Here is a 115,923-nt window from a genome sequence, read left to right on the forward strand (position 1 = left end):
TTCTAGAATTGTCTACAACAATTTTGATAAAGAATGAACTATATAACATTAATATAGAAAAGATGGATGAAGGGAAAAACAAAGGCTTACTCCAAAGCTCAGCAATCCTGACGCTCTGGCTCATGTCCTTTGTCCATGCTGCCACTGAACACACCCCCCAGGATTGCCACAGATTTGATATTTATTTGTATCACAAGCTGTCAGAGAAGGCTAGCAAGTAATTACAGCACTGTGACCAGGAGGCGCAGCTCCAGTACAGGATCTCCATGTGCCTCCCTGCTGGTGCCTGTTGGTGAACTGATACCAGCACACCACCAGGAAGGGGAGAAGAATCTGAGAACTGCAATGTTCAGCCCTGTTCAATGCCCCCAGGACCCTACTGGCTCTGTCCTCAAATCATTTCATAGCCAAATTGCCAGGCTGGCACCTGCACACCAGCAGCAGCATGCTGTGCCTGCTGGCCAGGGGGGGATCTGCAGTGCCCCCCAACCACAGCCAGCTGCAGTGGATGCTTTTAACTTAATGTGAGGCAATCCAGGCTCTAAATGTATTAGTGCAGCACCAAGGAGCAAGAGAAGCAACAGACACTACGAACGTGAGCACTCGCACCCTGGTACCACTAATAATACAGGCCCTGCACACTGCAGCCCCAAAAACTTTCTCTGTCCCGTGCAGTCACGCATTTAAAAGACCACATGTGGACAAAGTCCAAAGGCTTCACGCTGGGGCTCTAATTTTTACGGTGAAACGACTTCATTTTTCCTAAGCACCCAAGTGGGACACTCCGTACTCACCAAGCAAATCCTGAGGCTGGCTGGCGTATCGCTGGTTGATCACTTTTTCTAGCGCGTAGCTCAGGTCCATGCTGTGCCTGGTTATCTCCTCCGGAGTAGCCCCATCGGGGTACATCTGCTTTGGCAGCTCTGTGAATCGGATCTCAGTGCCAGCCCTCGGCTTCATCTCGGGGAGCCGTGCCATGCCCTCGGCATAGCTCCTGCACCCCGCATCGTACGGGGGCAGCTTCTGCCCTGCACGGTCCTCGCTGTGCTTCCCTGACGCAACCGGGAGCACCTCGGAGAAGGCGCTGATCTGCCCGCTCTCCGGCTGCAGCTTCCTCACCACCGGCTCGCTGATGAAGCTGCTGAGGGAAATCCACTTCTTCAAGCTCTCGTACGGGTAGGGCCCGAGGAACTTGTCCATCTCCTGCAGGTTCTCCCTGAAGGCCTCAGCCTCCCCTGGAGCTGGGGCCGCCAGGTCTACCGCCTCGCTGCCGGCGTCCCAGCGCAGCACCCGCACCTCGCGGCGCTGCAGGCTGAGGAAGAAACCCGCCCGCGGCCCCGTCTCCCGGCTGCCGGCTCCCCTGGCAGCGCTGTAGTGAAGGAAATGGACGCCGGGGGGAATCATCTTGACGCCGCGGAAGCGGGGCCCCACGGCCCAGCTGTTGTAGTCGATGCCGAACTCGGTGCCCTCGGGCACGCCCAGCACCACCACGGTGGCGCCCTCGAAGAACAGGCGCTTGGCCAGCTCGGGGTCCAGCTGCGGCCCCGACATGGCTCAGCTCGGCTGAGCTCGGCTCGGCTCGCTGCGACCGCCAGCGCCGGGCGGCCCCGCAGAGAGAGGCGGCCCTGCCCCGCTCCGCCCCGCCCGCTCCTTCCCCGAAAGCGCCCGGGCAGCCCCACGCCTCAGCGCCGCCGTTCCGGGCCCGCTGGGGCCACAAAGGCTCTCCGGGGCTCCCCGCAGCTCGCAGGGTGCCTCCAGGGATGCTCTCCCTGCCCACAGTCCCACGCTGCCGCAGGTCTCCCCGCCTGGCAGCCGGCGCCCTTCTCCTGTGCCCCCCCCTCCTTGCTCCTAGAGAGCTGCCTCCCGCTCCAAGGCCAGCAGTTGCCTCGTTTCGACCCAAAATCGCGTCCCTCCTCCCCCCCAGGAAGGACTGTCGCTTATCCAGCCCCCGAAGCTGGCAGTCAGCCCCTAGCTGCACACCCAGAGCCCCGTGGTGGGACAGACAGACTGAGAGCCTGGGACAGACACCCGGACAGCAGCATCACCTCCCAGGGCAGGGGAAGCTCCTCAAAGACAAGCGCAGCCCCCTCCTCCCTGTGTTTTGAACATCTTCACGACCACTATAGCCTTCCTAACTGCATCATACAAATACGCCACACAGCAGAGCTGAGGCATAAGCCATAAAGAACACCTTTCTTTCACCTCCCCGTTAGACAGCAATACCCAAACTGGCGTCTTTGCTATATACAAGGGAGAGGCCAGTGTTTTAATGTGCAGAAAACCTGGTTGGACATGCCTCCCATCCCCCAGTTGGTCCATCCTCTTGGTGGGAAAGAGTCCAATGAGGCCACAAGCTGGTTTAGCATCAAACACATTTATTTCACTTTTATTGAATACAAGAACAGTGAGCACACACGCATACACCACCGAGCACTGAAAAGGAGTATGACCGAAGGGGGGAGAAGGAGAACAAGGGAAGAGAAAACGGGAGTTAGTGAAGGAACAACAGAGCACTGCAGCTGATTGATAAGGTGCTTTTCAAATAAAAATAAATATTTATTGTTATTGTTACTGTTAATATTACTCATGCAATTGCAGGCCAGGTTTGGAATGGATTTATGGGATCAGGTAAAAACAGGCACTCATGTCTCTCATTCCTTTCAACAGAAAGGCCCCTGGAAGAAAACAAATGGTAATCAGCTATCCAAAACGGCAGCAACACAAGGGGCAGGCTGCAAGAGCCAAGCCTGCAGGGGCATCAGTTGTTGCTGAGCAGCAGAAACCCACACCTCACCAGGTGAACAAGCAGTGAACTTTTTTCCTTTTTTTTTTTTTTCTTTCCTTTTTTCTTCTTTTTCTTTTCTTTTCTTTTTTTTTTTTTCTTTTCTTTTTTTTTTTTTTTTTTTTTTTTTGAACATCGTCACCCCCATTAAACAAGTTACGGAAGCCAGGGAACTGGATCCATTCACTCCACACATAACTAGTCTGAGTCCAAACTCACATCAATTCTAACTGTGTAAGGCCCCTAATTTAAAGAGTAACCTTCATTTTTATAATGGTACACATGATGAAAAATGCAGGTATCTATCTTCAGAGTAGCCTGTGGTTGGTTGTAAGGGTAGCAAAGCCACATGGTCTCCTCTGAGTACGAACTACAGTGTGCTGAAGAACAACCAGCACGGTGTGCAGGTCATTGCTAATAGGCAAGAAGGGCTAGATGCCCTGTGCAGGCACTGAGAACTGGTCCTCTGTCACCCGGTGTGTCCCTCTGAAAGTGTGACTGCTATTGACAGCTGGCTTGGATGTATATAAAAAGGAAAGAGAGAAAATTAGCCTCTCTGCAACTGGCTTAATTCTTTCTGTTTTGGGGTCCGGTCTCTAAAAGCAGCAGGTCACAAGCAGATGAACACACTCAGACAGAAGCTGAGGGAGACCCCACAACCAACTTCTTCAGGAACATGACTGCACTGGCATCAGCCATCAGCTCTGTCCACTGTCCAAGTAGCCTGTGCTCAAGTCTTCAATGCTTGCGGGGGAAACCTATACACCAGAAGGAGAACAGACTTCATGAGGACATAATAGCAAGCAGCTGATGATCCAAGGCTGCCAGAGACCAGGACAGAAGATTTGGTAAGGCAGGTCTGCCCACAACATCCTAATGGTTCAGGCTCTCCCTGCTCACCGTCATCCTCAGATCCATTGCAGAAACCGGTTAAATGCACCTATTTCTGGGCAGTCTATGTGAAGGATGGGAGACTAAAGGCAAAATGGTGCAGAATTGTGGGCCCTTCTGTTTACGCAGGAGATAGAGATAATCCCAAAACGGAAATGTGTTAATTTCCTTTCCTTTCTGATTTTTGTTCCAAGTCTACTCTAACTGCCTGGTTCACAGTGTACAAGACCCTGGGCTTGGCCCATAATCCCCTTCCAAAGGCAGCCATAGAGAAGGTCTGTCTCTAAAGGCAGAGTCATCGTGAGTTGTGGGGCAGGCAGCTTCACTGGTATCTCCTTGACACATGCCTCCTTACATAGAAGAACCAGGCTCTGTCATCCAGCCTCGTACATTTGGGACACTGCAGTGATGGAGACAACGTGGTCTCTCTACTGCCTGCCCTTGGGCAGCACCTGGAGGCAAGGACAGGGAAGGACTGCCATTGCTCTGCCATCACCATCACTAACCATCGCAGCCAGGGCGGAAGGAAAGCAGGGCAGAAACAACTATTCTGCCTCCAACCCTTCCTACTACAAATCTTAAGTAATTGCATTACTGGGGTCCAGAAACAATGCAAATCAATCCAAAACAACCCAAAAGTCTTCACAGCTCAATGAGCTGAAGAGAAGTGATGAACATGGTCCTGCAGCTGCAACCTTGATCCCAGCTGATGCTGATGCCTTTGGGTGGGAGCCAGGGAGAGGATCTAGGGCTGCAGGAGCAGCCTGAACCTCCTTCCTTGCCCTGCCAACTCACCACTGAGCAACCTTTTCCAAACACCACATACTGCAACAGGAAACCCAGCCCTCCTCTGTCATGTGGATCAGTCAGCAGGACTTCTCCCACCTCTCTCTCTCCCCTTCCTCCCTCCAAACAGCAGCGGCTGACACCTTCCCTGTTCTCTTCTTGCAGGACTAAGAGTCCCAATGTGATCTAAGAGTCTTAAAATACACCAACCACAGTCAATCAAATAAGTAATAATTTAAAAATGTCATCATGTTTACCAGTGCTATTGAATTATTTCAGTATTGTTCCCCCCCTCCCCCCTTGTTATATATAATAATATACATAACTTAAATGCACATCCATATGAAACCCCTACAGGCTGCATTTTTATAAATGAGAAACCATATACATATAATTTGTTTTGTTTGAAATGAAATCAATTCTTAAATACCTTCAGAGAACAAGAGGTTGGACAAGTGCACAGAGAAGGGGAAGAGTTAACAGAACCCCAAAAGATGCAAAAGAACCAGCATGGAATGAGGAGAAGGGCGAAATCAAACTTCCAAATCGGAAAATAACTCTAAAGTAATAAACTCAATGTTTTTCTCTCTTCTTTCCAGAGGTGGGGAATGGTTTTGCTTCTGCTTGTGTTTGTTTTATTTCAGTTTGCTTATTTCTTGCTTTGTTGCAAAGCAGTTTTCCTTTCCATTTAATGTGCAACAAATGAACTCATGATTGTGTATCCTTTAATGTAACATGCAGGATGGTGGCTTATTGTATTATTGTTATAATTATGTTTTTATAATCTTATTTTATCACCAATCCAGTAAATTCTTCAATTTATCTGCAAAGAGGGTGGTTTTGTTTGTTGTTGGTGTTGTTTGCTATTCATTTCCAGCATATAGCAGCAGTGCAAGGATGCATTTTGTTTCCTGTTTTTATATATATATATATATGTGTGTGTGTGTGTGTATGTATATATATATATATAATATATTTGCTATTCCTTTTTTAAAAATTTTGTCTCTCGCCATAAACATTGCAGCCAGGATGTCTATGTCTTGCTGACAAATCCAGCATGAAGGCTCCTTCTTCACTGTTCTCCAGGTTTGAATACAGATGTTGACTTCCAAGAACATGTTGGTCAAGATTCCTGTACAAGGCAGATGAAAATGACTGGTCACGGGGTGTTCCTTTTCTGACTTATTCGACTATAACAGGTTTCCTGTTTGTATGAGGGCAATGGACAGTAAATTTGCAAACATTTAGGGACACTGTTTTCACTTCTTTACCAGGATGTCGGTCATTAGAAGGACCTTTTAGTTCTCACTTAGCTGGTGTTGGTGTATGGGGGAGATATCAGTGGATCACTGATTACTTTAGGCCATTAAATTATAACTGAGTGGATCCCTAAGAGATGCAAAAATGTCTAGGCTTATTTGTGCTGTGTTAAAGGAAGTAAAAGTAGACAGATGCAACAGCCTTTTCTGACCTTCCAAACTGAAAATCTTCATATAATAAAGAAACATGAAATCCCATTTCCAAGAGGCCTCTTGAAACGTACTGTCTAGCTCGCAACTGAGCTCCTCAAACATTTTTCAGTAGTGAAGCTGCCTTCAAAAGTTCCCCTTCCCTTTTTCAACATGCTCCTCTGCCCCTTAGCTGCTCTAGTACAGATGTTTGTTGAGAGGTGCCATGGCCTTGCTGTACAGATGGCTACAAAATAGCTGTAGCAATCTGATTGGGGAGCAAAGGGGTCAGAATAAGGGGGTAAGAGTAGAGCAGGACTCCTCAAGCCAGTTTTGCCCTGGAGAAAAATGTGTGCGGAGCTGTATCTGCTTTGAGGTACCTGCAGGGAGATGCAAACCTTGTGTGCTGCTGCCTGCACCTGCATGGTTCTAAAAGGACAACCTGGGGAACAGGGATTATAAAAACCTCTTTTGCCAATACTGGTCTGATATTTGGGAATGACTACAAAACCTGTTGCCAAGTTTCTCAGGCTATCCATATTGGTATCACCTCTCCCACTCCCTGCCCCAGGCAGATGAGCAGGTCCTTCCTCTTTACATGCAAATGGTTCTGAACCCTCTGCTGAGCGGGAGAGCAAGGTGACATATACAACATTGCTTCTGGTGATGTGGCACTGGCTTTATAACCACAGCCATGTGGCCATGCCTGCAATCACCATCATACTGGAACTGCTGGCCGAGAGCTGCCACTCCTGTGTCACAAAGCAGCAGCAATTGCTACCAGCACCTGCAGCTGGTGGGGTCAGTCCCAAATACCGACCATGACTAGCTGTGGAAATGTGCCCGGGCTGTTTGAGCAGAAGGTGAGCAAAGCCCATGCACTGTGGAAATGCATGCTCTGCCTATGCAATCGCATGGAGACCTAAGCAAGCATCAGTGAAGAATCTCTGCAAAGGACTTCACTGTGTTATTCCACATGATATGGTGTAAGGGATATGCAGACACGCTTTATTACATACATCTCTTACACAGCAGGTATAAGCTGTACCTGATAACTTCTCCACCTACCTGAGGTTTCTTGTCTCTTTCCTCTGGAGAAGGTTCTGTTTCTCTGTATACCACAGCTTTGGTTACCAGCATGTCAGGATGCTGTAGTTTTGCCTCTTTGATTGCTAAAGCCAGTGCCTAAAATCAGAATGATGAAAGTATTCATTAACATTTCCATGAAGTCTGGTACTAGCATTGCTCTCAACCTGCAGACAAAAAGCAGCTGGAGCTGAATGGGATTCCAGGCAGACACAGATGCAGAGATTCCTACACATAATGGCCTGGCAGAAAAGGCTGGAACCTATCACTGACCAGGTGTTTGTACAGCACTGGGGGGCCTTGTGCACTGCCCTTCATTTGCTGTCTTTTCTGTAGAGATGCACAATGTCCCAGGCTCCCTTCAGAAACACAAGCAAAGGAAGAGCAGCAATTCTCTGCAGAAATACCCTAGAAAAAACCTAAAATAGTGTTTTTACTAAATTTATTATAATTCTAAAAAATCTAAAATTAATTTTAGAGCCTGCTGAAGATTACTTTTAAGTACTTTAAAACTTCAATTTCATTTTTTAAGCAACAAATCCCAAAGGATTAGCTCACAGGGAAATGACCCTGCAGCCTGAGGGATTTATGTCAGTAAGAAGTTTTTCACTTTTCGTTCCTATGTCATGGAGGCAGATGCAAAACAAAGTCACCTGGAGGGAGTCAGCCCATAGTAAGACTGAAAGAAAGGGAGAACTTGTCTCACTGCAGGGTATTGCAACAGAGAAAAGGCAACTGGAAACGTAATCTGTACTGCTGCTTCACTTCTGCAACAGGTGCTGATGGGAGCTGGGCTGGGAACTCTTGCTCAGTATAAACCAAATGATCCTGTCCTTTTGCAGGCCAAGTGGGTGATGACTGATGTTACTCCTTCCGAGATGGAGCTGGGGTTTCCCGTGAGTACCACTGTACCTCCTGGAGGTACACAACTGCCCCCTTCTATGGTCTGTGCAGTGTTGGTAGGTTTGGGGCCTCAGGGCTCTGTTTTCAGAGTGAAGGACCAAACATGTACAAGCCAGAACCAGAAGCACTGAGTGACATAGCCAGGGGCAGCCACAGCTGGGCAAAGCCAGGGTATTGTGCTCCTACCTGGTCCTGGTCCACATCTTCATCTCCTGTGATAATGATGCGTTTCTCTATCCTGGTCTCTGAAAATCCTCCTTTCACAGTCTGCACAAGAAAAAGACACAGCACTCACTTGCAGCCCTCCAGGACCGGTGCCCTGCCTCAGCCCCACACCTTGCAGCCCACAGGCTTTTGGGGAAAAAAGACTAACACAAGGCCTTGCCTGCAGCCGCTTGGTCACAGGACAGATAGTAAGATTCAGAAGCCAAGAGTCATCATGCTGCCTCTGTCTGCGTGTGAAGGAGAGGAGTTGGAGAGCACCCAACAAACCAGTTCCTGGCAGGTGTAACTGCCCACCAGAGGAGGGACAAGGCCAGCATCATCTTAGGAACTCCCTGGTTGTTTCATGCATCTCCCCCTAAGCTTGACTCAGTGCATGGTTGGAGCTAGCACGACACAGCTAATCACAGGGAGGGTAGGAGTAACAGCAAAGGAAAAGGGCCAGTGGCAGGCAGGTAGTGGAGCACCACTCTTGCCGGGTTTCTACTTTCATTTATGTGTACTTACTTTGGGAATGAAGTGGCTATGGGTGAGGTCCTCTGATGCAGCTACATCTCCTTAATTTTCTAACATCTCTCCCCCTTGCCTGAGCCAATCTCTAATAAATCCAATATACCAACACGAACATGGCTCCCATAGATGAGATGAGGTGAGGTGCTCTGGCACTGGTGTGAGGTGCCTGGCAGCTGTGCTATGGATTTTCTGGACAAGGGATCTGACTTGAGGTATGCCTGGATTAACACACACCAGTTACAAGGACAGGGAGTTGCACACACGCTGGTGGCAGCCTCATGCAGTCTCTTCCATCCCCACTGCTGCATTGAGGACCAATAATTCAGCAATGCCAAGCTCTGCTTTTCCTTCTTGATCCAGTGACTCCCTTCCCTCCCAATATACCAAGACATAGAGGTGGGCATGGCACTCGGGCACAGTCCATGGGGGTGATTAACACCCAAAGTCAGTCTAACACAGTTTATCCTTGTCTGAAATCCCCTGGAGTCATGCCTAGCTGCACTGAATGGGTAGCACAGCAGGGCTGAACTGGGCCAGGGGCTCTTCGAGTGCAGCAAAGGGCCAGATGATGATCTCCCACAGGCCAGCAGCCACTTTTTCAGGTTGTAAGGAGGGGAAAGGCATCTTCTTAGAGACAGATCATTGTCGTGGGAGACTCCCTTCTGAAGGGAACAGAAGGCCCAATATGCAGACCAGACCCACTTCACATGGAGGTCTGCTGCTTCCCTGGGGCCTGGATTAGGGACGTGAAGAGAAAACCTCCTGCCTTGTTTCAGCCTTCAGACTATTACCTGTTACTATTTTTTCAAGTAGGCAGTGATGAAGTTTCAAGACAAAGTCCGAAGGCAATCAGAAGAGACTTTATGGCCTTGGGGAAACAAGTTAAGGAGTCAGGAGCACAGGTTTGTTCTCTACCCCTCCAGTTGTAGGGACTGATGAGGTGAGGAGAGGAAGAGCCACCAAATCAGTGTCTGGCTCCGAGCCTGGTGTCACCTGCAGAACTTTGGGTTCTTTGATCACGAGTCTTTTTACAAGACACCAGCAATGGATGGGGTTCATCTGTCTCTAAGGGGAAAAAGGATCTTTGCTCAGGAGTTAGCAGTGCTCACTGATAGGACTTTAAATTACTAGAGCCATGTGGTACCAAAGGCACAAGGGACATTGACTGCCCCTTTTGGAGATGCTCTTACCTTGGTAACGTGGGTAGTGGTGGAAGTGGAGAGGGTTTCTGCAGTGGCACTGAATATGCTGGTGAGCACTTCCTTCCCAGCGGAGCTGCCGGTGATCTGCAGGACAGAGCAGCAGTGTCAGCAGAGGCTGCCACAGGGGAGCCTTTATTTAAGACTGGCTCCCTTGGCGCTTCCAAAGGTCTGGGACCTTCCCACTGGGACAATGTTGCTGAGGTGAGCGTGTCTGCCCCGCTGAGGGGAGAGCACGGCAAGGGAAAAGATGACATGCTGTGCTTCTGACTGGATGGGTGTTTTCATGCGGTGCAGAACAGCTACCCCAAGCCTAGACCAACAAAAAAGTCTCCGCAGCAAGGAGATGATTTGATCACAGCATCTCACTCTTGCCCATCAGTGCCTTAGAGCCACTGTAAAGGCAGGGCTCTCAGGCTTCCTCTGTCCCTAAACACAGCACTTTGCTTTTCATGGAAGCATCTGGAAAGCCTAAGCCAAGCACTGCCTCCCTGGGCTCCAGGCTCACCGGGTGACCAGCATAGGGTGGCACATGGCATTTGGCCACGCTTGATTCCATTTCAAAGGAACAATCAAAGCAGGAAGATGCTTTATACAGGAAGGGCTGCTGCTGGGCAGGGTTGTTGACGGCTGTCACCTCCAGGGAGTTAGGAGTCATTAAGCATGACCCTGGGTAGTCTGGCAGCACCCTCAGCGCTAAAGATATCTCAGCCCACTTGAGACTTCACCAGGAACTTGGCTACTTTATTTTGGGGAATTATCCTCCTTCAGCTGATGCTCAGGGTGTACATGCACCACAGGAGAAACACCACAGGCATGGTTCCCCAGCCTTCTTGCCCCCCAGTACCCATGCACCCTTCTGCTCTCGCCCAGTACCACAGGATCAGCCACGGTCACTCAGCTGCAAAGGCAGGAGGCCAGCAGGATGGCCAGCACAGCCCCAAGGGACTGCCTACCCCTCTCCTTCCCTCCCTCCCTCCCGTACCCCACTCACCGGTGACACAGAGCGAAGTTCTGTCACGGGGCCAGCCCCTTTCCCAGGCTTGGTGGTGTTATCCTGAAAGAAGAGCACACGGGCAGGTGAGCTCAGGCACAACGCGCAGGCCAGCGCGGCGAGCTCCAGAGGGCAGCTTTGGAGCAGGGCAGCTTGCCCCAGAGCCTTCGCTGGCGAGGCGAGGTCTTCCTCTCCCCACCCCAGCAGCACGGCCTGTGCCAGCCTCCCTCCCCAAAACAGGGGGATGGCACGGGACGTCCGCAACCCCAGCACCGTGAGGGCCAGCCCCGCTTACTGAGGTTGTTGGCACAGTCTCTGCGGTGACTGCCTGAGCAGCAGCTGTCGTGTCTTTGTGGCCAAGGGCGCTTCCTTCCACCTGCCAAAGGCAAAGGCAGCCTCGTGAGCCTGGAGGTGCCTGTGAAGGGGCTACGTCTACAGAGATGGAGCTTTACTTCCCTGCTGCCAGGGAAGCAATGCCTGTGGGCCCAGCAGCACAGTGCGGAGCACACGGTGACTGTCCCCCTCTGCAGACATCGCCACATCCAGCACTGCAGCAGCACGGCAGGCTGGGCAAGGGAAGCACGTGTAGGGGAAGGGTTCAAGGGTGCCTGCATGGAAAAGTAAATGCAGAGTAACTTTGGACAGGCTTTGAATTGATGTTCTGGGGAGTACAGCAAGACAAGAGAAAGCAAAGAACCCCAATGGTCTTAGCTTAGCTACTGGCTCTCACAGCACTGGTGTCTGGGGCCAGTTTTTGCTGGATTTAGGCTCTGCAGAGCCACCTGAGAGCAGGTCCACAAGAGGACAGACCCAGCCATGTCACCTGGGCTGCTTCTGGGGTGCTGATCTGGTGAGGAGCAGAGGCATCTTCAGGATTCTTTGTGCCCAACCCCAAGCCAAAAGTCACAGCATCCGTTTTCAGGGCTCGTGACTGTAGAAGAAACATGGGAAGTCAGCCACTGCTCCCACAAAACCTGCTTCCCTGGGCACACCAAGGCAGCCCTGCCTGGAGGACACTTCAGTGCTCCTCCTGCACCAGTGTGCCTGATCAGAGCCCCACTGTAATCTTCTGCAAGTGCCACTGTGTGTGACAACCTGCACGTGTCATGCTGGCCCTCACCAGACCAAGAGCAGAGCCCAGCTGCTACACTGGGCTAATAGCTACCATGCAAAGAGCCCTACAGGACTGACATACCTCAAATCAGACCCGATGCTCCATCCCAAGGTTGCCAGGGATTTTTTTTGACAGATTTACAGATACCGCAGGGCTGGGCAAATTGGTCTTCACCCACCAATTCTATTTCTCTTGTGACCTTTGGCATTTCTATGATCTGCTTCAGTTCCTGACAGCTGCAGTGACACTTGGCTGCCAGACAGAGGCTAACTTGGGGAAACTTGGGTTTCCAGCATATGCCCAGCATTTCTGAGACAACTGCCCCTGCTGAGAGCTGGAGTTGACAATCCAAGCCCACAGCCCAGCAGCACATGATGCTCCAAACAAGGGCTGTCTCAGAGGAAACTTGCTTTCTTCTGTAGCTTCTTCCTGGCTCCAGGTCTGGACTCATGCTGCGAGCAGCTCCAGAGAGCAATTGGGGAATTCACCTGGCTGGGGCTAGGGAGCTGTGGCCAGCGCTGACTGGCCCAAGCAGAAGATGCTCTGGTCCCGTGCAGAGATCATGCTATATTTCATCCAAGGTGGGGCTGGCTCTACTGTCCTCTCTCAGCAGCATACGCTCAGCTTCCCCTCAGACACACATGTGCCACATGCAGCTTTCTTAGCCCTGCTATAAGCACTCCCAGCGTATAGCTGGTCCCCCACAACCTTCAGAGCTGCTCTCACAGGCTACTCTGCAAACCTCTCCTGCCCAGGCATGAGCAGACAGGATAGTTGGCAGCACATTTCTCTTTGCTGTACAAACTGGGCACTGACTTCATGCAAAATACAGAGACAGAGCCATCAGTTAGCAAAACGTGCACTTCCAGCTGCTGACATGCTGTAGTGGTGTGAGGGACAGGGTAGGCAGCCAGACACAGTGTATTAAGAGACAGTGGTGACTTCTTCTGGTTAGCAGATGCACAAAACATGCGACAGAGCCATGCCCCTGCCCAAACAGAAAGAAGCATGCAAGACAGACAAGAGCATGCATCAGGGTAAAATATTTACACCAGACAGGAACCCAGGCAGTCTGAAAGCTAGCATGCTCTTCCAAATTGATGTGGGACTGCACACCATGAAGGCAATACCAAGCACCAGGACAGAGAACATGGAGAGATGACAGCACCGAAGCAATCTTGGTGGAACGGCTTCCCTGTGTACCTCTAGCTGGGAGACATCTGTGCTGGGCTGGGAGACTTTCTCCCTGTCTTTGACATCCTCTTCCAGTCCAGGAACTACTTTGTCAGTGTGCTGGAAGGAAACCAGGGCTTCATCTTCCATCTCGCTCTTGTCCTTGTCCAGCTCGGGCAGGCTCCGGGAGATGTCCTCAAAGGCTGTTCCGTGGAAGTCACCAATCACTGTGAAGTCCACCTCTGCTTCCAGGCTGGAGGTTGAACTGACCGTGATGCTGGAGCACTTGCGCTCGATGGCCAGGTGGCTGTCCTTCAGAAACACCGCGTCCTTCTCCTGGTCCTGCTCCTCATCACCAGTGTCACTCTCAGGAGCCCTGTGCCGAGGTGGCTTAGCTTTCTCCTCGGTGCCCTCCCTCAAGCCCGCTCTCTGAATGAGACACAATGATGGAGAGAGATGCAGACAGTGAGCACGGCATGGCATGGCAACGCGGGCTGCGCTGACGGAGGAGGGGGGGAGGAAGAGGAGGAGAAAAGGCTGCAGCAAACATCACAGAGTAGAGTTCAACACAACTCAAGCATGGAAACTGAAACCTTTCTGACAGCAGCAACTTTGCAGGGGTGGCGGGAGAAGGGTTATTTAATCTGACTTTGCCAAAAGCCTACTGGTAATTAATTGCTGGAAAAAAGGGTCAGTCACACAGAAAAGCTTGGCCAGCTTAGAGGCACATCAGTGCACCTGGTGAAAGCAGATGTATGCAAAACAACAGCTCTGTCAAGAGACATTCAGAAACAGCTCAAACGCCAATGCTATCATACACCGGTAAAACTGGGAATTAAAAAAAAAAAAAAAAAAAAAGACATAGGGAAAAAAGAAGAGTTTTAAAGAAAAGGGCCCCATCAGCAAGGTACGGTGAAGGAGAAGCAGAGGAGCGTGCCAACTGCACTGAGCTCAGCCCAAGTGGAGCATCCATGTGGGACTGGGGGACATTGCCCCAGAGGGAGGAGGGCTAGACACACCAGAGCTGCCCACCAGCCCACCTCCAAAGGCCTCGCGCAACCAGGGGTGACTCTTAAGGCATCAGATCATGTGTTGGGTCAGTGTAATTGACAGCACGATCAGAGCCCAGGGACCACCTCCCTCCACTAGCTGCTCCCCAAACACAGACATACCTCTCAACTCTGCCATCAGAGGGTACATCTCTTCTTGCCATGTTTTGTCATGAAGTGATGGGAAATCTAGACCCATGCGTTTGCTTTATTTTGCATCTTGCTCTAGGCATTTCTCCCTTAGAAATCATCCCACTAATGCCCACCTCCTGGACTCTGGTCCAAGCATTTGTTGCCAGAGCCATCCCCTGCAATGTGCCAGGCTCTGCTGGCAAAGGCACTTTTTGTTTGCACTGCTGGGAGGTTGAGAGGTATGAGAAACAGGGTGTCAAACAAATGCAAGAGGAACACAGCCGCATATGTGTTTGTGTGTGTGTGTGTGTGTATAAATACATTCACAACAGCTCTACCAGGGGGAGAGGAGCTGGAAGCATACAGTCCTCCGCTGCTTAAGGTGAGCTATCATACTATGGCAAAAAGCAGTTAGTAAAACAGCAGTGAGACCTGTAAGACCACTGGAACAGCAGTCTTTAAATTCTCTTCTTTCATGCTGGATTTTACAGACGGGTCAGATAAATCCTTTTCTTCCCCACTTGGTTCCTGAGATTTGCTCTGGATTAGAGAAAATGGTTAGTTTTAAGGAAATTAACTCTATAGGAGCTGATCTAATGCTTACAAGAGTGAAGAAAGCTATTTCATCATCCAGCCACCAGCTTGCCGAAGACAGGGGAGGATGGGTGAGGCTGGTGCGCTAAGCAAGAAGGGTTATCAACGTAAGAAATGCAGGGGTGAAGCTGGAAGCGTGGACATGTTGCTGATCGGTGTATGTACACCTGTGGCAGAGCCACACCTCCTGAATCCAACCCCCCATCTCCCTTTCTTGCTCCTGGACATGAGGCTTGGGTGCCCATTTTCAGGTTTAGCAAGTGGCGTTCTCCAGGTTGCCAAAATGTCAGGCGGGGGGGGGGGGGGGCGGGGGGGGACGTATCACAAAACAAAAAGCCAATGAACCAACTGGCCAGCAGGTCTGCATTCAGCAAATAAGCCTGACCGCACACACATACATAAAAGGACAGGGGATGCAAAGCGACTGTTCTCAGTCAATGGATGTGTGAGGTGCCACTGAACATGGTAAATAAAGAGCCACACAACATGCGCATGAACTTTCCATCCGGACAGTTCATTGGAAGAGTTACCACGGCTTCTGCCAGTGTGAGTTCACAGCCGGAGTCAGGGGAAGCCAGGTCAGCACTGTCTTCTCCATGCTCCAGATCAACAGACACATCTTCCTTCAGAGACAGGGGCTGAGAGGAGTTTCCTGAACTAGCCCCTTGCCCCTTGAGGGCAAATGAGCCCACACTGGATGCCAGTTCCACCGGAGTACCTGTCAGCGACAGAGGTGAGATGAGGCCTGTGCTCAAAAGCACATCCTGTGTCAGATTCATCTTCCCCTTTGCTTTTGGTGGCGTCTCAGTTTCAGGCAAATGCTCTTGTTCCTCCTGGGCTGCCCTTCGCTCAGCTTCACTTTGCTCAAACATCTTAATCTTAGAGGCCACTGAGGTCTTCTTGTAGCTCTCACTGTCCTGCCAGCTGCCCAGGAGTGGGACCTTGGTGACACCTCTGTGCTCCTGGGACACAGTTTCTGTCCTACCATCAGTACACATCGGTGGCCCAGACTCTCTTTTCTGTATCCCACTGCTCACTTGCAGCTCTTCACTGAAGGTTGAAGGCTGGAACATTGTGCTTTCTTGACGTATTCCCGTTACAGTGGAGTGGGAGTGCAGGACATCAGCTTCTTCTTCGGGAGGCTGCACTGGCTGCCCCAGAGCAAGGTCACTGTCCCTAGCAAGTTCTCCTACCACAGAGCTCCTGCCTTGCAGAGCTTGTCCCACATTGAACTCCAAGTCCCAAGGCGGTTCTTGTGCTTTGGTATGTGCAGTGTGGAGTGGCCCTCCAGACTCGGGACCCTTTTGGGGCAGGTGTCCTATAATGGTCTCAGTCTTTTGTTCTGGTTCTTCTGCCTTGGGAGGCTGCTGTTTCATGTAAAGGCTTTTGTCATGGGATAATTCTTGCACTCCACAGCCTTCATCTCCCATCAGCTTTCCTGATCTGGGCCCTGTGTTCTGGGAGAGCTCTTTTATCACAGGCTTTTCTTCCTGGAGTGGCTTTTCTGTGATTCTCTGGACTCCTTTTGTAGTGACAAGATTTGAGTCTCGGACATCCTCCCCTGTGGCCAGATCTCTGACCAGGACTGGCTCTGCTGCACTGTCTATGTTTTGGTGTAGTCCTCCTGCAACAGGACTTGCATCTTGGTGTATTTTCCTTGTAGCAAAGCCCACATCTTGTGGTCTTTCTTCAGGTTCAGGACTCACATCCCTGGGTGTTTCATACTCTGTCACAGGGCTCATGTCCTTGAGAGTCCCTTTACCTACTGCAGAACTTGCCTCCCTGCATGTCACCTCTTTTGAGGGGTTCACATCCTCCGGTGTGCCCACACCTCTCACAAGGCTGGTGCCCCGGGACAGGTCTTGGCCTTCGGATTCTGCGTCCTGGGCTGGCTCTGCAGGGACAGGGCCTGGTTGCCGGGGAAAGGGCCCAGGGGTGGGAGTGCTGGGTTCATCTTCCTCCAGCCCTGCAGAGGTATGAGGGCAGCCCTGCTGAGGCACAGCTGAAGAGGATGATTTAGTCTCTATCTCTTCCATCTGCAGAACCATTCTGGAGCTTTCCTCCTCATTCCCATCAGGTATGGTTCTTTCTGAGAGCCTCCACTCTGTCACAGAGATGTCTGTGCCCCACTGCTCTCCTGCAGCTGGGCTCTGTTTAGGGTCCTCAGCCCTACTGCCTTCCCCTTCCAGGGCGCTCAGCTTCAATCCTCCTTCTGGGCTTTGTAGATCCTTTTCATCTGAGCCCACCTCCTGGGAACACAATGTGGTTTCATCTTTCTCCTGTGTTTCATAGCCCCTAAGACTCGCTGTTACTTCTTGCTTCATTGACAAACAGTGCTCCTGCTCCAAGGGAGGACGTCCTGCAGGGCTTGTCTCATCACAGCCTGTCTCAGGCTGCTCTGGCACTACGGCAGGTTTTTCTGATACTGCTCTCTGCTGCTCATACATTGAGGAAGTGGACTGGGACCTTTCTTCTATGGGTGCTGTGGGCTCTGATCCCTCTCCTGGCTCATTCACTGTAGTTTCTGGCCTCTCCACCAAGTCAAGCTGTCCTCCCGCCTCTGAAAGCAGATGTGTTTTGTTGTCCTTCTCATCTCCCTCTAGGTCTCCTAAGTAGATGATCCTCTGTGTAGCAGAAGTCTCTGTGTTGTCATCACTAGACTTCACTTTAATTTTAATGAACTCTGTGGTTGCAGTTAGCACTCTGGAATCCTGTTTCCTGGAGGCTGCAGAAACATACTCCTCAAAGATCATCTTGCTTTCTCCCTGGGGCAGATCTGGCCCTGAAGTCTTGGTCCTTTGCTTCTCTTCAGGCTTCTGGCTTGGCCTGGACAGACCTGGTTCACTTGCAGTTACCCCCTCGCCTCTTTCTTTGGGCTCCTCCTCTGCTCTCTCAGGTGGCAAGCACTTTGCCTCCATGCTGGGCTCCTCCCTGGTTTCTTTCTCATAGATCTCATCCTCCCAGACAGACTCAAAATCTTCGGGACTAGCAATCATTTTTGCTCTCTTCCAGGTCTCCAGATCTGCATCTGTTGTCTCTTCCTGGCCTGCCATTTCCTTGGCTTTCCCTACTGCCATCTCCACTTTCGACATGCTCACACTCATTTCCACCTCTGAAGTACCTGCACGTGCTTCTTCTTTCTTGACTCCCAGAGCTTTCTTTAGAGCTACCTCTTCCAGCCTAGAAGTTTCTCTCTCTATAAATACCCAATGCTCCGAGCCCTGCATTGCAATTGGAGCAAGAAGAGTTAGCATCAAACATACTTTACCTAACAGCTGATGATTGCTTTGATGAATAACAGAAAGCTGATGTGCCTTAGATGGGGTTGACTAAATTAATATTATTGTTCATGCAAGAGTTGAGGCAGGGTATATATGAAGAGCCTGACAATTGATGGCATTGATGGAGAGAAGGTACTTAAAATAAGGGGGCTGATGCTGTGAAAGTGGCTGAGCCCCTCTATACTCTCCAGGGCCTTGGACCACCTTCTGTTATGGGCAATGGCCTACCAACATACCTGCAAAATCTGTCACTTTTTTGGAAACAAAGAAGTGGGAGCAATGCTCTCAGCAGGCACATTTACAGAGCTCCCCATGAGGCTGGGGAATACAGCAGATTAAACCAAACTGGGACTCTCCATTTCACTCCTGTTTTTAGCTGGCCCTAACAGTTTCTATGAGAGCTAAGGGTGAGATTTTGTTGTAAGCAGTGGTTGTTTTGTCTAGCTTTACTCTCAGTTTCATCCACATGCCCTAAAACCAAGTTGGACTGAGCAAGAAGTAGCATGAGCAAGAAGAGAAGCCACCTTAGGCATCAGCAAGGCCCTTTCCCCTTCCTACCAGACGCTGCCACTTGGATTCACTCCAAGGTCCATCCTTCCTTTCCAGATCTCCTGAGAAATATCATCAAAACCAATTATTTAGCAGAGGTTTCTAGCAATGCTGAAACCATGCAGTTCAGAAAAGTAACCTGTAAACAGTTAACTGTAAAATTAAAAAACAGGCTCAGCAGCTGAGATAGCTGCAGGGACTGCAGCAAGGACCAAGTGAAGGCTGCAGCATCCTGCAGCAAAGACACAGTGAGTATTTGATATAGCATACAGTGAAGCTATATGCTGCTGTGCAGGGGTGGATGCTAGATTACTTTTAGTACATACACTTGGTACATTCATGTGTTTGTCCCGCAAGACCCCTGAAGACCTCACAAGCTCCAAGGACAAAACATGGATAAAATTTTTCCACTTCTGGAACTGAAGGCTGAAAATAACCCATGAGAACGCAGCAAGCAGGAAAACAGCAATGGGCATTTGTACTGATGAGGAAGCCCAGCAGCCTCCTCAGCCAGGTACATACTGCACACACACGAAGGGCAGGGCTGCAGGTCCTGTAGAGCTCACCACGGGGCTCCAATGGCCACTCTGGGCTATCTCTGCCCACACCATGGACACTGGCCAGTAGGACAGAGCCAGCATTGCTTTTGCAGGGTGAGAGAAACTGACCTGCTGCAGCACCTTCCTGCATGTCGGCTGCAGGGAGCTGGGGCTGGCTGCACTCTCCCTACTCAAAAGAGGAAAACAAAGTAATGTAAAGTAGAGGTGGACTGTCAGTACCCTACACAGAGGGGCCAGGGTGAATGCTGGGAGTGGTTACACCGAGAACGGAAACCTAATTGAGACCGAATAAAGAGAAACAGAGGACAGAAGGAAGCACAGAGAGAGAAGGGAAAATGAGATCAGAGGAGAGAGAGAAAGGAGGAAAAGCAATTGATAATGGAAAGGCCTCCACAAGGAGGGGAATCAGAAATCACAGAATTACAGAATGGTTTGGGTTGAAAGGGACCTTAAAGAACGCCCAATTCCAAACCCCTGCCATGGGCAGGGATACCTCCCACGAGCCCAGGCTGCCCCCAGCCCCATCCAGCCTGGCCTTGAACACCTCCAGGGATGGGGCATCCACAGCTCCTTTGCGGCAACCTGTGCCAGTGCCTCACCACCCTCAGAGTAAAAGAAGTCTTCCTTTATCTAATCTAAATCTACCCTCTTTCAGTTCAAAACGTTAGTTTAAAAATTGGTGAGAGCCCTCAACAAAAAAGATGCCACCCCCTAGTTCCTGCCTTCTTTACCAGGTGCCAAAGAAAGGTCTACGGCTGCTGGCACTCAGCATCCCAGGCTGTGGTGCTGGCACCACCTGGGCAGTCAACATACCTAGTGCTGGCTCCTTTCCCTGCCACGCTCTGGTGAGAGCAAGTGGCTGTTGCACTGCAGCAGGAGGCTACGGAGCAAGCCTGCACCATGAAAACTGGCTGTGAGCACCAAGGAGCCTAGACCTTCAGTAGAGCCATCCTCTGGCAGCTTCCCACAGCACCCCTTGCACAAGCCTCTTGGTATCAATTCTCAGTGTGCCTGCGTTCCCCAAAACTGTCTGTTCTGCAGGCCACTTTCTCCACATCTGCCTCCCCCAGTGGTCTCCTCACATGTGTTTTTTTCTTGTTTGTCCACAGAAGCTACAGCAGAGGTGACTCCCAGGCACATCTGTGTCTTTCGTGGGTAAGTTTGACCCAGGAAGCACCACTACCATGAGCTAAATGGGTACGTTGGGCCTACCAGGATGCCCAGGTCAGTTTCCAGCCTTTTCTGAACACTAGGAACGCTCAAGGTTGATTCAGCCAGAGGACTGCTTACTTCCCTGAGGATACAGCTCTTCTGGTCCTGCAACGCAGCCTCACTGATCGACCCTTTCTGCAGCAAATGCACTGATAGACAGGGCACGAGCACAGGTACAGATCTCTTCAGCTTTTTCTTCCCTTTTCTCTGTCTGTAAGACAGAGTCCTTTGGAGGAGACCTTCCCCAGACAAAGATGATGAGCCTGGTCAGGATCCTGCTCTGAGGTAAGGCTCTAGAGAAATGTTGTTGTACATTAAAGAGCGTAAGATTAAGTCTTCTGAAGCCTGGAACAATGTGTTGATCCACAGCAGTACCTCACAACCAGTAAGGAAAAAACGAAATCTCCAGATTTCTCTCTAAAACAGCTTATCCTCAAACTTTGTTGGGATGAGCATAGCCCATGCCAGGGAAACAGCCACATACCCTGTGGAATGTTCTGAACTCTCTGCTGCAGATGGCTCAAGGCTAGCTCTGGCCACAGCTCTGGTTCCACAGCTCTTGGCAGACCCCCAGAGCCTGAGGACTCCTGGGAATGTTCAGTGAAAACAGCTGGATACCTCCAGGAAAGCAGAGAACTTCTGGAGCTTTGGAGGTTGGTTTGTTTTGTTTTTTCCCTAACATGCCTTCTCCAGAGAACAGGAGCAGCTGGGAAGGACATTCTCACCACAGCCTTCATGTCACAAGAAAGGACAAACACGGAGATGGGAAAGAAATGCAATGACAATGTGGAACAGAGACAGCCTTCTGCACCTGATGGCTGCAGGCAAAGCTCACAACCACAGAGGAGCCCAGAGCAGTCAGGAGGTTTTCCTTTTGGCACTGTTCAAGGTACCTGCCATTTTTCTTTGCTTCCATGCAAAGAAAAGACCCAGCTCACCTGAAAGGAATGCACAAGCCTCACAATAAGGAGGGAAGAGTTAATGAATCCAAGATCAAGACGACACTGTTGTCACCTGAAGCTGAGGAGACTCCATCCAACCCCCAGTCCGGCACTCTTCCCCCAGCAAGAGTGAGAACCAAGGAGGGGAAGGTGGAGAAGTGACCTCACGTAGGCAGGGGTGGCAGATAACCCAACCTCAGTAACCCCATGGGCACCACGGGACTTTCCACTTGAGCATGATGCAAGCTCTGCAGATGTGCCAGTCTTCGTGCAATCATCCTCATGGGATCCTGACTTCCTCACGGAGAGCACCAGCCACATACGGGCAAGACTGCATGCATCGGATGCTGAATCTCAGCTGCCGATGTGTGGAGAGAAACCTCAGGTGAGACCAGCTGGCTGTCAGCACCTCAGCACAGCCCTGGCACCCCGAGGGCCTCTGGAAGGCAGAAGAGAGGAAGGCGTGCATTAAGTGCTGCATGCACACCTCATTGCTGCTGTTTCTGTGCAAAGGCTGCAGCATTCTGCTGTGGCAGAGATTGCATCTCACTTCTGTAGACTAGTGCAGTACTGGCACCTAGAAGTATTTCACAGCAACCCCCAAGTACTGGCACATAGAGGGCCCCAGAACAACACAGGAGATGCTGCCACAGAGCCCAAGCCTCACCGAAGGTGCATTTATCCTTGCTGAAGCCTGAGGCTGTGCTCAAACCCTCACTCATATCCATCCCCCCTCTCGGGGACACGAGCTTCAGCCCAGGTTCACACTCCCGCTGTCCTGGTGGAGCAGAGCCTGCCCCTGCCAGCGCTGGGATCTCTACACCTGGGGACATCAGGGAGCATCAGGGTGGAACCAGCCTCACCCTTGTCCCCTCCACCCCTACCCTTTCCACCTGCCCCAGGCTGCTGCTGCTCCCCTGCTGCCTTTTCTGGGGCCACTCAAGGAGGACATGCACCCCAGCACCGCTGTGCACTACATTTCAGCACGATTGGACCCAAACACATCAGAACCAAGTCTCGAAGACCACTTTTCTTCTTCTCAGTTGTAACTTTTTTCACCTGTCCCAGGAAACCATCGCTATCACACAACAAAGATCCCTGAATGCAAGGAGTGCTGTGCCCATGTCCCTTGCAGGCAGGGAGCACACAAGGCCTCGTGTACCCAAAGCAGGGTGATCCTGCTTTGTACAGGTGCCAAAACAACATTTTTAATGCATCCAGAGAAGCCCTACTTCTGGGTGCCAGGGCCTCAGCAACTCTAACTGCAGCTGAAGGGAGGGGAAAGCACAAGGGATTGCTGAAAACAGCCTGTAGCTGGGTTCCTGTCTGCTCCTGGAGGAGACACCTGCAGAGAACCTGTGCTGTGGGGCTCAGCACTTGCCTCCTGGGACCCCTGGCACCAGCTGCAGCACAGACCCTCACCCAGAGCACAGCCAGCCCTGGGGGATGCCCTGCCACCACTGGCCAGTGGGGCTTCACTGGAAGGTCTCTCAGGACTGTCTCACAGATTCAAAGCAATAGGAACAGGAGCAGCCCTGCCCCAGAGACCCATCCAGGGGTGCCAGCAAACAGCTTGGGCTCTGCTTAGAGGGCAGGAACGCCTCACACTGCCTGAGGGGCACCATGAGAGGGCAAAATGTGAAGCCGAGGGTGGAAAGAGAAAGGGGATGATGATAACCTCAGGAGAGGAGACAAGGCTTTTCTGCGTGAAAGACTCCATGCACAGGGCAGCTCCGTGCTCAGATGCAAAATCGTCTAAGGTGTCCTCTTCCATCCTCTGTGTCAGCACAGAAACCCCAGCACCCATGGAGAAAGAGAGAGAGAGAGAGAAAGAGAGAGAGGGAGGGAAAGAGACAGACAGACAGACAGACACAGAAAGAGAGAGAGCACATGAGAAGGAATGAAGGAACAAGTGGGTGGATGATGGATGGATGGATGAACAGAGATCACCAGCTATGCAAGGTCTAGATGTTATGTTTAGGTCTTTCTTTGTACGCTATACATATGCTTCTAAAACAGATGTGAGGTTAAAAACCTTCCTCCTCTTTCCAGCTTGACACTTTTGAGGTTGTTACCTCCTGTAACTCACCTCTGCCTGGGTTGCTCTGCAGCCAGCCGAGCCAGCCCCGTATCTCCAGGGGACCAGCAAGCACATGTGCACACCACAAATTCCCCATGGAGAGGCCTCAGACAAGCCTCTCCCCAAAGCCCCTCCTCGTATCGCAGTGCCATGACCTCACTTGCTCAGTGAAACAGTTCCAGGACAGAGCTGGGGCAGGGAGTGCCCCACATGCAGAGTGTACGAGGCCTGAAGCTCACGGCTGCTGGCTCCACTGCTCTTGCAGGGGAGAGGACGCTGAGGTGGGGAGAGCAAGCATGGAGGGTCCAGTGCTCTCAGCCCACATGGGAGGGAGGGTGTCCGAGCTGCAGAATACCCTCACCACTGAGACCTGGGCCACTGCCTGGGCTGAGCCAAGCATGAGCCCAACCCCATGCAGCCCAGCTGCACCGCATCCACTCCCCTCAGGCATCCACTCCCCTTGGACAGTGGGGGGGTGTGCTCTGCACAGCCCAGATGTCCTGCTCCAGCAACCCAAGCATCTTCCTTTCTCTCCTAGGGCAGATGTCCCACTGCAAAGCCAGCAGATAAAATGCCAGGAGGAGAGGACACGAATGCAGAATGCACAGCACCACTCAACCCAGCACCCCTCCTCCCGCTCCCACCAGCCAGGTCGTGGCAGGTCAGCATGCCACCAAACACCTCTGTGCAGGAGCCCAGCCCCGCGCTCCTGGGGACACCCACTGGACGAGACTTGCACAGGGTACTGACATCCAGGAGCCCCGATAGGATAAAGGGTGAAGAAGGCCCCATCTCACAGCCAACAAACACATCCCTCTGAAGAGGACAAGTTTGACCCCATGCAGCGCCTGGGCATAAAGGGAGATCACTACCAGCAGAGAGGAAACACTTAGCTCATTACAAAACTTAGAGACAACAGCCTGGCCAGAGGCTCCCTTGCTTTACCCGCTGTGCCCAACACATAGTTCCCACCGTGCTCTCAACATGACTGTGCTAGAGGCAGAGACCAGGCAACTAATGAACAGCTTGATCTCATCCGTAAGACAAGCAGCAGAACAAACCTCGCTGGCCTTTTCTGGGGTTCCCTTTGGTGTTTCATCCTCATGCTTGGGCGAGGAAGAGGCTGGTGAGGAAGGCAGCCTCCTGTCCCGGTCCCTGTGAACCAGCTTGCTGTTGGGCTCCTTCAGGGTCCGTTTCAGCTCATTGATGCTGGCCTGGTGCTTTAGCAGAACATCTTCTGGCTTGTCTAAAAACTTGGGGAAGGAGAGAGGAAGGTAACCATGGTTAAAGCACTAGCCAAGGCAAAAGAGACAATCAGGGACACTGGGGAGAGGTTGCTTTACACTGGGATTGAATTCAGGGTCTTGAGAGCCAAATGAATAGCATATAAGAGCACCCTGGGCTGCAGTTCTCACTACAACCATTGCAGGGAACTGCAATTATGGAACACCCACAGTGGCCCTCCTCCTGTGCAGGGCAAAATATGCCCCTTTGGCATCTCCAGCATGGGCTGCTGAGGATGAGCTGAGCCATCTACGGAAGAGAGAGGGCTCTCCTTAGGGATCAGGCAAGGGATAGGGGCCCACTGGAAATATCAGCAACCTCATCTCTGCTGCTCTCACATGCAAGGCACAAAGGGACCAAGAACCTCTGTCCCAGCAGGGCAGGAAACTGGCCAGTCCTCAGAGCAAGAGCTTCAGGGAGTCGCCCATTGGCATTTCCAAAGGAGTGGCTTCAAAGGGGGATTTCTGCTGAAGGGCAAGAGGTCAAGGGCTGGTCAAAGATGACCAACACAGATCCAAACCTGCATCAACATGGACCAGCTTGGGCCCAACGGCAGTCTGGGGTGGGGTTGGGTCTTGCCTACTGTAGAAAGAGGACAGCTCAGAGAGCTCAAGCGCGAGGTTACGTTTAGGTGTTAAAGAATCCTTTGGTGATGTTACAGGCACCAGGGTGGCTCCCCTTGTTCTGCCGCAGAGGTGGGCAAACTAGCTCCGAACAAGAACCCGGCTTCTGCTTCAAACTCAAACCTGGTTTGAGGTTCGAAATGAGTCGACTGAAGTATCTCCCCTCCCCCATATCTCTGCTCAGTGAAATCCCAGAGATCCAAAGGAGTCCCATGAAAAGCCCAGACAAATTATACAGATCCTGAAGGCTCAGCAGAATTAATGAAGAAACTCTCCTGTCCACTTGCATGTGCTTCATGGTTTGCCCACCTCTAGGCTCAGGGTGGTGCCAGGGGCACAGGGCTGCGGGAGCAGCACATGCACATGCAGCAGGGGTAAGCAATGAAGCAGACAGTGGAGGGACCGTGACCAGCGCTGGGCTGGGGGGCGAGATGTCAGCCTGCAGGAGCCATGGTGCCCACTGCACCAACAGGGTTTGCCCTGCTGTGCTGAGCAGGATGCCAAGGGCTGCGTAGTGGAAGTACAGCAAGCCCCATCTCAAGGCCACTTGGCTAGCACTGCTAGGGCTGCACTGGCCTCTGTTGACTGGTTCAGCGATGATCTGAACCCCACTGTGAGTAGAAGAGAAACCTGGAGAGCAACCGTGAATTTTAGGCTGGGATGAATCAGCAGACCCAGGCTGGGGGGATCTCTGCTGCCCATTTCTGCTGGAGGTAGCACTGCAGGCAGGTAATTTGTGTGAGGGGAGAACACAGCCTCCCTCCTGCCTGTGATAGCTCACCCTGGCCAGGCTAGCCACAGTTGGTTGGGAAGCCCCTCCGCTGCAAGGGGGTGGACGTCAGTGTCTGCCTCTGACGGATCAGTGCCAAAGGATGCTCAGGGACTCGTTTGCTCCCGGCAGGGTAGAAAGGCAGCAAGGGGCTTCATGAAAAGCGAGCCTCTGTGCAGGGCATGTGATGCAGAGCCCAAGTCAGGAAAGCCAAAAGCAAAGCATAGGCCAGGAGGTGGGAATGATGGGGCCAGCCTGTGCCAGTGCTGTCTCTTCAGTGGGAGAGATAGGGCCACAGGGTTGAACAGAGAGGAAACATGAGGAGAGGACATGGAGGAGTCAGTAACATGAGCAGAAGCCAAGTCTTCCCAGTGGGCCAAGGACTCGGCATGGTGGCCTGGCCATTGAGCCGTGGGAGGGCTCTTGCTCACACATACAGTTAGGACTACCTTACTTAGTGGGATAGAAGATGCTGTGTGTGCTCTGGGGCAGATCCCCAGCTGTCTGCTCATCGGGTGTCTCTAGCAGGCCAACCCCCGCCTCGGTGCATCTTGTATTCCAGTAAATAGGGTGACACACAGTGGTGCTTTGAAAAGGATGGACAATATGATGCACCGATGAGAACTAAGATACTCCAGAGAGAGAATACCTCCTGCTTGTGCCTGGGGGTTGTTTCGTGCTCCGGCTGGCAGCAAAGAGAGGGTTAAAAGTAACCAGCAGGGTCAGTCGAGGAAACTTCTCAAGAGCATCACAATTAAGTTGAATTCAGGTGCCTGCACAGGGCCTGGCTGTGCCCCCCTGCCCCCAGTCAGAACTGGCTACCAGCACAGAAGGACCGAACCCCCGCTCAGTACAGGGCCGAGATGGGCTGGGCTGTGCCCTGAGCCGACCCAGTGCCAGGGTGGAGAGCAGAGGGCCATAGCTGCACACGAATGGGGCTGTGGGCATGGCCATGGGGTGCCCAAGCAGGGCTGTGTAGAGCTACAGGGTGCCAAGGGAGCAGGGGCCCAGCATGCTTCCCATGGCTAGGGAACTCCTTGCTTGCACAGTGGTGACCGCTGGCACGCCTGGCCCTTCCCCATCCTGCACACCAGCATGGGACTGCCCCGTGATCAGCCCTGCTTGGGGACCAGTCTTGCCTAGAGCCTGGGCTCTGCTGGGGGACCAGCCTTGAGGAAAGCTGGAGGGTACTGGGGAAATTGGAGCTGCTGGTAGGGTATGACAGCTCTGTGTCCGGCAGTGAGGCCAAGAGCCATGCCCCCAAGCAGGACGGGTCACACCAAGCACTGGGCTTGCCTGGTAGAGAAAGGGCTCCAGATGACTCTTCCCTGATGTGATCCTTCCCACCTGCAGAATGGCCCTGAGACAGGGAGACGGAGCCCTGATGCCCACGTCCCAGCCTGCTGCATGTCTGCTGTGGGCGTGGGCCAGCCCACCCATCTAACTCACAGTCCTCTGCCCACGGGGTCTGTACCTTCAGCTCCTTGATCTTTGTTGGGGTAGTCACCTCCTCATCCTCCGTCTCGGACCGTCTCCCACTGCCAAACTCACCATCCTCATCCTGCTTCTCACCCTCTGCTCCAGCATCGTGGTTCTCACTGACAGAGGCTGGGCGTGAGAACTCTGTGTGTGCAGGGAGAGCCCAGGTCACAGGCAGCAAGCATTTTTTCCCAGCCCTACCTGCCCCAGCCTTCCACCCCAGTCTGGCTAGGAGATGGTGGCTGTGGAGCCCCAAGAGCATCTGTAGCAGGAAATATGTGTCCTAGGGCTTCTTGGTTGTGTTGATGACCCAAAGTTCAGCCCATTTCTCCCTCCCTCCACCACCCTGGCCTCCACGCCTGCTTTGTGTACAAGGAGCTGGGGACAGCCCCATCCCCAGGCTGCCCAGACCCCTGCCCTGGCTCAGCGGAGCCAGCTGTGCTGTTGCTCACAGGGTTTGAACCACCACTTGGTGTGGGGACAGGCCAGGGGCACCTAGTCGGGGACAGCCTCCAGAAGCGACCCTGGATGCACCCCTCTGAACCTTCCTCCTTGCCTCCTTGCTCCCGCCAGCGGACCAATCTCCCTCCCCCTCCCCAATTTGGGGCATACCTCCGTCAAGGCTGCGAGACATGGTGTACCGTTTGCTGGAGGAGCGCTCGAAGAAGGGAGCTGGGCGGTCAATGAGGGCGCTGGCCTGCCGGGTCTGCGCCTGCGTCCGCCCGCTGTAGCGAAACTTGGAGCCCATCACCAGAAAGCCCTTCGGGGGTGGCTCTGGGGACACCAGCCTGGGGATGGGAGAGGTGGGGTCGCATCGGTGAGTCCCAGCCCTGCTCCCCAACACCAGTGTGCAAAGCAGAGCTGAGACCGTGGTGAAGGAGAGGGGCCAGCCACAGCACAGAGCTAAAGGAAAGATGGGGGGAATTTAAGGCCGTAAGACGAGGACTGAACCAGCAAGTGGTCCTGGGCAGCAGTGGCACAGGGCAGCAAACAGAGCAGAGATGGCTCCACACATGAGGAGGACAAACCAGAGCCTCGGCACCCGGGGCATAGCAGGTCTGTGGCTGACAGAGGGGCAGAGCTGCTCCCTCCCTGCACACAAAAGGCAGAGTGGCCAGACCCAGGGGGTTAAAAGGCAGGGGACAGCCCACCCACACCAAGTGGGAGGATGGCCGGCTCCTGCCTGGGAAGGACACAGGCAGCTGGGGGCAAGGCAGGAGCTACCCTTCCCCACACAAATATGCTGGAATGGGCCAGAGGCAGGAGCATGCCTGGAGAAGGGCTCCTCACCTGAAGAAGGTGTGATGCTCTATGCAGACCTTCCAGAGACGCTTGGCAGAGCGGTGGTTGGGCAGCTTGAAGCCAATGGTGCTCTCAAACTGCTCGTACTTGGGGGAGATAGAGACATGCTGTTACAGGCAGATCCTGCCCTAGAGGATACAGTGGGATGGGACCTGCCTTGCCAAGGCCCTCAGTTTGCCTTGGCAGGAGCCATGACACAGAAAACATCTTCAAAACAATGCTGGAAAGTTCCATGCCCAGCCCCACTGGGTGGTAGGATCATACCTCCTAAATTTTTGGCCTAAGCACTTTCCTCAACTGTAAATGGATTTTCAGTGTGAGAGAAACTCCCTCAAGAAACATAAAACTTTTACGGCTTGTTTTGGCTAGAGTCTCTCTCTCCATCTCAGATGCACTGTCCACAGGGAAATGTGTGGGTGGAAATGCATTTTCCCATCAGTGCAAGTAAAAGAGAGTGAAAGTAAAGTCAGAAAACAATGACAGAAAATGAAAGAGAAGCCTCTTTAAAAAAAAAAGTATGGAAGACAAATATCAAAAACGGTCCTGAAATTCCCTTCCTGGACACCTTCTTTTACCAGCAGGGTCACAGTATCTGGCTTATGGGGAAAGGAGTGTAGGGTGTCCTGAACCTTCTGAATTGCTGTGGCCAAAGACATTATGTCAGTGAGAAAATGAGAGTGCAAACAAGAAAGCACTTGCTGAAAGCCTCCATTCACCACAGGAGCTTTCCTCTCTTGGCCAGCTGAAGCCATTAGCTTGGGACTCCTGGGGCAGAAGATGAGGCTAGGAAAGGACCACCCCGCACAGCTCCACTTCAGGCTGCACTGGACCCATTGCACTCACCTCACCAGGGCGGATTTTGATGTAGAAGTTGCTCCTCTTGTAGGAAATTTTAAGGATCTTGGGCCAGGCAAAACGGTTGATCCTCAGCCGGTCCCTGTAGATGAGGAGGCCGTTGGCACAGACGCCCAGCATGATGTCGATACCCTCTGAGTCCTGGAGGAGGCAAGAGGGACAGGAGAAGACGGTTCAGCAGCCCAGTAAGCACCAGTCCATTCCAGAGTGCCATGCTCCCTCCTGTCTAGCACTCTGCTAAGTGGGACCAGCTGGCAGAGGTCACAGAATCCCAGGTGGTTGAGGTTGGAAGGGACCACGTGTTTCAATCCCCCTGATCGGAGAAGGCCACCCAGGGCTCCAGGTGTGACCTCACCAGTGCTGAGCAGCGGGGAAGAACCACCTCCCTTTACCTGCTGGTAACGGTCTGCCTAATGCAACCCAGAATACTATTGACTTACTCTGCTGCAAGAGCACAATGTTGATTGATGTTCAATTTGCTGTCCCCCAGGACCCTCAGGGTCTTCCCTGCCCAGCTGCTTTCCAGCCAGCTGCCCCCAGCATGTCCTGGAGCCTGGGCTTGTTCCTCCCCTGAGGCACAACTTGGCACTTTCCCTTGCTAAAATAACAGTTCCAGCCCTGTTCAGCTCTTGTGCTCAACAGGCACCCAAAGCAGCTTGCACATTTAAACTCTCTCTCTTGTCACTGCACCAACTGTAGGAAACAGGAGCTGGAGCTACTGTAAGCCCCGATGTGCCAGGGGTGTGCTGGCACCAGGATACAATGGGGCTTGGCGTTGGCCGTCGCTCCCACAGCTCCACAGCCTAGTACCTTGGCATGGTGCAGGTCCACCCCGTACATGGAAAGCTTCTTTGCGTTCTCCAGGAAGTGGATTTCTGCTTCCCCAGGAGTCATGCCCCTGCAGAGAGACAGAGACGGGGACACATGGCCAGACACCCCACGGGGCACAGGTCAGCTCCCCAGTGCCTTCCCTCACCAATAGCCTGTTCCCTGCCACAGCTCACCGGTAGGTCTTGTGCAGTTCCATGATGCGCTCTTCCAGCTCCCGTGTCTGGTTGGGGGCGAAGCGAAGCTCGCTGACATAGTTGCCCACATGCTCCTCGGCATCGTAGTCGCCCATTTCAGCCTGCACGGCATATGAGCCCAGCAGGGCGTGCGTGACGAAGGAGCAGGGGAGGCGCCCTGTGATGATGTCCGCACGCAGCTGCAGGCACAAGTAGTATCTGCAGAAGGGGACAGAGGGTAAGAGCAAGGCAGAGGCACATGCCCTGGAAGCAGGCTGGGGCTCCCTGTGGAGGTTCTGCATGTAAAGAACACCCCCTCTGCACCATTCACCGTGCGACTGCCACCTCCGATAGATGCCTTCCCAGCCCCATTCTGTGTGATTTAGAGATGCCACGCACAGAGGAAAGACAACGAACCTCTGACAACTCCCCTGGCTACCCCTGCTGCTGTCCTGAGTGCTGCCCCTCCTCATGCTTCCCACCTGGCCCTCTGGAAGCTGTTCCAGCAGCTGTGCCCGAGGGCACACCACACTGTAGGTTCCTAAGGGCAGTCCTCACCTTGTGATGTCCTCCGTGAGCTGGGCAGGGTCAGGAGGGTAAAACTTCACAGTGAAGGCGAAGTTCCAGAGTCCACCTAGCAAAGGTAGGGAGCAGTAAGGGCAGGGGCTACACTGGCTGCCTGCAGAAATCTCCCTCACTCCTGCACAGGGTGTGCACACAGCATCCAGGCACTTATTAAAGGGTCCCAGGACTCCACCCAACCCTGACACAGGGTCAGGAAGCTCCAAAGGCTGCCATGAAGGAGATGAACCCCTGTTGTGCAGCTCCCAGCTGCTCTAGCCACTCAGCTGTCAGGACAACAGTGCAATTTGGGTAAACGTCCCCAAACAGCTGGGGAGAGAAAAGCATCACATCTTGGGACCCATCGGCTCAGCTTACTCCATGCAGAGACTAACACTGTCACAGCAAAAGCCTCACATGTCCCAGTGAGGTGACATCACAGGCAACAGCCCTTCTGGCTCCCCAGTGCATGGTGCAGCAAGGCAACATCTTGGACAATAGCACTCCTGCATCCCAGTACCCATCCCAGTAAGCTCACCCCGCCTCCACCCAATCTCCATCCTCCCTGCTCTGGGCAAGAAGAGATGGTACCCAGGGTGGGGACCAGGTCTCAGATGCTCTCCAGAAGCACAGACAAGGTCTGTGATGCCCACACCTGTCACGAACAGGATGGGAGGTGGGCAGGGCTAACAGGCACCTGAATAAGCTGGGCTGTTCCTGGCCCTGACCATGCCTCAGTGCTTGAGTTTGTTGGAGTGCCCCATCACTTGATTTGACTTACTAACCTGACAGAAAAGGACGATCATTTCTGCCACACTACTAAAATGAGCTGATGGAGGGCACAGCAAGGACTGAGCAGCCAGGGACAGTGTGCTAGGGAGGGGGCAATGAGCAGGGAGGCTCCCTGCCACAGCGGCTGAACCTGCATGGGGCCTGGTTTCCAGCTACTACCTCCCAGGTTTCTCATGTGTGACCCCGTGGCACACCAGGCTCCCGGCCACATCCCTGCCCTGTCCTGTGATCAGCCGGGGACCTGAAACCCACCAAGGGCACAGAGTTACAAGTTGAGGTGAGGGCTCAGCCCAACCACAAGCAGTGGCTGGGGCCAAACTGTCTGGGAGCCCAGCGCTGGGGAGGAATGGCCCTCCCCAACCACTTACTGCGGATCTGCTTCTTGATCTCCTTGGAGGGGTCCAGCCAGTTCTGAAAGGAGAAGACAACATGTCAGGGGGCTGGGGACCCCGCTCAGCAGTGGGGTGGCCGTAGAGGGGTCCCCCATGCTCACCTTCTGGCTGTCGGAGTCGCAGAAGGTGAGGCCAAAGTAATCCTTCTCCAGGAGGTTAAGGTGCTCACACACCATGTCAAAGAGGACCTGGCCTCGGGCATGCTTCTGCAGGAGATACAGAGAGGCTCACAGTAAACCAGCTCCCTCATGTTTCCAGAGAGCCAGCAGGTGAAGGCAGCGCCTGCTGGACACAGGACACCTTCGTCCCCACCTGCATCGGTGTTGGCTGGGAGCAGCCCCAGGATCAGGGCAGCCCTGGCCCCCTCAGGCCACCACACAAAACTGCTGGGGGCTGCCTTTAAGAGCAGCCCCCTCGTCTGGCAGTGCTTGGCCTGGGCCCACAGACCCCATATCAGGGCACCATGTGCTCCCCAGGCCACACAGCCCACGGTGCAGCCTGTGGCAGGTCCCACAGACTGGTGGAGACCCAGTGGCCACCTGGCTCATCCCCCATCACACCAGGGGACAGCGGTGCCAAATCAGAGCAGGGTGCAGCCAGACCAGGCACCTCTGCTCCAGAGCAAAGGGTTGGGACAAACGCGTCCCAGACCTCGTGGTGGATGCTGCTGCCTGTAGGCCAAGCTCCTTCCCAACGCCCTCCTCACAGCACAGCAGGATGGAAGAGAAGCACGAAGAGCCTAAGACACATGCTACGATGGAGGGTGCCCTCATTACTGGTCCTCTTAACTCACTCATACATTTTCTCTTCACTACCGGTGGCAGTGAGGCCCACGATTGCTCACGGAGAGGTTCATGTGTTTCTCACGCATTTACAGACTTCTCCGACCAGGAGCTCCTGATTTACCCTCTCTGAGGGGTACCCATTTCTTTGAGTACCTCTACCAAGCACTGCAGCACTGGAGCCACTCTCACAGAAACCAGCACAACTTACAATGTCTCACTGCTGCCAGACCCCAGCCCTGATCTCCTCCTGACATCCAAATTTCCTCCAGACCCCAGCATTTCCTGCCATACCCTTTCTGTATCCTCCCCTTCCAGCTAACCCAGATTTCCACGGCAGGGGTTCAGCACACAGCACACAGAGGGGTGTAACACCAGGGGTGTAACACCAAATGGTTTGGTTTCCCTTTTTGATTTTTACAGAATTAAGCATTAACATCCTCTGTGTGCAGACAAGGCAAAACTATTTCCAGGGGGCCCAACAGAGAGAAAGAAGAAATTCAGCACAAGCCTTTCTGTGCTAAATAATTCCTCCTCCTCTCCCCTACACCCCAAATTACACTTTTAGAGAGCAGAAGCTCCGTGTTTGCTGAGTCAACGCTGTCCTCTGCACTGCAACAACAGAGAACTTGACCTCACTGTGAATAAAGCCCTGCATGCCCCAGCTCACTGCCAACATCAAGCACCGGGAACAAAATGAGAAACAAAGCCTAGGGGGGCTGGGACTGTAATGCTCTGCTTTTCCTAAGCTTGTTGAGAATCATTGTTCTGCTAACAAAGCAGCCAGCCATTGTACATCCCAGACTTGTGTTTGCATGCAGGTTTTGCTTGGCAAATGTGAATGGGGATCTGGGGAAGGATGACACCACCACATGCTGCTTCAGGGCTGACCGAAGTCACTCCTTTGCCCCATGAGCCCACTGGAGTCACAGGACCACTCAGCTCTGGTTATATTGTTGGGAGAGACTTTCATCTTCATGACAATCCATCTTTCCACAGCCACTAAAGCTCTCTGTGACAGACTTTACCACTAAAGTGACAGTAAGGGCTGCTGGAGCACAGAGATCAAAGGCACCACTGCTGGCGCTGGAACCCAGAGGCCAGACCTCCCCCGCCAGCTGCCTTGGGGCATTCACTATTCCTGTGCAGCCACAGAGAGCAGGAGCGTTCCTTATGTTCATTAATCCTGTGCAGCTGAGACCTCGTGGAGCCAGGACCTGCATACAGATGCAGGTCTGCTGTGCACAGCCTGAGCTGTTGCCACCCTGCTGAGAACAAAACCCCCTCCACCCACTCACCAGCAGCAAGTGCAAAGGTCTCCCTGACAAAGGCTCCAGGATCTCTGCTTCTGAACAGTTTCAACTTCTGCATTTTTAAGTAAAGTTTCTCAGAAATGTCCCTCTGACCAGGAAGATGCTGCAGGTCAGAGATGTGCTGCCTCCTTGAATGCAGGCAGGAGACAGAAGCAAGTGCAGAAATGGGCACGCCCGGCTCACAACCCTTCTCGGAGCTGCCTCTTCCCCAGAGTGGGTTCATAGAGCCCCTATCCCAGCCCAAACTCTGGGCTTGATGGTGCCTCCTAACACCGTGCTTCCAGCAGCTCAAGCAGGCCTGCAATATATCCCAGTGTAAAGGTGGCCACTGGCGGGCGCTAGTCCCTTCTGTCCCTTCCTGCAGCAACAGCCACTACCAGGGAAGCACACACTCGCCCACACTCGCGTTGCACGCTTGCGACACTGCACAAATAGCAAGCAGCCCACATACCCGCAGCAGGGTGCCCAGGCCTGCTGCTCTGCCAACGCACATGAGGGTGCATTGACAAATACATGCATGTGTATCACCTCTATTTACTCACACACGCACTCCTGCCAGGCTTCAGCACATGTCCCAGACGGTCCCTGGCCTGCCAGTTTTATGGGGAAGGACACAACGGATGAAAACAGGGAGACTGGGGTGAGGTGCAGTTTGTAATGCTGCCAAAACCCATGTGGGTCTGTGTGCACACATGCAAACCCATCTCAGGGAGCCATGTGTATCTGCACATGTTGGCCTCTTTGCACAAACACATGCACACACATCCTGTGCCTTAGCAAGTGGGACAGCAAACACGCTGTGCTCTTGAGGTGTCAACAGAAACACTGGCATACATATGTGTCATGCACATATTTTCATGCAGAGCTTTATCTCCATCTATTAAGCTTCTGCTTTCTACACACTGTTTTCCATAATGAGTAGCTAACAAATTTGGACTCTCTAAGCTGAAATTTCCAGCTAAGGTCTATCCTTCCAGATTTTTTGTTTGTTTTGAAATTCCGACTTAAACGGTCATTTCTGTGGATCATTTTGTCTGTATGACAAGTACTCCAAAGCTGTCCTTGGAACAGCCCTGACATCAAGGACTTGCTGGAGGCCAGCTGTGGGCTGGGCAGGGTTTCTAGACTGAGACATGTCCCCTGCTCAGCGCCAGTGCACTCCTCTGACTCACCTCCACTTCACATTCATACTCAGAGGCATCAAGCAGGGTCACTCTGCAGAGGGCACTCTTGATTTTCTTGTTAATTTTCTGGGGCGACTTCTGGGTCTTGCTAGGTGTTGTTTTATCAGAGAGCCCATCGGTCTCGCTGTAGTCCTTTTCCTCCATGTCTGTGCCCTGGAAGGTGAGAGACGCACAGAGTTACTTGGCACTGGCCAGCAGAGGAGGCCAGCACTTCCTCTGCCCCTTAGCAATGCAGGATCCCACAGCCAGGAGCTCACCCCTGACCCCCACTCCCCGCTGTTGCCACAGTCACGGTTGGAAGAGTGACCCTGCAAAAAGAATGTCTGTGAGCCTGGCGTTGGTTCAGCAGCTGAGACCTCCCTATCTGGCTGCCTCCTGCAGCAGGCAGGGCTGAGGCAGCTCCGTGGCTGCTGGAAGCACTGGCAGCAGCACGGAGCTGGGGCTCCCCTGCTTAGTGGCAGCTCTTAGGGTACCACAGTTGCTCCCAGCCCTGCCAGGGGCAGCTCAGCTGCTGGGATGCTTGGCCACCCGCTTCCTTCTCCTGCCCAGATCTGCATGAAGCAGCAGTGCCATTCCTAGCCACTATTAGCACTTTGGACCTTTTTTTTTTTTTTTTTTTTTTTTTTGGCAAAGCCACAGTGCAGCAAACGGCCCTGCAGAAAGCAGTGCTTACATACGTAGGGTCTGTCACAGAGCAGCTGGGGCCACCTCCTCTCTGTGGCTGCAGGCTTGGGGGCTGGACAAACTGAGTGCCAGGCTCTGCCCTGCTCCGAAGTATGGATCTGATGCCAGGAGCTGCTGGCAATAGCTGAAGGCCTGATGCTCATCCAGACCCGCAGTCTTTCCCTTGTTGTCCCACCTGGGCCACAGCCCCTGTCCCTTGCCTACTCACCGGCTCCATGTTTCGGGTGTCGGGCTGCGCCCCAGGCTTCTCGTTGGCTTCAGCTTCCCGGCTGGCAGGCACGGCAGTGGGGCCGTGGGTGGCCGCCTCCAGCTGCTGCTGTGGGGCCTCCTCCTGTGCGTTCTTCACCTCCGAATCAGGACCTGTCTCTGTTGTCATGGCTGCTCGTCACCCTGCCCTGGCACTGGACAGAGACAGAAAGCGTCACACCAGCAGCCCCGCTCCCATGTGGACCCAAAGTCCCTAGCATCGAGCTGCCCTGACGCAGACTCCTGTGTGCATTCTGCCCTGCCAACCACGGACGAGAGAGTGCTCAGCCTCCAACCTTTTGGTAGCCTGAGGCGGAGGCATGGAGAGCGATGGCAGCACCTCAACCCCACGGCAACTGCAGCCTGCCGGGGAGCTGGGGGCAGCAGGGCAGGCAGGGTGCGTGGGGGCAGGCAGGAAACCAGGCTCCCTCCCCAGCACTGTACTCAGGGAGCTGGGGCTGTATCCCAGCTCTAGAGCTTTTGGTAACTGCAGCAGAACGTATGTATATATATAAATCTCCTACATAAATATGTATAAATATTTATACACAAAATATACATATATAAAACCAATGAAATATTTTATTCAGGGAAGAAAAAAATCAGGCTTTGAGTCAGGTTACAATGCTGCATTAACACAGGAATTTGCAAACACGGACAACTCTCCATACTGCATCCGGAATGGCTGTTTTCTCCCCTCTGTATTCCCACTAGCACAGCACGCTGGGTTCCCACAGCCAGCAAGGCTGAACCCTGCACGGTAGGCGGGACAAAACCTGCCTCCAGCTCCAGCTGTTCATCCTGTGTAAGATGCAAAAACAAAACTAGGGCCAGAAACACAGGGGGAAGGCAACTTCAGTGCTTACTGTCCCTTACTGGGGTGCTGAGTAACGTATTTTTGAAATGGTGCCCTTGACATTGTCCTTTCTGCACATTATGCTTGCAGCACACTATCTCCTTCCCCCAGAAAAGCTGTACTAAAGGCAGGAAAGTGCAAACTGAGAGAGTAGATCTGCTGGCATGGGCACCTCTAGCCAGACCTTGCTGTTCAGAGTATGAAGTGGAGAAACCGAGGCACAGAGCCCCGCTTTTGGTTTCTGCCAATGCCCCCGACAAGCCCTCACCAGGGCAGCACAAGGCACAGCAGCAATAGACAAGGCAGCCCTTATGCTCACCTCCTGCATGGGCAGTCTGAGCACGTGGCTCGAGGCTGCAGGGCAGGTGTGGGCAGCCACGGGGCTGGTGGGGGCTCCTGGGGACGGCCCCCGCTTCCACAGGGCATGGAGCACCCTTTGTACCCATCACCCTTCTGCCACCTGGGCTGCTCATCCCCTAGCAGTGCTTGCCTGTGCTAACGCAGGGATGAGCTCGCAGCACAGCTCCAAGCCTGCCCAGGAGAGGAGCAGGAGAAGGAGAAGGGGGGGCTCTGGGGCTCTCCTTGTGAAAGCGTCTGTCCTCCTGAGCCACTGCCACACATGCCGAGGCCCTGCTGCCCGAGGCAAGGCTGAACAGCACTTGCTGAGGGGAATTGGAGGATAATTGTTTTCTCTCTTTGCTTCTGTGTGGCCTTTACTGGTTTTTATTCTTTTCCTTTTAACTGTGCCTATCTCAATCATTGAGCCCTTTTTTTTCCCCATCATATTTTCTCCCCCCCGTTCTTTTGAGGAGGGGGAACGAGAGCACGGCATGGTGGAGTTCAGCTAGCCATCAGCAAGGAACCCCTGCAGCATCTCACATTGCACCTTCCAGGTGTCCTCAGCAGAGAGGGGAGTTGTGAAACTTCATCCAGAAGTACTGCTACACCTGGCTTCCCCGGGTGGTAGGGGAGAGGCAGAAAAGGAGCAGCATGCCTGCCCAGCCAATAGCTGTGGCAGCCCAGTCCTCAGGTCACCACAGAGAGACTCAGCTGACACCAAAAGAGCTGGAATTTCTCCCTTGCCCTTGTCCCAAGAGGCACAGAGTGGCCAGCCCCACGTGGACATGGCCAGGGACAGGCAGGACGACCTGCCTCTGCCTCCTGAGAAACACCCGCTCGCCTGACAACCCCAAGCACTCAGCTAAGGGCATGAGAATAGTCTGAAGGTCACCACTGGTTTATTTTTTCCATGGAGGAAATGGGATGGAGGGCTGCTGCTTTTCAACTTCAGATAAATGTTACACGCTCCCACTTCAAATGGGTGCGTGAAACACTTCAGAACACTTCTTGATGTGTGATTTTTTAAGTTAACGTGGAGTCTCTAAATAGCAATAGTCACTTTGGGCCAAAACCACCCTGAATTTTTCACTTAAAGTTTCTAAACTTTCTTACAAATGAAGTATGTGTGTCCCCACCCCAAAATGTTGATCCCCACGGAAACACCTCAGCTCTGACTGGATCGGTTTCACCCAAAGCTGGCAGGCTGGGGCTTCATCACCACTCTCATCGCACATCTGCACGAGTGCATGCGGTGCCCACCTGGAGCATGAGCTCCAGGGGCCCTGTGTGTCAGCCTATAAGGCACGGGGACCTGCTGCAGCAGGCGAGAGCACAACGCAGAAGCTTCAGGGCGGCTGAGCCAATGTGTAATGTTGCCAGGAGAAGCACCAAGCCATAAGGAAGGGGCCTGATGTGGCCCTAAAGACATTTCATCTCCTCACTCACATCCTACCCTGCCTTTTCCTACCTTCTGCCACCCCCCTTGGCCCCCCCTCACCAGTCCCAGCATGGCTCACCCCCACCGGCCATTCTCCCTCCTGGATTCAGGTGCCACCCAGCTCCTTGGAGCACCAGCACCTGCATCCCTGGGCCACAGCAGGAAGCTAAGGCTTAGCATGGATGCAGAGCAATCCAAGCACCAACACCCAGCAGGGGCACGGCAAGGGCCCATCGAGCCCATCCCCATGAGCGTCCAGGAGGCCACGTGGGGCCCCTCAGTGCTCTCAGGTCAGGGCTCAGAACCAGCTCAGGGAGTAAAAGGCTGAGCTGCTACTTGGAAGGGCATCGCGGCTGGCAAGTTCATAACTCATAGTTCATAATTACCAAGCTTTCTGGAGCTTTTCTTGGGCAGCAGCAGCCAGGGCCCAAGTTGAGACCCCATCTCTGCAGCCCAGGCTGTGCCCTGTTTCGCCAGCCCAGCTGAACACATCCCCAGGGGCACCCCAAGGCAAAAGGGGCACGGGGAAGGCAGAAACAGGGGCCAGGGATGCTCAGAGCTGGCTGGGCACTGGGGGTCAGCCTCAGCCTGGCTCCTTCCTGTCCCCGTGTAGGATGCTGCCACCCTCCAGCACTGCCAGCGCCCCATCAAACAGCGTGGCCCATGCCTGCTGGAGGCCCAGCCACAGGAGAAGGCTTCCGAGGAAGGCAGGAACACCAGTGCACAGACCATCCCCACAGTGCTCGGGGACACAGCCTGGCTTCCCACCACTGCACCATGTCTCCCAGCCATCCTCCATACAGACAAACACGGCCACACTCCCAGCTCGTTGTTAACAAGCAATTCCAGCCCCTTCTCTCCCTTCCCCCCCCCCCCCAGGGAGCCTGGGCAGCTCATTTCCCCCAAGGATTTTGCTGCATCACTCAAGAGCTCTGAAACCAGAGGATGTTTATTACCAGAGCATCTATATGACTTGAGCAGGAATTATCTGAGCTTCAAAGATGGAAAGCACACTTCCAGGCAGCAAGAAACTGGTTATGCAGTGCTTGCCATCTCACACTGCTTTTCGGATGCAAAACTCAGCTCCTGCCACCTCCCCTTGCAGACAAAAGTTCAGCACCTCTGCACAGGAAACCCCTGATGTGGAGAGCCATGGGTGCAATAGGAAAAGGAAATAAACCATCCTTTTGGCAGCTTGCTACAACCTAACATACATTTGGCACCACAAACTGACAGGAGAGGTTTAGATCAGAAGTGCAGCTAAACTCTCTGTTTGAGACTAGTGGAAATGCTGTCCCAAACAGTTCATTTTTTTTTTCCTAAACATTGCCTAAAGCAGGAGCAGGACAGGACCCAAACCTCCAGGGTAAGCAGCCTGCCCATGCTGTCCTGTCGCTGTCCTTGGCTCCTGGTGTCACTCCTCGTGCATCCCCCTGGAGCAAAGCCGTGCCCAGCACAGCCCCTCTGGTGTGTGGGCTGAGCTGCCTGTGCCAGAGGCTGCCACCCTGCACCTCCTCAGCACTCCTGTCCCACCACCTGGCAGCCTCACGATTTCCATTTCAAAGCCAATCTGCACAGGCAAGATTAACTCCACTATTCCTTTCCAGTTCTGCTGACAAAACCACAGCACCCCTGGAGCCAGCAGCAAGCAGGTTCTGACTTCATGGGGCCGCTGCTGCACCACTGAGACTTGAGGCCAGGGCATTACCAGGGCCGGTGGCATGCCATGGTGCAGGCTGGCACTCAGTGGTGGCTTTGCCAGTGGCTTCCAGCTCTGCTGGAGCTGCAGATCCCACTCCAGTGCAGGGACGCGTTGCCCCAGAGCCCTCTGCCTACACCCCCAACCTGCCACCTCACCCCTGCCCTTCTCACACAGCCCAGCTGCCTTTTACTCCCAGAGCCCCCCTTCTGCCCTGTCGCAGCCCATCGCAGGCTCTGCCCACCCACGCCTTGCTCCAGACACCCCTGCTGCCCCCCTGCTCCCCAGCTCTTGTGACGAGGCCAGCAGCAGTCAAGGCAGGATGGGCAGGAGGGGGTGGGCGCCACCCTCCCAACCCCATGTCTGGCAGCAGGGATGGGGCACTTGGAGGACTCCTCCGCACCTGCAGGCCACAGGACTGCATGCCACGCACAGCTGGGTTCCCCAAACCCGATTTGTGGCAACAGCTGGCTCACTCATGCTGAAACTTGATGCAAAATCAGCTGGAGGATATTCACAGCATGGCGAACTTGAGGTCACACAGCTGGAGCTGGTCAGAGCTCCACGCTGCAGAGACAGGCACACCAGAATAGCAAAAAAAAAACAAAAAAACTTAATGGGATCACAGGTGGACCTGCCTGCAATGCCCATTATCTCCCATAATCTCCTCCCTCTTCTCTTTTCCTTGGTGTTTTCCTCCTCACCCCCCTTCAAGCTGGCATGTGGATTCATGGATTACCCAGAAGCTCTGCCCCCACACTTCCCCAGCACATCACAGCTTGAGCCTCCGCAGTGCTTCCCTTCCCAGAGCTTCCCCTTCCCTGCTGCCTCCAAACAAACCGGGTTTTGCCTGAGCCTTCCCATTCACTCTGTGCTGCTGGGTTAGCTTTAAAGGCTGAGCATCACGCTTTGCTCCCGGGCTTAGCCATCCTCTCCTTTCTCTTCCCTGAGGATGCTGCCTATGGAGAAGCTGGGGATGGAGGTTTCTGTTTCTGCAGCATGTATTCCTATAGCACACGTGTATTCCTGCAAAGCCGCCTGTGCAGGACAGAATGCCTGCACACACATCCCAAACCTCAGAGTAACCAGGGTGCTCGGAGCTGGACAACAACCAGGCGGTGCCCTTCTCCCTCACCACTGCGTACAGCAGCTGCCAAGGGCCCCACAGGGCTGCTCCAGGCAGCAAAACCCGCTGCCACACCACAGGACAGACCATGGCCCCTGGGACTGCTGGAGATGGGGTGCTCCCAGCAAAACAGCACCAGTGTGGGGAGCGCCACGAGGGAGGTGGCAGCCTCGCAACTCCACACGTGGGGGCCCAGCTACATCACCAATCGCTCAGACGCAGGCAGCAGCTTTCCAGAGCTGATTCCAGCCCTCGGAGGGGCTGAGGAGCTTGCCAGGCCCCCAGCAGCCATGCAGGTATACTGGCAGGCCTCAGGTATGGTAAGGAGTGCAGGCAGCACCTTTCAGTCATCCTGGAAAAAACAGAGAGGAGCCCAAGGGAACGTGTGCCCAGCCATCCCAGCAAGGATCACAAACCCCAGACCATGGCTAGCCCCCTGCACTGCGGGAGCAGCCCAGAGCACCGGGTGAGAGGGCTCTCTGCCTGCAAACACACAGCTCTGCCACAGGCCTCACAACAGGGCCAAAAAATCCTACCAGCTGCCCTGGTGACAGCAGGGTGAGGAGGTCAGGAACATGGGGTGCTCCCAGCTCCTGGAGCGCCCAACACCACTCCTCCTCCTGCAGGGCTGGAAGGGATGGAGACCTGCATGGCCGCACCCTGCTCCCCAAATGGAAAACTGTCCGCCCCCTCTCCCCTTGCATGGTCTCTAGGACCCACAGCCCACCCAGACTGCTGCTCTGCTGGGCAGGTGCTGCTGCTGAAAGCCCAGATGCTGCAGCTGCCTGCAGGGAAGCAGCCAGGTCCGGATGGCCCTGGGCAGCAGGCAGCGCCACAGAGCATCCTGCACGGTTGCCTTCTGCATAGCAGGGCAGTTCCTACCTTGGCGTGATCTCCCAGTCCCCATGCTGCCAGCACAGCTCCTCTCTGCTGGGCTGATGCCGTGCACAAGGCAGCGCTTTCTGCAGAGCAGGCGCTTCCTCAACTCCAACACCCCCGTGCATTGATTGATGCGTACTGCAGCCGCAGCGGCGCTGGGAACTGGGCTGCCTTCCTGCCCCGCCAGCCGGGGATCTCCCTGCTCTCCCCCCCACAGCACTCAGGCTCCCACCTCACCAGGAGCTCTGCACCCACACTGCAGTCCTCGGGCACAGCGCAGACCCCGCAGGGAAGATTATGCCAGCCCTGTCCGCCTCCCTCCCACTGCTCAGCCTCTCTCACCTGCAAATATCTGACTCATCCCAGGCCAAGTACGGGAGGACAGGCTGCAATCATTCTGATGCCATGACGAGGTCTCTTTAATGGGTTGTAGGGCAGAAAATACCATGCTAGCTCTGAAATAGGATATCCAGGTACCACACTTGCACTAGTTCAGCAGTCAGATCGAAGATGTACTGACAGCAAAAGCTGAACAGCAGCTCTTTCATCAGCCCTGTCCACACCAAAGAGCTGAGTGTGACATCCAGCATTTCTCTGCTTATGGGACGTGTGGCTCCTTGTCCCACTCTGCCCCCCAGGGAGGAAAAACACCACAGAGCACGCACTGGGGCCAGTTACTGCATCACATGTGTATTGCACTCCCATGGTACCCAACAGCACAGAGTTCTTGAGTATCCATTAAAGCACAGCGCTCACATCACTGCAGCAGAGGATCCTGCTTTCAGTTAGTGGCAGGAAACCCCAAAACACAAGCGGGTGCACCGTCAGAGCTGCCGTGGGACAGCCCAGGTAGCGCCCAGCACCCCTGACCTGAGCAGCCCATGGGGAGCAGGCAGCATGGGGGCTGCACCCCCTGCCCTTGTGCCACATTCACTCTTGCAGGGAAGCAGAGGCTGCAGGGCCACGCTGCAGCAGGCTGGGGGCTCATGGAGAGCATCCAGTTTGCACAGTTTAGAGAGGGGCAGCTTTCAGTGTTAGGCCTCTGGCTACTCTCACGTAGCAAAGAGTGGGATGACGAGCAGAGCTGCTCAGCAGGAGGACCAGGGAGGACACCACTGCAGAATCGCACGCAGCCCATGGACCCAGCACCCCTAAAACAATGCAGCACTCTGCTCCTGCCCTGCCACGAAGCATGGCCACACAGCAGCACCCCATAGACAGGTCCCACCCTAGCAGTGATCACCTCTCAGCCGTGGCTCCTTGAAGCTTGGCCTTCTTGCTCCTGTGTCTGGCAGCCAGGGCTGTCCATGGCTGTCCAGGCAGCTGGGGCAGGCAGGCAGTCTGACAGCAGGGGAGCATCCACCTTAGGGGGAAACAAGAGGCTGCAGCCCTGAGGGTAAGCCAGTTGGGTGTTGGCAGCATATCAGAGAAACAGGCTTTAAGGTGAAGATTTCCCCACCATCACCAGCATGGATCCTGCAAAATATGCTGGAACTTCAGTGCCCTGGAGGTGGCAAGAGCATGGTTACAGCCAGGGACATGCTGGAGAAAGGCTCAGGCTGCTCCCCAACCAGCAAGAGGTAGCAGGACAGAGCAAGGTCAAAGACTTCATCCCACACTTCTCTGAACAGCCCCTCATGCTCAGTACATTTTGACCCTAATTTGGATGATTTGGACCCTTAATTAACTCCCTGACCCCAGGAGAGCAGACATGGACCAGCCAAGCCCACAGCTCCCAGTGGGACACACCAGATGAGCTTCTTCCTTGTGCCCTTTGGAAATGTGGGCACATGTCAGACCCAAAACCCTGTGGACAGCCCTCTGCACAATCCAGCACAGCTCCTGAGGGCTGACCTGGCCTTTCTCCAGCAGCATTGGAACCCTGCCCCTGCTAGGAGCCCTCCTTCCCTCCCTCCCAGCACAGCAGCTGGGCTGGCAGGCACCTCTCCCACCCCAGCTCGATCTGGTGTCACTCATCTCTAAGCGCCCGCAGCTGTGAAACCACCAGAACCACTGCAGCACCTGGCCACAGCTCACAGGGCCAGGTGGTGAGATGTGGTGCTGCTCCATGGAGATCCCCGTCCACTGCCATGGGGCTACAGCCACCTCGCAGTGTCCAAACAAGGGGAAAACCTGGAGGGCACAGAGACACAGAGCCAAAATCCTCTTCCACAGCATGCTGCAGCCACAGAGCCCCAGCAGCTGAGAAGCAACCACAAACAGGGAAGCGATGAGCAGAAAGCAGAGGGACAGGGTCAGGCCAGGGCTGAGAGGAGACTGAGAGGAGGAGGAGATAGAAAGGGAGCGATGGAGCAGTCAGAGAGAGACCCTGAGCCCATAACCATGGCTCCGATTGGACTTGACACATGATGGGAAGGACCTAATTTATCATGTCATGCACACCCCAGCACAACAACAGCTCAGCCAAACGCCCCAGCCCTTAGCAGCGTGGCCCACAGCAGGAGGGAGGCAGCAGCAGCACTGCCACCTAGCACCGTGCCGCTCACCCCAGGGCAGCTAGCGGGCCTGGCAATAACCACGGGACACCTCCACCATCCGATCAGCCCTTAAGCACATGAAACGCCCCTGCACCAGCTCTTCAGGGAAGTGTGTGGAAAACAGGAGAAGAAATGGTGATACGGCAGCCCCTGGCAAGAAGCAGTGCACCCAGCCAGAGGCAGGAAGGCGCTCAAGCCCCTGGGTGCCAGGCTAAGAGGGACCTGCAGCACCCACACCTCCAGCCCAGGAACATCAACGGGGATGGGGACACAGGCAAGGAGGCAGCTGCCCCTCATTGCCCCCGTGGCAGGTATCTGCATCGGGCTGGACACGTTGGCCAGCATTAAGGCACACCAAACATCACAGAGGAGACACACGGATCTCAAACGCCTTCACTGGTGGGGAGCACCCAGGGAAGGGCCAGCTGGCTGCAGCCTGAGGCTCTGCAGAATGTGAAGCCCCTGGCAACCTGCCTTCGGGGGAAGGCTTTTCTCTCACTCCAAAACCCACAGGCAGCTCAGCCCATGGGAATCACAAGGCACCTGAGACCTTACCAGCAGCGGAACCCTGCTGGGCAGCCCACGGCATGAGCCTGCGCTGCCTCCTGGCTGGGGGGTTCAGGCTGCATCACTCCTGGCTGCCAGCACCCAGAAGCATCCAGCCCTTCACAGGGTGCCCTGCCACCCCCAGGCCCCATGACAAGGAGACACAGCCCTGGTGGCAAGGCATGGGCAGCTCCAGGAGTAGGAAGAGAGCAAAATAAAAGGTGGGGGCGGCAGCATCCGTCCTACTGCACGAGCAGCTGGGCCAGCAGACAGATGGACTGAGGTTTAACACCTTTCAGCCTCAAACAGCTAAACATCTGCATAAAATCCCAGGTCAGGGAAGGCAGTGGAGATCTGGAGTAGAAACGAAACACCAAAATAGCAATTGAGCACAGGCAGAGAGGGCTGGAGGCCATGCTGGGCTGTGGGGGCAGGACAGGGCTCAATTGCAAGACCCAGCATATGTGGGCAACAGTGGGACAACGTGGAGCCCCTTCCTAAGGCGGCTGCATGCTGCCAGAACAGCAAGAGTGACTTTTACAAAAACCTGGTAGAAAAGAAAACTGCCACGCTCTCCGTGGCAACACATTACGGCACATCAGCACCACTACGGAGCCAGTCCTGACAGTCACGGCACACCCGCTGCCGGGACAATTAGCTCAGTTTTGTCTTGGGCTGTCTTTGTTTTTGGAAAGCCATCTGTTTAACCACCCCCCCTCCCCCCCCCAAAAAAAAAAAAAAAGAGTCAGGAGCAATGCAGCCATCATCACTGCATTCAGAGGTGAGGGACACTTGTTGCAGGACCAGCACAGAGACCGTCCTCAGTGGTTAAAGAGCTGAATGTAGCCCTGACGCCTTATTCAACTTCTTGCAAGCAACTGCAACAATCCCAAATACAGACAGAGGGATATTCCCTGGAGGACAATCCCCACCAAGCCCCACTTGTCCCTGCAAGGACACTGGGCAGCCCCAGACTTCCAGGAATGCTCGGAGGCCCTCACTGCATGCCCAGTGGCGCTTCAGCTCAGGCACTGCAGGAGGAGAGGGGTGCTTGGAAGCCACGGGAAGGCACCCCAGGAGGGGAGGAAGCCACAGTGGTGGCAGAGCACAGCATGCACTGCCTGGAGAACAGCTGCCCCCATGGACAAGCTCCCCTGGTTTTAGCTTTTAACTCTAGGGAGAGGCAAATGAGCCCCACAGGGAAGCACAGGTCCAGGCAGCATGCCACAGTTTTCTGGCAGGGTCTCGGAGACCTCCATGCATTTTAGTGCAGAGTTAGGGCCAGAAGAAAGAAGACATCAGCAGTGGTGCCATCCCTAACTCTGCTGTGGTGTGACTGCGCTTAGTGAAAAGCCAGCTAAAGCCTGGGCTGTCCCAGGTCACTCACCTTCACCCCAAAATCCACTGCAGGCCTCCCAGGGGAGAAGCAGTCTAGAGACCAGCCCCAGGGCTGTGATGCTTCCCCCAGAGCAAGCACTGACCTACGCGTGCCAGCTGCAAGGTCCTGCAAACACAGTGGCTTGCTGACTCGTCTGCCCTTGCTTTTCACCACCTCTGCTCACCCTGCTGAACTGCAGCACCATTCTCTCTCATCCTTGCAATCACAGCTGACATAGGAGGCAAACGTTTGTATTCCCTGCAGCAATTCAAAATGCTGCTCAGTGACTCAGATGCTGAAGGACTGCCAGCTCCCTCTGACCAGTGTGGGATGCGTCTCAATTCTTAGAAGGGGTCACAGCTAAATTGGGGTTAGGTTTTAGTTCAACAACACAGTAAGCCATTAGATCCCAGCAGAGGCAAGAGAAGCCTGGTTTGCAGCAGCACTCTGCTGGGGCAAAGAGGTACTGCTCTCAGTTCCCCCTACGCCAGCCTGGTGAAACTGTCTGTCAACCATTATTTTGGAGACATTCACAAACCAGGAGGAAGAGATGCTCTCTCCTGTACGGCGCAGTTTTATCTACAAGCCTGATTCAAGGTTTCCTTCAACCCCAAATAAGCCTCTGATTTTGAGTGCTCTCCTGCTCACAAAAGCTGCTTAAGGGGACAAGGCTCTTCAAGGCCGGATGCGACCTAAGGACGGTTCAAAAGTCAGGAGTAGCTAGCAGGGGCTGGCAGGGACAAAGAGACAGGGATCTTCTCACTCTCGTCCTCTTCTACACCGGTCCCCAAGCTGCCAGTCCTGCAGAGCAGATGTTTAAAGATAAAGAGAAGAGGAATCTAGAATCAAAATCCCATCCCAACAGCAAGGAAACATAAAGGCCCTTCCCTTTGCCTCTCTGACACCCGGCTGTGGACCAGCTCAGGCCACCACAAGGGTACCCACATACCTGGGGCATGCCCAGGGACACCCATACCCACACATCCACTGCCCCACAGCAGCACCAGAGGTCTGGGGAACAGAGGTCTCTGAGAAACAGCCATGGACAGATTGAGAGCCTGGGGGTAAAAGTTAAGGAGCAGACCAATAAGGGACAGTTCGTGGTTGGGGTCTGCTACAGGCCATCTAATTAAGGGGAGCCAGCTGATGAGGCCTTCAACTACAAGAAGCATTGTATTCACAGGCCTTCATCCCGATGAATTCTGTCATCCTGATGATCCTTTCAACCACCTGCTGGAAAAGCCACACAGCAGGCTGTAAGCAAGGAGACTCCTGGAGTGTGCTGAGAATAAATTCCTGGTCCAGATATTAGACACCAACCAGAGGAGAAATATTACTGGGCCTGGTGCCTACCAACGTAGATCAACTCATTAAAGAAGTTACGGCTGGGGGCAGCCGCTGTCCATCCGTGGCCCGAGCAGAAGGGCTGCAGGAGCATTGCACAGGCTGCAGGAGCATAATGCCTGGTCCCTGCCCAAAATGGACTTTCCCTGAAATACCAGACTTGAACTACCTGTCCCTGTTTAAGATCTCCTGTTTAACATCTCACATTACAAGCACCAAAGGCACCATGAACCACATTCCCACTACTGAGAACAGATCAAAGCAAGGCTGGGACTCTAGGAAATTCCAGAGCAAATAATTCCAAATAAGCCTAAAGGATGAGAGAGGAACTTGCAAAGCAAGGGCTCCCTGCGTATTGCAGCACTTGGCAAGCCACTGGCGAGTCCAGCACAGGGCACTGACCTCCCAACACGGTCAGAGCAGCCGCTGCAGCACCAGCAGCAAGGCGAAGGGCTGGGCAGGTAGGGCAGGATCAAGCTAGCAAGCAGCACAGCCACTGGTGAAGACCCACAGCTCAAATGCAGAGTGGACATGCAAAAAGGAGGATCTCTGGCCGAACGGAGAAATATCCCTGTCTTCCCAGGCTGCTGCAGAGAAGGGGCCTCACACTCCCTGAATATGCCCAGGAACGGAAGAAATGACCTTTTTAGCCAGAGAGTTGGCCTCTTTCCAAAGCAAAGACGTCTCTTAGGCCTTGGAGACGTTCAAGCCTCACAGGCAATTATCAAAGATAAGAGGCAAATGTTATAAAGCACAGAACAGACGGAAGAAAGGATAACAGAGTGCAGGGAGAAGAAAGGGAAAGTCATCCTGGAGCTGCTGCAGGGTGGGGAGCAGAGCAGCATGCGTCAGCTCAGCAGCTGACCTGCACAGGGGATGCAAGGGAACCCTGCAGGGACTCAGGACATACGAGCAGATCTGGGGCTGCTGAGAAAAACAACTGCTGCTGACAAGAAGGTATCTCCTGCCCTGGGACCACAGCTGCCCCGCTGCGCTGTGGGCGGCCCCTCAACCCACAGCACCCTCTGCAAGCACTGTCACCAAGCTCTGCCTGCCTCCACTCAAAGCACTGGGACAGTCCAGCACACGGGCCCCAGTGCAGCGATCCTTAGTGCCTGGTCTGTGCACTAAGCCTCTCCCAGGCAGCCTCCAGCCTCGCAGCTCTGCTCCCCTACAAAGCTCATGGTCCCCATTGGCCTGGAGAACCTCCCAGTGCCTCCCGCATCTGCCGGGCGCACTCACTTCCACTTTGTCTCAGATGGTGTCTCAGTACCTGGGGTTCCCACAGACCATGCCTCGCACCAGACCCAAAACAAAGCTCCCTGGCAGATTTGTTGGCTGAATCCAAGGTGCTTGCCAAGGGGAAGCATCCATGGAGCCAACTGCTGCTTGCCCACTTTACTAGATCAAGGCTCAGCTAGGCTGAGACACTGGAGAGCCTGGGCACTGGGTGAGCCCCAGGGCAGGGTCCAAGCACAGGAGCAGGATGCAAGCAGCAGTTACCCCTGCCCACAGCCAGGAGGCCACTCTGCTCTCCCATCTGCTCCCCTCCCAGGCATTTCCCCAGGGGCCAAGGTATTGCCTCTGGGGGGTGGAGGGTGGCAAGCCCAGCCCTGCCCTGGGCTGGCTCTGCCACACAAAGCGTTCATACACAAAACAACTGACTTTCTGGAACAGATTTACCCTCGTCCTCTCCCACTTTACCCTTTTTATACATCCCATTTGTCTATCGGCAGCAATTAGCTCTGCCTGTGCTGCTTTCTGTCCTTGCTTTATATTCAGGACAGAAAACAAAACCACATTAACGCAGTGCTGTATCCTCACAGTGACACACCGACCACCAGGAATTCAGGTCCAGTTCCCAAAGCCACCCCAACGCTGGCCTCCAATGCGCCCACGGTGCCCAGTGCTGCAGTGCTCACTCATACACTGGAGTCCCAAAATATACCTGCAGCAGAAATGAATTGCATCTGCTGTGGGAACATCTGTGACTTGGAAATTTTCATGCTCGAAAGCATTTAACAGATACGTCAAAGTAGGACCAATGAGGTGTCGAAGCAACTCGAAGGGCTGAGCAGGAGCCAGAAACGGTGACCAGGAGCCCAGGCAACGCATGTGGAAAGGGATGTGGTGTATATGGCCAGCCAGCCAGACACCTCCCCATCGAGCTGAGCAGCAGAGAGACAAAATTCAGCTAGTTGCCTCAGAGAGGGAAGACAAGAGTCTCATGGATTTGCACAACCTTCCTTATGTTGCTGCAGGTCTACCACACTAGCAACACGCTTCACTGGTCTCCCAAAGAGAGAGGGGGAATCTGCCACAGAGCTGGGGAAAATCTGTCCTTTGGCTTTTCGGAGTGGCCAGACACCACAAAAAAAACAAAAAGCACAAATGGAAAATCCTACAATGACTTGCAAAATAAAAGCAAAAAATGTACTGCTGTCAGGCTTCAGCTTGCTGCAGGGCTTCTGCACCTCGTCTGCAAAATCCTTCAAGTGTCCATAAAGAAATCTCAAGCTTGGTAATCACTGAGCTGGACACACATGCACTGAGGACCCATTACTTGAGCCTCTGACCTCGCCACACTCTGAGCTGAGCTACAGCATCAAGGATGGGGCCAGGCCTTCTGAGAAGAACACGTCTGTGGTAGTTATGACAATTTAAACCTCATGTTGAGGTTAACTGAGCCCAGAAAGAATTCAGAAAAACCCTGACTAATTTTCCTGAAGCATAAAAACGGTACTTGTTACTCAGCCTCGAGCTGGTTCAGAACAGCTCAAGGGATTTTCAGGGGTGTCCACGTGTGCTCCAAGGTCACCAGTGTACTGCAGACAAATATGGGAGACTCCTACCAGGAGAGGCTGCTTCTTGAAGTGTCTGCCTGAAAGCAGAGGTGCGGTGCCTCCTTTTTCACCCCACTTGAGCACATGGCACACGATAGGATCATCTCCACTCCTGCATCTCAGTCTTCACTTTTAATTTGAATCCTAAAAACACATGCACTGAACAAGGAGCCTGGCACTGTGGGTTTGGAGATCAGAGGTGTCTCCTGGCACATGCACCCACAGAGGAGGGAGATTATCCTGTTCTATGCCCTGGAGATTCAGAATGGTAGGGGATGCATATGACTGAAACAATGTCCTAAAAGGCACAGCCAAACAGGGGGCTGTGCTCTGCAGCCTCAGGACGGTGACAACCAGACATCAGCCGCCTGCTCACCAAAGTGCCACGGCAACAGGAGGCAGGGCAGGGGGCTGAAAGGTGAAGCATGCTTTGCAGGCTGAGCACATCTCAGTGCTGGCATAACTCACAGCCCTGCTTGGTAAACACTGAAAAGCTTAGGGAAAACAGCTTGTCTCCCTCCTCTCGAGCTGCCCTCCTTCCAGACAATTAATTTCAGCCCTGCATCAGCCTGTGGCTGTCTTGCAGTATGGCTGTGAATCATCAGTGCCCAAAACGCTGACTCACAGAGGTGAGGCTCCAGATGCTGCTGACGTGGAAGCCCTCGTCCCCACAGCCGCCTGCGCTCACATCCCGCAGGCCTCCAGTGCCTGCGCTGCCTCCCCTGCAAACCCCCAGGAGGTCACCGCATCCTTTCATCAGCAAGGCAAGCACTGCAGCAGAGATGCTTGGAGAGTTCATTTAATCCCCTTCAGCCCAACACACAGAGCTGGTCCACCGGCCTGACAAGCCTTTAATAGTTTCTGCAGCAGAAACTCCTCTCCCTCCACAGCCTGCTTCTCCTCTCATCAGAGACGTTCCCCGGTGTCTCATCCAAATCTCAGCCCTGCAGTCCTGGGCTGTGGCTGTCCCTGTCCCCTGGGCACCAGGGGAGAGCTGCTCCCACCTTTCCACAATATCAGATCTGCATCTCCTCACCTTTCCCAGGCCACGGAGCACTGCTGTGTCCAAACCAGGCAGCACTGGTTCCTCCTCCTCCTGCCATTGGGGTCTCAGCCATGCAGCGAGGGTCTGTTCCTGGTAACCCTGCTGCCCACAGCTGGACAGACACCATGGTTCAGCCCTCCTCTCTGCCTGGCTCCTGCAGATCTCTGCTAGCCAGAATAACAAAGCTTTGCTATTGCAGCACCAAGATTTACCTGCTGGTATGTAACCACAGATGCAGCACAGCAATGCTAGATTTCTAAGACCCTTCACCCCCACGTTTGCCTCAAGTTCTCTACATCCCCTCCTCATGTCCCACATTTTCTTCAAATCACTCACAGAGAGGGATGTTCTAGCATCTAAGTCTCTCCAGGCAATCACAAGCTCTTTTGATGTTCTCCCTTTATGGTAAAGCATTTCCCTCTTTGTTTAGCACCCAAGGCATCTTCCAGTTCTCAGTGACCCAACTCCTCTGCCCAGCAAGAACTTCAATGTGCACGCAACAGGCAGGATGAACACATGCCTCTGCAGCCCACAGCCACCACGCGCAGCAGTTACCACAGCAATGGCACGGCGCTGGAGAGCCTGAAGGCTCACCCACCCACCCATCCTCTGCCACTACTATCCAGGCCTCCGTGGAACCACGAGGTTCTTGCAGACACCTTTCCTCCACCCACCCACAAGCCTTGAGGTCCATCCACACTACTGAATAAACATATCTGACAGCCACAGTCCCTGTAATCCACTCTTTCTCCATCACCTTCAAACCTGCTCCCTCCCATCCCTTTGCCAGAAGGATTTTGGAAATGAGATGTCAGACCAACATAGCATGATGTCCTGCTCAACGTGTTGTCTGAGCAGGTCATGCTAGAAACGTACTGAATAGTGAGTGTATTCCCTCTTCACTTCAGACACTTTTTCCACCAGCCTGTGGGCAGACCTTGCCCTGCCCAGACAGAGCTCTGCTGCCTCGTTCTGCTCATCAGAGCAAGCCTGGCCCACCACACAGCAGCACAGTGTCAGCAGGACCTGGCCCTACACAGCTCCTATCTTCAGGCAGCTGAGAACAATAAAGCACGATCCTGGCACTAGAGAAGATCACCACTAACTAACCGCAAGGGAATGCTCCCAGTGAAACCACAGAGACACATCAGCTCCTGTCCCTCCAGCAGAAGCCAGCTCTATCCCAAAGCCCAGCTGGTAACGGAGGGCAGGAAGGTCTCATTGAGGCAGGCTGGAACAGTCTCCTCCAGTCTCAAATCAATATATGCCTTTACCAGCCGTATCTTATAATATTAAATCAAACCAAACCAAACAGAGACATGTTTGGCAGGATAGGCGATTGCTTTCCAGCCCTGAGCAGGGCCTGGCAAGCTTGGGCTGTTAAGCTGGTGTGCTCTGCAATTACTGACCAGATCCTGAGTTCCTGGGAGCAACCAGGGCGCTGGACTGGAGAAAAGGAGTCAAACCCAGGGCTGAAGAAGCTGCTGAGCACTGTGGTGAGAAGCAGATGGTGGATCATCATCCACAGGGCACATAAAGGCCAGGGCTGGAGCTGCTGAGCTACGAGTTGGGCCAAGTAGGAAAAAATTCAAGGGTAAAATGGGAGGAGGAAATCACCCTGAAGTAAAATGTTTACACAAGGACAGGGATCATATGCAACACTTCCACAAGCTTTGGGGTCCACCTCACAAAGATCCCCACAGTACTATCCATGCAGCCCAGACACGGTGAGGACAGCCTGCTCGCAGCCTCTCTGAGTGAGACTGGCAAAGCTGCTCTCATGCAGTGAGATCAGACTTCATTGACACATGTTGAATCTGTGTTTGGGCAATTATGTCTTTGTATTATGTCAGCAGTTGCCAAGAGCCTGGACATCTGCTTACTCATCATGTGTTAGCCCAGCAGCACGGAGACATCTGACCCTGGAGCATGAAGCCGTACTTTTCCAACATGCCTGACAGCCAGAAAAGTGCCTCCCCTGCAACAAACCACACCACTCCTCCAGTGGCATTGCCCTCTGGAGATGGGCAGCAATCTTCTGTAACAATAGCCCCCAGCTTGGTGTCAATAAGACGGTCCATACAGATCTCACCAAGCTCTCCTCAGAAAGCCTGGCCAGCCCCTCTGTGGCTCCAAAGTCAACAGCATCGTGCCACACAGGACTCCAGTAAAACATGAACCATGAGAAAGTTCACAGATCCTGGCAGACTCTGCCTTGCTTTAGAAAACACACACACAGCCCTTCTGGCACGAGAAAAGCAGGAAAGAGGACTTTGACCTCTGTCCCATTCCCCACACTCCAGAAGGGCCCTGCCCAGTGGCACCAAGGTGCATCCATGCTGGTGGGATTGGGCTGCTCCATGCCCAAGCCTGTCCAGATGCAAAAGCAACACTTCGTGCTCCCCGCTGTCCAGCTCCCATCACACACATCAGCAAACAGCTGTTTGTCAAGACCAGGGACATTTTAACAGGGTTTCAGCCACCAAGCTCCTACCATTTCAAGCGACACCTCCCAGCTGAAATTCAGGAATAAATGGCTCTGACCCTTCCCAGGGGACAGCTCAGGAAGCCAAGAAATACCTTTCACACTACTTCGTTAGCATTCAAATGAAGATCTCTCAACTGGTGGGTCAGATGAGAGCATGATTCAGCCCTGCAAAAACACCATACATTTCTCCAGATTCAAGTGCTGCCGAGACGTTAGCAGTGAGACAAAAAAGCAGGCACAGATAGCAACTTGCGATGCCTCATCCACATCTCACATCGCAGTTTGCTTTCCTCCCTGCTCTTGTAGGGCCATGTAAGGCCAGGACAGGGCCGTCCTCCACACCAGCACCCAGCCCTGCGATGTGGGACAGGGCAAGCACCCAGCTGATGCCCTGCCCATTGCTGGACACGTGCCCCTGCAGCTGCTGGGTAGCTCCTTACTTCCACGCTCTTCCTGCAGCGCAGGAGGCTTTTGCCTCCAGAAAAGTAGAGGCTAAAACACTGAAGGCACCTGCCCTCTCCTGTTCTGAGTACGAGCTGGACTGGTGGTGACAAGCAGCAGTGTCCCCACAGCTGGCCCTGTGGTGACTGCTGGCACAGGACACTTGGCACTGCCAGCACAGGAGCAGCTGCTGGGCTCAGGCACCCAGGAGCACAGGGCAGGGCACGGCACAGACAGAGCTTGGCAGGGCAGAGCCCTGCGCACAGCAGAGCCTGCAGCAGCCCCGGCAGCCACACACCACAAGCTGTGCCACTGTCAGCAAACCTTGCAAATTGTCCCCCTGCACTGGCTGCCTGAAATCTGCCCTCCGCTCCAGGAACGAGCGTAGGGGGCACAAAGTTTATTAAGGCTTCTTGCAAAACGCAGCATTGCACAGCTTGCCTCCTCCACCAAGTCAAGCAGCTCTGTGAAGCCAGGAATGTGCCTCTACCAGGCAAACACATACCTTTAAAAAGGGATATCTGCACTGTCAGCAGAGTATAGGGGAGAAGCTAGAAGCAGGGAGACAGGAGCTTTATGATACCATGATATGATAAGACCCCAGGCATTCAACAAGTTTCAGCAAAGGTCCTGGACATGGACAGGGACCTCCCAAGTGTTAAGGAAAAGGGCAACGGAGAAAGCAGTTCGCTTAACATTCAACATGAAAAATCCTCTGATACGTGTCACACAGGCAGCACCTGTGTGATGCACCCTCTGGATGCTCTGCGCTACAGGGTTTAAGCCACCACCCACAGCAACCTCCCTTTCCTCCAGCCTACAGAGGCTACAAACAGATCTTTCTCACACCAGAGGATCTCATTTGATCCAAAGCATTTTGCTGTTTCTAAGAAAGGATTCTCCAAGTGCCTTACAAACACCTGGGACTGGGAATGGTCTGTTAAGAAAACAGACCCAGGGCAATAACTTCCCCAGACAGGCTTGCAATTGCCCTGAGGGACAGCCTGGAGTTCTGACACCTGAGCAGCGCAGCCACTGATGCCTTCACAGGTCATCCAAACCCTTTTGAAGCACCTGGATATTCTTCTGCCCAACCCTGTCTCGACACAGCCACCACATCATGAAGACTAAAGGCCCCCATGCTTCACCTACATAACCTGTCACTGTCTGGAGGGAAGACGTGCTCACCCACCTTGCCCAGTATCTCCCAGCCCCCTGCCCTGACCGAGGGGCTGCATCTGGTGCTGGGGCCTTGCAGGAGCCTTGTGGCTCCTGGCTCTTCTCCCTGTTTTGGTGCAAGCCAGCAGAACCAGGCAGAACCAACCTCCCACTGCATGGCCCCCAGCTTCGCTTTGTACCCAAGGCCTAGAGGAAAGGGAGAAATGCTTTTAGACAAGGCAGACCTTCCACTGCGAGTCCAGTAGCTTCTGGAAGCTGACAAATGATGGATACAAAAAGGAAAAGAATAAATCTAAACCACTCCACTCCATCTCAGGCGGCCAGCCCAGCCTGCTTGGGAAGCAGCACTTCCATAACACCACACAACCTGCTTTCCCAAGGACAGCAATGCTTTTGTGCTCCTCCTGTGCTCTCACCGGCATAACCCTTTCCAGCTTGGCTCTCCTCCCCCAAGGCCCTGAGCTCCAAGTGCTGAGGACACAGCCAGGCTCAGCAAAGCCTTACAAACCCAGAAGCACCTGCCCAAACAACCTGCTCCCTGCATGCTGTGAGCTGGCAATCAGCCACGCCAGCAGAGCAGGATTCCCAACCTGCCACACTGCCTCCATCCTCCACCACACCATGCTCACATTTGCTGCTCGACAGATCACTGGTTGTAACCAGCGACGAGCCCAGGACAGCACTTTTCCACCTCCGTAACATGCCAACCCACAGGACATCGCCTTTGGGGGCATAAGAAGGGAGTGCTCTGCACCAAGGGCAAATCACAACCCTCAACATTGCTGCTGCTTCCCAACTGATACAGACCAACATGCTGGAGAAATTCTTCCAAACATCGCAAAATTTTTTTTGTAAGGAAGAAAGTGATGCAAGTCCACAGGAAGAAAAGAATAATATCAGTAAGTGAAACCAATCAGGAGCTGCAGCTCAGTGAAGGAACTGTTCCTGCAAACATCTTTTTGGACAGTGCCTGCAAGGTATGCTGTTGTTCAGCTCGTTTCTGAGTGAGGACAGATTAGCAGCTGGCTAGCACAAAGAGCTCCTCTGCTGATGCCCACACCACGCTCCCTCGTGCACCTTGAAGCTGCTACGCACAGCAGACTGCTCCTGCTAGAGGCTGAGCTGCTGACACCTCCCCAGGCGCTGGTTTAAACTTGTCCCAAGACTGCAAACAATGCCACCAATTCATCTCGTTTGCTTTGTATTATTTGCAAATATAAAGATCAAAATTCATTTTTTTCTCTCTCTTCAGCAGAAAGTCAAAGTCCCCATGCCCAAGCAGGTTTCAAACACAGCAGTCACTGCCTGCAGCCTGGGGCCATGCAGCCAGCCAGTGGGTGCCCCTCTGCTGCCCAGGGCAGTGCACGCCTTGCCCAGTGCCCCTGCAGAGCCCAGGAAAGAACCCAGCCCAGGTATGGCGCCAAGTCTGCTGCTTAATTTTAACCCTTTTCATTCTTGGCACCTCTCTTCCACTTTCCACACACAATCAGATTTCCAAGAACCCTGTTAAGCAAATGTTCCTCCATTGCAGGGGAGCTGCAGAGGGAAAGCTTGCACAGGAACAGATGAGCACCCGCTTTTTCCAGAGGAAGGAGCAGAGACTCCCTGAGTAGATGGGGATATCACAGTCAGTTATACAGATGATGCACAAATACAGTTCTGACAAACAGATGCACAAATCCATGCCAATACCAAAATGGGAGAGACACACTGAGAGCCCCAGTTCCCACTGTAAACCAGCTCCAGCCTTGCTGTCCCCCCTCAACATCCAGCCAGGTCTTCCCTGGGGAACCCAACATCCCAGCAGGCCTCCCAGGGATGAGGGGGGCAACTGCTGGTGAGCAAATATTGCTAGTTTTCTGTTGCTCTCCCCCAGCCCTTCCATTTACCTCTTGGACAATCCTCAGCAGGTGTTGTTTTCCAAATTCTCCCCCCACCCCCAGCAGGTGACAGGCACTCAGGGAACTTGGACAATTAAATGACATGAAAAGAAAAGGCTGGAGAGGTTAAAAACAAACAAATGAAGCAAGAAAAAAAAAAAAAAAAAAACTACAACTGAATTAAGCCTCTCCTTTCCACCACACCCAAGGGCAGAGCCCTCAGCGAGAACCAGTGAAAGGCCTACCAGAGCTTCCTGCTGTCACACAGGGCTGGTAGGAAAGTTCCACTAAATAACACAGGCATGTAGGGGCACAAAGCCCTGCCCAGGAGGTTGCTGCAGACAGACCTAAACTGGGAGATCAGGATCCAGCTGGCTGTGCCTGGGGTCGCAGCTAAGCTCACCCTGCAGTGGGGAAGCACCATTCAGCAGTCACGGCACAAAGAAAGAAATTAATGTTTTACCACTGAAGCAATCAGCAAAGAGATTAAAGTTTACATGATGCACGAAGTTCCTGATCATAACTTTTTCCCCTGATCTGGCACGTAGAGAAACATTTTCAAAATATCATCGTAGTTTAGCCGACACCTGCCAGGTCTGGATGTGAGCTCTGCAGAACTAGAGGAGAGCTCTCAGCCCCACCATGGTGCTGCAGGACAGCCCCACCACACAACGCACTTTTGACCATCTGGGCACAGCCTTGCTGCCAGAAGCAGCAGCACCTCCCCAGCGCCGTGGTGGGCACTGTGAGGGTGTCTGTGCCAAGCAGAGCCGGGCACAGGATGGCGTGGTTCCTGTCCTTGCAGCAAAACTGGGGACCACACCACAGCCAGGACAAAGGGAGCAGAGGCAGCGACAGCTCCTACGTTGATCTGCACTGCCCTGGGCTACAGACAAGAAGTCTCAGCCGTGTCCATCCCAGCCCACTCCTTCTATCCCACGTGTCCCAGTCTGTCTGGCAGGAGGCCACTGTGGCCACGAGGCACAGATAGGCCCTGGCAGAGGGGTGACAGGTCGCACCCACCTCTGGGCCTACAGGAGAAGACCCACAGAAGGCACAGCTCCAAAGGCCATGGGCTGGCTGGTCCGTGGTCGCTCCTCAGCTGAAGGTGGCCCATGACAGGTGCCTTCCAGCAGAGGGTACAAGTCTGTACTCCCCAGGAGGGGGGGTCTGCATGCCTCATTTACAGGATGGAGGAGCTGAGCAGCAGAGGGAAGACCTCCCTTCCAACCCATCACCTGCGACAAACCAGGCAGCACCCACCAGCACCAGACCCTCTGGCAAGAGTGGAGCCCTTGAGGCCAGCACAAGGGAACTGTGTGGAGGTGGCTCAAACACCTGCAGCGCTTGCATTTGTCTCACCTCCGCAAGCCTCTCCCTCGTCTGCCCCAGCTTCAGGGGACCCCCTCAGGGAGCCCTGGGTCCAGACCACCAGGGAAACACCCTCATGGACCTACTGTCACCAGCACCTTAGGAACTGCTGCAGGAAGATGCAGGCATGGATGCCATCTGATGTGTCCTCTGCAACAAAGCCTGGGGACAGCCACCAGGCTGCCGCTGGTGGCAGCAGAGGGGTGGCCTCTGGCTCAGAGCCACAACGCTGGCTCCAGCCCCGTCTCCATCTCCCCAGCCACCACGAGCCTCCGTTTCCTTGGCAACACAGATACCAGCACCTCGGTGCTCGCAGCCGTGCTGCCTTGTGAAGAAGGCATCACACAGAATCCTAACAGAATTACAGCAAGCCTTTTCTTTCCCCCGTCCTCCTGCCCTTTTCATCCAAAACACAGCACTGAATTATCGCCTCAGGGTCAGGAAGGAGCATGGTCACAGCTGTGCCCCCGGGAGCAGCAGCCCCCTGCCAGCCTGCCCATGTGGCCTGGGCCAGTTCGGCTCGAGGCAGGTGGGGCCTGTGCTGCAGTCGCTTGATGGATGCGACTCCAGGGCAGGAAAACAGTGCAGGCTCCACCCAAACAGCCTTTGGGCTGCTATGTGCACGTGGCAGCAGGACATCTTCCCCCACGTGACACCACAGGGGTCCAACCTCACTCTCCAACCCACACGTTCAGCTGCCTCTCAGGCTCCGAAAGTTGCTCACCACAACACAAAGCTCCCTCCAGAGCCCCATCCACCGCCCCATTGCTATACCAGGTGTCCTGCAGCCTTTGTAGGGGTGTGAAGGACACCAGACGAGACCTGAACACCTGGGCAGCACATGGCCTGATGGAGAACTGGCCATTTCCAGGCAACCTCATGCAATCCCACAATATAAAAGATAACAGCCACGACAAAGACCCTCCCAGCAGCCCAAGAAGCTATACACAGAGGCACAAAAAGCACCCTGCCACTGTGGCAGACACAGCCCCTGGACTGGCACCAGATGGGCAGTGGGAGGCAGGTGAGCCACGGCATCCCTGAGCTGCACCCAGGAGAGAGCTGAGCCCTGTAAGCTCAGATGAACAAGCACAGCAGCCCCACACAACACCTTCAGAGACGCACAACCTCGAGAGCAGCAAAACTCTATCTTCAAAGGAAAGCCACAGCTCCTGCCAGCCAACCAGCCGGCACTGAATGCACACCTACAGGTGGGGCAAGATTACAGCCCCAGCATGGATCTTGGCAGAGAAACCTTCAACAGCTGGGCAGGGAGACAGGGGTGTGTCAGCAGTGGGCCCACATCCCAGCGGTAGGGCAAGCTGGGGGAAAGCAGGCTCCTAACTAAGGCGATACAGAAGAGGTTAAAAGTAGCAGCCAAAGCAAGCAGGATGTTTGGCCAGAAGCCAGCCTTTCCCAATACGAGTTTGAGGGAGCTTGGCAGCATTCTCACCAGCCTTCAAGGCACACATTGCCACATACCACAAACCAATTTGCTTAGACAACGCCAAAGCAGCTGATATGGCGCAGAGCAAGCTTCATTGACCAAGACACATACCCAGTGAGGACAGGCCCTGGATGAAGAGCAAAGTGCCCCTGAGCCAGGGCAGTGGAGCAGGCACGGTTCCGCAGCACCCACCCTGGGCAGTACCGCCACTGAGCAGACACCTGCCCACACTGTGGGTGCCAGCTCCCGCGGGCTGTGCCCAGGCCATCCTGGGGGGACAGGGATGGCAGCACCACCCCAGTCAAAGTCTTATCAGCATGCAAGGTAAAGTCCAAAGAAGAAAGAGCACCTTCATCTTCCCAGCTACTCTGTGAAATGGACCAAAAGCAATTCTCAGGCAAAATGTGATTAGTGCAACTTCTTGAGCCAATTCTTGCAATAAGGAGCTAATCCTGCCTGGGGCACTGGGGTGGGACCTCAGCAGCTGCTCTGTGCTCATCTGTGCTTTGCTGCTCTTAGAAACTGCCTGCAAGCAGAGTTATAGGGCTAAATCATCTCAGTGCTATGTGCACGTCCTGACAGCACAGGGGTCTCTGCACTGGCGACAGAACTGCCATGTGAAGAGCTGGCCATGTCCAGCAGGTCTCCACACTCTGCTGCACTTTTTTGGGGAGTGGCAGGGAAGGGGCTGCTCGGGAGATGCCATGGCCACACACTCCAGAGCCGTCAGCCTAGCTCAGACCACGACAAGCTCAGCCTTGGAGCACCGCAGCCATTCCTCCCCTCCTGCTCTCACAGCCATGCAGGGAAGGTACTGCAGTAGACACTGGGGCTGTTTTGTGGCAGCATATTTAGCAGAGGAAGGGAAGCTGATGAAAGGCTGGTAACTGTGACCAGCTTCAAAAAGCAAAATTAGTGCATTAAGAAGGAGAAGCAAGAAGTTCTAATTCACCCATGTGCAGATATGCCCTGTGGACACATCATTCAGACATTCAGACCTATGTCAGAAGCGGGCAGGGGTGTTAGGACATCTGGACCATGCATCACCAAGGAACACTCCTCCTCCACCAGTGACTGCAGAAAGCAGCTCCTATCCATACTCCAAGTCACCTGCTGCCTCTGTGGCAATCTGCTCACAGGCAAAACCAAGAAGAAGGCACTATCTATGGGGTTTGTTGTCTTGCACTGGCACATAGCAGCCAGGGAGATCAGCTGCAAGAAGGACACAGAAGCAGACAGCCGGGAAACCACAAGCCCAGCCTCCAAGCAGAGCACTGGGAAAGAAGAGTGTGAGCAGCTGCAGGTGAAGAGTACCCAGAACAAGAGGAGCCAATACAGGGAACCCAGCTTAGTCAAACACTCAGCCCTGCCTTCTCCCAACCTCTTTCCACTGCTAAAGGCAAGCACGAGCTCTCAGGCAAGCTGACCAGGAAATACTGTACAGTCTTAGTCCTCCTTTTTACTGTAGAGGGGAGGAAAGCGCTGGCACAGGTTGCCCAGAGGTTGTGGAGTCTCCCTCCTCCTCAAGAGTTCTTCAAAATCCATCTGAATATGATCCTGGGCAGCCTGCTCTGGGTGTTCCTGACTGAGCAGAGGGATTGGACAAGGTGTTCTCCTTCCAACCCTAACCACTCTGTGATCTTCAGCCCCAAAAGAGCCCTGTTCAGGGCTGAAAGCAGTGGATTCAAAGTGCCATTTCCTCCAGTCACGTCTTGTGCATCACTTTCCAGGAGGAAGGCCACCTCTTTAGAGCAAGATCCCAAGGAGAGTTCTTCCTCTTCACCTCTGCCTGCCAAAATTCAGCAGCAAGCCCTTCATGGTATTGATGAGGTACAGTCAGCTGTGGGGAAGATGCAGAAATGTAGAATGAAAGGCTGACAGTTGTGCCAAGACTGGGAGCATCACAAGCCCCCACCGAAGGGCAGGGACACGCTCCTCAGCACAGCACAGCAGCGGGTCAGGCCACACATGCTGCCCCAGCGATGCTCTGCTTGCCAGGACCTGCCAGGCAGCGGGGCCCACAGGCTCGGTGCTGTCACCCCAGCGCATGGCTCAGCAAGCTTCCCCGAACTGCACAGGAACAAATCAGTTCTGCTTCAATGTGCAAGTGTTTTCTCCAAGTTGCTGGTGCATCTGTGCCTCGCACAGCTAACAAGGACACCTGTTAAACAAAGTACAAGCAAGCAAGAGACACGAAAAACCCAACACACCCAGAGCTGCGCCACTGACATCCTGCTGCACCCAGGGCACCAAGGCTGCCAGCAAAGCCAAGGGCATGGCGGGGTGCCAGGAGTTGCAGCGGGGCTCACTCAAAGCTTCTGGTGTGGCACCCAGCACAGGGGAGACTCCATCCCCATCGCCACACACCTCACCCTGTCCACCTGCCCCAGCCCCCTCAAGTACAGCCAAGCTCACGTTCAGTGAGAAGGGAGCAAGGAGCCTTGGGGGCTCCCCAGCGTTTCTCAGGGATAGTCTTAAATGCCAGACCAGAGGGAGCCGTGCAGGGCAGGCAGGAGCTGCGCAGGATGGGAAGGGACACTCCTCTCCCCAGAGAGGGAAGAAAAAGGAGCTTGTAGCAAGAAGGGGACAGCTCTGCAGGGGAACCTCAACAGCCCTGTTTGTAAAGACAGGGACTCACCCCTCCAGCACAGGGGCAAAGCTTCCCAGCAGGCATCACACAGCAGCCAAACACTGCCATGCCAGGCAGCCTTCCTCACTCAGAACCCCAGAGCAGCAGCACTCAGACCCCATGCTAGAGGGAAACTGAGGCATGTGGTGACGCAGGGTCATGTGCAAACCAACACTCAAGTTAGAACTGCACTTCTACCTCTCTAATTCCAAAACTGGTATTCCAACACCCAAATGTCTATGCAGAGAGAAGGGACAGGAAACTGTGCTCCTTGTTTTCCCTCTGAACATGGGCAGAACTGGACCTGCAAAGAAGCCCTCTGGAGGGCCAGTCTCCTAGCTCTCTGCTGGTGAGGAACTGCCCCTAAGAACTAACGAGCTGTTATGTTCAGATCCAAGGACACCTCCAGCCCCAAGGAGCACATCTGCAGCTCTCAGCAAGGATGTGGAGTCCCTGCCCATAACCTGAGCACTGCCTGCCTCAGACAGGCAGGAGCCATACCCTCAAGTGCATGGTGTTGTAACCAGCAACAGCCAGGATTGTTGGAGGAGGTGGAGGGTGCTGGAGGAGGTACAGAGGTGACAGTGTAATGCACCAAGGCAGTGGAGCAGAGCAGACCAGCCACCTGGAGGGACCCAAGGTGTTAACAGCCCTCTCCAAAAAGGGCTGGGCCACAAGGCCTTCACTCTTTCCGGTTCCCCAAAAATTTAAATCTGCAGCTCAGACCTCTGTCCTCGCTTGTCTTCCACTCCAAGTTGCAAACCTGGGACACACTTCATGCCAGCCGTGCCCAATGACATCTGAAATCCTGGGACCTCCTCACAAAACACAGTGGCACATTTTGCTGGTTTGCAAATGCACTGCCTTCCCTAAAAGGCTGCACATGGAAACTTAATGTAAGTGTGACCCAAACCAGCTTTGTCAATAAGCAAAGATTCAGACAGCCGGTAGGAGCCTTCCTGTTGGCAAATGGGCTATTGCCTAACTCCTAAAATAGGAAAAATCCCAAAGCATTAGAAAAGCCATAAGAATCCCAGTTCCAAGAGTTCTGCACTTCAGCAGTAGCAGGCCAGGTTTCCTGTAATCCTATGTAGGTTTCTAGCAAAGAACCAGCCACCACACAAAACTCTGTCATACTGCAGCACCATCTCCAATCTCCTGCCACCAGCCAGCACAAGCCCTTCTACCCTACAAAACCCAGTTGGTCTGACATGAGATCTAGAAAGGAGAATAAAGGCTTTCAAGATAAACTCACACTGCTTCCAGGGGCTTATCTCAGCACTCTGCTCAGGCACAATTCAGAACCTGCAAAGAAGAAATCGGATTTGGTTAAAAGGAAAAAAAAATATCATCCCAGGGATGATGACAGGCACGTGGACAGGCAGTAGCCAGGGGTTTCATCACAAGATGGTGCCCAAACCACTCAAGCACCGCTTTTAGACACCATACAAATTCGCTTGCTGAAGAATTTCCGCTACAGATTTCTTTAAATGCAGCTTTACTCTCAAAGAGAGTTACGTGAAAACAGCACCTTCTAAAGCAGCATATCTGCTCGCTGCATGTGTTCAGAGCCAGCCCTGCTAATCTGACTGGTAAAAGCAAGTATTTACTACAGGCAGCACTGCAGAACCAAGACACCTCTGAGAAGTGAAACAGATACATTCTTGGCTTGCACAGCCAATTGCTACCCAAGTTCTCATTTCAGGGCCATCTGTGCCATGTCATTGTCTTCTGTCCCTCTGTCTCACCTGCACAGCCCCTCTGACAATGATAGCCCAGGTAAGGGGCAGTGAGGGCAACATCTGGTCTGCAGGACTGTCCTCCTGGGCAATGACGCACGATACATGGGGAAACAGTCTGGCTCACCCATCCACAGAGAGACAGGCAGGTTTGGCATACCAGTAGTAAAATGAGCAGCTTTAAAAGGAAACGCTCCAAGAACCGGATCCTGCAACAGCATTTTCAGAGCCATGTGTTGGATGACAGCTATGTCTAATGGAACAAGGAAAAAATAAAGGAGACCCTTGCACGCACAGAGAAGAGCTGCAGTCCAGTGGTCTCTACAGTTACATAAAGGAATTAGCAACGTCCAACAGCACAGCAAGGACACCTCCTCCTTTTTTACAAAGGTTAATTTTCAAATATAAGTTCAACATGCACAGGCAATCCTCTCATAAGCACAAATGCAAAGGCAGAATAACTTGGTTATGCAAAATTCAATCACCTCAGAAACATCATAAGCAAACAAACAAAAACAAACCAAAAGCCCTTTGAGCACTCAGCATCAAGGACTCAGAGCTCACTTGTTCCACATTTCACACAGATGCAGTAAAACCCTTTCACTCCCTGTCAACAAAAGTCAGCCACATGCAGCCCTACGCAGCTTGCACTGTATGAAAGTGCCAAGAGCAGGCTTTGGCTCCACAGGAGCAACACAGATCCACAGCAACTTTCTCAAAAGCTTGCTCAGGGCACAAAAGCTGTTCCACTTCCATTTGGACAGAGTCCCCAAGCAGCACAAGGTGACACGCAGCATCCAAGCACTTACACTGTCAGCCTTCAGCAGCTAGCTCAGATATTACAGATGGCTCCAGTCCACATCATTGCGAACAAGGACAGGACGTTACATTGTCCATCAGACCTGATGCACCTCCAGGGAAACAAAATCACCTTTGAGCAGGGAGAATTTACTGCCCAGGCCATCCCAAGGGACACGGCTGCCAGCACTGCCCTGGCCTGCGTCCCTTCACTGCACGGGGTAAAGTCCAGGAAGAAAGAGCAGCGTCACCTTCCTGACTCTTCACACCCCTCGATCCCACAGCAGACTTCTTTCCTGCTTCTGCCTCCTTCTCTCAGGCAGGTGCTGCCCCGGCTGAGGACGCAGGTGGAGAAGCCCCACCAGCAGCCCAGCTCTTGCAGCTCCACTGCCAGCAGCTGACACACAGGTGCCCAGCAGGCCAGGCTGACCAGGCTCAAAGACCTGCCCTGAGACAGCTGCACAACACCCCAGGGATCCGCAGGGATCACTCCCAGCCACTCTCCTCATTGGTGTGACAACAACCCCCCACAGCCCTGCTCCTACTCTACCAAGCCCAGGGATTCCTGGGGGGTCCCCATGCTGCTCCCAAGCCCATGCACTCGGCGTCCTCTGTCCCAGCTCGAGGGCAAGTCGAGATGTGGAGGGGAGCAAGCAGGCACGCAGCAGCCTGTCGGTCCACCCAGGAGCAGGAGCCCAGCTCCCATCTGTCAGCAGCCCGGCACCCCGGGGCTGCAACTCGTTCCCCCAGAGCAGGAAGACAGAGGGGGCAGACACCAAGGGCAGGGCAGAGGCACCCAGCATCCCCCATCTGCGTGTGCTCTAGCACCAGCACCTGTGTGCTGCCAAACAAAGCCCTGTGCTCCCAATCAGCCACGGAGCATCCGTCCCTCCTGTTTGCTGCTGCTGCTGAAGCGGGTTTCACCGGGGCTGTCTGCATTTCAGCAGGGAGACACTCTGGGATCTGAGCTACTGCATCAATTAATATCATATTAATGAAGTGCTCTGAGAAGGCAGGCATCTGAGAGCCAACCCTCCCCCATACCTGCTAGCTTCTGACTCCCTGTAACACTCCCGCTAGCAAAAATGCCTGCTAGATTGTATCGCGATCTCTGCCATGCAGCTCTCCCAGCACAAGGCTGCCGTACGCCATTTCAGCCACAGACAAGTGCCTCCGGCTTGGAAACATCCCGTGATGACCCACATTGTCACAAACTCACAGCAATTATCCAGCCTGACCCTGACAGGGCAAGCGTGAGTGCTGGCTGTCAAAGCAGGCACTGGGACATTGACCACAGGCAGGAGGCTGAATCAGCCCGACAAATGCTGCAGTCCTTTCAAGGGGCAGAGCCCAGCCAGCAATGCTGGCAGGCTTAGCTCCTTGCGGGGGTTAGGAGGAAGCCGTATGGCATGCCCAGCTTGCTCAAATCTAGGCCAGAGCATTGCAAAAATGTTCATCAGTCCTTCCTCAAGAGAGGGAACGGAGGAGCAGGCACTGATCTCCTCTCTGGTGACCAGCGATAGGACCAGAGGGAACGGCTTGAAGCTGCGACAGGGGTGGTCATGGCACTAAGCCTGCTGAGTTCAAGAAACGTTTGGATAACACTCTCAGACAGATGGTCTGATTTTTTGGGTGGTCCTCTAGGGACCTAGGACTTGGACTAGATGATCTTTTGGTCCCTTCCAACTTGGGATATTCTGTGAACAGAGGGCAAGGGAGGGGATTCATACTGTCCCCTCCACTTGTTCACCAGAATGAGACCACGAGTAGTGCAGAGCAGCACGGCAGCCCCAGGGCAGCTTAGTGGAACGTGAAGCACATGAAGCACACCTGGGTAGAGATCCAGCTGTGCACAGCTCCACCCCACACTGCAATCACATCAGCTCCAGTGACCTAAGCACACACAGCCCAGCCAGCACTCAGCAGATGACCGTGGACAACACCACCATGGGTAACGCTGGCCTTGCAGGTTGTCCTGCCCACATGTGGTGGGACTGAGCTTCAAAGCAACAGCATGGAAATGGCCAGGCAGGCTTATAGCTACAGTGGAAATTGCCACCAAAACACAGCAGGAGCAGCTGTGTTTTCTCTACCTGTACCCCCTTTATTACTTTCAACAGTCATCCTAAAGTCAGCTGTATTTCTTACAGATGTATTACACACTAGACCAAGGTAACCAGCAAGGATGTACTCATGCCATACTATCAGAAAGCATTTTTTTTGGTTCCCCAAGGAAGAGCCCCAATGAATTTGCACAGGTCATGGTCCTTGCTTCACGTAGGCATGCATATACTCTGGCCCAGACCAGACCTCAAAGGGTATTTTTGTTTCTGCAGAGTAGTGGTAGAACAACATCACCTATCAGGAGTTGTAATAAAACTCTCCTGAAAGGCAATGCTACTGAGAATTCAGGCTGGAAGTTTCCTGACCCAAAGGTGAGCATCACTGTTGGGTTTGTGTTTTTGGCAAAAATTCCACCTTCCCTTGGAAAGCAGTAGACCTCACTGTCTGGCGAGGGGTGCCTCGCACCTTTGCACAGCATCACTCCCCCGCTTTGTGACTTTTGCCACCTCCCTCTGGTCACTGGCAAAGATGAGACTCAACATTTTGTCAGGTGCCATGCCATACTGTGCTCAGCAGGAGCAGACACTGCCAGATCAATAGTGCATCTAACGAGAACATTTAATTGCTTCTCTCGTATGCAGGGGTACTGTTCCCCAACGGGATAATTAGAGAGGAAAACCTGCAGGACCGCTCCCAGTGCTGCAGCCCTTCATGTTGGGCCACCTGGATGATGGCTCCGAAGGGCCAGGGAAGGGTGTGAAGGAGCTGCCCGTCCCCCCTGCAGCCCATCACCCCTGCAGCAGGCTGCCAGGGTGCACACCTAGCTGCCTCCGGATGAGCCAGGACAGCTTTCTGCTGGCAGTCACCACAGCAAGCACAATTTGCTGATTACAAAGGGGATATGTCATTTAAAATGAACATTCAGATTCCCGTCTCTTCTACCCGTAACAAAATGCCTCGTGAAATGGCTTATTCTGCTCTGCCATAGAAATCTGTTTCCATTCAAAAGCCTGATACAGGCAGAAAGAGGGAGCGGGGGAGCAAAGCTAAAAATACCTTCTGAAGGATACCACGGCAGCAACAGATTCACAGGAAAATGAAGTGGGAAGGGGGCCGTGAATGTGTTAAGATCCTGTTTAACCTCTCCCCAGCCACCTAAAAATCCACCCAAGTCAGAAACGATACTTCAGCATTTCCTTTGTGCAAAAGATGACTCCACCCTGTGTTTTCCTCTTCATCTGATACTCCATGAAGTATACCAGCACACATCTCTGCTCCGCCACCAGTCAGTAAGTAGGGCCAAGGCAGTGGGTTAGTAGGAACAGAAGAGGAAAGAGTCAGGTGGGTGGAACCTGGCAGAAAAATTCTACTGTAAATCCTCATTCAGCATCAGCTCAAACGCGGGATGCATTTTACACTAGCACAGCACCTGGAGCCAGATTTGACCACGTCTCCAATACCCTGGAAAGGAGCATCAGTCTTTTGGACCAGACTGGGAAACAGAAGAGATAAGGCAAAACAAAGCCCAACAAGACTACCATGGGGTCTGATTACAGCTGATGGGGAGAGAGCTGGCTTCTGAAAGGGAAATGGATCAGATATTAAAGTGATACCACATTTCATCTCTACAAAGAGGCCAAGTACACAAATAAAACTGCTGATCTGCTGGGAACAGCAGATCTGCAGCTTCAACCTCATTTGTCTCGTGGTTTGAGCACAATGGGGCCAGCCCAGTCTCCTCTCCGCTCTGTGATCACACCAGACCCAGCCAGGATGCTCCTCGCCCAGACCCAGCTGCTCCCACACAGGGCAGACTCGTCCTGAGACACCGTCAAGCCCACAGAACAGCTAGCATTGGAGGAGGTTTTTTGTTTTGTTTTGTTTGCCCCCTATGGAGGGGACCATCAGCATAAGATGGAAGGAAATTCCCTCCCCTTCCAGACCATTATTTTCTGTGTTTCAGGCTCTGTCCATTACTCCCTCCCTCCCAGACAGTAAACCTGTGATGTGTGCATGACTATGCACATGTACATGCATACACTATAAGCAGGGCACTACATAATTCTCAGCTTCAATTCAAAGCACCCTCAGCTGTGTACTGAGACAAACAGACATGAAGCATTTGTACCAAATCACCAAACAGAGTTCTAAGATGACCCTCCCTTTCCATATAGTCCTACATTCCCCTGTCCAGCACAAGGAAAACAAACCTTGGCTTCTGCCCCAGCTGTAGAAAAGCTCAACCAAAACACCTCCTGTTTCAGATGCCCCTATATACCCCCAAACAGTTCACCTCCTTGGAGAAAGGAAGGGTGGATGGAGCAACTATCATCCCAGATGAGGGACATCCACGGGCCTGGGCTGAACATCCTGCTTTGCACCAAAGACACACCATGGGGACAGAAGAGCTGCTGCAGAAAGCAGCTGCTGCTTCCACTGCAGCAGACACAGACACCCAAATCTCTTCCCTTTCACACTCACTGAGGCCTTGGACAAACCACAAGCTTCCACTCAAGGGCTGAGAGGAAAGATGGGTCTGGAACCACAAGGAAGTACTGTGCCACGTCCCCACCAAGGACAGTCTCTTCCCACCACTGTTCCCATCTCCTGTAATCCAGACAAGGCGATGAGCAGGAGAAAACCCGCTCGCTCGCAGGCTGCCACCCTGAGTAACAGGGAGAACCAAGGCAGGCAAATCCATCCAGCCAGGAAGGAGGTACCAAGGCAGACAGCTCTCAGACTCCCACCACCACCACAACTTCTTCCATGCTCAGAGGAGAGCAAAAGCCAACAGTGAGCCCCAATCCAGGCTCAAACCCCCACCCGCCCAGGTGGAGGAAGAGCCCACACTGTTCATAGCTGCCGAACCTCCCAGGTCTTCTGGCACAATCGCCACGGTTGTGACAAACCCAAACCTGCTGACTCACAGCCACCTGACTGCTCTAATGAGAACAATAAGCCACGCAGCCGTCACTGTCACAGCCTCAGCACAAGCACGTTTTTAGATGCTGTGTGAGAGTAACTTATCTGTAACCGTACAAGTCTTCCTGCACAGGAGCTTCCAGCCACCAGGCCTGGGAATCTCCGCCATTCTGTGTTGTTTTTTTTATCTATGCTCAAAACAGAGCTTCAGATTTCAGAATAGGCTCAGACCTTCAAGTGACAGGCACCACATGAAAGTCTACTATATAGCTAAACACAGGCCTTCCAGACACCCACACAGATCTGCCACCAAGCCTGAGCCCATGCTCAACCCATCTCCTCACACACGCTTCCCCATCAGCATCCCAGCTGTCGCTCAGGCAGCATATCACTGTGCCCAAGGCAGCAGGGAATTGTCATCATTTCATAGCTGAATAAAATTAAGGCAAAGGACACTCAAGCAAAGCCTGTGAGACCAGGCAGGAAACCCAGAGCAAGCCTGGGAACAGCCAAGCCCACCTCCTGTTCTTTAACCAACAGGCCATTCTCCACAACTTCCTAATTTAGAAATCCTAATTATCTTCAGGAAATATTTTTCTAGGAACAAAATTAGCCAGGCACCTGACCTGTCTTTCTGTCCATGCAACCCTCTTTTAGTTATGCAAAACTCTTCGGCAGTGCTAGAGCAAGGAGTGTAGGCAACACAGAGACACTTCAGTTATATACAGGACAAGGGCTTGGTGCTGCAAGCAGAAAGCAGGAGAGGTTATTCTGTAAATCAAGGAGAGATTCACCTCCTCACCAGGACCAAGGTCATCAACCAGAGCTTAAAAGGGAACTCAGCTGCCTTGGGGAAGAAAATTGATTTTGAAAAATTTCCACCAAGGTTGCCTTCTTCAGCCAACCTGGCCACCTCTCCTGGCTTCCCATGAACAGCATGCCAGAAGACACTTGCCCTGCAAGGCTGTCATATGTTGTGGTGACGATGGCAGCGGCCCAGCAAACAGGACTCACTAAGCTCTTTGCCTGCACTAGACAGGAAAGGTACCAAAACCTTGTGCACCAGGAGTGCAGGCTCTTTTCTACAGTCATGCTTTTTGCACAGAAATATAACCCCAGACTTTTTTTTTTTTTTTAGAAGCTTTGTACAAAACAAAACATCTCTCCTGAGAGTTTTGGAAAAGGCTGATGTCTCAAAAATCAGTAAAAATAAAAATGCTGGATAGTTCTAGCTACAACATCAACGCTTAACCAAAATGATGGGAAAAAACCTTCATGCAGAGCCAGCCTACCGTCAGTGCAAACATGCAGGCTCTGCAGCTAACCCAGAGCAGCATCACACCCTCCCAGGACACCCTGAACCCCTGCGGTCACAACCAGGGCTCTGCTATTTACAGCAGTGTCTGGTTTAATGACTCCATCGCCATCTGAAGCTGCTGTTAAAGCAATAAACATGGCACAATGATTGTGAAGAGATGTGAATGCTCTGCTCACAGCAGTGGCTGCAAGCAGGGGAGGCAGCTCACGCCCCCAGGGGATGGCTACAAGCTGATGATTCACCAAATCTGGGGATTGCCCTTGCATAAGAAGGGAATGATTTGGACGAAAGAGGGTAATTGTATACCTGCCATATGCTACAATAACAAGGGTCTGACACAGCTCAAAGAACACACCCTGCCTCTCCTGCCAGGCTGGGGGTCCTCATGGAGAGCATGGCTCTGAGCACCCTGGGGAGACTTGCACAGGCTCCGTGCCTGCCAAACCAAATGCCAAAAACAAACAATTAAAGAGCAATTGACTTGTCAGGATCACTACCCAAATCCAGCCTTCCCTCAGCTCCAAATGTGCTTGAAGACAACATGGGCACACTGCTGAAGGCCACAAGGACAGTTCCACAGCCTGCGTAGCTGTGGCAGCTCAAGTAAAAAGGACAAGAGGCAGGGACAGAGGGCTGCAAAGGAGCCAGAGGGCTGCCAGGCAGCAGAGGTCTGCCAGAAGCAGACCTCGGTAACAAAAGGCTTCCCACACCTCAAGCCGTTTGGATGCAAAAGCCACTTTCAACAAGCCCGGTGTGAGAATATGAGGGAAAATGACAGCCAAGTGCAGGCAGAGGCTGATGCCTCCCTAGGTAGCTGGAAAAGCCACACCTCTCAGGGCATTTCAGCGGGGGGTGGCAGATCAGGAGTCACCTCACACCACCGACAGCTACATCAAACGCGGCTTTTCCATCGCCTGCTCCTGCAGCATCGCTGCAAATATCCAGCTGCACATACCCAGACCTTTGTTTGTCCACAGAAGGGTCCCTACCACAACACGCTGCGAGAGAAGGGCTGGGCGTGCAGGAGGGAAACAATACCACTGCAGAAGCAGCAATAGAAACGGCATTTTCAACAGAAAGCACTGACAGAGAAGAGGGCCACACGGATCCCCTAACACGATCTCCCGGGTAACCAGCCTATGGAGAAAATGCTGAGCTCAAGGATACCTCCAGAGCCCACCTCCTACCATATGACGATACTCCAAAAATAACCGCAGAAATATGCGCGGACCCATTCCAAGTTGTTCCTGGCTCTCCGCGCATTCTCCCTCAAACCGTAAATCGCCTCCCCGAAACCAAAGCCCCGCGGCTCTTACAGCAACCCGCAGCTCCGGGCGGCTCCCTGCTGCAGGGCCGGGACTCGACCCGTGCCGCCGCCGCCGCCGCCGCCTCCTCCCCGCACCCCGGGCGGGCAGCGCGGCCCCAGCCCCTACCCCGATCCCCAGCTCCTCGCTCCCGGGCGCTCACCTGGGCCCGCTCCGCCGCCTACCTCCTCCTCCTCCTCCTCCTCCGGGGCGCGGCCCCACGCCGCAGCGGCCGCCGCCTGCCGCCTGCCCGCCGTGCGGCGGGAGCGCAGCGCGGGGCGGCGCTGCGGGAAGGGACCGGCCCCGAGCCCGAGCCCGAGCCCGAGCCGCGCCGCCTGCCCGCCCACAGACACAGCCCCGCCTGCCGGGAGCCGCCCCTGCCTCGGCCCGGCTCGGCTCGGCCCCGCACGGAGCAGCCGCTGGCACGGGTGAGGGTGGGGGGGCTGCTGCTGCTGCTGCTGCTGCTGCTGCTGCTGCTGCTGCTGCTGCTGCTGCTGCTGCTGCTGCTGCTGCTGCTGCTGCTGCTGCTGCTGCTGCTGCTGTTCCTAGGCTCGTCCCCGGTGAGCCCCGCCTGGCTCAGCCTCACCAGCCCCGCCGCCCCAGCCGGCTGTCGCTGAGCTCGGTGTGGTTGTCTGGCTTCGATATTTTCTGGCTGCCCCTCTCCGGGGGGTGCGGTTGCTCTCCACCCACGCGTGCACCCCCCCAGCACCAGGCTCCGCTGTAGCCATCCACGAAACCTTTGTGGAGGACAAAGCTGAAGCGGCCCTCTCTGCCCGGCAGATGCTGAGGGTGGAGGAGAGAAGTGGTGTGTCAGGCACAGGTTAACGTGCGGCTGGGCTTCCCCCTTCCTGGCTATTCTTGTCCTGATGCCCAGGGCCAGTAAGCGTGTGCTGTGCTGGGCTCCAGCTGGGGCACGCAGGGCTCCAAGCACTGTGTGGTGTCCCTGGATTTCCCTGTTCTGCCAGCAACCCCAGGAAATGTAGGTCTGACTGGTCTGACCCAGCCCTCAGCACCCTCACCAGGACAAGGAACTGGAACGAGTCTGGCTTCTTCTACTGCTTTATGAAGTGTCCCTTTATTAGCCACATCGAGGCTTTTTCCTGACAAGCCACACAGCAGCAGAGAGCACCAGTCACAAAACGAGGCTGCGTGGTCCAGTGGTTAGAGCCAAGGCAGCACTGCCAGCAGGATTGTGGGCTCTAATCCCCCGCTGAGCTGTTGACTCACTGTGCAAACCCAGGCAGGTCCTGCCTCTTTGTGCCGCAGCGAAGCCCAGCTGGAAAGTTGGGTAAATAGCAGGAACCTCTTGGAGGAAAAAAAAAAAAAAAAAAAAGCACTGTGTCAGGGCCAAGCTTGCCAAGCTTGAGGGAGGGCTTTCATTTACAAATAAATGTCATTTCATCTGACTGCTCAGATTCCCCTTGCAGACATAGTTTTCGCCTTCAAGCCTCTACCACAGTGCTGTGCTACCAGGTGCTGCTGAATGGGTGCCACCCTTTGCTGCTGCAGCAGCTGCACTGCAGTCACAAGGGGCATCACTTGCCTGTCGTGCTGTGCTGGTTTTGTAGGGAACTTTTACAGGATAAAGGTTGAACAATAGTGTTGCTAAAATAGGCACTGTTGTAGATCTGTGCACAGTCTTGAAGACTATTACTGCCTGTTTTCATCTTTCGGTTCATCCAATTGGAAAAATAACAGTTTCTGTCTGATGGGTCAGATTCTGTCATCCTCTGAAAAGAAATTTAAATGTTAAAAGTGAATTGGGGTCAAAAACGAACAGTGGTTGACCACATCCATAAGGTATTCTTGATAGTTTTCTAATACCTAGCATGGCAGTATTCCCTCTGTGAAGCCAAGGAGCCAGAACAGGAACATGCAAAACAAATTCCTCCAGTGAGGAATCCCTTCTAGCATTGGTACAAATGGCCTAGCCTGAGCTGTCTTCCACTTACTAGGAAGTTAAAACTCCTCAGTTTAAGCTAAAATAACAGTTTCAGCTAAAACCGAATGCCCTCAGCAGTGCCGAAGACATGGAAAACATAATTTATGTGCATTCTTGGCCATACAGCCCTCTGCCCACTGAAATGAGGAAGAGCTTAATTTGCTAAATATTGATCACCCCATCTTATGATGGATCCTCTTCTGGTTATTCAATAACAGACAAATAAGCTTTTGTACATCCTCATCATATTCCTGCTCAGTGATGGGAACAATAGAGATACCTGCTCAGGCCACACATTACAAATGGGGTGGTGGGAAGGGAACAGGTTTTTTTTGTTGTTGTTTTTTGTTTGCTTGTTTGTTTCCCAGAAAGCACTGAGGAAGTGAGAACTTTACAAGGTTTTTGGGAGCTTAACTGAAACAACAATAATCCCACAGAAATTCAAAGCAGCCCATACTTACTCAGTTGTTTCTTCAGAAAAATCAAATAAATTTCTCAGTAAGTTAGCTTTTCATTAGAAAAGTTGTTTCAAATATCCAATTATTTTAAATATCAATTTTAAAATATATTATTTAATATATATATATTTTTAAATATCCATTTAAATATCCATGACCCACTAGCAGCCCTAGGGAACTGTCTGTCCACCTGCACCATGTTGGACATGGAGACCTTTGTTGCTCAGCTGTGCACAAGGGAAATCCCTGAGCCTCCTGTAGTGGCGAGGTGATGGAGGAGCCTGCAAGCACTGCTCACTGCTTGGACCACCTGGGACCCACGCTTTCGCAGCTGAAGTGAGATCTCCTGGCCACACTCCCATTGTCTGGCAGAATCAGCCTGAAAAAACAACATAAGAAAATACTAATACCAGTACAAATAAATGAGGACTGGCATAAAAGGAAAGGTCTTGCAGATGTTTGATGTTTCAATGGTAAGACAGATTTGGTCACTGGGCTCTTACTAGATCTCCTCAAGAACTTGTATTTTTATAGTTTTTTAAATTTTTCCGGCAAGTTTTCCCATTACAGCTAATATCTGCAGTGAGTCTGCCCTGGATTTATGGATGGAAACCAAAAAAGGTCAGGACATACTTCAGTAGTGACCCTTGACTGCATTTCTACATTCCTTGCTGTTACATGGTTTCTATTAACTCCTGTCTCATCATGACCGCTTTCCCTGTTGGAAGCAGTGTTAGCACTCCTTCCAGGCACAGAGCAAACTATTAATTAGTCCTTGCAATAACAGTGTCAAGGAAGCACACCTCTGGTTATTAATAATCATTGCAAAGTGTTCGTCATCAGATCTGCAAATACAAGGATGTAGCAAAAGTCAGTGTGATCATGTTCCTGCCCACTTGCAACAGGAGGTGAACACATCCCCATGTGCATACACGTGCACACGCACAAGCACACACAAGCACGATCTGGTTCCCTGCCAGATCTGCCTTGCAGTTGTCAAGCCCTGCCTGTGACCAGCTTTTGGGCTGTGGGGGACAGTGGAGGAACTGAGCACACCGAAAGCTTTTAATCCATAAAACCCAGCAGCATGGAAAGAAGAGCATGTGGTTTTGGGAAGAGATTATTCTGAGAATCCTTGCCTGAGCTGCTGCTAGAAGTAATGCTCTGCGGTGACAACCTTTCTTGCCTCTCTTGTTTATGCAGGCCATGAAAAGGCCCTTTGTGGCTCTCAGGGAGCCAGCTGCCAGCTGGGAGCAGTGAGATACTCCATGTGCTCCTCATCTCCTTCCCACTTGGCAAAGTTGTGCCTGCTGTGAGGTACAGCGTGCCTGAGGGCTGAGGGGGGCTTGCAGAAGCAGTCAGCCCTGCTGGAGAGGGAGCATGACTCCTGGCACTGCACTCCTGGGCACTTTCTGCCCTGCATGCCTTTTGGATGTGGGGAACCCACTGGTGAGCTTCCAGGAGCTTCAGGCCAATGTTTCCATCCAAAGAAAACACATGCAGCTCTTGGTACTCATGCAGGGCCATCTGTGCCATCTTCCTCCAGGTTGTTTGAGTGGGACCCAAAGCCTGAAGAAGTCTCTGAGACTTCTTCACCAGATAACTTAGATCAAACGTAGTATCCTTATGTGTCTGGAGCCCTGGAGTCTTTGGGGATACGCAGCCCTCCCACTGCCTTCATCCTGCTTCCCAAGTAACAAGATCTAGTGGCAAAATGTAGTCAAGGCCTGCCGATCTTCAGATAGTTGAGCACAACTTTGGGTAGTTACGCATGTCCTTGACAACTAAGAACACAAGGGACAGGAAATTTTTAAAATTTAATCAAAAGAGATTCATAACCTGCCTAATAGTTGTAACACATTCCAGCTTGGAGGGGTAACAGGATTTCAGTGGGAAGAACTGCAGCATCTCTGGGGCGCAGGGAGGAAGGCATATTTGCCCACTTTCTAGGCAGGGAACCTGAGGACCAGGGCAGGATGTGGGTTGCCTCTTGCCACGAGTTATAAACTGCAAAGTAACCAGGAAAGCACTTTCACTGTGTCCATCTCAGCAGACCCACGGCACAGATGGGGTCCAAAGTAAGTCAGTGATAGGCTTAGGAGACACCAGTGAAAAGAGTGACAACATTGACAACCGATTACTTCTTTTCCATGGGCTGTAAGGGGAAGGAGGAAGGGCTGGACAGGTTCTGTTCCCAGTTGCAGCCTTTGCCCTCTTTGCATGTGCTTCCCCATGCTGGCAAGAGCCTTGTGGAAGACTCTCATTCCTTTGATGGGCTTTCAGCAAAGACCAGCCAGATGCAGTCCTGGGTCATGAGTCCCCGGAGAGCATCAGTTCCATCCTGATAAGAGACCAGTGAGGCTGAGGATTTACCCTGAACGTCATAAGATCAGCAGAACGATGGGATATCCTGTGTCTTTCCATTCTGATGCTGCCAGGAAATTATCAGTTCTCCTGAGGGGAGACCCTGGCATGTGTCTGACATATTCTGATTAAATGGATGGTTCTGACAGCTTAATTAACTGCCAGCTTGAGAATGGCAGGGGTTGACCAAAATGAGTCTGACACTAGACTACCCACTGAGAGCCAAGCCGAGACCCACCCAGCAGAAACCCTAGGCATCAAGGAGAGAAAAAGCAGAAAATGATGAAGAACAAAGCAGAAACTGTGGAGCACAAACATGCTAGTGTTTACTCCCTTAACACAAACATCATTCTGCCAACATCAGTGCTCTGAGGCAGGAAAGATTCAGTTGATGTGGCAGCACCCGCTTACAAAGCATCTTCTTCTCTCACATTAGTGACAAAGTGATACGCTTGGTGGATGAGGGAAAGGCTGTGGATGTGGTCTACCTTGACTTCAGTAAGGCTTTTGACACCGTTTCCCACAGCATTCTCCTCAAGAAACTGGCTGCTCATGGCTTGGACCGGTGTATGCTTTGTTGGGCTAAAAACTGGCTGGATAGCCGGGCCCAAAGCGTCGTGGTGAATGGAGTCAAATCCATGATTAAAGAGCTGTCTCACGCACAGCCTTCCCCCCTCCTTCCCCTCCCCCTTCCCCCCATGATGCCTAACAGCCCCCACTTGCATTTCTGAGCATTCTTCTGAAGAAACTCAACACAAGTTCTTCAGACTCCCACTGCCAGGCAGGTTCTTATGACCCAAGTGGGCTTACAGCCCTTTTTTGAACCTCTTTCAACATTAAACATAATGTCAGTGAACGCTTGTGATTTTAAGATGCATTTGGGACTCAACTTCATACACGAAGGTTTCAGGATGGGTGAAGAAAGAAAAACACTTTCTTTATCAGGTGTTCCCAGGTTTCTGCTCCATGCTTGGGCTGAAGTTGGCTGGAAGGTGGGCACAACCCCCTTGCCTGCTGATGCAGAGAAGCAGGGGAGTTCCTGTAGGGATGTGGGTCACAAGGAGCAGAAGGTTCCTCCAGTGCCTTCAAGGCAATTAGCACACCCATGGTTACTTACAGTATCTTCCAGGAAAGTCTTCTAAATGAAAGGAGCCCTTGAAAACTTTTCCCCAAAATGCAATGATATAAAACTGCCAGGGCTGAGTGACATTGCTGTGGGAGCTATGCTGCAAGGACTTGCCAGGAAGAGTAAAAAAGGACCCTAGACCTGGGATCAGCACGTGGGGAGTGATGAACAGCTTGCAAAACCTCTGCTGAAGCCGCATTTTTTCCTAAACAGTCTGGATGGAGGTCTGGATGTTGGCGAGGTGTTCATGGGTTTGAATGCATGATTCATGTTTCCCATCTCCTGCCAAATATGCCAACATACATGCCAGAAATTCACCCAGAGGCAGTTCACTGGATGGAAACAGATCCCAGGTGCTCCAAATGTAGCTGGAGAGTGCTCCAACCCTCCCTGAATGAGACAGGTCTCACACATCTTCCCAAAAGACACAATCACACTGCAGAGCACCCATGAGGAGATACCAACCATTTTGGGGGAGAAGGAAGGGGATTTATTTCAAATTAATCTACCCTTGATCTGGCTGCTTCAGCAATATCTCAGCTAAGGACCACCTCAGCCTCTTCATCCTGAATCTGGCATACAGGGCGGGCAGGGTGCATGCTGCCAGGTCCTGCCCACAGCCAGTGGGAAGCTGTGCAGGAGGCACGCGTGGGCAGCCAAGAAGATGACAACTAAAAAGGTACTTTCCCTTTGAACAATACCAGGCTCTCCATGCTGACTTCAAGGAGCCCTGGAAGATCTGCCTGTCACTGTGTTTTGCCTTCTCCCACCAGACAGGCAGCAAGCAGCTGTGCCCTGCACACTGCTGTCCTGCAGGTGGGTGCCTGCAAATGTGCATGCATCCTCCTGAGGAGGTGAGGCTCAAAGCCCACGTTCATGGCTCACACTCAGTGAAGGACCAAAGATGAGGGGGCTGCAGAAGGACCACGCATCAGAGCTGTTTGTCAGCCCCTGCCATGTCCCACTACTGCACATGTCCCACAGCCAGCACACCAGGGCCTCAGCAAGGACAGACCCTGTTGGACCACTCATGTGGACCATCTCTAAGAGGGCAAGGGCATGGAGAACACATATCTTAGGGAAAGCACAAACAATCTGGCAGTCTGGCAGTGCCATGGTGTCAGAAGCCATGGCCCTCTCCAGCCTCCCGCAACTAGGAAGGCCCTGCTTGTTGCTCTCTCCAAGTGCCTCTTTCTCATACTGCTCCTGTTCTGGAGCACATGGCTACTCCCAAATGGTCTAAGCCCCTGGGGGAACTTCTTTAATTGAGCCCCAGCACTGACCAACCGATCCAAAACCTACCTGGAGCTGTGCGGTTCACCCCACACCCCTGCTCTGAACCCCCATGAAGGCACAGACGGACAGTCCTCACTGCTGGATACACTAGTCAGGTGCCTTTCTGGTAAAAGCACCTTGCAGACATCCTCAAAAATACCACTGAAAATGTCAGACCTCAAGCCCAAACCCACGCTGGCATTGGAGTAAGGCCAGGTCCTGCCTCCTTGGTCTTACAAGGCCAAAAGTCAGATGTTTTAGGGGACTGGCAAGACACCCATGTGTCAGGCAGATATGGGGACAGCCTGTCCATGGGGTAGCAGGACAATTTCTAAAAGTTAGGTGCTGGTTTAACATTAGCTGGTTCACATTATCCATGTAAATATCTCTTTCAGCTGCAGAATGTGGCTGTCCTCTAACCATGTGAGCTCTTTGCAGCTGTAATTGCTGGGATAAATATGAGTCGATCATTTCTATTATGGAAAGATTTTAGGACCAGAATTAGTATTATGATCTCTTATCAAATGCTGATAACAATGTTTCCCAGGTCAGCTTTATTCCACAACAAGACTCTGAGCAGCAATTGAGCGGCTCCCTGTTGTCGCATTTGCAGCCCTGGCCCTGTAGCTAAGGAGCAATGCAGAGGAACTGAAATTAGCTGGAAAATGACTTTCAATCAGCCTTGCTAAGTTGCCATGAAAATTTAACAATTCAAGTGCAAAGTCTCTATGTCTGTTTGCTTTTTCCATTGTGGCAGAGAGAACGTAAATCCAGTGATATTTTAAGACACCTGTCAAAAAATGCTATTCCCCACCTTGGGTGAAGTGACAAGGCGTTATGCCATGCTGCTGTCTGCCAGGGAGCAACCTCAATTACTCACCTCTGTGGCATGAGGGTCACCATGTGCTGAAGGTTTGTGAGTGGCCATCAGTAAGACAAAAACAAGGTTGTGAAATATTCTACCCCTTTGAACTGTTAATAGCAGACCCTCTTTTTCTTTGAAATACACAAACTGCTGGGGAACAGCACAACTAGTAGATAGAATAAGCAGTAACCCATGCATTCTTTTTTTTTTTTTTTCTTTTCCTGCCATTAGAAGAGAGCTGAAGGTCACAGTTGTTGGGGAGCTCCCAGCACCTGATGCCTTAGCACCAACTAATGTGGATGTATTGTGCATTTACTGCTGGGTGCTCACCTTCCTGAGGCACCTATGTGACAGAGGGCTATGGAGTCCCAGCCCCTCTTGCCCATAGTCCTGCCTGGTGCAGGCTCTTTTTCTGGTGGGAAAAAGCCAGGTAGCTTCTGTGCCCACCTCCCCCAGATCCTCAGCTGCACCTGTAGCCTGCCATCAGACCAGTCTTCTACATCCTCTAAGTGAAATCAAACCTTCCCCAGACCCTCACCTGTATCCTGCTGCTGGCACCTGTAGGTGGCTGCCTGCAGCTCATGCTGACCTGGCAGTGTTGTCATTGCCTGCTTCCTGCTGCAGCAGCGTGGAGGCATCTTCAACAGCAGTTCCACCCTGCATGGAGAGAAGTTCACCACATACCAACTGGCTCTTGGGTTTTCTTTAACCAAGGGGTTAAAAAAAATGTTGAAAAGCTCCCGCTTGACAGGAGGAAAACTTCTGAAAGTTAACTATTAACCAGCACCTAATAGGGAAGGAAATAAATGTCCCATGAGGCTGGAAACTATTTGCCCATGTGTCCACCTGGTGCTGGGAGGATAATCAATCTTAATTAGCCTGGGTGAACTGCAAGGTCACAAAGGAGAGAGGTAGAGCTCTGAGAAGTGGAACAACCAAATGAGTCTTAGAAAAGAGAAGGAGGTGGTGAGGGTGTGCAGCCATGTGCCCACAGGCTCCCACACAAAATCTGCCTTCCAGCCCAAGGGACCTCAAGGGGCATGGGCTTGGGAACAGAACTCTGTCCTGGTCTTGGGCTTTTCACAACAGGGCCTCTCATATCTGGGGAGAAGTAACCTACAGGATGGCATTTCCTGGATCTCCATCGTCCAGGAGAAGGGGAAGCCCCTTCAGGAGAAACTGCCAGGGGAGGCAGAAGAGCCTCCATGGCGAGTTCCAGGCCCAGTTCAATGGACTCTGCATGAGTTGGTGCCTGACTTGGCTGGGGGGTTCTCAGGCTAGCCAACAAGGACTGACAGACAGAGGCAGTACAGGTATGTGTGTGTTGTACCTTCAGAAAAGCACCCTGTAAACCCAGCAGATCCCCTCCAAGTGGCTGCAGGGCTGCCGTCTTATTTTTTCTGGGATGAGAATGGGGAGCAGTCAACCTGTCGCCAGGCAAGGTTCGCCATGGCTCTCTCCACACAGTGACTCAAGCACCATGCATTCTGTAATCCATGCTTGGCTGATGCTAACCAGGCAGAAAGGAGGGCATGGGGAGCATGCTGCCATGAATACAGAGCGGGCTTGTTGGTGACAGACAGCACTGTCCACGTGACACTAATGAATATGAGGCTAGGACAGGATGCAGCACCCTGGCTCAGCTCCTGTCCTGGATAGAGTCAGGAAAGCAATTCAAATGGAAATGTCTTGCTACTGAATTAAATAGCTGCTGTGAGAAGGAATAAGAATAAATAGGAAGAACTAGAAAGGAGAAGCGCAGCTGCAGGGATGGGAAAGGTGGAGAGCAGTAGGGGTACAGCAGCAGAAAGATGATGGAGAAGATGCAAAACAGAGGCAGACTTAGGGGAGGGGAGAGGGCAGTGGGGCAGAGGAGCAGATCAGAACGGGAAGAACTGAAGATGTAGTTATGGAGCTGGCTTTCACATTCACTGGTGCAGCTCACCAAAACTGCTTCTACCCCTTAACCCTGGGTAATGGTCCCCTACAGGACCTTTGCAGGAGGATGAGCAGCTTCTTAGCAAGAGCCCCACCTGCCCCACCTGGTCCCACTTCACTGGGGAAGCCTGCTGGAGGACATGTGCCGGCACCACTGTGGGTGCCAGAGAGCCCCAGAGGGCAAAGGAGGCCACAAGGAGCTGCTCCTCTCTGCATGCTGTTCTGGAGCAGCTAGATCCCAGCCAGCCTTTGACACTTCATGACATGGGCCAAGGAAAACCTTCCTGCAATCTTAATACCTTCCCTAAATCTCTCTGTAGGCAAGTCAAGCCAATTACTACACAAAATATCATTGGTAGACCTGAAAAAAAATGATCTCCTTCAATTGATTTTTAGCATTTCAGAAGGCTGTTGTCATACCCCTGCTCAGGTGCTCATTGTTCTCAGGTTTCAGAGCTAGACAGAGTCAGTTTGTTCCTCTTGCATCTCATGTTTTCCAAACTTCTGACTAATCTTGTAGCATCTTCTGTGTACTTTCTCATGTATATTAACTCCTCCTTTTAATGACCAGCACAAAATCCAGCATGATGCTCGTCTGGCTGAGCTTGCCCCAAGGGAGAGCAGAACAGTGTTGTGTCCCTGCTTTAGGAGGGACACCCAGCTTACACCACCATTCATGTACTCACAGCAGCAGCAGGCTGCTCAGCCTGATCTACAGGGATTCACAAAAACTCCCCAGCAGCAAGATTGCTCTCCAGTCAGTGAGTATCTGCTTGGTATTTGTGCATTCCAGTTTTCCTGCTTTGCACTTGTTCTCACTGAATTGCATTTTATAAATTGCAAGCAATTACTGAGTGATCAAGATTTAAATAAAAAAAAATAAAATCTGATCATGTCCCTCTAAACTGTTGCAGCCCTTTGCTATTTTCTATTATTTCAGCATTTTATAAGCATAATCACTATTCCATCAACCTCTTGGCTAAATGAAAATAGCAAACAGGACGTATCCACAAAGTGACCTCACTTAACATGTCTTCCCACTCTGAGAGCATCTAAGCAGTCCCTGCTTGCAGCAGTTTTTAACCAGTTGTACATCCAGCTCAGAGATGTTTCAAATGCACTCCATCACTTCAGTTTTCTGCAGAGCACATCCCATGGGACAGCACCAAAACACGATGAAAGTCAAGACATATATCTTCTGTTGCCTGTTATCAGCAGTGCCACCTCCCCTGTCAATAATGGAAATTAGATTGGTTTAACATGTTGTATTATTAGCAAATGCTCGTTGGCTGTTCCTTGTCACATATTATCCTTGAGATGCTTGACAAGCGATTGTGTAATAATTTCATTCTGTATCTTTTCAGACACCAAAGTAACTAATGTATAATTTCCTTTTCTCCCTTTTCAATGCAGTGTACTAAGTTTTGCCCTCCTGCTGTCCTCAGGGACCTCATACATGCTCCATCTGTTTCCTGAGATAATTGCTAATGGTCAGAGATTACTATGGCTAGTTCCTTATGTACTCCAGGGTAAATTTTATCATACCTTGTCAATTTCAAATTGTCCATGCTACATCTTCCAAACTTGTTGTTCTGTTTTTGTTCCTAGTCTCCTGTTGCTAGAAGTACTCTGGTCATAGTTAACCCTTCTGTAAATATTTAAAGCTTAAAAGGTGTTGAACTATTTAGCCTTCTCACATATCATCTAGAATTTGCTTAATTATCTCACTTAGAAGTGGACATGGACTTTTGTGCACAGATTTTCTTCTTCTAGTCTTATTACATCTAGGCAGAACTAATTTTCTGTCTTAGTCTGTTTGATTTAATCTCTCCACGCTTGTACTTACCTTTATATTCATCTTTATATATACATCTCTGATGTATAACAGTGTTGCCCTACTCCCTTGTCCCATCCTGAATGGGTTCTGCCTTCTATACTGATGTACCCAGCCTGTGTTGTCCCACCGAGTCCCTGTTATGTTCAGTGGCTAGGTGATGTTCCCAGCAATTTCATTTTGTCCCCTTTCTCCTGGCATTTATGTTTGTCCCACTCAGATCTCAGGAGTCTGCACTGTGATCTCTCCTTCAGTCCTGTTCAGCCTTCACAGCACCTTCTCACCCATCCTCGGGATCCAGGCTTTTGTCCAGCTTTCTTGTGTCCACCCCTTGTTTCTTGTCACTCGTCTTTTCAGACAGGGAATAAATCTCTGCTCACAGGACAGGTCCATCGCAGCCCTTGGATATTCATTCATCCTTCAGCAGGTAGGGTGTCCAGCTCTGGCCAGCCATATTATTAAGGGAGCCAAGCCCTTTCTGCACCACATGCACAAGCTGATGACTTTTACCCTGCTGGGGACGTCCTATGAGCTCAGAGGACTGCCAGGACCACTCAGCCTCACCAGAGCCCTACGGTCACAGCTGGCCTGCACAGGCACACCATGGAGGGATCAGTCCCTGCACAGGAGACACAGCCTGGTGTGGCATCAGCTGAGGAGGAGCACGGTGGTCCTACCACAGCCCAGAACAGAGCTCTTCTTTGCTGTGTGAAGCTATGGTGAAGCCGTGTTGGTTGTCCCAAATCACCCCCCTGTGTTCCATGTGCCTTAACATAGCTTCAAGGAGGATCTGTTCCATGATTTTTTCAGGCATGTAGAACCAGGGAGCTAGTGCAGTGCTCCTGGTGGGGCAGTGGAGGAGATCCTGAGCTGCTATGTCACTTGAGAAGGGTTCAGCTAGATCCAGGGCTTGGAGACTTGGTTGTACAGAGCGCAGTGACCTGAGAAATGAGCCCTCTGCCTGTCGCTAGTAGTGCTGACATTGTGTGTGGGAGCTCCAAGGCTGTCAGTGATAGCCCCTGCTCTTTTTGCAGGTGGTGATGCTTTTTTTTTTTTTTTTTTTTTTTTTTTTTTTTAAGATTTCTCTGGCATAACAACACTGACGAGGGTTTTTTGACAGTGCTTCCTGCTTGTGCTTAAGGCTCTACACCCCCTCACTGCAGATGGGTTTAGGCTTCAAAGAAATAAGCATGATGCTCAGGAGGAATTCCTGACAGTGCTGCAGTCTGCCTGTCAGTTTCAGCCCTAAATGCCCTGAGGCATTGCCCAGGTGGTCTCCAGCAACTGGAGACAAAGAAGGTTGAGAGGCACCAGGGCAGATTTGCTGTTTATTAGGTGGGCAACCAAAGGCTGCTTTGCCCATGGCACTGGCAATATAGCACTGAGGGTTGATCTCCTATGGACAAGCCTTCTGGCACCTGGACATGATGGGGAGGCTGCTCCGATGGAGCTGGACATATTTCCTGCTCCCCAGGAAATGAATGGGGGAAATATGGGGCAGCAGCAAACCCTACTGCATCACCCATTAATTGGGCTCCTGCAGGCTGCAAAATGGGGACCCCATTCCTTGCTGCCCTCAGAAGAACAAAGCTTTGCTGCTTACCATGTGTGTCTGCTTGCTGGTGAGACAGCCAGGAAGCCACTGACAGAAGGAGTGCGGAGATCTCCCCTGGGAACTGGGAAAGGGCGCTGTCCCCAGCAGGTCCTCTAGGAGGTTATGCCAGAAAACTACTCGTGGGTCCTGCCTGGCCCAGACATCCTAAGGTCTTAGCCCTGAAGTTCTGGAGTACTCGAGGCTGGATGTGCACCTGAGCTGCATGGCCACAGCCTGCTTCCCAGCCGTGCGAGTTAGGAGGGGAAGCAATTAGCTCCATGGCTGGATATCCAATGAGTCCTTTCCTCCACAGGCACCTCCTGACCCACTGCAGGCAGCTGTAATGTTCAGGGCACAGAGAGCAGGGACCAGCTTTGGGGTAGCTGAGCCATCTGGAGGGAGGTGGCATTGCAAATACGGCTGGAACAACAGATGTTAGGAGGTGTGTCAGGCCTCCCAAAACTCACCCACTTGCTGCCACCCCTCATCCTTCACTTCCCCACTTTGCTGCCAGCTCTTGGGATGTAGAGGCCATGTTCCTGTGCTGACACTGCAAATCTCACCTGGGTGGATGTGGCTACCTGGTCAGGCTGGTGATGCATTGTCTGCTACCCATCGTGTCTGGCTCAATAGGATCTGGAATAGGATATATGTCACCACAGATCTTTGTTATGGGGTTGCGCTATCAACTGGGCTGAGAAGTTGAGAAGTGGTAAAGATGGCAGAATCTGGACAAAAGATTGCCTGCTGAAAAGCTCAGATGCTCAGGTGGAGACATCTTGGTTTGAACTTTTTAAAGAGTCATGTCCAATAGATCAGTGCCTGTAAGAGTGACCAGATTTTCCAGAATGCACCACTTGTACCAGGATGAGCCTCTGCAAAGCCAACGGCAGCCTATAGCCCCACAAAACCCATCCCAGCAGCCAGTTCCTGTACCTGTCATAGAGGTTTCTCTAACCTTCAGGATGATGACTGCCTGGATATCTTTCAAGCAGTGATGATTCCCCACCCGGCAAAATGAGTCCATGGTACAAAAACAGATTTCGTATGTTCCCAAAGGCATAAGGAAATGCAAAGGGAGCTTGCTGTGTAGTAAAATGCTAAATGCTTCGGATTCCGCTCAGAAGGCATTAAATCACAAAAACAAACTGATATTTTAAGGCTAGAAAAAAACAGAAAGCTATTCCTAGACTGAAACAAAAAGTGTAAATGTGGTGCAAAATCAGATTTCAGGTTATGTGAGTGCTGGCAAGTCAGTGTTTCTCTGGTGACATGGGATTCCGCCTATATAAATCTGAATCTGATTTTCTTATGAGTTTTGTACCTACACAACACTCAGCTTCTTATCTTCCTTCTTCCTAGGTTCTTCTTGATTTCTGCTGATTCCTCTCCCACTACTATCTCCAATCAGCTCTGAAGCTCTTGGAGTTGATATAGAAATAATAAAATGTAGTATTTGCTTGTGATTTTCATGGATTTAAGCATTTGTTCTCATGTAATGTCTCTTAGTTTGAGTTGTATCTAACAGTCTTGGTGATAAGTTAAAAATTCTTGATGTGGGAATTTTCTAGGTTTGGAGAAACTTAAAACACTACAATCCATGAAAGGCTGGCTGAGAGGACTGCTGAGTAATATGACTGGTGGCCTCCATGTTCAGTTCTTATTCTGCTTTCATTCTTTACTATTCTTCATTGCATCTCTCCTCATGTCCCACTCTCTTGCTCCTGCCTCAGTGTTCTACTCACTCCTTTCTTCCTTGGTTTCCTGGTTTCCCTATCACCAGTTTTGGCCTGAGCTGATAGCTGAAGACTGAGAAAAAAAGGTAAATATTAGCCTTGTTCTTGAATCAAAGCACATTTTCCCAAAACTCTGAGAGCAAAGAAAGGCGGTTTCCTTAGAAGTCTGGATCCTTTCTCTTCACTGCAGTTAGTCCCAGGAAGTGCTGTCTCCAGCATCCTTCCAGAGCTACAGCCACCAAGGTCCCCTGCCCGCTGCTGACTCCACTGTTGTAAGCATCAAGCCTCCCAGGCCCTGTGAATTTCAGTCTGTGAGGCAGAGCTCAGCACCCAATGTGCTGCTGAGGCTGGGGACCTGTAAAGGGACAGCCACATCCTCCCCCTGGACCACACTGGCTGGGAACTGTGGATATTCAGAAATATTTGCATTTCAAGAGCACTCTGCTTCTCACACTGCATATCACATTCTTGTCCCCAAGTCATGTCCCAAGCCTAGAAGATTCTCTCTCGTCATTTCTTCCTGTTTTCCTCCACCTCCTCCTTCCCACTGTCACCTTCCCTTCTAACCCTGTTCCCTTCTGTCAGCACTAAGTCAGCCTGCTTTTAGGAAATTAAAGCTTTCATGAGTCATACAGTTCATGATGTGACGGTAGAAATGTGCAAAAGCCCTTTTGAAGTCCATCAAAAGCTAGTCTAAAAAGAGCAAGACAAGTTCTGCAGAGTGTGACTGTTCTGGAGTGCTTAAGAAATTGTTTGAGATACATCGAGCAGTAAGAAGGTGCAAGAAATTTGTTGGGATAGCTGAAACCCAAGAAAACACCCCAAATCAGCTTGTCTGACATCACTATGAGATTGCATGGGAAATTAAGTTCTTTCTCCTTTTGAGTTGGTCTGATTCTGCGGTGTCTGGGATGGACCCTCTACCTCAATGGCAGGCTGAGACAGGAGGAAGACAGTAGATAGTACAGTGGTGCCAAGGAAAATCGTGGTTCGTCTAGGAACTCCAGAGCTCTATCACCATGCTGCACTGTCACCAGGCCCATCAACGCTGACAACACGCAGGGAATGGAGCACTGGGAAGGAAACACCCAAAGCTCTGGATGGTGTCTCCCAGCCCTGTGGTGGTTTTACTCAGCTGGATATCTGAGCTCCACCACAGCCATTCTCTCAGTCTCCCTCCTCAAAGGGAGAGGGGGAGAAAATGCAATGAAAAGTATTCAAGGGTTGAGATAAGGACAGGGAGATCGCTTACCAACTATCATCATGGGCAAAACAGACTCCGATGTTTATGGAGATCAACGAATTTTGTTACCTATTACTAACAAGCTAGAACAATGAGAACCTAAAAAACAACTAAACAAACAAACAAAAACACCAAGCCAACCAACCAACCATAAACTAAAAACACCTTTCCCCCATCCACACTCTTTTATGTCCTACCCCTGAGTGGCACAGGGGAATCAGGAATGGGGGCTGTGGTCAGATATCAATCAACACTTCATCATCTGCTGCTCCTTCACAATCATTCCCTTCTCCTACTCCATGTGATGTCAGGGAGAAATGAGAAGGTGCTAGCAGTCATGCAGAGAGCCATGGGGATGCAGGAGCCAAGGCTCAAGGGCTGCCCAGCCTGAGGAGCAGATGACACATCACTGTAAGGGTCTCACCTGTGGTCCCAGGTGTGTTGTAGCAGCACTGGGTAGGTGAATCATCTTGAATATGGCTTGACCCTGGAGGCTACTGATTAATAGGGACCAGGTACCTGCAGCCCCTCAGTTTGAGGACTGTGACATTTGCCATGAGGGACAGCCCAGAGTGCAGCTCCTGGGAGCCTCAGCTAGCCTCAGCATGGCTCTCTCTTTCCCTGCCTGGGGTTTCAGTGTCCTTCTTCACACTCCAGAGCTGGGTGCTGACATGGGAGAAGGAGGTTCTGCTTTTACCTTCAGAGCTGATTTTCTCACCCTACCCTGCCAGCAAAATGTAAGAGACTTTCTATGGCCTGGGGCATCCCCTGCCCCTGGCTAAAGGCAAGCCCCACTGACCACCCTGCTCTTGCCATCAGGCCCTCACACCAGCAGCAGAATGCAAACCTCTAATAAACTGCAGGAAACAGCAGTCTGTAATTGTTATTTGTCATGTGTGGCCTCAGTTCACCTCACACGTCAGCAGAACAGCCAGCATCTAGACTGTGTGGCTGTACCTCATATAATCCATAAGCAAGCTGCTTTGCAGAGCGTTTCATAGACAAGTTCAGGAAGTGCAGCCTAGATGAGTGAACAGTGAGGTGGACTGAGAACTGGCTGGATGGCAGAGCTCAGAGGGTTGTGCTTGGAGTCTAGTTGGAGGTCTGTAAACGATACAAAGAGCTCAAGGTTTGAGATCAGGATGATTTAATTAAAGGGAAAGTAAGAGGGGGAAAAAAAAAAAAAAAAGAAAATAAAAAAAAAAAAGGCCGCTTGGAAGCACAGAGAAAGGGAGAAAAAAAAAGGTTATTCTCTACTTCCCATCTACAAGTGATGTTTGGCCACATCCTAGGAAGCAGGGCCCCAAAATGCGTAATGGTTGTTTGGGTGGACAGCCCCCTCTCCCACAAGAGCCACCCCCCCCCCTTTTTGTTGCTGACTGTGACATCAGGTGTTATGGAATATCCCTTTGGTTGGTTTAGGTCAGCTGCCCTGGTGATGTCCCCTCCCCAACACTTCCCCACTCCCAGCCTGCTGGCTCTTGTGGTCTTGGAGGGAATCCTGATGTGGTGCCAGCACCATGCAGCAATAGACACAACACTGGAGTGACACCAGTGCTGTTCTAGCTACGAGTGCAGAGCACAGCACTGTGTGGGCTGCTGCAGGGAAAGTTAACTCCATCCCAGACAGACCCAGCACAGTGGATATTGCTTGTCTTGACTTTAGCAAGGCTTTCAACACTGTGTCCCATATCATCCTCATAGACAAACTAATGAACTATTGAACTGATCTACTAGTGGACAGTGGCATGGACTGAAAACTAGCTGAACTGCTGGGCTCAAAGCGTTGTGATCAGTGGCACAAACTCCAGGTGGAGGCCAGTGGTGTCTTCCAGGGCTCAGTACCAGGGCAAAGACTGTTTAACATTTTCATTAATGACCCAGTCAGGGTCCTGGTGGACAAGTTGAACATGAGAAGGCAATGTGCCCTTGCAAAAATCTCCAACAACGTTCCGGGCAGCATTACGAAGAGTATTGCCAGCAGGGTAAGGGAGGAAATCCTTCTGGGTAAGACTGCACCTGGAGCACTGTATCCAGTTCTTGGTTCCCCCCTGTGAGAAGAGATGTGGGCATATTGGAGAGAGAAAGAGCCCAGCAAAGTGTCACAAGGATAATTATGTGCTCAGAGTATGCATTATACAAGCAAAGGATGAGAGAGCTGGAACTATATAGTCTGGAGAAGGCTGAGGACAATCTTATCAATGTGGCTAATGAGCCCAGCTCAGCTATGCCATACAAGCAACTTGCATTAAATTAAAACAGCGGAAGTGCTCAACTGAATTAAGAGTGCAGCTGCTCCAGCACCACAGGAAAATGTTTTGCTCTCAGAAAGGCAAGTTAGCTGAGAAAAAGTGTCGAGTGCTGGCAGAAAGGGGAGGTGGCTCAGATGCTTCCATATGCATGCACTGAGGTACAGGGTCTGTCAGAATAAAGCATAGGTGAGCCCTGAGGAGCTGCTCTGCTCTCCAGGGAGAGGTTCAGGAAGCAGCACTAACCCTTGCCAGGGAGGTGGGCTGACTGATGCTCTGGCTGACGCAGCAAAGCCATTGTGGATAGAAACGTAAAAAAAAAAAAAAAAAAAATGACAGAGACAAGCCTGCTCAGATGTGCCAGACCTCCAGTCTGGGAGAACAGGAAATGTATTGGTAATTAAGGCCTGTAAAAGAACATCCAACATGCCAGATCTGTCTTAAGTGAGGGCAAAGAAGGTTAACTGCAGTCATTAACGGGAATACTGATGAGAAAAACAGACAACTTTGCTGTTTTGATCTCCCTTCTGCTGATACAGTTTTATTCATTATGTGTAAATGAGATCTGCTTACCCTCCATCCCTGAGCACAACAACAGTGTATACCAACAACAGGGCACTGATATGGCAATCTGTTTTACACACTGGGAAACTGAGGCACAGCAAGAGGTTGTGCACACTTTGCAATGGTAGCATTACAAACATGGGTGGCTCTGTACCTCCTACCAACAAGCTTGTCTGCAAGGTTATCAAGCTCCATAGTTCAGAAGAAGCACCTGTGTTATGCTGGATGTCTTCCTCCCTCATTGAGGTACTTGGCCAGATATTAAACGTGATGACTGGAGCTGTCTAGACACTGCATGATGACATCAGAGATGGAGGGCAGAGAGTGCCTATCCCCTCCCAGTCCCCCGGGATGTTTCAGGATGATTCTTGTCTGCAGAGCCCCACATGCTGGCACAGCAAGATGGTGGTTAATGGCCTTCATGAGCGGGTAGTGCAGGCAGGCTTTGTGCTGAAGATGAGACAGTGCTAATGTGTTCAGTGAGCCCAGGTCACCAGAGACAAAATGTCAAATGTCTGAAAGCCCTAACATGCTAAAATTGAGGCTGTTGTAGATGAGACCTGAACCAGGCAGAAGTCTCAACACAGAAATGCCAGTGATTTTCCCTTTGCATAAGCCTAGGGAAGCAGTAGTGAATTCATCCTGCCCCCTTGGCTGTGGTGGATTGCTCACAGAATCATAGAATCACAGACTAACCCAAGTCAAAAGGGACCCCAAAGACCATCTAGTTCCAGCCCCCCTGCCATGGGCAGGCATAATGTCCACTAGATCAGGTTGTCCAGGGCCTTGCCTAACCTGGCTTTGAACACCTACAGGGATGGGGCATCCACAATCTCTCTGGGCAACCTGTTCCAGTGCCTCAGCACCTTCTGATCAAAGAATTTTATCCTAACCTCTAATCTAAATTTACCCTCTTTTAGTTTAAAACTATTCCCCCTTGTCTTGTCATCGTCTGCCTGAAAAAAAAAAAAAAAAAAAAGTCACTCTCCATCTTTTTTATAAGCTCCCCACCCCCCTTAAGTAATGAAAAGCTGTATTGAGGTCTTCCCGGAGACTTCTCTACTTCAGGCTGAACAGCCCCAGCTTTCTCAGCCCTTCTGCATAAGAGATGTGCTCCAGCACCAGGTCGTCTAGCCAACTTCGTGGACCTCCTCTGGACTCACTTTAACAGACTCACCTCATTAGTGTGCTGAGAGCCCCAGACCTAGATGCAGGACTCCAGATGAGGCCTTACAAGGGCAGAGCAGAGGGGCGCAGTCACCTCCTTCCACCTGCTGCCCACTCCATCCTAGTAGGCCACCAGATCGGTCAGGCATAATTTGCCCTTGGTGAAGCCATGCTGGCTGTCTCAGATCACCTCCTGGTCTTGCATGTGCCTTGACATTGCTTCCTGGAGGAGGACCTTTACCATGATCTTCACAGGCACAGAGGTGAGGCTCACCGGTCTGTAGTTCCCCACAACCTGTTTTTGACCCTTTTTTGAAATGGTTGTGATGTTTCCCTTTTTCCAGTCACCAGCGACTTCACCTGACTGTCAGAACTTTTCAAATATGATGGAGGGAAGCTTGGCAACTCCATCAGCCAGTTCCCCCAGGACCCTGGAATGCATGGCATTGGGCCCCATAGACTTGTACTCATTCGGTTTCATCGGGTGGTCTTGAACCTGTTCTTCGCTTACAGTGGTCGGGACTTTTCTCCCCCAGCCTTCACCTACAGGGAAAGTCCTCTAGCAATTGATTTCTATGACGTTCATAACTCAAGACGAGACCTAAGGCTGGATCCGTATTTCCACCATAGCTAATTTAGGGTGTCCACATTTTCTCTAGAGCACCTAATGATGGCCATCAAGCTTCTGGGCTCTCCAGACTCAGTTTCTCGGGAAACTGAATTTGTACTTGGACATCAAGGAACTCCCTCCTTACAGCAAAACCCATGCCACTGTCCTGCCCTTGTGGTGCTAAGAGCCTGAGGAGCAGTGCACAACGCTGCTGCCTGCGGGCGGCTTTCCTCCTCCTGGCCCCTGACACCATGCCAGCACTCACTCACGTTCCTCGGGAGAAGGGGACTTGTCTGTGTATTCAGCTGAGATTGATGGATGTTGGCAGGGAGAAGTGTATTTCTCATTTGAAGGGCCTTCTGCAAAAGGCAGGGGGTTAAAACAATGCTCCATTTTCATGTCCCCAGGCTGCTCTTCAGTACATTTCTGTACCCCCTGCCTGGGTGTCTGGCAGGCAATTTTCACCACAGATGCCATAATAGGCAGATACTTACTCACACTGCACAGACTTGCTGGCATTTTGCATTGAAAAAGCACCTTGGGAAAAACAAGGTGGGGCGATGGCATCTATCAACCTTCCCTCATTCCCACAAGGGCAGTGATGAGTGCAAGGCTGTGGGCAGGATGCCAGGGTTGTCCCGTGCTCTGGGCTCACCCTTCATCATCTCTGAGGCCCCCAGGCCAGTGCCTGACTGGCGACTCCATGACCTGCTGGGTCCTGAGCGTGGCACCTGGGGAGCACTGGCAGCCACACACAGCAGCACTTTCAGACTTCTTTGTCCCCAGCTCCCCACCTCATCCTACACCAGCTCTGCCACACTCGGTGGTGGCTCCTTGCTTTCTGCTCCCACAGCAGGAGGGGGAAATGGGGAGGAGGGATCCTCTCTGCTCCCAAGCCACCACCTGTGGATGGACATGTCAGGATGAGGGCACTGGGCAGACCACCAGAGCCAGAGGAGGATGCATCTGACCAGCTGCTGAAAAGAAGCTGTGTGAACTCCATGCCATTCACAAAGCTGCAGAGGCCACAGCTGTGTTTCTACAGCCACTGATGAGCTAAAATCAGAAGCCAGAATTATTCTGACACCAAAGGCTGCAGTCACAGCAGACTAGGTCTGGGATGAGCAGATGAGACAGTGCTTCACAGGGCCTTCAGACAAGCTGGAGGTTACACACATTTCCTGGGCAGAGAGGTGACTGAAGGCAGACAGGAAACTGAGGCAGATGTTCAGGTGAGACAGGAGGTAGGAGATGCCTTGAGCCTCACATTGGGTTTTCCCAAATTGATTGTTTCTTCCTTTCTGACACAGCTCTCTGCCACAGCATGTCCGGCTGGCCATCAGCCACACTTTGCAGCAAAGCAGGCAGCACAGGCAAGTGTGGCTCTATCTGCTCGGGCACTGTGCTAGCACTGTCTATCCTGGTGAGTGATGGGGAAAAAAATCAGTGGGAAACCCAGGCAAATGATAAGCAAATCCCAGTCATTAGGATATGAGGTTTGCTTCATTTTCTCTCTCTCAATCTGGAGGGACTGGCACCAGCCACGTAAGAGAACTGCCAAGGCACTTCCAGCATCCTTGCTAAGCCTGGCCTTGAGCTGACCTCCAGCCAAGATGTTTTCTGAAAGCCTGGACAGCTCTCTGCAGCAGCCTCTGAAAAGAAGAGCCGAAGGAGGGTCAGAAAGGAAGCTGCACTGGGACCCTTTTTTTGCATGAAGAATGGCTTCCCATCAGCAATGCCTCTGGGCCCTGACACCCATTTCCATGTCTTACCCGGGAGTGCTGCCAGCGGGTTGACATTTATACAGTTCTTAAAAGTACACCAGGCTTTTACAGAGCAAAGAGAATGGCCCAGCGTGGGTCCTGCCCAGGCACCATGCTCGCAGCATGACACGGCCAGGCTCCTGCAGGGCAGGCAGTGCCAGGGGCACGGGGCTCAGCAGGCACTGCCGGTCCTCTGGCCTAGGATGTGCACAAGGCAGCCAGGCTGTCCTGGAGGTGCAGATACGAAGATGGAAGAAACGCAACCCTGAACACAGAACATGCTGTTTGGGCTCTGAAAACATTAATATTTTGTTCTGCTAGCTAAGGAGGCTCTTTTCCCAGTGACACTGCCCTTGGCTTGCTGGGCTCTCATCAGATTTCTAGCCTGCTTATGCCATGGTGAAGGGGAGGAACATTTTGCTTCTGGGTGAAAGTTGAACTTTTAACATGTGTGACATTTTATGTGACCATTTTTCTTCTAACTTGCTTTCCCAAAGCCAAGGACAGTGGCAGGGTACATAGGCTGCCCACGCAGAGGACATGGCTGCTTTGAGCACGTCCAAAGCACGAGATGTCCCATCTCTGCAAGGCACCAGTTGCAGGACACAGTCACCACCCAGAAACCCAGACAGCAGCAAAGTAAGCAGGGCACTTGAAAGGAAAACAATGGCACATCCATGACCCACCATGGAGAGAGAAAGTATGTCAAGCTGGGTGCGGAGTTCCCAATGGGGAGCGTGAAGGATAAACAAAACCAGGGGAAACAGGGATGTTCCACGGGAAAAAAAACATATGTAGTTTTTCTCTGCTGTTCAGTCTGCTCTACCTCTGTTCCCTTTCTGCTAGATGTTGTATCACTTTCTGTGCCTCAGTTTTCCCATTTAGAGAATGGAAATATTAATCCCTGCTTCCCCGAGGAGCCAGGGGCTAACTCCTTTTCTGTTGCTGCTTTTACTTGTTTTATGTCCTGACCACAGGGAACACAGCAGGGAATCCTACAAGACAAAAACAACATGCCCTGCATGTCCCTGTGCCACAGGTGACCTGCTCCCACCCAGACATCAGTCACTGAAGCTGGACCACCTGGCCTCATTGTGTGTGGATGGCATGAAGGCAGCAGCAGCCTGGTGGCAATCTCCTTTTACACCTCTTACTTGATGTCAGAAAAAATTGACACATGCAGAACAGCAGGGAGATGGAATTGTACCTGAACAAAGCAAAGCAGGGGCTGCTGCCAGGTGAGGCAAATGTTCAGAGCCCATCCCCAGCAGCTGCTGGCCTCGCTAAATGCTGAGGGCTGAGAAGACAGTGCAGGCAGGATGGAAATCAATAGACTGTAATATTAAAAGCAAGTGTCAATGGGAGAAGCAGCCCGAAAAAAGCAGTTGTAGATGGCTTGCATAATCTGCAGTGGAGTTTGATTTTGCTGTGGGCTACTATGCCTTTGTGGCAGTGCCAGCTTGCACGGATGTGGCTGGGAATGCATGCTTACGATCAGCTTGCCTGAAAACAAGAAAGTGTGTCAATTCTTTTTGCATGCAGAAAGGAGGTTATGTTGGATGTGATAGTTATTCACAGCTGATTGGCCTGCCAAGGACACCGAATGCCCAGCAGCAATGGCTTTGAGGATGGAGGCTTTGTCTCTGCCCAGGAAGGAAAAGATTAATTTCACCTGTAAAGCAGGGTGAATAACTCTGATTTAAGAACCTGAATAAATCTTTATATTGCATGTGTGCTGGGTAAAGGTGTAATAAAAAATATTGTGCAAAGTGAACCTGTCACATCTGCTTGTCAAAGGGATGGTTATTTTATTTTGTTGTTATGTTTTTGTTTTGTTTTTCCATGCTTGCTATAGATGAGATGATCCTAGAGTTTTAAATGCCTGATGGTGGTCTGTCTCCAAAGAGCAGCGCAGATCCTCTTCCTCTTCTTTCTTTGTCCTGGGCTCTTGTCCAGGTGAGCAGGGATTGTAATACCAAAACACTGTTCCTCATATCAAAGTTCATATGTGTAACTGAAGGAGATGATATCCTGGAGGACAGAAACTAGCTAATCAAAATAAAGTAGCTAATAAATTCTCATGTCTAGCAAGAGAGGAAGAGAAGTAATTACCCACGTCTCTCATGCAAAGCCCCTGGCAACACCATGAGTGTCAGGGGAGCTTGAGCTCCCTTTGATGTGGTAATGTCGCTACATATGAGAGACAGAAACACAAACTCAAAGGGCCCCAGGAGCACCAGACAGGCACATGAATGACTAGCAGACCAGGATCACACTTTCTCAGCAGGAGGGAGGCAGCAATGTCTGTGGGACAGAGCCCCAGCTTCTGCCAGGCTGCTTGGCTGCTTCTTCCCAGGAGCAGCAGACTGACCCTGGGTTCCAGGGTGTGCAACTTCAGCTCTCACCAGCTCTGCCCTCTTTTTGCCACCTTTGGAAATGACCAATGTTGGAGAGAGCACTTCATTTATGCATATCTGCTTACCAGGACTGCAAGCTGCGGAGAGCAATTGTGAAGAAACTTGTTGACTGTTGTTGAAATACCCAAAGGAAAAGATTTGTCAACAGCAGCAACAATCTTATGTCATCTCCAACTGAACACTCTGACACACAACCTGTGCACAGGGAGCCCATAATCAGCCTTTGAAGCCTGGCAGCTGCTTTCAACACCTGGAGAACATACACCACGCTCTGCACGAAGCAGCTCAGAATTTTCCCACTCAAAGTCAGAGGAGAGAGGGCAGCAGGATCACTATTATTCACAAAATTCTGACATTTTGAAATTCCTTCTGAAGCAGTTATGTAAAAATTGTCATGTTCATATGTTCATGCCAAAAGTCATTTTGGAAGTGTTATATTTCAACGAAGTTTATACATTTCATTATGATAATTTAAAGAGTTTTATATTATAAATTTACAATAAAAAATATACTTTCAGAATGTGCTTTAAAGGAAGGGTTTTTAAGAACTTTTTAAAGAAACATAAGTCACTAAGCATCGACAGTTCATACAGAAAGTCTGATTGCAGTAAAATGGCTTCCAGAAAAATACCCTGGAGTAAACTATTCATCCAGCTCTTGTGTGAGCTGGGTTATCTCAGGCTATTAGCTTGTCTCCTGGCCCCTGAGGGAGAGGTTAGGTGGGAGGGGGTCTGTACCTTGCTTTTTGCAGATGTGGCATGTGAATGTGAGTAAGCAAAGGATGGTACAGCTGCAGGGAGGGTAGTGCTGGCTCAGAGCCTCACCCATGCTCACTGGGATAAGTGTAGGACAATCTGCAGTGAAAGGCACCTGTCAATGATCTGTCCTTTGGCTGAGGTGGTATACCCAGCAATCAGCACCTGAAGACTTCACATGACTTCTCTATTTGTTAATTTTTTATACTACTCATATTCTTCCAGAAACAAACATTTCTCTCTCTGCACAGCATCTAGCATACGAAGGGCTTTTCAGTCTTATTGAAATAAAATGAACAATAATCGCCAGGGGAAAAGGTCTCCTTTTAAAAGGGGGTGTACTCAGAAGGGGTGGGGAGATGGATGGAATCAGAGTCATGGCAAAGTCTGTGGGCTGCCTGGCCAGCAGCATGACAGCACAGCCGCAGGAGGCAATGTGTGAGGCACAGCAGCAGAGGATGAATGATGGAGCACATATTTGGAGGCTATCAGTATGCTCATATAATAAAAGCCAATTAGACGCATATGACAGACTGTAAACCTCTTGTGTGTTGTTTAAAAAAAAACATGTTTTCAGCTTGTCTGCCTTTAAAGAGCTTCTCAATAACACAGCTTTACTCTGGCTGAAAAATTACAGGCATCCCACCCACACCACACAAAGCCTGACATTTCCAATTACATTATCTTCTCTTTCATTTTTAACAGAAAAAAAAAAATACATAAAACACTTCAGCATGACATATCATTTGCAAATGGAGCCAGATGTGATTTCATCCACAACTGCTGGAGCTGATCAAATGCATTGCTAGTACAGCCAGAGATAAGCAGACTCAGAGGCTGCCATATATGAGATTCAATGGTAAGTCTGGCAGACCAGCTACTAAAAAGGACACTGAGATTATGATTTTTGCTTCATCTTCATACAAATAAACAGGTGTTATCTTTCCTGAACTCCAAAAAGACACTGATTGAGGCAGAAATTTCTTTTTTATTTTTTTTCCTTTGATATCTGGACACAGAGCCACAGGGACCCCCCAGCTGCATGCAGACGGAGGTCAGCATCCGAGGCTGCTGGCAGCCCGTGCCCAGGCGGCTGCCTGCCAGTGACGAGCAGCAGGTGGAGCCCCGGAGGATTTCCTCTCTCCCTGTGCCTGCACTGGACTGCTTACAAGCCTTCAGCAGATCTGCTCTTGGATGTGTGATAGATGTTGCTGCACATGATCATATGGACATGCACCAATGTGGGAACAGCTTCCACCATACAGGAGACCCGTCGTTGCACAGCTGCTCTACCTCCCACTCACAAATAAGTGTGACAAAATGGTGCTTGTGCTTTTTCCATTTTTATAAAAAGGCAGGGATTCAACACTTTGAGTCCCCTGCCAGCCCTGTTTTTCCTGGATCAGGTTCAGAAATCCATTGTATACTATATGCTAACAAACAGCTACACTTTGGCTGAGAGCAGTGTCCTACAGCATGACCTGTGTAACTGCTATGCCTGGGAACAAAAGTGCTCAGCATTTTGTCAAAGTGTGTGTGATGCCAGATGAGGCAGCAGTGTGGAACCTCTCTTCCTTTCACTCCCTCTGTTGTGCTAGAAACCAGGAAAAGACACCAGTCCAAAGTGTTCTGGCTCTGATGAGATTCGCACTGATTTTGGTAAAGGTTGTATTAGGTCGCAAAGCAGAGTGATATTTAAGAAGACAATTGGCCTAAGAAAGGTTATTGACCTACGTTATTTACAGTACTGGCCTAAGAAAGGTTAAGATGGAAATTGTGTGCTGAGCAAAGAGAAACTTTCTTCTGTGTATTTGCAAGAACACAGAATCACAGAATGAGGTTGGAAGGGACCTCTGAAGATCATCCAGTCCAACCCCCCTGCCAGGCAGGATCACCTAGAGCATGTTGCACAGGATGACATCCAGGTGGGGTTTGAGTATCTCCAGAGAAGGAGACTCCACAACCTCTCTGGACAACCTGTCCCAGTGCTCTGTCACCCTCCCAGTCAAGAATTGCCCCCTCATATTGAGCTGGAACCTCCTGTCCTTCAGTTTGTGCCCGCTGCCTCTTGTCCTGTCACTGGGCACAACTGAAAAGAGACCGGATCCATCCTCTCAACACCCTCCCCTCAGACATTTATACACATTGATGAGGTCTCCCCTCAGTCTTCTCTTTTCCAGACTAAACAGTCCCAACTCTCTCAACCTCTCTTCATATGACAGGTGCTGCCATCCCCTGATCATCTTCACAGCCTGAACTCCTCTGAACTTGCTCCAGGAGCTCCATGTCCCTCCTGTACTGGGGAGCCCAGATCTGGACACAGTGCTCCAGGTGTGGCCTCGCCAGGGCTGAGCAGAGGGGCAGGATCACCTCCCTTGCCCTCCCTGCAGCACTCTTCCAAATGCACCCCAGGAGACCGCTGGGGCAGGAATGAGGAGGCAGTCCAAGGCAGCTTCCACACCGGCCAGTTTGCACAAGTGCTTTGCAAGGTGGGAACAACACAGAGAAGCAAGCAGACAGAGATGATGAATGTGAGGAGCCAGATCTACTGCAGGAGAGGAGAGCAGATGAAGTTGCCCTGGTTATGGGCAGGGGTTTCAGGAGGAAGCTGGGAAAGGCAGCACCTCTCTACGACATCTGTATCCCCACCTCAAACCCAGCGGTGCCCACTGCCCTGGCACCCAGCAAGCTTTTGGACAAGAGGCTGCTTCCCAGAGTAGGCAAAAGCCTGCAGAAGGTCTCCAGAAAGAATGGATGACTGGGCACCACGCGATGCTCATTGCTCAGGGCTACAGCTGCTTTTCACAGCTATGCTTACAGACAGAGCTTCCAAGGCAGTAGTTACAGGGGCCTAGATAGCAAGGGCCAGTGAGGCCAGCCCACGGGCACAGTTCCTTGTCCAGGGCACTACTGTAGTGGGTCTATTGGCTAAGCTTGGAGAGAAGTCCACATCCACAGCCCCTGTGCCCTGCTGCAAACAGACAAGCTGGTAAGAGAAACTCCTGCCCTGTACAAATGCAGGTGCTTCTTTGGCCAATGCAAGTGTCGGTGGAAGAGAAGGAATGGACAGGGTTTTTTCTCTTCATTTTACATTCAGCTGTTAGTTATAATATTAAGGGCTCCTGTCTCTTAGAGATGCTACACTTGGTCATTGGCAAAAAATACCTTAGGAAATGGAGAATGAAAGGGTTCACATACGAGCCCCTGGCCTGACAGCGTGGAAACATGAGTGCTTTGCTGGTGAGAGATGATTGTAGAGACCAAAGCAGGTAAGCACTGGCCTTAAAAATAAATAAATAAATAAATAAATAAATAAATAAATAAATAAGAAACAGGAAATTTCTATAGTTCCTTGCAAGTCCCCAAGCCCCACACCCCGAAAAACCATGGTACCAGCATCTTAAAGGCTTAGTTAGAAACAGGAGAAAGAAGAAAAACATCTTGGCACTCTGATCCTTTTTTAAATTTTATGGTATTTGAGCCAATTACATTTTTACTCTATTTCTTGACGTCTGACTCAGACTTTTAGAAAATTTACTGCTGTCATTACTGGAGGAGAAATGCAACGTGAAGATAATTTTAGTTTCCAAAAAGCTTGCTTCAAATGGCTATGATTTTTCTTTCAGCTAGTGCAAAAAGCTGGACTGACACCTTTTGTTGAATAATGTATCTGGGATAACATCCTCCTCTGCAAGGAGAGGTCTGGCACACAGCCCTCACCCTGCTTATGCACCATTCAAGCGCTATTTAGTGGCTTCCAGGGGATTACAAATGGGGAGTGGGCTTTGTCCTGGCTCTCTGCACAGCAGAAGATGTCGTTGTGCTCCAGGAGAGCTGTTCTATGGATGAATTTTTGTGTTATTATATGCAAATAATCTCCATCCAAAAGTACCTGCCATTCATAACATTGAAACCAATGTTCAGCTAACAATTGCAGCCATTATCTGACAAGCATTAAAAAAGAAAAAAAAAAAAAAAAAGGAAATCCAGAGGGCCAGGGAACGGTTTGTCATCAAAGCATCTGTGCCTTGCCCTGCTGTGGTGCCCTAGCATGGTTCTGCAGGCAGCACCGCAAGGCTGAGACCCTGCCCAGGTGTCAGCTGAGACCCCTGGACCTCCTCTGCAAGTGCACTTGCTGGTGCCATCCTCGTGCTGTGTCACAGCTTGTCAGCGCCTGGTACTGGCACTCAGGGGGACGGGCGCTGTCTGGCCTGCTTCCCTACCCACCGTGACAGCTGCCTGGTGCCAAGCTCCCTTGAAAGGATTTTAAACATGTAATTATCTTGCATCTTCCAACAGAATCAGCCTCAAAAGTGCCTGACTTTGCATTCAATATATGCATGACATCTCATATTTTTGGCCTACGTAACAGCACTGAAAGCGCTCCTTAAAGGAAAATATCCATTTAATCCCAGCACTCACACAGGAAGGGTTAGCTTAGCAGGAGGGTCATGCTGATGCTGCTGGATGTGACAGCGCCTGTCACCCATCTACCTTGTGAAAATCCAGAACTGGCCTCACCATCAAACACACTGCTGATGGTCTGGGGGCAGGGAATGGTATGCATCTGTGTGCAGATTTGGGTGCCACAAGAGAATAAGGACACAAAACTATGAGAGAGTATCCAAAGGAGGGCTACAAGTATGGTGAAGGGTCTGGAGAGCAAGAAGTATGAGGAGTGGCTGAGGTTCCTCAGTTTGTTCATCCCAGAGAGGAAGAGGCTGAGCGGAGGCCTCATGGCGGCTCCGAGGGGAGCGGAGGGGCAGGCGCTGAGCTCTGCTCCCTGGGGACAGTGACAGGACCCGAGGGAATGGCATGGAGCTGGGACAGGGGAGGGTCAGGCTGGGTGGTAGGAAAAGGTTCTTCACTGAGAGGGCGGTTGGGCACTGGCTCCCCAGGGAAATGATCACAGCACCAAGCCTGCCAGAGTTTGAGAAGCATTTGGACAACGCTCTCAGACATAGAGAGTGAGTTGAGAGGGGGGATACTGATTTCCTTTGCATATATGAAGAATGAACCAAACTTGCACTCTACAAATATGATTTTTGCCAGCAAGAAGCAAAGCCCAGCTGTCAGGTCAGCTGAGACCAGTTTCAGGAGCAGTCAGCAGAGCACGGCAAGCACTGGAACGCAAGTAACAAGCTGACAGGACACAGACGCTTTGGGCCTGGAAAACTCCCAGGCTCTCCTGAGAAACATTTCTGCTTGGCAACCTTCAGGTGAGAGTTGACTAGGAGTTCTGTGCAGGTGAGGACAGGAGGTGTAGAGAAGCAGCACATGGGACACCCGCTCCTCTTTCAGCCCAGGGCGCAGCCACCAAACAGTCCCATGAGGATTCCTCCTCTTGCAAACTGAACTGTCTCAAGACTACCTCCTTCTGGGGACACATGGCTGCTTGTAGCCCTGACACAGCCATGCCTCACCACCTTCCTGCACTGAGATGATGGGGACCATGTGTATGGCAGCAAACCAGAACGGCCTACCACGTGAGTACACATGCAGGATGGAGCTGTTGCACTGCCTTGATCCCAGCCAACACACTGCCATCAACCACCTGCACCTACGACTTGCAGGCACATGCCGTGCCAGTACTTCCATCACACTCCAGCCCCACCAGTGCCTTCCTAGCCACTTGCTCAGGAGTTCAGCTCCAGGTTTGTCCCCTTGTGTGTGGATCAAATATGTGGATCAGAGTCCACATATGCTGAACAAAAAGGTAAATGCAAGCAAAATCATGGACTTAAAAATACCTACAACATGCCTTCCAGAGAGGTGCCTCTCAGAACAACCAACTTGCCCCACTCCTCTGCATCAACCCCTCCTGGAAACTGAACAGAGAGGAGCCTGACTGGCATGGAGCACTGCTCTGCCATGGTGTCTGAGCCTGCTTTTTGAAGCTCGTGATTTCCTCTCCAGTTTACCAGCCCACCTGCATTATCCCAGCCCTGATTGGGGATCCTTTTACTACTCCTCATTTGAAACATATCCTTCATATGAAGATGTTCCTTTACAGGATACAGAGAACTTTCCAGCCTGAAATGCAAAGGGCAGGGCAACTCCACATATTTTGGTCTGAGGAATTTAAGTGTTCATTTCCTACTCAGCCCCATGTGTGTATTGCTATTGCTTACACAGTAACCAGCAGCTCTGGAAGCAAATTGATTTCAGAGCATATCTTCAGTCCTCAGAAACTGATTAATATCAGTGAACACCCCTACACAGGTCTCCATCCTCAGCCATGCTGGTGTCATATACACATCACTCTAGGACAGGTGCTTGATAACTGGGGTATGCTGATGACAGCTATGAGGAAGGGACAGGGCTTGTCTAGTGATGGTGTAGGTGCCCCATTCTGGTAGAAAAGTGCCAAGGAATACTTACAGACCTGAACAAGGAAAAGTGGGCAAAACCCCACTTATATAGAGCCTTTTCCAGTTACCTTAATGCTGAGGGCAGATGAAATGCCCCTGATTACAATGGGCAGAGGATGTGAATATGGTGGGGAACATCTGTGCAAACAGGAACATCTGTGGCCACCTCTGTGGATTCTGCCAGGCCAGGCAGCGCCCCTCTCAGCCCTGGGCAGTACAGCTGCATCCAATATATGCTCTAGCCCTTACTTTCTTCCAAGGACAAAAGACATCAACGAAGTCCTAATTAAAAAACAACCATGAAGCAAAAAGCATAGTTAATTACTTTTTAACTACGAGAACAAAGGTCGTTCCTCTTCCTAATTACTCTGTGAAAATGAGAAGAATTTAAACAAGAATTGTAAGTAATCACACAAGCAAAGAAATGGGATTGAATGCCTATAGAAACCTGAATACGTGCCTGAGCAAAAAGACACAGGCAACAGCTAGAAGAGGGAGATGACAAGGAAGTATTTAAGACTCATTATATTGAGCTAATCAGTTGCTCCTCAAGTGCTACTCAGGCACTCGTTGTGCATGCTGGTGAATTGAAGCTCTGCAATACTCTAGAGAAGCCCTAGGGATCAAAATCATGTTTGTTTGTTTGTTTTTCTCGGGCAGACTGGGGGAAATGCCTTGATAAGCAGTAGAACCATTCACCCACTGAGCTCAGCAACCCTAGAGTGTAGCCCCAGCTCAGGAAAAATGCCACTTCCTCTGCCTCTTCTTTGTCTTTGAACCACAGCCTACATGCTCAGCAGGACTAGAGCCCATACAAAGTCTCCTGAGAGCAGACCTTCCTGGCAGATAAGTGCTACAGGAGCTCTGGAAGATGGCCCAAGATCAGGTTCTTTTGTAGGTAAAGGGTATGAAGGGATGGAGAAAACAAATGCAAACCCAAGCCCTGCAGCTTGTCTCATCCAAACGCTAAGGCTATTTGGTGGCCCATGCAAGGTGATCCTGTCTGTAAAATAGGTAGTCAGCCTGGAGCACAGATGGGGAAAAAGAAAAATATTCCTAGCAGGGGATAAAAGATGTGGAGAAACAGGACGAAGACAACAGGTTACATGGAAAACGTCATGGTTTGTGTGGAAAGAGTGAATCCTGTGATCCTGGAGACAAATGTCAGAAAAGATGGAAAAAGTCAAATTAACATTTCTGCACCTGTAGACAATTAACCTGCAGAGTTTCCTGTGCTAGGAGGTCCTTGCATCAAGTACAAGGTGTCAGGCCATGGGGAAAGGGGCATGGCACATGTAAAGTCTGGATTGTCACTGAGGCATTGTGCAACACCTGACCTGACACCGCTGAAGAGAACAAGAAGACTCACTATTGTCCAAAGGCCCTGAGTTCTGTTTGGACAGCTATCTATCAGGAGAGCAATGAGACAGTGGAGATTCTTGTGAAAGAGGTGGTATTTTGTAGTGCTTAAAGCACAGCCCTGTGCCACTGCATTTCACCACAGCCTTTGCACGTGCCACTTTGGCACTGCACCCATGGATGTGGTTCCCACAGTCCTGGAGCAGCAGGCAGAGCCCACGGGGGGAGCTGAATGCAGGAAGGCTTCACACTGCTGGGTAGCTATGAGCTGTACTGCTGGGAACCTACCCTGTGCCCAAGTCCAAACTAGTCCTAGATATAGCCATAAAGTTTAAATGGGATTATTCCCACTTTAGTAAAGGGTTGGAGAGACCTCTCCTGAAACGCTGAGCTCTGGATGTGAATCAATTGTACATTTATTTCTCTTATCAGATGGGACGGAGGAAGGAGAGACAATCAACATGAGGAAATTAAGGAAAATGGAAATGATGTGGCAATAAGCTGATGTCTTAGTGAGCACTAGGTTATCAGCTTGAGGTTGTTCACATTTAGACTTAAGCTTGCTTCATGAAGAGTGCTAAGTGACTGCCAGCTCACTATCAAATCCAGAGGCACTGAGAGATATTAAAACCAAAAGCCTTTTTTCACCAGGTTTTGAAAACACAGATTTGTTCTCCAGTTGACCAAGAGAGGAGGAGCTCTGGTTTGGCCCCACACCAAAGGCGCAACCTGAGGCTGCCCAGGTGGCAGGAACAGACTCTGCCCAGGGGCCGTGGCACAGCCCCGGTCCCCTGCACCCATGGCAGAGGAATGACATGACTTCTGCCCAGTGCCACATGTGGTTCCTGGGTATGGCCTGTGGTGATGGGGTACCAGGTCATGCTTCAGGGCAAATCCAGCAGGCCCCTGGGAAGACGGCTGCTTTGAGAGGACCAAACTCAGGCAACAACCTGTTACAGGGCTGGGAAGTGAACTGCCTAGACACTGGCCTCCTGGGAACACGGTGCTGCTGATGGTGGCTTGCAGGGAGACGTGTCCTTGTGCAAGAAAGTACATACCATGATCACACCATGCCATACCATACCCTGCCCGTTCCATAGCTCCAGCACCAAAGCCCCACATAGAGCCCAGACATGTGGCTGCAGTACTACCAAAATGCACCTTGGTCCAAGGCAGTCCTTTCCTCCGCAGCAATGAGCTCACCTTTCATAAAGCCCCCACAATTTTGTAAAATAAAGTAATTGCCTGAAAATGTCCTACTCCCTAGAAACAGTGAGGGGAAATTTGATAGGAGGTGATTAAAGATTTTCTATAGTAAAAGCAGCAGCACAAGATCTGGGATGATGGCATTGCTCAACCTTGAAGTCTTCAATATGGTGGCAAGCAAAGCCTTTAACCAGAGGTACAAAGTTACCAAAGACTTCACCTCTCTTATGAGGCAGCTTGGAAAGTTAGGATTTAACTTTGGCTGGAGTTAACACTGATTCATCTGCCTTGCGATGATGACATTGCCCTGTTGCTGCCACCTGATGGTCAGAACTGGAGACCAAGGACTGAGGCTCTACCTACAGCCCCTGCCAGCAATGGCAGGCTCATGGAGATGTGCGCTGGTGTGCCCTGGCTACAGCACCACTGACCCCCAGTGCCGGTCTCCAGCACCCCCAGAAGCGGCTGCCAGACCAGCACCTGTCTGGCAGCAGAATCCCACCTCGCTGCATTGGCTTCAGTCACCCACGCAAGCAAATTTATCCAGGGTACTGGAGCTCATTCAGAAGCAGAGGTGCAGTGCTGCTTTCATCCCATCAACTCCATTTCAGAGCAGTAATAACCTGCAGAGGGGACAGGGGAGCATACAGGACACTGACACCTCCAGCTGAGGGACCTTGGGTCAGAGTCTGGGAGCAACCACTCGGCTCAGGTTTTCTGAGGGGAGGCATTTCACATCCTGCTGAGTCTCGCAGGTGTCATCTCATAGCAGATCACTGAAATGTTCATGTACCTGGCATCAGTGGCTGCTTCTGAAAATCCTGGAAAGGTGCTGTCTCTCTTGCTACTTTGCCTGGTATCTCTGCCAAGATGCTCTTCAATGATAACCATCAGCCGGGGAGCACTGCAGGCCTCTCACTTCTGTGAGACCGTGCACCAAGCTCACCTCTAGAGCTGGACACAACCAGGGTGACATCTCAGCCACTTCGGTGCCATCTGCTCTCACACAAACCCCAGTGTGGCCTGCAGATGTGCAGGGGGGGACGAGGAACATTGGCCTGATCCTTCCATGTGCAACCACAGTCCTCCTCCTGGACAGAAGGAGCTGGAACTTAGCAGATACAGAACCATGAAGGCAGAAAGGGGAAAATTGAAAGGACTGTAGACAAAGGGCTGAGAATAGCAGAGCCAGATGGTGGCAGAGGAGCCACCAGAGGTGCCAGAACTTGCAGAGCCATTTCCCAAGCAGAAAAACAGCATTGACAGCCACAGGCAAACTTCTTCTATCCTCTCTGGATTCACTTTGGCATAAAAGGCCACAGGCAACAGCATTGGATCTTTAGCTGCTTGTTAACACTGTGGGAGATCCCCAGCAGTCTCAGCCAGCAAGGAGTTCCCAGAGCCCCCAACCCACTGCATTGCCCTCCAGTCTCCATTTCAGAGATGGTGGGTCTCCTGCCTCCGCATCAGCCCCATGCTGGAGGGTGCTGTGAGGGGCACCAAATGCCTGGAGATGGGACAAATGCAGCTGGAGGCCAGGTGGCGGTGTCTGCATGGTGCCCACAGACACAAACAACCAGCCAAATCCTCCTACCTGCCTCAAGCAGGGAAGTACCTCTTGGGGACCATCTTGTGTTCAGAGGTGAGTCACAGCCTCTGCTGAGCTATTTACAGGGCCCCTCCTCACAACGAATGATGCTCTGGTGGGGTGATGGTCCCTTTGGGACCATGTGGAGCCTGTCATTGGCTTTACATGAAAGCTGCTGTAGTGCTTTGTGGATTGAAAAGGGCAGAACTCTGGTTTGTCTTGGAAAATAGCATCTTAATTTGTCCCTCTTTCATCTTCCTGACCTAAAAGCTGAGATTTGGGTTTACCTCAGGAAGGAGCAATGCTGTTTCTTGTATTTCTTGCAAATGTTCTTCTGTCTCAGCAAACCATCACTTACTTATGTAAAAGACCTCAGGGGATATTTGCAATAGGCAAAAGCATTTGAGCATGCAGGAAGTGTGCATGTGTGTGGTTTTTGTTTTTTTTTTTTTTTTATATAGCATATGCCTAGGTGTGCTGGAAATGCAGAAAGGGAACTGCTGGAAGGAAGGAAGGAAGGAAGGAAGGAAGGAAGGAAGGAAGGAAGGAAGGAAGGAAGGAAGGAAGGAAGGAAGGAAGGAAGGAACAGAGAGAAAGGGAAAGGGAAAAACTGCAGACCCTGAGTCGTGATGGCACTTTTAGGCCTTTTTTCCTGGAGAACGAAGAACAGGGGTGACATCCTCCTTGCTAGCTTGTACTTACAGTCTGCTTCTGAAAAGAGAAAGACTGCAAGAGAGATTTCAGAAGGCTGTCACAGCCTTTGAAGTCTCAGGGTCTGTTGCCTTGCAGGACCTTTTGTCCACAGCTCACAGTGCTCAGGGTCCAGAGCCAGAAGGGAACTGTCAGTCTTAACTGTCCTCCTTTGCTCGTTTAGATTTAGCACAGTGCCTCCTTCCTTATCTCTTCCCTAAGCAACCCCTGCCATCAAACTGCCCACACACTTCAGACAGCACATTGGCCACAGGGTTTGAGACACTCCAAAACACACAGTGGTTTTCCTAACCAAAAGTGCATGGCTGTAGGTCTTCAGGGAAACAATTGTCTGACTTGTCTGGTTTACTAACCAACCAGTATAAAATCTTTCCTGTGCTCTTCTTGACTCTGGTACAGAAAGCCTGGAAGAACCTGTGGCTTCAGCAGATGGTGGGGCAGGAGTATTTGATGGGCATAGAACTAGTTATATTGGTTATAGGATACTTGTAGTTCTCCAGCACTTAGGTCATTTGAGATGAGTCTTGGTTTCATGTGTGCAGGCCTCATCTGACCCTAGTCCAGCCAAACCAGCAGGGATTCCCATACATGTTGACATCCGGCGGAACCAGGATTCTTACAAGGGAAGAGCAGAGTGATGCTGGGAGATTTGGAAAACCAGCCTGCAATCCTTCTATACCTTGTTCTGCATTTGTACCAAGGGGTGGCCAACATGCCTGCCCAGTTCTCATTTTGTTTGTCTCCTTCCATGGTGACAGTCTAGTGCTGGGACTAAGTCTGGCACAGCACTCTAGGCTCCTGCTGAGCTGAGACTTCAGGCTTGTGCATTTCAGGCAAAAGCTGACAACTAAGACCTTTTGTTGGACTGCTGCATGAGTAAATCTTCTTCCCTGACTAGCAGGTTACTCTTCTAACCACAAAGACAGAAATGTAGTGCAGAAAACAAGGACTTCTCCTTGGGCAGTGGCAGTATAACAGGCTGTTACTGGAATGTGGACTCCTTAGAAGTCAGTGTCCCGCCCATGCACTGAGAAAGGATGACAATATCCAGGCCTGCCTTCATGGCTGCTCATTCAACCTGTTCTTTAGACTCTTGCATTTAATAACCTCCAAAAGGCTCTTTGGCAGGCTGAGATATAAAAGCTATTTTCAACCTGCAGTAATGCCCAAGGGTGATAAGCTGGGGTCTGTAGGTTAGAGCCAGGATGCTCATGGACACATTCTTCTGCAGCCCCTGTAATTCAGCAAACAACTCAGAGGGTGATGCTGCCAGGTTGAGGCAGTTTTCTCTTGCTTATGGGATCACTGCATTTCAGGGCTACAGAAACAGGATTTACAGCCAGAATAAGGCACACAGCTGGTGAATCACTTATCCAGATAAAGTCAGGTGTGGCCCAACAGCAGAGGTGAAGGTAAGATTTAATTCCTTTGTGTCTTCTATATGCATTGCTGATTTTATATGCACTGACCTAGCTTTAAGATTGCCACGCTTTTAAGGGGAGCTGTGGCAGCTTCTCACCAAGAAATTCTGCAGTAACAAGCACCTGAACACACTGGAAGATATTATGGCCCTTGCTCCAAGTCACACAGCCTGCTATCCTGCCAGTCCTTTGCCCTCGCCAATTTCTTCCCTATACCCCTCTGCTTGTGGCAACCCCATTATGCCATCTTGTATAGTGTCAGAGGAAGCACATACTGAAACCTTCCCAGTGCATTGCACTGTGGTTTATTATGTTTGTATATGCCTCTTAGTGTTAGAGCTTTGGGCTTTGTCTTTGTTATTTGTGTCTCCAGTTCTTCCCTTCCTAAGTACATTAGTTGCTATGGAAACCATTATTTCATTGGTATGAATAATCTTCATGACAGCCACAAAAGCAGTAAAAAGTCAGTTCACACATTGCACCTACTATTTAATTCAGTTACTTACTAACTAGGTCTTCCCTTGAAAGTGATCAAAAACTCTGCCACCAATAATCCATAGGGGAAAATAAAGAGTTTTGACTGTCTGCTTTGATCATTTTTGCTAACGTCTCATGAATCAAAGAAAACCAATAGGTAAATGCTGGAGCGCTAACTACCATCCAGTCCCTCAGTGTATGAGGACCAGAGGACGTTGGCTGGATGTAGGAAGCATCCAGCAGCTTGTAGCATCAGCACCTGAACTGCTGAGCAAAGCAGAATGGCCCAGCAGAGTCCCAACATTACGGAAATCACCAAAACAGCACTGGGGTCAGAGCTTCCTCTTTCATCTCCACCCTCATCCACAAGATCTACTGTAACCCAGGATTGGGAAGGTGCTGCATCCTGGCACAGTGATACAGGGACTCCCTGTGGAACCGTGCTTAGGACCCACCAGACCTAGTCCATGTCCCACTCCACACTGAGCAACCCTCACCTAGCAAGTCTGAAAACCCTCCTCTTTTTTGCTAGGCAGGAAGCAAAAACATCACTTCCTTCTGTGTGCCAAGATAATGGATGCTCATGTGATGAGAGAAAAAGAAGATAGTAACAGGGGGCCTCCGTGAACACCTGTCTGCTGGGCACCACAACTGGCATTTACCATCTGCAGCAATGATAACTCTGGGTCCTCTGGGCCAGATTCCATTTTGTCCCATGTCAGACATGCTCTATGCCTCAGCAAGCTCTGAGCAGTAGGTCTTCAAAAAACTAACAGTAATTTGTAATATAATGGAGTTTATCTGAGGCTTTACATAAAGAGACGAATGAACTTCTGAATCAGGCTCTCACAAGAAGACTGGTGGAATGCCTTCAGCTGGCCCCACAGCTCCAGGACACCAGCAGAGCCACCCAAAATACAGTGAGTACCACTTGGCTGCTCCCAGCTTCACTTACACCTCACCCGAGACTCAGATCTGATGCGCAGAACAGTTGAGCTGCCCTTGGCTAGAGAGAGGTTGGTGGAAACAGTACCTTGAATGAAGTCCTACACAGATTTGAAGTAGGTTTAGATGGATCCAGGAATGAGAAGCAAAGATGACTCTGAGCAGGCCCTCTTGTCTCAGCCCAATGAGAAATGGCTCAACAAAAAATAAAATACAATGAAATTAAATAATTAAATGGCATACTAGTGGCCAGAAGCGCTGCAAACAGGAGAAGCGTGGTGTGGCAGTGTGCATTGGAGGGTGCTCAAAGAGGGCACATCTTCAGAGAAGGCCATCCCACTGACTGAGTGGGCGACTCCAAGAACACATAGCCAAGCATCCAGCACCATTCTGTGACCATCTGCACTGGTCAAGGACATTACTCCTGCCTGACCCTTAATAGGGAATAGAAAGCACCTGCTTAAGAGCAAAGGCTGCAGCTCTGGCTGGGGGTCTGTACCATCTACCCCAGCTGTGGCTGATACCCACACCCAGACAGAGCTGCTGAAGGTGGGGGCTGAAGTGAAGGCTTCAGACTGCTGGACATGCCTAGACCTTTCCCCTTGGGCAGGGACGGGCAGCAGATCTGCCTGCTGTAGTGGCTTTATGTGGCAAGGTTTTTGTAGTGCTGCCCAGCGCCAAGCCAATAAGCGATGTTGTTTGTGCTTCTGTGAGAGCAGATTTATGAAATGTGGAGAGAAGAGAAAAAAAAAAAAAAAAAAAACCTGCTGGAGAACAGCAGCTGGGAGAAAGAGGAGTGAGAAACAAACAGCCCTGCAGACCCCTTGGTCAGTGCAGCAGGAGGTGCTCCAGGCACGCAGCAGCAGTTCCTCTACGGCCTGTGGAGAGGCCCCTGGTGGAGCAAGCTGTCCCCCTGCACCCATGGGTCCCACATGGAGCAGATCTCCATACTGCAGCCCGTGGAGGAGCCCTGGTGGAGCAGGTGGATGTGGCCTGGAGGAGGCTGCGGCCCATGGAGAGCCCCCGCAGGAGCAGGGGTCTGGGAGGAGCTGCCGTCCATGGGGGACCCTTGCTGGAGCATTTTACTCCTGGAGGATGGACCCCGTGGGACGGAGCCGTGTGGAAGCAGTTCTTGAAGAGCTGCTGCCTGTGGGCAGCCCCCGCAGGATCAGTTGGGGAAGGACCCCATGAGGAGCAGGGGCAGGGAGGGACCGAGAAGCAGTGGCGGAGACAAAGTGCTATGAACTGACCGCAGCCCCCATTCCCCATTCTCCTACACCACTCAGGGGGAGGAAGTGGAAGAGGGTGGATGAGGGAAGGTATTTTTAGTTTGTTTTCTTTGTTTCTCACTTCTCTAGCTTGTTAGTAATAGGTAATAAATTTATTTAATCTTCCTACTCTGAGCCTGTTTTGCCCATGACAATAATTGCTGAGCGATCTCCCCATCGTTATTTCAGCCCTTGAGCCCTTGTCGTCGTATTTCCTCCCCCTTTCCCTTTGAGGAGGAGGAGTGAGACAGCGGCTGTGGTGGAGCTTGGCTGCCCACTTCAGTAAAACCACCGCAGCTGCAAAAGGTCTGCCCAGGAGAGGATCTC

General features: G+C 51.8%; 2 protein-coding genes across 11 annotated transcripts in view; both read right to left on the reverse strand.

Moving 5' to 3' along the window:
• AAR2 (AAR2 splicing factor) overlaps window positions 1-1,554 on the reverse strand; it is a 6,144-nt gene extending 4,590 nt beyond the window's left edge. The window contains exon 1 of the mRNA XM_032198650.1: window positions 795-1,554. Coding sequence (XP_032054541.1) covers window positions 795-1,551 — 757 coding nt within the window. The 5' untranslated portion in view covers window positions 1,552-1,554. The remainder of the gene's footprint in view (window positions 1-794) is intronic.
• Window positions 1,555-5,406: 3,852 nt separating this feature from the next.
• EPB41L1 (erythrocyte membrane protein band 4.1 like 1) lies at window positions 5,407-74,551 on the reverse strand. 10 transcript variants are annotated; one of them, XM_032198208.1, is made up of 26 exons: window positions 74,514-74,550; window positions 65,461-65,510; window positions 36,742-36,934; window positions 35,838-36,002; window positions 32,672-32,776; window positions 32,547-32,589; window positions 31,384-31,459; window positions 30,826-31,044; window positions 30,632-30,719; window positions 29,810-29,962; window positions 28,955-29,052; window positions 28,277-28,452; window positions 27,660-27,808; window positions 26,835-26,870; window positions 24,571-24,762; window positions 23,108-23,206; window positions 15,420-18,107; window positions 14,725-14,832; window positions 13,142-13,540; window positions 11,648-11,755; window positions 11,120-11,200; window positions 10,825-10,887; window positions 9,822-9,917; window positions 8,083-8,163; window positions 6,976-7,092; window positions 5,407-5,591 (listed from the first exon to the last, which is right to left on the reverse strand). In XM_032198208.1, the coding sequence occupies exons 3-26, from the start codon at window positions 36,907-36,909 to the stop codon at window positions 5,583-5,585; spliced, it is 5,517 nt and encodes a 1,838-aa protein (XP_032054099.1). In that variant the 5' UTR covers window positions 36,910-36,934; window positions 65,461-65,510; window positions 74,514-74,550; the 3' UTR covers window positions 5,407-5,582. The 10 variants fall into 10 exon arrangements, with proteins under 10 accessions (XP_032054099.1, XP_032054096.1, XP_032054100.1 ...); XM_032198205.1 differs by having other exon boundaries at window positions 15,417-18,107; window positions 74,514-74,549; XM_032198209.1 differs by lacking the exon at window positions 26,835-26,870 and having other exon boundaries at window positions 15,417-18,107.
• Window positions 74,552-115,923: the final 41,372 nt, after the last annotated feature.

The sequence above is a fragment of the Aythya fuligula genome, chromosome 16 (genome assembly GCF_009819795.1).
Source record: "Aythya fuligula isolate bAytFul2 chromosome 16, bAytFul2.pri, whole genome shotgun sequence".
Lineage (NCBI taxonomy): Eukaryota > Metazoa > Chordata > Aves > Anseriformes > Anatidae > Aythya > Aythya fuligula.

What these genes read in the sequence shown, in the direction of transcription:
- EPB41L1 (XM_032198205.1), bottom strand. Translation starts at nt 36,909, where the DNA reads ATGACAACAGAGACAGGTCCTGATTCGGAGGTGAAGAACGCACAGGAG. An exon ending in ACACCCGAAACATGGAGCCG is followed by an intron (nt 36,003 to 36,741) that starts GTGAGTAGGCAA and finishes CTCACCTTCCAG; the next exon opens with GGCACAGACATGGAGGAAAA. An exon ending in AAGATGTGGACCAGGACCAG is followed by an intron (nt 7,093 to 8,082) that starts GTAGGAGCACAA and finishes TTCTGATTTTAG; the next exon opens with GCACTGGCTTTAGCAATCAA.